Source organism: Cardiocondyla obscurior, linkage group LG18 (assembly GCF_019399895.1).
Source record: "Cardiocondyla obscurior isolate alpha-2009 linkage group LG18, Cobs3.1, whole genome shotgun sequence".
Lineage (NCBI taxonomy): Eukaryota > Metazoa > Arthropoda > Insecta > Hymenoptera > Formicidae > Cardiocondyla > Cardiocondyla obscurior.
The window spans coordinates 4,912,244-5,028,262 of NC_091881.1; the positions used below are offsets into that span (position 1 = coordinate 4,912,244).

Below are 116,019 nucleotides of genomic sequence, written 5' to 3' on the forward strand. Positions count from 1 at the left end.
GAAATTTTTCTTTTCGAAATTTAGTTTTTGCTACAAGATTAGTTTTGCTGCAAAATTTATTGTTAAGGCGTGATATTGAAATAATAATTCGAATAATGGCAAAATTAAAATATTTAAGTAATTTTAAATATTTGCAGAAACGTTGTTTAATCTTATCTTATAATGTTTGACAAAATTTATATGATCAAGATTGTATAATCAATTTATGTAATACATATGTATAATATTCGATTTTATTACTGTTTTTATTATACTGACTTTTTAGGTATTTAAAGCATTTAAGTAATACAAGTAATTATTACAAATTTAAATTTGAAATATTAATAATTATAATTTAATGCTTTGTTTAAAAATTCGAGACAACGTGTTGCAAAAGCAATTTATATGGGCAAAAAAAAAAGGCTAAACTGTATTCAAAGGTCATCATGATACGTTTAGCATTGCAAAAACAAGTGGAGATATTAATCTTATATCCGTGATATATTTACAAAAATCGTACAACAAAAAAAGTAAAAAATTGGTATAACATTGCATTTAAATGTAAAAAGTTTTATAAATTATTAAGCTTATGCTAAAATATATGCAAGCCATATAACATTTATAATAATAAACTAAAGTTATAATACATATACATAATAAGTATAATGTATTAGATATTTTTGTCGATAATTATATCTATTAAAATATTAAATAATAAGTATTTAATCCTTAATTACAATAAAAGAATAACGGTAATTAAATTATTTACCCATTTAAATAACCGAGAAATGATGAACGAACAATCTGACAGATCCGTCAATCTCGGGTTTTCGCGGCGCCAAATCGTTAAAAAAGTATTAGAAGTACAGAAGGAGTAAGTTGGTATACGGCGGAACTCGTTCCCGCTAATTCCATGGCCACGCCTTTTTTGTAATGGTTGCTGTTTTAGCCTACGCCTCGTTCACGCCTCCACTACTGGCGCCATCCTTGATTGACAGCGGAAAGCTCGTGTTACCTATTACTCGACGGCTATAGAAATGATAAAACAGAAATTTTAGCGCGCGATTTGTAGTATCTCGTCTTTAGCAAAACCATTATTATTTCACATAAATGGCAACAATAAGCATTTCTTTGTCGCGTAATATTAAAATGTTTATTAAAATAGAGAGAATTAACGCGCGCATCGAGTGTGAGAGTGACGCCGCGACGAGATATGAAACGGAACGGAAAGTCAGAAAGTTGGGAAGGGGCGTAGGGGACATTCGAAGATTCCGTGAGACTGTGTGAGACGCTGCGAGCGAGACGCGGAGCGAGGTGACGGTGACACGCTGCCTCGGGGGTTTGCAAAGCCTCCGGAAGCTCGGCGTTTTCTGTTCTACTCGTAAATGTGAAGAACGCGTCGTCGAGCAGGAAGGAAGCAAGAGCACGCGAATCGAGCCTTCCCCCGATCGGGGAAAGGAAAAGTGGAAGGAAGAACGTGGGATTTTTAGGTTATAGAGGGCAGCGTTCGCCAATGTAAACAGCGACAGGCGATTTGCTGGTGTCTCCGGGTCTGAATCTGGTTTATGGCAGGCCTTATGTATTGGAATAGGACGGCAACCGGTGCCGTGCGGGAAGAGATGCCTCTGAGCTCAATAAGTCGAGGCGCGAATGGCCCCACAGTAACGGTGGAGAGTGTAAATCCTGGTACGAGTACGCAGATAACGTCGACCTGCTGTACTCCGCCGCCGTCCTATCACAACATCAATCTACCCTTAGGCCATCCATCAACGTTGACCAACGAACGTGGCGCGCCACCCTCCTACGAGGAGGCGATAGATCCTAATGGTATTTATCTTAAATTTTTGTTAATCTTCATATAATAATTCTTTGTATTCTCTCCAGCACCACCGCCATCCTATGATTCTCTATTTGGTCGTATGAGAGAAGCTCGCAAAATATCCAAAGGCATATTTGATTTTTTAAAGAATATCGTTGTTCTCCTCTTAGGCACAAGTAAGTTGACAACTCTTATTAGATATTGGCATTAGAAAAAAAAATCAATTTGTTAAAAAATGGCTTAATAACTAAATGCAAAATGTACATTTTCCAGTTGGATGTACTATCATTCTCGGAGTGACAATAGTAGTACCAATCTGTATGATGGTGATTGGTGGACTGTATCTTTATGATTGTCCCCAGGGTGAATACATTCCTGTATATTTATTGGTAGGAGGTGGGTTTGGAGTATTTAAGCAATTGTTAACTTTATCAGCCAGAGTGCGGCAACGTCAAGAAGAAAGAGATGAAGAAAGGATCAGACAGTCACCCACTCAAACTCTGATCAACTGTTTTATGCTAGGATGGTTTATTATTGGTAGTTATTGCATTGTCATTTTTAATTATTAATTTATGCTATTTGTTATTTGTTTAATATTGGATATTTTATAAAGCATCCTGACTTCTTTATCTGCTTGTTGCAGGTTCTATGTGGGTATATAAAGAATACGAACCAAATTATGATCCAGCATTGGGCAAGTATTGCAACAAGACGCTATATTTATTCGCCTTTTGGCTAATTACATCGGTCTATATATGCATGGGAATCATAACTGCAGGTTTATGCAGTATCTCCGTAGCCAGCATTGCATTTCAGAGACCACCGTCGGATTTAATGTGAGATAGTGTTGTTTAATCGCTTCGACTCCGCGTCTCCGGAATGACGTGTGCATTTCGGATTTTTCGCATTTGACGTAAGATAGTATTTATCGAATGAAGAGAAATCCCGTTACCCATCGCGCCGTGGATAATAAAAGTACGCGTTCACTTTATTGTCGTGCGGGAATCGCCAACACCGTCCCCGCTCTCCCTAATTAATCGATAGATACGAATTACTCGTTCTTATAATCGCATCGAAACATCGACGATTGGAAGTTAAAGTACTGAAAGCTTCAATTTGTATATAGACACGGATACATACGTATTCGGAAAGAGAAATCTCCATCATTTTTGGTGTGACGCGACAAAGATCATTCGCAGAGTGTGGCACGATTAATTGCCGCCGAAACGAGTCGCTTTGCACTATAGAGCGCAAAAATTTCGTCCACGTTTACGTACCTGAGATGCTTAAACGACTATTTCAAAGAAAATCGTTGGCACGTTAAACGCACATTAGATACTCACGCGGGCATTCTTGCTCGCGATATAAGTTTCAAGCAAAATCGTGTTAACGATTTTTTCACGACGCGCAGTAATTTATTCGATAATTCGACTTTGTCGCGAGATTTTCGATGCCGTAAGAAATCGGTAAAACGAGAAAATACATCCAAGTACAGAGTTGTCTCTCTTAATAAGTCTCGGTGAAATAGCCGGTGCGAGAAACGAGAGACGAGAGAAAGCAGAGTCGCTACGACCGAATCAAGGGCTGTGTGTACGTCGCGTTATTCGCGAATTTTTTAATCTTGTGCCAAGTGGACGCGAAGTCGCAGACCAAAGTATTTTACTATCACGATGTTGCTCGCGCTAGCGCCAGTACGCCATGGATTCAATAAACTTAAAAACTCGCTTCGAAACGAGCCATATGCGATTCGCGCTACGCTTAGCACAGCAACGTTGATGACGCTTTGGTACGACGGTCTAACGTAATTCTACGATATATAATTATTACTCATTGCGTCGTTCTTCTCAATAACACCTTTTTATCTATGTTAAGCACTTTATGAACTTTATGGACTTGACTATAAATCGCACTCCGCTTACTCGTGACTCGTAACTTATTGTTAAAAGACTGCGATCTCTTACGCGACAATTTTTATCTATTTATTCGCCCTTTCCTCCGTCCTTTTACGCCTCGATAGATCTCCCGTTAAACCTGTACGTCCCTTGACACGATTCGTTTTCTTTAAAAAAGAAAAAAAAAATAAAACAAGTCGCGCAAAGCAATCAATTAAAATTACGGACGCATAAATATATATGTATAATTTTTTTGTGAAACGTGTTTTTACTTTAAAAACGAAAGATAATAGTATTTGTTAATATTGTTGGAGTCTGCTATACTTGAAAAAAAAAAAAAAAAATAGCACGCTCCATCGTATATAAATATGTAACGCCATGACGAATTTGTGATTCGATTAAACGATTGTATTACCAGATATCTTATAAATATGGTTGTATATATAACTTAATACTATTATTCCTTCCACTTTTAAATAACTTTCGTCAACTTTTCCCGACAGAAGTTTAGTCTTCCCGTTTCAGTCTTTATGTTTTGTAACCGTAATTATCTTCGGCATAAAATTAGACGTAAGTTTAGGCGTAGACGTAGACATATTAATGTAAACCCAGGCACAGAGTATACTTGTCTCTGTACCTGTGTCGCAGTGGCGCGTCTCATAAGGATGCTTGCGCAATGATTAACAATAATGAGCTTAACGCTTTCAATTTCACATTTAACACGTTGAAAAACTATGTATATAATTCCATCGCGTTATACACATGTGCATATGTATACATTAACGTTGCAGCATAACAGTACTGCACCAACTTGAGATTGTACATAATACACACACATGTAATATTATCAACCGTGCATTTATTATATTATAATAATTATTATTATATAAACACGAGACTAATTTCTGACGATGTAATAGCATTCCTACGTTTTGCATGGTGTACAACACGTATACACATTCGTTGTTATAATTTCCTAAATAAAGCTTGCAAAAAGCAAGGAAAGCCTTTTTATTCCATTTTACAGTAAATTGAAAGCGAGTAAGTAATATATTGACGTATTCAATTGTAATTAGGGATCGATACACCTCTTCTTCTTGATAATCTTGTTAGCTGTGATTCCCTTTTGAATAATCTGCTCATTCTTCGGCCAAGCACCTTCATTCTTATTGATTGCGAGGCTTCGGTTGACCCGTGCAGACATGGTGTCAAATTGAGATGTTTCAAGATGCATTACATACGTTGAGTTTTAATTCTAGCCGGATGCTGCTGATGCATGTCAGGTCAACGAAAAACGACACGGTTTGAAAAGAAGGACGTCTACTATTCCGCCTGCCCGGATATCGTAATTCTATTAACGATTACGGAAATCCGCAGTCTAGCAACGCGCTGAAAATACCGACCGGATACTCGCTAGTCTTCGTTAGCGCAAAGCGGTCGATTAAAATTAATTTTACCGGAAGAATCCGTTTCCGTTTTCGATGACGCAGACAACGATGTTAAGGAAATCCTATCCCTCACAGAGAAAGGTAACCGGATATAGATCGCAATTCCGCAGTTCCGCTTTTCATTATTAGATTTATTTGTGGCGCCGTTTATCTGCGAAATCAGATAAACGTGGCCCACGTATCGTACTGCGAACTCTAAAATTCATTCTCACTCGATTACTTACGTTATCGGTTATTCAGATAATTTGGCATCGGCATTGCGCATTAAAACAGCTTTTAAACGATAAGTACTTATATAATGCGATACTTAAAACAACATAATTGATAAATGATATTAAGTACAAATAACAATAGCGATTGTACTAAAAAATAACAGCGACATGACTATTTCATATTCTGATGGCAATAATTCCGGATTGTAAGACGTGATATAAAGCGCGCACGTACCTTGGAATGTTCTTTCGACGATCGTTTTCATTCTTCAACAGTACATATTTCATTGACAAATATAATCATTGCATTTCTTATAATATAATATTAAAAAATAGAAAACGCGACATATATAAGAAATTCGTAATTATGATTTATTGACATGTACTCTTGCAATATAGTTGGCGATGAAACGGAATATCGTTCATTTCACATAGTAATTTGTCCGAGACATTTTAGCTATCAAGGCGAGCGTTAATTATTTATAATTCAGTTGAATAATTAACACAATAAAAGATAATTTATCTCGTCATCGGCCGGTGAGCAGACCGATTAGCGCTTGCTTTTCCTTCTCCTTCTTACGGACAGATTCCAAATTTCTTTGTTTCCAGGAACTCTTCCGAAGTTTTATCGGGCGTGATCCCACATATCGACCTGAAACAAACGTAATTAAAAATAACTTAAAACCTTTGCCATCATGTAGATTTTCTTACAATATATAATTGAAGCAAACTATATTTTTTTAAATAACAGAATGAATATATTTAATGCGCTTTGCTGTTTTCCTATGTAAAAATAAATAAGATATATGACAGACAAGAATTTTATTTTCGCGAATAATGTTATTCACAGCATGATGATAGAAAATTCGAGCTCACTGGCTTGCCAGCAACAGGTGACACGTGGGGATATGTTTTCTCACCAAGCTTACATATATAAGTAAATATTCCAGGAAAAGAAAAACGAAGATGAAAATTCTGTATTGAAAATCCTTTCGCAGATACTTCGGATATTCATTCCTTCTCGCGGTTGAAAAATTTCACACGATTCTTTATCCATATCATATACATTCATCAAATTCAAAATAGTCTGCGATATTTGCAATTGAAAAAAAAAAGATCATAAAACCAAATCGAACGTAGCTGTGATTTTTCTCTCTTCTTTTTCTTTATTCGTTTCTTAGCTAAGTTAAGAAACAAACAAAGCCCTTATAACGTTCATTCTAAGTTACTTCATTTTATAACACTCATTCATAATTTCTTATCGCTTTTTCCACTTTTTCAGATTACATGTTACTGTTCGACGATTGCGAAAGGAAACGCGACGAAGATTGTCCTGTAAGGTACGTAGTCTGAAAGCATTTTCAAGTTACGACCTAAAGAGCAAATGTACGAAATTCTCTCGTTCTTGTAACGCTACCTATGTATACGTCATCGTCAATCATCACTTAAACTTATTCCATAATATTTTACTATACTTTCTTATTATATATATATATATATATATATATATATATATATATATATATATGTTTTTTTTATGCAAACAGCATTAATACAAATTGATTGCCATAATAAAAACGTCGGTGAAAGAAAAGAAAGCTCATTCGTGGCTCGCGGTAGTTTGTAGTTGCATTGAAATCCCGAGATCGCGATGCGTGCGAGATAATATTTGCGGCGCCAAAAATATCCTTTCGGATAGCCAGGCATCAATGAGAAATTCCGGCAGAGAGAACGCGTTACACGTTCGTTCGAAGGGGCTCACGACCTCGGTTCTCTCTCACGCGCTCCCGATCTTGATGATCTCGATCCCGTTCCCGTTCCCGATCCCGATCGCCCACGCGACAAATTCTTTGTCACTTTTGTAGCTTTTATCTGTCGCGAGTGGGATGTGGAAACCAACGGAAGTCTCTATTTAATCATACTTCAAACCAAATCGCTTCTGGGGTCATTTGAGAATATCGTGTTAAGCCCGATTTCACGAACGCGAGTTAAACTAATCGGTCGGTTAACTTTTAGGGTTGCAACTACCGAACATAAAACTGATGTAAAAAATCTCACGACGTGATTTCAGGGTGCATAATCTACTATTATCACCTTATTCGAATTTCATATCGCGAAAAGACAAACTTGTTCGAATGCGCAAATGTAAATTTCAATCATATAAGATACGTTATCGCAATCGAGAGGAGAATATAGGATCAGTTGTGTAAGTTTGATCACCGTATTGCGAGGTTGCACTGCGGATCATCGATTACTCGAATCCTGCGAGTACCTCAAGCAATCATATATCCGTTCTATTACTCGTCACGTCCAAAACTCCATCTCGTAAATTATATCATATAGGCGCACGTGATTGAGAAAATCTTTAATTAGGAACTGCATTCACTCACTCGTATGTTTAAACTACTTGTTGCATCCGTTCAATTTCGCGAGACACTCCTTGTTAGATCCTCTTCCTCCCTCTCACTCCTTTCTTTTCCTATCTAATCGTAAGCTCTTTTTCGTTTTTTCCACACTTTTCGCCGAATTTTTGTCTCCCCCAGTAGTATAACGTAATATAAACCTTGAACAAAAATTGAGAAGTTAAGAAATTGACAAAGAAATGTATTAAGGCCAATTTATACTTGTGGCATTCGCCAATGATCTAGAATGTTACAGGAGACCTCAATTACACGACGAGAGAGGCACATTTTATTAACCACGACAAATCTTTCCACGGAATCCCACGTACCGGGTCATTCGCGTCTACAGATTTTAGAAAATCTTCGTGCATATTTTCACTACTGTACGACTCGCCAATCTCTCGCACTCATACGTTTCTATTTTATTGTACATTTAGTGTGGTCGAAAATTAAATGCATAACTTGACAAATAAATATAAATAACGGTATCTCACTACATTCTCTGGATGTTCTTTCGATTGCATCTAATTTTCAAATTTAAAATACTTTAATAATTGCTATAATTCGAAAAAATTGCGTTACATACACGGTATCTACGAAACACACTTTACAAGTGATTTTCACCCTCTTATACTTGGATTTGTCAGTCAATCAAGTTTCTCTTTTTTTTTATCGTTCTAAAATGGTAAAATACTTTATATGAAATAAACTCGTTTGTAACGATTTTACTTTTGCATGTGGTTCCACGCGCACCCTCTTCAGAATAAACACAGTTATCGTATTACGTTTAAAGTTCAAATGTTCGTTACGTTATACCATGTTACAGCTATTACCAACGTTTATTACGGGAATATCCACGTTAGCTTTAGATTACTAAAAATTTCAAGTTACTCCCTCACATATACGTTATTCCGCGAAATGAAAAATATCTGTACCTGATCCATTATCAATTTTTTTCCTAGAACAATGTGCTTTACTCAACAGAGAAATATTTCAAATTTAACGAAATTAAAGAGACCACTATAACGCCGCGAAATAATCACTACAATGTCAAAAAATAGTAGCGATAAATAAAAAATGAAATAAAATATAAAAAAATGAAAGAGGCGGCGAATAGTTTGATTGTACAGCCTACCCAGAAGATTTTCGATTGGCTGTTGCCGAAAGAGAGTGGGGTATTACGAGAATTTGTAGTAGGAGGTAGGGGTTGTTGAATGAGTAGCGGAACGCTCACAGCCTCCTGACGCACTTGGTCACATTCACCCCAACGGATAGCCGGCAAACCGTACGGCCGTACGGTTCCGTATCCGAGCCGCAAAATCGCCCCCTATTTGCTCCAAGAGAGTGTGCTGAAAGGAAGTGGAAGCGTTAATCGAACGAACGAACGAACGAACGATAGAGCGGCGTGTTCTGAAGGTATGTTCTTTCTAATAATTAAAAAATATTTTTTTAATACAATACTACCTTGGCACGTCTTTTTGCAAATGTATGCCAGTTTTATAAAGATTATCCTGCTATTTTCTTGAAGGTATCAAATTTTAATAGTGATTCCACGTTACAGTTATCGCGTACCGTCAGAAGCATCTATTTGGAGCGCTATTGTAATAAAAAAAAAAAATTAAATGATATTTTTACATGTTATTATCGCGAAAATTCAATTACAATTGAAATCAAGATGTTCTGCGGTATCCCTTGATCTTTTTTACTCTGCCTGAACGCAATGTAGAAAAATACCATCTTTCTTCTCCATAGGCTCGTTTGTTGTCACGTTATGTCGCACGGGTGCTCGAATGTATGTGTATACGAGTGGGTGTGATGCTAAAATTAGGAGGAATGTTATATAAATAGTATCAGCTGTTGTAGAAATTTCGTGAGAGAGAAGAACGTAAACAGCATACCCGCCCGTCGACAAAATCATTATTGTGTTGATGATTAATGTTCGCCAAGTAACAAACGTGTCTGCGAGCTTTCGATCACCAGTAGTGTGCCAAGCACAAGATGCATTATAGTAAAAAAATCTTCTTGCATATCAACGTCTCTTGGTGTTACTTCTATTGTAAACTCTCACTTTGAAACGAATTCCTATGAGCGATGTTACGATATACCACCAAAATTGTGCCAATGTTCGTGGAGGCGTTCTTCGACAACGTGTTTATCATCCATTTTTCAGGAATGTTGAAAACAAAATACCTAGAGAGAAAGCGAACGACTTACAATAAATTATCCATTTTAAAAAAGCGAATAAAAAAATGTTTTTGCGAATAAATACATATAAACAAATGCGAATAGATCTATTTTAATAAACCTTACATAAGATTTAAACGCGTGATATTTAATCAAAAGTATATAATGTGTTTTGCTAAATTCAAGTGTATAGTGTCTGAATTTATTTTGTTTTAGAGAAAATAGCCAAAGACTGCTAACAGTATTTTGTTAGTGTAGCGATATTACGAGAATAATTGGATTTCAATCAGACGACACGCTTAAATATCGTAAATACGAAATTAAAATGGAAACAATTTCTAAACTACTCCTAATACTGACACTAAACACCTTATGGGCAATGACTGGTTGTGCGGCGCCACTATTGGACACAAAAAATACTTTGAATCGAAATGCTTTCGCACCTATGATTAAGACAGCGTGCTCTTCTGATGGACAATGCTGGGGGTGGTTACCAATATTGGAAACTTACGATGACAATATTATATCAAAAGATGATACTTTAAGGTACAATAATTGTGTATTTTTAATAATTGGCAAACCAATCAACCAACCAATTCTCTGTTGCAAAGTAATAGATTATCTTAATATCATTAATCGATGAATGTTTTTTTATGCTTCACAGATTGCAATCTCGTCGCCACGTTACAAATCCAGTACCTGCATTTACACTAAAATCATGGAAAGACGGTATGTTAGAGGAGCCGGGACGAGAACTTCGAGCGTCTTTGCCAACGAGCAAGCAAATGCCTACTAAAATCACGAAGAAGGATGTATTCATATCCCGTAGTTGGGGTGCTGGCGGCATGCCATTCTCTGTTTTATACATGAATCCGCATGCTTCGCGAGCTAACCACGTAGTTACAACATCGAGTAAGTATGAATATAATATTAACAAATATTTTTAAACGTGTTTATGAAGCAAAATGTATATTAAATAGCGTCTCAACAAGAAACGAGTGCGACAACCGAAAGTTTGGCATCGTTCGGAGAACATTCTAATTCACGCATTGGTTCACGAAATAGTCAATCCACTGTACAGCCAAGAAAACAGTATTGGACTATACCACAATTGTTTATATCATACGGCTGGGGTCCTTTCGGAAAATAAAGAGGAGCAATGGTGGCTTACGGCATTTGAAACTAGTCGATATCATCACGAAGAAAACTTAGGCATAAATTGAAAAAGAGAGAGAGAAAGAGAACGAGAGAGAGATCTTTGCAATACAAATAGCCAACAAATACAGAATATTGTTAATTTTTGTTGCAATATTAATTCATTCTAATATTTCAAATCGATATTTTTTTCTCCATGTATTATAATTTATCATATAACAAGAGACATGTAATAAATTTTTTCTATTTAAATATGTTGTGTCCATATTAAATAATCGATATTATTTAATATAAAACTATATTCACGTTCTGATCAAAGAATTCTTTTTGTTTCACATACGCGGGTCTTAAAAGAATAAATATTTAACAACTCACCATTCATTTCTTTCATTGCCTTGATGAAATCTTGAGGGTCTTTAAAGGACACAAATCCAAAGCCTTTAGTTTTATTTGTCCGTTTGTCTCTGACCACTTTTGCCCTTTGAAAACTAGGATACTTTCCAAATACTCGCACTAGCATTTCGTCGGTGACGTCATTTCCGAGGTCTCCACAGAATATCCTAAAATCATCTGCACAGCATAAATAATATTATTATCTTTTATAAAAAAAATTTAATTAAATTCAGAGATATTAATTACCAACCTTCATCCCAATCTAATAACGATGGATCTTCCCACGTCTGCCCGCCAGCCGTCCGTATAATCTTCTTATTTTTCTTTCCTTTACCTTTAGGATGACTTTCCTCCGCGCTAGCATTAGCCATAATAGAGCTTGCTTTTCCTTGACTAATAGCTAATTCAGCTGCTGTGCTGACACCTTTAACCTTTGGCTTCTTTTTACCTTCGTCTTCGGGGATCTTTGTGTTAATAATCTGTTCAATTATCTCTGGGTGAATCATTGGCGTTGATGTCGAATCATACGTTTTTGGTGTTGCACTTAAACATGGATCCACCATATTTGACATGTACGGATTACTTATTTGTGCAGGCGAGGAGTATGTCGTAATGGGGACTGTACCTGAAATAATTGTAATCACAAATTTACAAAATAAATCTTATTTTATCCCTAATGTACGCTGGAACGCAGATATGCCGTTTGCTGCGCCGACGGCAGTTAGCGAACGTGACTTTAGAGTCGTGTGCGTCAAGTTTCACATGTATGTGCCGCATGTATGTACCGCGCCGGCCGGATTGCCGATGACTGATTTTTTTCCCCCGTTTTCTCATTCCCTGCCTCCGCCGCATAGAGTTACGTACGCTAGCCGCTGTCGCCGCAGAAAACGCCACATCTGTTTTTCGATGTACATATAGTATACCTCTATATAGCATGAATCTTACCTTGCCGAGCTACTTGTTGAGGAATTAACATCGGCGGTGGAGGAGGTGGTGGCGGAGGCGGTGGCGGCGGCGGAAATCCGATCATAGGAGGAAAGGCTAACGTCGCTGCCGCAGCTGCTGCAACTACTGGTGTGGTAAGTTCATGTTGCTCTAATTGCCGAGCAACCTGATTGTATGTATTCGCGCCAATTACTGGTCGAACGATGGGCGTTACAAGCTGTCCTCCGATCTCAGCTTCAAATCTGAAGTTCACATTTAATTAATTAAAAACTACAACTCGCGTAATGTATAATATTTTAACTCTTTTCGAGTATTTATCGTAATTTATTACAATATGATATAAAAGTAATATGTAAAAATTAACTTAGAATAACCGAACAAGCATAAATTCTTGCCTAACAAAATCCAAAAAGTTAGAATTAATCGTTTATACCTGTTCATCTCATCTTCCATTTGTCGTAGTTTGTCGTCCATGTCTGTAATCTTTTTTCTACAATCGTGTACAAGTTGATTCACCAAGTCGCGGATTTGCGACAAATAAAATAGATTCTTTTTATAGAATAAATCTCGAATAATAAATACTTGGACGGTACTTCCAATGATTCTAACTCCAAATCGTTTCTCTCAGCTTAACCTCAACCGGTTCAATCTCCTCGATGTCTGCCTTGCTAATGACGCTCTGTGACGTCATGTAACGTTCTTATACGTCGATGCGAAAATGGCTGCATTTAGTAACGCTATCGCTTAGTGATCTCTTGCATCTGATTAGTGAATATTTTTAGACCTAAAAGAATGTACTAATCCGATGCAAGAGTTTACTGAATGCTCATTTAGCAGTTGCGCTATTGGTTGCACCCTCTGTTGGCATCTCTGCTTCTCTCTGCACTCTCCACCATTGCACTTTCTGAACTGCCTGTAGCCTGTAGACCCTACACTACAGTTTGGGCAACATGTCCGCTGTCCCTCGCGCAATACTTTCGTTTGACTTTTATCAACGTAGAAACCAAACCCACGAGCTACGCTACGATCGCGTGTTTCCAATTTATTTGGTGCATTGATATCATTCATTATATCATGCGTGTCGATGATTTAAATCGTGTCTAACGGTAAATATCTCATCTAATCAAAGCTCGGCTAGCCTAAGATATTCAACATATCCTCTTATTACTTGGGCTTTTTTTTTATATTATCTATTTCTGTTTGCTATTTGTATACTATGTACGTACAAACAATTTTGTATCAAACGTTTTATGTCGTTGATACTTTAAGAATTTTTTGAGGTTTATCTTTTTTTTATTTTTTTTATTTTTTTTTTCCGTATAATTCTTTCCCATAGCTTAAAGTAAACATGCATAAACGATTGTTTCTCTTGTCACTTTACATAGCTGGATATGTACTATGATTGTATAACAATGAATAATCTCGCGTGCATTGCCGAAATTAGATTCTATATCAAAACTATACTATTTATATAGTTTCAAAGTTATAATATCAAAATTAATGCTTTTACCTTATTTCTTGATATTGTTTACTGCTTTTTATACCCATCTCAAGAATTTATATAAGAAATATGACGTAGGTAACTAAAATCTTGATTATCAAAACTTTACCAATGGCAGAAGAAGAAAGGATATCAACTCTTTTAGGTAAGAAACAAATTTTTTTTTTATTATAGTGTTATAACATATTATATTATATTTTTTACTAAATGATAATTATTGTATTATTAGAAAAAGATGATACTGATACATCTCGCTCAAAAGATACTTATGTTCCTGAAGAACAAACTTCAGACATCTCAATCTCCTTAATAGACATACAAATGCCAGAAACCCCAGACAGTACAAAAGGACAAACTAGTGATGGTGATACATCAAGATTAGAGAGTCCAAAGACAATAAAACCAGTACTTGGAAAAATTCAAGCTAAAAAACGGTTAATGGCATTTGCTAATCAGTTCAAAGCATTATCCAAATCTCAGATTAAACCAAACTTGTCTCAACATTCCACTTTAAAAATAAAAGACAAGACTATTCAGGATGATGCAAATATAAATAAATCAAGAAAAAAGACAGGTGATACTATATACATTATAAAATATATGTTAGAATTATTGGATTTACTACATATATAAATGCAAAATGTAAATTGCGACAAATTTTAAATTGGTTGTATTTTCTCTTTAGAGGCTTTAGATTTTTAACATCTTTTTGATCTTTGCTGTGAAATATCTTAGCAACAAAGTTGCAATTTGCAATGCCTGGCTATTTCTATAAATGTAAATTATATTTTTATATACATAACTATGCATTTTTTGAAACATTTTTATATCATAATTTTGGCAGAAAGAATATTTTTAATAAAGGATTATTTCTTATTGAAATATCTATAGATATAATTAATTTTCTTAGTGTTTCGGTAATAGAAATAAGTATTTTATTATTTTTTTATCAAATAATATTTATAATTTTATATACATTTATAAGAATTATTTATTTAAATATGATCAATATTTCTAATATTAATCAATTTTCTTCTAACTGATGTGGAAGGGTAAAAACTATAATTTATCGTAACTTATAATTTTTTAGAAGAAAAAATTTTGGCTATTGAAGAAATTCGAAGAGAGGAATCTAAAAGTAAAATGTTACTTGCAGAAGCTATGGCAGCAGGTATTATTTTTATATAAAAATTGTTATGATTGTATAAATCAAATATTCAATAATAAAAAAATTTTATAGCAAGTATGGAAGACGAAAATTATACTAGTAGAAACGTACCTGGTTTATTTGAAAGCACTAAACGTACGAAAGAAAAAAATAAACACAGAGGAATAAACGACAATAGTAAAAATAAATTAATAGATCGAAAATATTCAGAAAGGTAATAGTTTTAATTATAATGTACTCATTTTTTTAAATTATTTTTATGTTAATATTTTTTTACTTTTTTTATGATCTAATTGTTAAAGCTAATTCTATTTTTTCAAGGCATCGACATCGTGATAGAATTGATAAAGATAAGAATTTAAGTCAGGACGTTAAAGATCGTAATGAAAGTATAGAACGTTTTACGCAAAAATCGTCTCAGGATAGAGACAAAAATAGAAAGAAAGATAAAAAAAAGAAAGACGATAAAGATAAGCGAGATAATAGTAAGATTACCCCAATCCGCTACAAGAAAGAAGAAGGAAAGGATAAAAAAGAAAATGAAAAAGAAAAGGAGAAACAAGTAGAGACAAAAGAAAAAACTGGAACAGCAAAAAATAAGAAAGAAAATATAAAGGAGAAACAAACTGATATGTTGGAAGTGGAAGTAGATGGCAAGGATAAAAAAGAGAAAGATAAAGACAAATGGAAGGACAAGGTAGCGTTAAAAAGTAGTTCGTGGGCGGAAGTACGAAAATCTGGATTAACTTTTGACGATATAATTCATATCAGAAGACGTGATAATTCAGAACGATCAAATGTGAAAGTCAGGTACATGCTTTTATAGTATAAGTTACATATGTATGTATATCGCTACTTATATTTCGTTATATTGGTTTTTATACGTTATACTTTTTCAGAACCACACAACAAGATTATACACGTCACCTAGAACAAATGTTAATGTTAAATAATCATCGCTTAAAACGTCAAGCATTAATTGCTGAAGGACTTGAAGGACCTAAAAAGTATCCACCTGAATCGATTAAGTTAACGAAACGTACAAGGGGACTTCAATTATCATATTGTGAAAATCCGCGGATTTCTCTTTTATTAAACATTTCGCAACTTTTACAAACTGTTACTCCTGAACGTCGCGAGAAAATTCGAGAGATATGCGAGGCATCTTTACCACAGTATATATTGTTATCTCTTTTTTTAGTTGTTTTTCTTTTTTTTTCATTTTTTTTTTAATTTGAATCTTTGTAATTGCAGGATTGATACAGAAGATACTATGCAACAAAAGCGAAATTGGTATCATGAAATAAATACAATTAAGTCTCCTAAAGATAGCAAATGGCAGACGACTATACAGCTTCCTAAATCAAAATGGGACAGTGAAGATGAGGAATTATCGTCTATTAACGTAGCAAAAAAAGAAGTTGAGAAACCTATAAACAAATTGCAGGTTTCCATAAATGAACGTAAGTGATTTTTAACAATAAAAATGTTGCATATAATATGGATGTTAAAATATTTGTGATAATGTTTTATTTTTTATTTTGAAAGAAGAGGGATGCTCGGCAACTTCTGATTTAACAAATAAAGATACAATAAATAACCCTGAAAATATAAAGGAAGATAATAAATCTTGTGAAAAAATCATTGAAAATATAATAACGAATGATGAAGCATCAACATCTTCCTCACAATCTGCCGGAAATGAAAAGCTAGCCTCTGAATATGAACAATTTATGAAAATGGTATGCACTACTTCTACTGATGTAACTAAAGAATATTCTCCAAAAAAGAATCCTGTTAAATCTACTTCTCCACATAGTTATCATGAGTTCGATATTGAATCTAATTTAGCTGAAGACAGCATAACTTTGGAATTACCATTGACAGAAACATTTGACAGAAGAGATAAGCAAACTTTCGAAGGTTCGATAAAGAGTACAGAATGCGAAGGATCTATTCTATCGACAGATTGTCAAATACAAATTAATGAAAATATACAAATTGAACATACAAGCGAAAATAATGAATCTGAGGATTCTAAATCAATACCAAGTGATTGGGAAAATGTTAGAATAAAAGTTGAACGATTGAGTGACGAGAATACGGAATCTAAAGAAATAAAGAAAAAGAAAAAGAAAAGGAAAATAATATCCAGCAGTGATTCGTCCAGTAGTACCACATCTTCGGATTCAGAAAAAGAAAAGAAGAAAAGAAAACGAAAACGGAAACGAAAATTGAGTATTTCGTCTTCTTCCGATTCAGACAGCATTGACAGTAGTAGTACCAGTAGTAGTGATACTAGTAGTTCAGAAGAAAGAAGGAAAAGAAAGCGGAAAAAGAAAAAGAAAATTGAAAAGAAAAGGAAAAAGGCGAAACGTATTGCGCGAATAAGAAAAAAGCGTAGAAGAAAGATGAGTACCGATTCCAACAGTGATTCTGATGAACACGTAAAGAAGAGGAAGAAAATGAAAAAGAAGCCGAAAGAAGTTAAATCTATTAATAATGGAGATATAAGTAAGATAATATCAAAATCTCCTATAATAACATCGTCTGCAGATGGAGCAAAGATATTACAATCAGTAACGTCAGTAAAAAAGATTACAGAAGAAGCAGCAGATGAAAATAGAAAAAGGTCCGATCAAATTGCATCAACGAAAAAAACCATCGTTGATGTGAGTATACACGATCATGATTGCTTAAAACAGAAAAAAGAAAGAAAAGAAACTAAGCCCGACGAAAGTTTTATGGAACAATGGGAAATGGATTCTGTATCGCAACAAATTGATGACGACATTTCCAGTCAAGATCACATTAGAGAATCGAAAAAGGCAGATGATTTGGAAAAAAATAAATATCGAAAGAAAAGAAAACATAGTCGAGATAATCTTGAGCAAGAAGAAGATCAATCATCTAAAACCAATGAGGAAAATATTCATGAAGGAAAAACAAGATCAGATGAAGAAGTTGAAACGAAAAAGAAAAAAAGGAAAGAAAAAGATATTAAAAACAGCACCGAATTTCTTGCAAATTGGGAAAGAGAGGGCGAACGTATTACTCAACAAATAAATGAAGCCAAGCATTTGAAAAAACTAGGAAAGCAGAAAAAAGAAAAATGGGGAGAAACTGATTTTGACACATTAAATGTACCATCTTTAACACAGCTCGAAAAAGAGGTATGTCAAAAGCAGCTTTTAGCAGATGAGTGGGAAGTGGATAGTTTAGAAGCAATATCAGATTTGATTATGAATAAACGAAAAACCAATCAAAGCTCATTAAAAAAAATAGAAAAAGAAGTTAGATACGATAAAAAAACAGATACTTACATTGCAATAGAAAAAGAAAGTGTAAGGGAAATGAAAAAAAAGCAGGAACGTTTGTGTGCAATAAGAATATGGGAGGAGGAGCAAGAAGAAGGCGAACGAGAAGAGATGATGCTCTTAGAACAAAAAAGCAAGCAACGTAAAACAGATGATTGGGATATAGAGGAAGAATCTTTGTTTCGTAAAAATCCCGAAGAAATGGAAGTTTGTAAAATTAACGATATTGTCGCGATAGAGAAAGAATGGGGTAAAACGGACGAAGAAAAAGATATCGAAGAAACCGCGAATAAATTACCCATGAAATCAAGTAAGCGGGTTAAAAAAAGTCGTTGGGATATGGGTTCTCAGTCCGAAGAAAAACCAGAAGTTAAAGATATATGGGAGGAAGAATATGCCGAGTGGTCCAAAATTAACAAATGTGAACAAGAATTAGAAAAAACAAGAAAAGACGAAATTTGCAGTACAGATTTCTATCATAAAAAACCACAAAGTAGAGAATCATTAGAGAGATCATGGGCGTCGGAAGAAGCGACAACTGGGCCTGCACAATTAAAAAAAGATTCATCGGTGGCACATTTAATCTCTACTAAAGCAAATGAAGAACAGCTTGCATCCACTAAAGAGCGTCAAACTAGAGATCAATTCAAAGAAATTTTAGAATCGGATATAAAATTTCAAAAGAAGACCTTGGATTTATACAGTCCTAGTTCTCCAGCACTTTCTCAAAAATCGCAAGTAAGTATTTTTATTTAATTATTTTATTTTATCAGTAAAAAAAAGTTCTTCCAATGATTTTTAATATTTTTATTTAATATATTATTTGTAGTAAAAATACATTCAAATTTCATGTTTGAACGATCATTTGGTTTTCTTTTATTTTCTAGGATGTAGAAGGATCTAGTGGGAGTAACTCTTACAATTCTCTCCTTTGTGAGAAAAATAAAACAGAAACGTCAGATGAGCTATTAATTCCTATAACTGGAATACCTTTGCAATTAACAAAGCTACGTGATACTAAACATGCGGCAAATGAAAAGATAGACGATATTTTGAATAAAGTACATTTGGAAGATAAGGATTCTGTTCACAGTTTTGACGTTACAGCTACTGATAATCTATTTGATGACATTTCAATAAATGAATCGTGCTCAAAATTACATACGTCAGAAAATATGGATATTTTTGCAGAGTATAAATCGGAGAAATCATGTGGTAAACAGCACGCTGTAAATTCTATTGAAAGGCCAGTAACACATACGAATGACGATGAAGTGAATGAAGAAAAGAATTCACTTAAACTCATTCCTAAACAATTCTTAATTCGTCGTACTAACGAGCAAGTAAAATCGAAGCGTGTTTTAGAAACATCATTGCAGAGCCCCGCTCAACATGCGGCAGCCCTACTGACGATACAAAAAAAATTGTTAGAATCACACGCATTAAAAAATGATAACGACGAATACACGACCGACGAACAAGCGGACCACTTTACACACAAATATAGCATAGCGAGTAATAGCGGAATCGACAGCACGTTATTAGACACAACTAACTTTTCTGTGGTTTCCAAATCTTCAGTAATAACGATACGACAATCAAAATCTCCGACATCGGAAAAGGCGGTTTCTATTCGGTCCGAACAATCTGACAGCTACGACAGAGAGAGCAAAAACAATGACATTAAGAGATATAAGGCTAATCGAAATGTTAGTGACACTGACGCTTCATTAGATGTACAATCTCTTATCCGGGAACACAGGAAAAGAAGTCCTGGTAAAAAAGACAATGAAAAATATTCGCATGACAAAGACAGAAAAGAAAAGAAAACTGACGACGCAGAAAAATTCGATAGAAGGGACATGAAAGGCTCCAAAGATTTTGCAGATCGAAGAAGATCGAGTCCTTCGGGACGAGGAAAAAAGAGAAGAAGCAGAAGCCCGTACGTATCGTGGGAACAACAAAGGAGTAGAAGTGGCAGCCCCGGTCACAGCTGGAGCAGAAGTCGCAGTAAAAGTCCAAAAAGGAAGGATGAGGCCTCTACTAGTACGCGTGACAGAGATAAAAAACGGGAAAGATACGACGATGAGCGATCTGGTAAATCGAGATCAGATGAAAGAAAAGAAAGATACACGCGGTCTCCACCACCACCACGCTTCGGTTACAATGAAGGTAAAAAATAATAGCAATTAACGATTGTTCATCGCTGTATAACCTATTTTTTTTATAAAAGCATAAAACAGTTTTATTCTGTATCGTACATATTACATCTATTTACAGATAACTTTAAAAAATATGGCCCTTCTAAGCACAATAGGGACGACTGGAGTAGAAGAAAGCACGACAATGTCGACAGAGATCACGAAAAGGATACTAGAATGTATGATCCAATGGAGATTTTGAGAGAAAGAACAGTAGAATCGGAGAAATATAGAGATAATAGGTATTATAAAATACTTGAATGTTACGTAAACTTTTCATACATTACTTGCACCCATTAATAACTGATTAATTATTGTTTAGATTTCATACGGAAGAATTGGATCATACGTTTTGGCAATATGAAAATAGCTGTGTTTTAAGAGACGGTAACGAATCGATTGATTCGTACACCGTCGGACAAGATTTACCCCTTGAATATGACGATCGAACGTATTATAGAGAAGGAAGTTTGGACAGGGATACGGTACAATCTTCGCCACAATCGCAATCAAAATATAAGAAAAGGTATTCTCATATATTTCGCATATGTTATGCAGGTTCGAAAAAAATAATATCGAAAAGTCGATTCTTTTTATGAGATCTTTATCGATAATTTTACTGCAATGCATAAATATAATATGTATAACTTTGTTAACAAATAATCGAAGCATCTAATATTATCCGATTTAATTCAAACAGGTTTAATACAAGAAGGGAACGACAATGGGAGAAAGACAAAGATCATACGGATTTGGATCGTCACGGGCATTTAAGACCGAGATTACGAAATCGAACGCCTCCCCGTCTCAGGTATTCGCCTATGCGCCAAGTTTCAGAACGATTTCGACGAAAATCCAGATCACGCTCGAGATCTTGGTCTCCATTACGATCGCGAACACGATCTAGATCAAGATCGGATTCGCGTTCTAGATCAGCTTCTAGATCAAGATTTAGGATGAGATCGCAATCGAGATCAAGAAGTAGATCTCCATTTGATATGAGATTAAAAGACAAATCTGCTTCTATGTCGAGATTAAGAAGCCCGGAACAATTTAGAACATCTGCAGTGCGATCTTCTAGGTAAATTTTGATTTAATTTGCATTAATATTGTCAAATTGTTTATCTGTGATAAAATCTCTGACCAATTTTAAATACAGATCTCCTTCACTCGGAAGGGATAGGCTAAACGAAATTGAAAGAGAAAGAAACGACGATGATGAAAATAAAAAATTCAACGATTGTAGTGAAAGAGGTAGACGCATTGAAACTATTGTTCAAACGGGAGTTATACCAGGAACGAACATTTTGGACTCAGAAATGAATATTAATAGCGTGGATACAGCTGCTCCAAATTTCCAATATTCAAATGAGATTGAAGGTGGAAATGAGTATTATTATACAGAAAATAATTTAACTTATCCTCCTTGTATGGACGAATCATCTACGAGTTCGCCAAAACGTTTATCTCTCGATGATAGGTAAGAATTTGCATTAGATTTTTGCTATCCTGTTTTCTATATATTTTCTATATAATTAAAAAAAAACGTATTATATTTAATTTCTTAGTTTGTTTAATTTCAATGTGTATTAGTCTGTAAAATTTAATCATTTAGAATAGCCGCAATTAATATCACGTTTAATGTGGTTTAAAAATAAAAATATAATTTATTTTCCACAGGTTAGAATTAGAATTAGGTATTAAAAAACAACAAAAGGATTCTGTTATTGCCTCGGAATATTCTTCTAATTTCAATTCTAATGTCATCACATATTCATCTCCACCTCCACAACAACCACAACAGATGATGTATAGACAGCAGCCTACAGTTGTACAAGTATTTAACATTTCAACTATATTACATGTTTCTTGATTTTTAATAAAACAAAAAAGTTTACGTTAAATATTCTTTCAAGGTTGGAAATGTCTTGCAAGTTGTTCCTGCTGATTTTAATGGAGTACAATCTGCACGTCGGGAAATGTCCGTTTCAGCCGCGACTCCGCCTGTACGATCCGGATCCAGTCAAGTTGTTCGCGTAGGTAATGTCTTACAAGTAGTACCTACGTCTGTAGATTGGAGTAATAGCAGCAAGAGCAACAACAGTAACAGCGGCGGCAGTAGCAATCAGTCTTCGTCAACTACAGATCAATCAAGTGGAGTTTTATATTCTTCAACAGTCCCGGCACCCTCGCCCTCGACATCTTCGATTTCTATGTCTGTACCCATCCCCGTTCCGGTTCCATTGCCTGTACCACCAGCCTTACCTGCCGCGGCGAACACCCATGCTCCTGTCGCAAATATACCATCTGCTACTCCATTGCCGTTGTCATTGCCAATACCTGTTCCTGTGCCAGTCCCGATACCTGCCGCGACAGTGACATCGTTCTCGAGGAACGAGGTACAAAGTACGTATATAAAATTTTTCGTTTATATATAATTTTTACTTTTTCGAAAATGTTACAGTCAACAAACAAATATTCAAGAATCTTGCATTACAGAGGTAGTTCAACCCGTATATAATTACGAAGCCATACTCGAAACGCGGCGTAAAGAACGAGAAGAGCGCAAACGATTACGTGAATTACGTAGAAAAGAAAAGGAACGCAGAAGAATAGAACGTGTTAATCGACGAGCTCTCCGATTATTGGAAAAGAACAATACATCGCGACAAGCGAGTGGAGTTTTGTTAGATCAACGTAAAGGTGCGATCGTGGATCCATCAGTTTTAAAAGCGTTGAAAGAAGGAGATGAACAAGCTGAATCACCACCAGTAAATCCTGTAAAAGAAGAAGAGGCATTGACGTCGATTAAAGAAGAATATGAGGATGCCGCCGTAGACGAAGATGATGATGATGATGATGACGAAGGCGAAGCTGAGGCTGAGGCGGACGATGACGACGAAGAGGAAGAGGAAGCGGAAGATGAAGACGAGGATGACGATGATGAGAAATTACAAGCGATTAATCAGCGAATTGAAATTGACGAAACGATGACAACGTTCAGTGACACGAATAAAGATCAGGCAAATATTGAAATTAAAAGAGAATGGCCCGAGTTACCGCCTCCGCCATTGAAAGGCATTTTGGTTGTACCAGGATTTAGGTTTGTTAATATTAATTTAAAGTGTTTTCTAAAAATTTTTGTGCAAATTGCAAGTCGTAATTTATGTAATTTTAATGAAAATATTTAATAGAAATATATCTTGCTCGCATTATGCACCATTAAAATTTAATTTGTTTTAGGAGAGATACGATTCCCAATGGTAATTTGAATGATCCAGATGCAGACGACAGTATCAAAGAAGATAGCGACAAAGATGAGGAAATAGATAAAAATAATGAATACGACGAAGACGTAGGATTGGATACCAAATCTAGTAAATTAAAATTAAATAAGATAAAAAGAAATAAAAAATCAGTTCAATTTGCTGATGGCATAAAACCTGGCGAAGGAACCAGTCCTAGTGGTGGCGAAGGCGATATGCCTTCCCCACCTCCTCCTAAGGGAACAGGTTTCCGCGATGGTCTCGGAGATTTAAGAAAGAACAAAATTTATAGCTCGCGAAAGAGCAGAAAACAAGAAAAAAGAGTGAGATCACCAAAGACAAAGAAAAAAGTCAAGGTATGCGATTATTATTTTTTTTTTTATTCCGAAAAATTGTTTTCATAAAAGACGGAGATTGAAAAAATATTTTCTAGTTGCAATTTGTAAAATATGTTTCTTTACATTTTCTTAGGTAAAAATAATTAAGTTGAAAAAACCACGCATCACTCCATTGACAGCGATGATGATGGATGACTCCGATGAAATGGACGATCGTTCACCACCTCCGCCGCCTCCTGGTTCTCCACCTCCACCTCATCTCTGGCCCAGTTATCTTTCGATCTACAATACAACAGTTCGAGCAATTGAACAATCACAAAGTACGACTACAAGTTTAGCATCCCTTCAAGCTCCACCACCGCCAACTCCATTGCCTCTTTTAATTCCGCCTCCACCTTTGAATTATACCATTCAACCTTGCAGTAAATCTTAAGGTAACATTACTCATAATATCGGTCTTGTAAATTTTTGGAGATTTTTTTCTCCAAAGCATAGAATATTGATATTGAAAGTCTCTTACTGGAAATTGTAGTGGGCTACAAGAATGAGAATTGTACATTAACTTTAAAATTGAGACCTCAATATAATAATTACATAAAAATAATAAAGTGTCGGAAAATATATATAATAATCCATTGATGTTGTAAATATCCACGCAATGTATCTGTTTTTGCTTGACTAAGAGATTGTAATCTTAATATGATAAATCTTTGATCCATTGCGTCCGCAATTTCTATATCTTTATATCAATAACCTATTCCGTATATTTTCGATATCGAGAATTGTCGAATATGTAGAATACCTTCATCCAAACTTAGGCCCGGTTTCACGAACGCGAGTTAATTTAATTAATTGGTTAATTTTTAGAGTTGCAACCTTCAAAATTAACCGATCGATTAATTTAACTCGCGTTCGTGAAACTGGACCTTAATCGGAAAAATAATCTTTTGAAAAATAAAAAATATAAAATATATAAAAATCGAGAAAACATCTTTGCATCTTTTTATATTATTTTATATTGTTTTATTGTAAATAGAATGTTATTTTTTATTTATATGTTAATTTAAGGGTGCTCTCGAAACAAATTAAATGACTTGTGTTTATCACATATTATTTAAGCCTATATAAATATATTAATTTTCCATTTTTCAAAATTATTTTTTCCTAAAATTTAGATAAAAAGTTTTGTTATATAATTTTAATTTATTTTGCTCTAGGAATTCTTCGGTTGCATTAGTCACGAGATATTCTGCATTTAAGGATTGCAATGGTAATGGATATAATGTAATTATGATTATTGACGATAACATAGTGTCGTTTGTTATTATAATTAAGAATGTAATCGAAGGAATGCAATGTACATACATTGTATTACATTTTATCTCGTCACAAATACATGTGACTTATTTAAAAGTATATCTCATTGTTTTTAGTTTTAAAATATAGTACCTTAACGTGTAATGATAAGATATACAAAAACGTGTAACGTTTTAAACAGTAATCACCAATCGTCACGTATTATTTAATTGTCACCGTATACAATGCAGTATCATATATGTTAAAGTAAAAAATTTTTAGTACTTCTGATTTTGTACAAAAAAAAATTTTTTAACAATAGATTAATTTATGATCATATATTATCATAATTACTATATTGCTTACGAAGTATCTATTTACGAATAAAATCCAGGTTTTATATTAATCTTTTTTCGTGATTTTTTTGGTTAAGTTCAACGATTAAACCTTTTTATTAATATATTTGTTAGTTTATTGAAGAAATAAATACATAATCGATATTTTTTTAATTGCAAGCTATCGTTTTATCAAAAGTGTATATGCGTACTTAGAAAAATACGCTCAATGATAACAGTTGTATTCATGTATAAAGCATATACTTAAACACATTACGAACACACACAAGTGGACCAGTTTGAAGTGGTAAACACTTTATTGCAGTTAGTCAGTCTCAGCATTAAAGCTACTTATCAGAGTTCATAATTTTTTGACGCTCGAACGATTGTCAGGCTGAATCACGAATTTTTTAACGCTTTACTTAGCTATAAGCAAAATGAAAATAGCTGTTGTTGGCGGTGGAATCGTTGGATTAACAACGGCTCGATTTTTACAAGCAGAATACTTTCGTAATGCTGACATAACAGTCTTGGCTTCGGATTATGACGATACCGTCAGTCATGTAGCTGCGGGACTTTTTAGAGTCGGCGCTTCATTCTGCGGTCCTAATGAGGCAATAACAAGGTATAAACGCAGAATATTTTCTTTTTTTTATCACTTTGTATAACTTGCATTTTTTTCAACGTATGTGCCAAGTATATACGTATATTTTTCTCTAGCAAATTAATATTTTAAAATAATCATTTTTGTACATCTGTAAACGTGTGCTATTACTATCTAAAATTATCACAAAAGTGGTTTTTTAATCAACCCAGTTATATAAATATATGTATGTATTTTATAAATCATAATCAATTTATCGTTTTGAGACAATGGGTAAAAGATTCTTACGAGTTTTACGATGCTCATCGAAAAACGAATAATTCCTATGCCGGAGTGACCGATATTTCTGGATATATATTCGCAAATTCATCCGTGAATGTTGTTAAAGTAAGATTGATAAGAAATAATGTTTGTCTAGAATAAGAATATAATTAAAAATAAATTTTTTAATAGAATTATTTCATGATAAATTTATAGAGTAAACTTAATTACATTATCTCAGGCTAATTATAATTAATTATTATAACTATTCACTTAGAACGATTGGCTGGAAAACGTGGTTCCAGTGTACAGAAGAGCGACTGAGGAAGAATTCGAACTAGTTGATGGCAGTTGGAAGTACGGATCGTACTTTACGACTCTTCTCACGCAATGCAGTTTGTATCTTCCATGGATTAAACATCGGTAAATTATATAAAACATAATTAAATGCAAAAGAACTATGTGGTTTAAACAATTCGCTTTTCCAGATTGCAATCAAATGGAATTACGTTCAAGCAAAGACAACTGAATTCTCTCGAGGAATTAATTGATGACTACGATATCGTAATAAATTGTACTGGTCTTGGAGCACGCCAATTATGCAACGACAGACGTCTTGTTTCTCTGCGTGGCCAAGTAGTCAAAGTACGATGTCGTCCTCCACTCAGATATCAATCTTCTATTCACACAATTCTCTTAACGTTTTCTCATATATTTGCAATTAATTATATTACAAAAAGCATTGAAATATTGCATATCTACACAGGTAAAAGCACCATGGATGAAAATGTTCTTTTACGGCGAGCTCGACACTTACATTATACCTGGTTTCAACGGCGTAGTTACTTTAGGTGGATCGAGAAACTTTGATTCTGAAAATATGAAGTTGTGTCCATATGAATCTTCAGCGATCTGTAAAAGATGTGTGTCACTAGTTCCGTCTTTGAAAAATGCGAAAATCCTGCAACAGAAAGTTGGTCTGCGACCGCATCGGGAAGGTGGTGTCCGGGCTGGAGAGGGAAATCGTATTAATAATTATTCTAAAGCTATAGTGAGTATTTGAACAGTAAAAATAATTAATATTAATTTATAGAACTGCAAAAATTAAATATCTTCGTAGATTGTACACAATTATGGACATGGTGGTTACGGAGTTTGCATGGCACCTGGAACTGCTATGACAACTGTGGAAGCAGCCGCCAAACTTCATAAAGCTACGAGCTCCAAAATATAATTAATATTTTGAGCCTGTCTCATTCTCAATCTACATTATTTTTTTCTCTTATATATATCACCCATTATTGTATTATGGAAAATACTGCTAAAATTTTTTTAATGCTAACATAACATTTATTAATGAGTTTACATAAATTAGAATAATACTGTACGGTATCAATTAAATACTGAAAAAACATTTATAAATAGAACTTTTAAAGGTTCGGTATCTATGGAGACACACGTTTATATATTCTTTAATAGCGAAAAAATATATTTTATTAAATTATATTTAACATATTTTTTTAAATAATTAATCTTACTGTTTAAACTTAAAATTTATCTTTTTTTTTCGTACAAACATAATTACATCGTACATTATTACATCGTACTTCGTATTATTTTTCGGTTTAATTACTTAGCGAATGAATATTATTTGTAAACGTACATACTATGAAATGACTAATAAGTTTTTAACTGTCACACTATAAATTAATATAATTGAGTATGTCGAGCTTTAAAATTATACAATAGAGAATAATCGTTATGAAAAAAATACCATTCCTAAGCGCTATTTCTTGCCGGGCTTTATATTCTTCCGAGGTGGCGCTCCCCATCTCAATGCACTGCTATCGACTGTAAGACGAGGCCTTTTATATTGGCTGCTTTTTATGTGTTCTTCCACTAATTTGGGTGTAACGCAAATAACATGTTGCCCTTTCCAATATTTAACCATATTCATGCTTTGTAATGTCGAGATGATATCGGTTTGCGAAATGCTGGTCATTTGGCTATAAATATTTATACTTTTTATATACTGTTATCAAAAGATTCATTATTACAGCATAATCAATATGTATCTTACCTAAGATCTTTAATACTAAGAGTGCCTCTAAAATCTCGAAGAATTTCCAATAGAATCCAACTCCAATAACTGCGATAAGATAACTTTCCTAAATCACTTAAAGGTTTTTCTGGACTTCCAACAGTTTGTTCAATTCTACTTAATTCATAACTGAAAGCTATCAGCAATTTACCATAGCCCTGTCTTTGAAAAGGAGGTAACGTTAAAATACACGCGACGTTATTACCATCAGGAGATTCTTTTTCCTGCAAATAAACATAGCTTTTAATAAAAAAAAATTTTTTTCCATCAAATTATATTATTCTTATAATAATGTATTTTTACATAAAATAATATAAATTTTTTTAAATCTATACTGTACCTTTGAAAAATAGCCAACTAAATGTGCCCCGTGTTTATCTACTTCACACAAAATGTAAAAGAGAAACGGTTCAACATCAAAATACAGAGTTTTATGATCCAGAAATAATTTAGCCAATAGACATAAATTCTGACAATAAATTTTATGTTCCCTGCCGTCTACTTCCCAAATACTCAATGTTCCCTTTCGATAAATTTCTTTCCCAACTGGTTGTCTATGAGTACATTCACTCTAAAATGTATAAATATCATAATTACAGTACACATTGTAAATTAAAATTAAAACATCAATTAATTCTTCTATCTTACCATGTGATATCTGTAAGTTTTCTCAAGACGCATGTACTTTAAACAATATTCACATATCCAGAGTTTTGGTTGTTTGCCATATTCTTCTGGATATGGACTAAAATACCAAGTATCAATTTCATATTTACCTAGAAACAAAATTATGAAAATCACGAAATTCTTTTTCATTAATAACACTACATACACTCCTTGTCAAAAAATTAAAAATTAATATAATAAATAAAGACTTTAATATAGTATTAATTTTTATATAGTATTTAATGTTTTATAAATTACAAATTTTGTTTATATGTCTTCTTTACTTCACTTTAATATTTTTTCTAGGATTTTTATTCATAAATTTGATCTTTTTGACAAAAGTGTATTATTACACATGTGAAATAATAATACTTACCAATTTGTATTCGATCTATGTATTTAACTTTTGTTATAGCTTCATGTTCTTTCTCCAATGCAGCTGTAGTAGGATCCATTTCTGCATAAGTCTAAAATAATAAAAATATGTACACAGCCATTAATATTTACTGTTTGTGGGAAGAAAAATTAACTTAATAAGGATACATTTCTACCTTTTGTACATGGTTAATTTCATCATGGCGCCTCTTCTGATTTCTAGTAATTTTGCGATCTGATGAATCTGCTAATAAATCAGTACCAGAATTTCTATCATGTCGGTCTATTTCACTCATATCAAATCTGCTGGACATGATTCTGTCACGTGGTACCCATTCATCTAATCTTCTGTTATGTCCATCATAATGGACATAGTATTCATAGTGACTTTCATTTTCATTATAACGTGTTTGGATAATTTCAGCTGGATCTATACAACAAGAACAATGTTAAATCAAACTTTTAATCTTGCCTTGTGGTCATAAAGACACAACCAATACAGTTCCAATAGACCAAAAGAAAGACTACTTAAAAAATATTAAAAATTAGCGATAGGCATCGCAGATCATTAATAATTATCTGCAATCGCGTTGACAAAAGAAACATTAACAATCAAACTGTTCTTACGCACGCCAGGAGTCGTCGGATCTGCGAACGAGGTAATGTTCGCCTATGTCAAGCGGCAGCTCCTCGAGGCTGTCTGCGTCATCGCCAGAGCCCTTTCCGCCATTCGTCAATGTATTATCGCGTTTCTCCTGCTTCATCATCGTCTCTTTCATCATGTTACAACTGTCTTTGCTTCTCTGCTCAGACTCAGCCATGTTTCGCTTGCAATTCACATGCTACGCGAATCCCGCTGGCTAGCGTTAATTACGTGAAAACCGAACGTAAACGAAACCATTGCATTTGTTGCACTGACGCAATAACCTAACGAAACGACTCGATCCGCGTCGTTCGCAGCACGGCCATACAATCCACACATGCCTCCATTTTAGTGTCACAGTTCCGCCATCTGTTGGTGACGTAATTCTGCCATCTATCGTCATGTCGTTCACACATCCAATCGAGATTTCTCCGCCACTTTTCGCCCGTCTTCGCTCCATCCGGTCTTTCTGGGGCTCTTCCGTTCCGTTGCCAGCTCGTGCACATTTTGCTGTTGCTTCGGCGTCGTCCACGTTTCGTGTCGTAAGACTTAAAAGTAAGTATATATTCCAGTTGCATTTTAACGAAAAGTAATATTTCGCGTGCCAAGTAATTTAGATATCGACGATTCATGCCGATCAACCTGTTCGCTTGATCGCATTTAGCTATTTATCGTGCCGCCAGATTCTACGCGCCACGTTTTTGCGCTAATTAACGTACAAACATCTGAAAGACGATGTACGATTCACGCAACGTATCATTCTTTCGCACGAGTTGCAGTAACAATTGCACCGCAAGGCTAAAAAATAGCGTCTGTTTAAAAATATTATTACTTACCCAAAAATTTACGAAAGTAAAACGCGGAGATTAGTTGCAGGTTAAGCTTAACATGCTTTCGATTTCGTGATGATTACTATCATTCACCATCTTTCGACTGAAAAATCGTGATGGTCTGTTTTTAATCTGAGTACAATTAACATTAAGTTCATTATGTTACGTTAATTACTTAGTTCATATATTAATATTGTTTTATTATTTCGCAGAATGCGTTACGTGGCCGCTTATATGCTAGCTGTATTGGGAGGCAAAGCCTCACCAAGCCAGAATGACATCGAAAAAATTTTGTCATCTGTAGGAATTGAGACCGACGTTGAAAAACTTAAGAAAGTAATTACAGAGTTGAATGGAAAGTCGATAGACGAACTAATTACCAAAGGTATGTTAATAAATTATTTGATATACTTACAGACATATTTGTTGTACCTCTAAGAATTAAATTACATGAAATTTGTGAGATAAAATAAGGATTATCAAATGATTACCATTTATTTTGTGACTTTATCTACTTATTTATTTTTTAAATAGAGCTGTGGATAATTTTTAACTTAATTAAATATCTTTTTTTTTTTGTAACTTTAGGCAGGGAAAAACTGTCATCTATGCCAGTTGGTGGAGCAGCTGCTGCTGGTTCCCCTGCAGCTCCTGCTGGTGCTGCTGCTCCAGTTGAAGAGAAGAAAGGTAGGCCTATTACTTTTTTCTTGGAAAATTATTTTGTTTTAAAATAAAATACATTTAATGTATTTATAATAATATTAGATGAATAAAATGAGTTAATTTTTGTCTTTTTCTTTTTCAAAAACAGAGGAAAAGAAGCCAGCTAAAGAAGAATCCGAATCTGAGGATGATGACATGGGCTTTGGCTTATTTGACTAAAGACACTTCTCTTTGTTCTTTAATTTTTTTTTATTTGTCACCAAAACGAAATGTCTTATATTTTACAGCAATGGTCCAAGTAAAGTTTTACAACTTTTATAAACTTGGAGAGTAAAGTAAATAGCTGATGCTATTGGAGAATAAATTGACAAATTTATAACTAAAATTTCAACATAATCTTTATACATCCTGATCCTGATACCATTCTTGTGTTGCTAAAGAGTACGTGCATATGCAAAATCTTTGACGATACCGTTCGACACATTTAATAAAGAAAAAGTTTTAAGTACAGAAGGAACGTAATTTCATTAAACAAATATGAACAGGTTGCAAAACGTCGAAGTGTTCGTATTGTGAATAAAACTCAAACTTTTTTGTTACATCTCTAGCGAGCGTATGCAAATGCATTCTAGTAGGAAAATCGTTTTCCACCTAAACAGGCGCGTGGTTGAAACTTAACTCAAACTGACAAGAAGATTAATTAGTTCGGCATAATAATTCCTTATCATATTCAGTTATTGATCGTTGCCTCAGGCTTTTTATTTCATACGAGCATAACGCACCGCCATCGAAAATACTCATTTTGTGACGTCAATGTTTAATCTAGTTATTAAGAAAGATCCAATGATGTGTACAGTGGATGCCATATTATAAACACTCAGTGGGAAGGATTCCATTTTAGAACACAATGCTGACGAATAAAAATGAAACATTGCGAAAATTTAACATCGGAATTGTGACCGCGTGCCTGATCGGCCTCGGCCTGTCGTACTATGCGTACATCGTGGAGACCAGGAAGGAGCAGGACGACTCGTACAGAGCGATGTGCGACATCTCCGAGAGCATCAGCTGTACGAAAGTGTTCATGTCAGAGTAAGTAAATTGCAGCGTCACTACGCTTGCGTTTGGATAGGTTCGTTCAAGCTTACGTGAGGATTATTTACTCTCGCCTAATTCCTTCACGTTAAAAACTATTTTACAATCACTAATTTTAAGCCGTATTATATGTTTCAGATATGGCAAAGGATTCGGATTATTCCCGAAAGATTCTGTGTTTAACATCCCAAATTCTTTATATGGTTTAGCATTTTACACTCTACTCGCAATTTTAAGTATGTATTCGATTACACTTGGATATGTATGTATGCACCTTATATAATATTAATATGTAATAACAAAAATTTTTTCTTTCAGGTATAATTAATAATTATACTTGTACGGCTACTACTGTCATTCTGGGAATATTCTCTAATATTATGTCGATATATTTAGGTTATATATTATATATGTTTAAAGATATTTGCATTGTGTGCGTTAGTACGTATTTAGTAAACGTGGTGATCACGTTTTTCGCCACTAAAAAGTTGCAAAAATTGAATGCAATCAAGATGCACAAAAGGAATAAAACGAAATAATCTTAAAGGAATTAAATAATTTGATATTTTTACATTCAACTGAAATAATTTATCAATATTATTTTGTCTGTATTTTGTGTTATAATTTCCGTACATTTTAAATAAAAGATATAAAAAGAAGAATTTTTATTTATATAAAAAAAGGGATATTATACGGTTTATTATATTATTGACCACTTTTATATTTACTTTCTTTTAACAGATTCCTGTTACTACGGCCAATGCTGGCGAGAACACCGAGGCTTTTTAGCGATTTTGGTCAGTTCCGGTAAGTTTATCTTTGATGCCGAACGGCGAACATTCTTGACGTACATACGTAAGAATAATATTAATTTAAACATTCCTCCCGTTACTTAAATGAGAAATTTAAGTCTCGCCTGACTCTTTGCTCGAATTTTTTTTTCAAATCGGAACAATGCGATTAACGTAAGAATAAAAATAAAGACTACAGCAAAGTTTAATTTTCTCAAATAGGTTAGGTTATGCTACCTGAACGTAAGTAAGGTTGACGAGAGTGAATTTTGCAGGTGAAGGGTAAAGCGATGAATAAAAATACTCGCGAGGCAGCCCCAGGTGATGGCTTGCGATCATTGCGGAGCACTACGTTATTTCGTGCTGTTAATTTCGAATTGTATGCCAAGCCGGTAAGGATATAAAATTCTGACCCTCGATAGAAATACTCACGTTTTGTCACCGATATAGATTAACTTCAATTTAATTTACTTCCCATTCTTTTTTTGGTTGTAAAACTACGAAAAAGATGAAAGTGAATTAAACCAAAATTAATCTATATTGATGAAGATATTGAAATCCGAATAGAACTGTATCCAAACGTTATTAATGAAATTTTATTTGCAGAACAAAGCCGTTATAATTTTCGGTATTGCAGCGATGTTGGGTTGTACAGGGTATATGTTTTATATGAATACTAATCAAAAGAGGAATAATTATCGTACTATAGTTAAATCAGATGACACAATGGTTTTAGTAGAAAAAGCATCCAAATGGACTGATTGAGTAACTTAATTTTAACAAGTAATTGATAATATATTTTGTAACTAAACAATTTATTGTAATTCTATTTATATATGTACATACATGTTAACATAAATGAATTATTTATATAACTATAAATTCATACAATTTTACTACAAAATGATATATTTGTCAATTTGCCATTTGATATTTTCTTGTTTATTACATCACATATATCTATTTTCCATGGCTATTGGTTGGTCCTGATTTTTTAATAAAATAATTGCCACAAAAATATATTTACATTAATTATTCTGATATTTATATGGTTAGAATATGCAATATCTTTTGTGTATATTACTTGCTGTTACAACCCTACCTACAGATCAGTGTTTTTGATAAAAGTCTAATTAAATAGCAGATATGGCGAAAACAGCTAGCGAACGTGACTTTAACGTCGTGCACATCGAGTTTCACATGTGCCGCATATATTATATACCGCGCCGGCCGGATTGCCGAAGACGAATTTCTCTTCGTTCTCTCGTTCCCTACCTCTGCCGCTAGCCGCTTATCGCCGCAGAAAATATTATATCTGCGCTTCGGTGTACATGCAGTTCCAATTCATATTATGTATATGTAAATATCTTATATAAGGAAGCCCACTGTGTATTAAAAAATTAATCGATATTTATAATGACTTTACTGTGCTCTAGGATACAAACATTGCATTATCTATAAACTAGTTTCTCTTTTCGAATAGTATTTTAACTCACAATAATATCTCTTTCGTATATAACTATATATGTATAATAATACTATTACATTGATATTATTTATATCTTCAAGTTTAATAAATTCTTTCATCATATATAGTATAATATGTAATATACACATACATATATTTCTACACAAGCTGTTCAATGTTTGTATATGTATTCATTTATCGCAGTTTAAATGAATGATGTCACTGTTAAGTGGCGTAGTCGTTTAAATTAAGAAATATCTGCTAACATTTCTAGTATCAAATTATATTTAGTTATCTACTTCTTAATTTAGAGCACTCGGTAATTTTCACAACACAATTTTCCTAAGTTATTAGGCAACTTTTACTTTCAATAATATGAATTATATATACATTTAAACAAGTAATTCTTGTAATACTACGATATAATTAATACATGTAGAAAATTTGGCATCATTATAATACTTTTTAAAGTTTTGTACTTTATCTTGTAAAATTTTAAAATGATAAGAAATGAGAAAAAAAAAAGAGAAAAACATTTATAACGATAATTAACGCAGAATAATTATACCAAAAATAATTTGTCAAAATCAAAATAAAATGTAATATCCTGTAGTAATGTTGAGTATTAGTAAAATAATAGTTTTGCAATTACTAACTAGAAATTGCATTTTATCATATAAAATATATATATATATACATATAATATATATAAAATATTGCTATATTTTAAATGTGATGCTTATTAACTTGTACTTATTCTATTTTAACACGTACATTCGTTTTATGCTTCTGGAAATAGGTTTATCGTTTCTTTAATTGCATTTGCAACATAATCCAAATTATTTTCATTGAGCCCACACATATTTATACGTCCACTGCGTAACAAATAAATATGATACTGTTCTCTCAAATGTTGCGCTTGCTTTTCTACAAAAAAAATGGAGCAGCAAAATTAATAACTTTATCGAACTATGTAAAACAAAAAAGTATGGCTTTTACAAATATAATTACAACTAACCGTTGAGTCCTGTATATGAGAACATTCCAATTTGTTGAATGATATGATCCCAAGTGCCTGGAGTACCTAATGCAAGCAATCTTTGATGCAAACCTATTCTCATTTGCTTAATTCTATTAGACATTGTTTTAATATGATCCTTCCTAAAATATTATATCGTATTATTAAAGGAATTAAGATATAATTAGTTTTTTAAAGATGTTTTACGTGTTATAAATTTAAAAAATTATTACCATTCTTCAAAAAGCTCTGGATTCCTTAGCACAGTTGCAACAATTCGAGCACCGTGATTAGGAGGATTGCTATACATTCCTCGAATAATTAACGTTAATTGTGATTTAATTTCAACGACTTCCTTTGTATCGTTCAACACGAATACTGCGTTACCAACTCTTTCGTTGTATAATCCAAAATTTTTCGCAAAACTTTGCGTACAAATGAATTCGATGCCACGTTCAGCAAACATTCGTACAGCATATGCATCTTTTTCTAAATCTCCACTTGCAAAACCCTATCGAGAATTAATATGTAGATTTACCATAAAAATAATTTTATTTGTCATCTACTCGCTCAGATATTTACCTGATATGCACTGTCAAATAGCGGGAAAAGTTGTTTTTCTTCTATCACGTCTGCTATTTTAGTCCACTGCTCCGGAGTTGGATCACATCCAGTAGGATTATGCGCACACGAATGTAAAATAATTACTGCATTTTTCGGAGCTTCTCGTAAATCTCGGAGCATTCCTTCTAAATCAATATTACGTGCCTTTGCATTCCAATATGTATATTCACGACCATCTTTAAATCCTCCATTAATAAATACCAGTCTGTGATTTTCTGCTCCAGCAAATAATTGAAAAACATATGAAATTGTCGTTAACAGATGGAACAAGAATAATGTAATTTTTTAAATTTTACATTTACTTACCCCAAGAAGGTGTGCTGTAATAAAAGGTATCGTAATGCAAAATACGAGCCAAAAATTCAGCAGCAACACGTAGTGCTCCAGTACCAGAGAGCGTTTGAACACCAAAAGCACGCCCTTCGGCAATAACAGGAGAATTCGCACCTAATAGCATACTTGTAGCAGCTTCACAAAATGATTCTAGACCAAGAACTGGTAAATATTCATGATTTTGTGAATCGTCAGCTGCAAGTGACTTCTCTACTTTTTTTACAATTGGAAGAACCCATGGTTTGCCTTCTTGAGTACGGTAAGCTGAAACAAATGTTTCTTTTTATTTTCTGTAGATAAATATTGTAGCATTAAATTAATTAAGCACGTCTAAATTACGAAAAAAATTTTTTTAATAAATTTTATGTGTTATAATTACTTCCATTATCTATTGGTACTTATATTCATAAGTATATTAAGAAATTAATTTGTTTTCAATTCACACATTTGATAATACTTGCACTGACTTTTGCTTTTATGTATTATTTTATGAAAGTAGCTAAATAATAAAAAACTGAGTGCTTATGTAGTTATATACATGTAAGTGACATGGAGCAATTATGTAATCACTCTGGAACTTATGTAAGAAGATAATAAAAATAAAAGGACATCTTATAAAATTCAATATAATTTTGGATTTACCAGTAAAATAAATTTTAATTGTACAACAAAAATATTAATAAAAAAAAATGTATTAAAAGGTATTATTATAAATATGTACATATAAAATCAGATTTTAATTTTAACAATAAGGGAAACAAAGTAATTTTAGATATAACAGTTGTGTGAAATAAATTACGTACCTCCTATAGAAAGATTAACTTTTTTATCATGACTGTCGTCGACGAATGCCCTTTGCAGCGCAAAAACCTCGATTGGAGGTCCCAATTGTACTCCGGTGAATTTGGTGCTCATGTTGTCGGCGGCGATAGACAAGTGACAGTGACGATATCGATAACGCGAAGATCAAAGGTATCAAATTAAAAATTCACGAAGAAGGGGGTGAGACTTCACAGTCGTGGGGTAAATAAGTATACGCTGGACAAATAAAGCGGCGACAAAACGGGTCCGCGCAAAGATCGGCGAGGTGATTTTGATCTGTGTAAGTCTGCACGTATTCTACACATGTGTGCGCGCGTGCGTGACGTAGTACATCACGGCTGTTATCGGCGCCATTGACGTAAGAAAGGACGCAAGTAGCTTTTTCACAGAGCTAGTGCATTCCACTTTCGTACCATTCGTTGCGAGAAGCTCTCGATATATTTGGCTGTTTAGTTTGTGCTTGAATACTCGACCTTCGACCACGCAACTGTGGATCGCTGGCGTAAATTCAGATTTGTAATTAGACACACTCAAGCCGGTATTCATAGCCCATTCTATAGATCGTCCCGACTTGTTTAGCTTAATCAGTAACAGGCCCTTTACTCCACTTTACCCTCACCGGATTAGGTTAGTTAGACCGTCGATTTAATTTTTCGACTATTCTGATTATTTTAATTTTTTAGCGACAATACATTATTTAAAGAATAGAACACTTGTTAAAAAAAATTTTTTTTTTATTATTTAAGTTGAGTAATTTTCATAATTTTATTTACAAATTTATTCTTATTAATCTTATCTTATTTATATATAAATATAAATAACAATTGTGTTATAATCTTATCACAAATGATATCGTTGGAAAATGTTATTAAAATCATTTAGGAACATTTGGATCGATATTACTTATTACATCTGAAGATGGAGAATATGGTGCAGGCCAATAACCATTAGTGTTTGTTGTCGATGTAGACGGTTGTGCGTACATAGAAAAAGATGTACTTGCATATGGAAATGATGTATTAGGAAATTGATGAAAATTTATTTCTGCAGACGAGTGTGCAGAATTAAATCTCGGAGGAGCACCGAAGGCGCTTGTAGGATATTGATTTCGCGTATTATTTGGAATATTAGGCCTAAAATTTTGATAATATTGATTTCTACCGTCTGTAACATTACTTGAATTATTGCCCTGTGACAAATACGGTTCATGATACATTTCATATCCTGGGTATGATCTATTAGGCATTGGATGCATATTCTGTGGCTGCCAATAACAATTATTTTGATATGGGTATTGCTGCCAAGATTCAGCAGAAGTACATGGCCCATTCTGTACAGGGGTAAAATTATTACCATTATTCCAACTGTGCTGTCTCTTTCGATAAAATCTCCGAGATTGGGCATTTTTATTCTTGTTCCATGGATGATTCGATTGCCAAGTTGTACTGCTCTCTAAAAGTCAATTAATGATTTAGTTGTTTGAAATAACTTCAGTAACTAAGCTTAAAACATACTTACCTGTTGGATGCTGTTTTTTCTGCATAGTTTTACCGTCAGAACCATCTTTGTTATTTTTTTGCCTTAGCATTTCATAATAGGCTTGTTCTTCTTCATCGTCCGAAAATTCTGGCGGCTCGTCATCGCCAACCGCATCGCAAGCTTTTAGCCTGTAAAAAAAATATTTATTTGAACGTTACTCCGTTAAAATAATTTTATAATATGTTGTATATTTGTCAAAGTACCAACTTCATTAATTCATGTAAAAAAACGAAAGATGTATACGATGTATTTGATGGACAATAGTAAACTTGCATGCCCACTTTAATATCGTTATCTTGTATGTGCTTGGCATCGTTAAAGCGAATGCAGTAATTCGGTTCGCTCACAGTGCCAAATACATCAAATATTTTACCAAGCGCTTTTGTTCCTTTATTGATAAATAAAACTGTATCCAAATTAAGTGTGGGTTCGCCAGGCTTTGGCTTTATGACTACTAATTGTTCAACTATTTTTTCGATCTAAAATATTTAAATAAAAATAAAATTTCAACATTTAAACACTTAGAAGTTATCTTAAAATTTTCGGAGTAATATATGTATATATAATGTAGGCTATATTAATTATACCTTGCCTAGTGGATTACACAAAACTTCAGGAACACTAATTTGTAAGTCTTCTATTGGTGGAAGATCATCTAATTCATTTCGTGTATGCTTTCCCTTTCTTGTTGTGTTTGCATAATTTTCTTTCTTTCTAAAAATTAACATATATAGTTTATTATTTCCACATTATAAAAGATATTAAATATATTCGTTGTAATTTTATTTTTATAAAAAAGTGATAGTACTTTGTATTATTTACAACAGTTGCATCTAAATCACTGCTGCTTTTACTATTACTGCTACTGCTACTACTGCTGCTGCTGCTGCTGCTACTGCTGCTGCTGCTACTAGAATCACTTTCACTATCAATTTCTTCACATGATAAATTTTCTTCTACACGATATTCTTGTAAATTTTGTGGCTTAATATGTGACATAATGTACTGATTTGTAGTTACAATATCTGATTTGATATTTTCTGTTTCTGAATCAGTATCTTCATATTCCAGAGCAATCATAGCAAGAGAAGACCACTTAGGTTTTTCTGTGAAATAAATATAATTATGTATATAAAAAAAAAATATTTTAACAACTATTTTAGAGTTTTAAATGTACTTATAATATAATTGATATTTTATTACTTATATTATAAATAATTTTTTGTATGTTACAGATAAAAGTAAATACAAATTTTTATTAATGTTTGATAATGTACCTTCATTATTAGGAGTGATTTCTGCAACTTGTTCTATTTCATTATTTGTATTTTTGCTTTGCATATCATTAATATCATCTGAAATAGTATGTGATTCCTGAGTAATATGATTTTGATTATCTAATATAATTTCTACAGATTTTTGTGTAACTTCTTGTCCAATATCAGGTATATTTTCAACAGTTTCATCACATACAATCTGATCATTTTCCTTTGAAATTAATTGAGTAATATTTGCACTATCAATAGATATATCACATTTATTTTCCTCATTAATTAAAATCTCTTTCTCATCAAAGACCATAATTGTCTTTTCACTATCTAATTGTTCATTAGATGCTTTTTCATTCACCTCCATTGTCTTAAATTTTAACGTTCTATACCAATGATTCAGCAATGATATTTCCAATTAAATTATTTTATTTTTTAAATTTTATGTCATTAAATTTAATTAAAAAAATAATTTGACGAGAGTTTCACGTGTTGGCTCCAGTAGATGACCATGTGTAAATCATCTGTTTGAGGTTAGTATTATATTTAATATTACAATTTCACTGCCATTCAACGACGAAAACGATACACTGTTTCAATTAAAAGTTTAAGATCCAGTTGCTTTAAACTTTTTTTTTTTTTAATCCAGAAAATATGACGCAAACACAATAAAAATATAAAAACTTTCCTTCTTCTTCTTCCGTCTAATTTGGTCTTATTCTACTTTCAATTCAGCCAACATTGGCGAACATGTTGCCATCTTGCAATCGAAGTAATCGCCATTGGCTTGGCAGCACTGTTTGACTGTTTGCTAGATAGGAGCTTACGCTTGTCAATTATACCTGGCTCGAGTTATTGTGGGTGATTACAGAGAATAATATTTGATTTTCGTACTAAGTTTGGAATCGAGAGAAAAGAAGAAAGTGAGTTCTCGCACCGCGACTTTGAGCGATCCGTCTGCGCAACAAGTCGGGCATCATGGATGACTTACAAAACTACAAGCTGCAGCTTCAGCAGGTGAGGCTTCTTTTTCCTCTTCCTAACCTCACGCGCCAATCGATCAGACACGACGACTCTGCTTATTATTCGCCCACGAATACACATGTCGTATTCTCGATAGGCTGACTTTTCGTGCTTCGTTATGTTTCAGGTGGAAGCGGCTCTCACTACGGATCCGAATAATGAAGAGTTGATTAAACTTAAGTTTGATCTGAAGGAAGTAATAAAGCTAACACATGATTTAATTAAATCGCAACAGCAGGAAAAAAGACAAGCCGATGGCATGGATGCTAAAGATCCTATTTTGCTTGCAGTTCTGGCCAATAAATGGAAAGTTGGTGATCAATGCATGGCACCCTGGAGTGAGGATGGCAAGTGAGTACTGTTTATGCTTTATGCTGCTTGTAATCATGAAGTTAAATCTTAGTTGAACTATGCTATAATTAAATATTAAATATAATTTTGCAGATATTATGAGGCAACTATAGATGCAATAAATGAAGATGGACTGGTAAATGTAACATTCAATGAATATAAGAACACTGATGTCACTATGCTTAGTCAGCTAAAATCTGTTGCTAAAAGGCCAGCATCAGATTGGGCAGATCAAAAATCAAAGTAGGTTGCTTTTATTTCTATTTCATCTATGTTTGTAATAATGCACATTATTGTGAATCAATATTAAGTATCTTTTATGATTTTGCATGTGTCTGAAAAACAATGTCAGGTATTGATTTACTAATCATTCATTTTTCCCTCTATCTCTAATTTTTGAATTGGCAACAATAACTCTGGCATTGGTATGGTATTCCGTCTGAAATATGCTCTTTATTCATTCATTTATCCTTTGATGTCACTCGATTGGTGTGCATCACTGGGGTTCAGGAAAAGGTAATGAGAATTGTTGGATTCTCTGATATCACATATTTCAAAAACAATGTGACATCACCAAAATAAATGTGCTTTATAAATTAGTTAATGATAAGTACATATTTTTTTTGTATATGCTCGGTATATATATTTATAATTACATCGATATTTATATATATTTTGATAACAAAGGTATTTATATATTTTTTTTTATTATTACATGATAAAAATTTGTTTATTTATTATAAATACTATTTTTATTTATTTAAATAATAGATCGATTTATTTACAGAAAAATGCAAGCCGCTGCAGTTGCGGGTTCAGATCCAAATAAGCAAAGAGAATATCTTAAAAAGAAAAAGCAGAGGAAATTACAACGGTTCAAAGAACTGGAAGAGGAACGTGAATTGGAGAAGAACAAGTGGTTAGCATTTACTAACAAGGTGATTATATTTATTTTTGTATAGCGTGTATTTATTTGCAAAATTTAAAGTACTGTTATAATTATACTTGATTTTTGCAGTCTTCGAAAAAAGGCGTCATAAAGAAGAGCATCTTTGCGACACCAGAAAACGTGAATGGTCGCGTAGGAATTGGTACCTGCGGTGTTAGTGGTCGAGAAATGACTAAGTTTAGTAACGGGGAGAAATGGAGGCGAGGAGCTTAAATAAGTTATATGTAAATAAATAGGTATACTGTAATTTGGTGGAAAAGATAGAGTTATTGGAATTATTGTTATATAAAAGACTGGTCACGAACGCTTCTGCGATATATGGGTGGACAAACAACAGAAATGTGTTCCCAGGATTATTGGCAATTTAAGTAAAGTAAAAATAAGGTAAGTTCCGATAATAACACCGATTTTTAAAATCCAATAAAATTTCGAATTTTTTATTATAACAATTCAAAGCGTAACCGCAATAAATAAATATGTTTCTAGATTAATACATTTTCGCGTCAACATATCTTGTTTACAATCTCATTGATACGAATAAATGTATATTTTAATGTGCAATATCTTTAAATTATTTTTTATAAAAAAAAAACCGCATGAAAAAGGGAGACGAGAAGAAAATAATATTATAATTATACAATTGTCTTTTATTACAAATACATTTATTTTAACCCAATGTATGCAGGGCTATGTCTGATTATCCGAAGTGTGTGCATTTGTAGGAGTCTGCTCCTAGTGAATAATAAACCGTTCTGTGAATCAAGGCCAACAATAGCGGGGCAATTGTAAAGTGTAAAATATTATTTAACCTTCAACGATTTCATATAAATATCCAACTCGTCTTCAGACTCGTTTTGATCATTGCATTCATTGCACGGAAGAATCGTTTCGGGAGCCTCAGAATCAAAGTACTTTTCTTCTTCGTCTTGACTTCTCAATTCTACGTTATCGTAAGCTTCATTGTCGTCCACAGTGCTGAAAAAAAAAAATATATAATAACGTAACTGTTATATCTAAACGTGAGAAATAACTATTTTTAATTATAAAAAAATAGTAAATTGACATATAACATTATTATTATATTAATTAGCACGACATATACCTATAATCAAAATCTCTATCTTTACCATCCAAAAAACTTTGATACATATTCGTAATAAATTCTTGTCTAAGTAATTTAATTTCTTGATTCGATATCTTATGCATTTTACTGTTCTGTAATTTCTTATCTCTATCCTTGTCTTTGTGTTCCTTCTCATTCAAATCTTCGCCCCATCGGCGATGCTTTTGTTTATCACAGTTTGTTTCAAATTCAATACTACTCGCGTCACTTTCCTCATCGTCGTCTGAATCATTTTCCTCTCGCACTTCGTCCTCCTCTTCCTGCTGATTTTTCAAATGCTTTTGCAATTTGTCTCTCTCGACGGTTTCCATAAGTATGTCGATATATGTTATACTTTTTGTGTCAAAGGTATCTCTAGTTTTCTTTTCTTCCTCTGTTAAGTATTGCCCTACCAAGTGTTCATACAACAGCGGATTTCTTTTCATCATTTCACACTCGCTAAAATAATCTCCCTTCTCTATTAACATTTTAAGAGCCTCATATCTTCTATTTCTGATATCAATACGTCGCGTAGAATTATTAAAATATCTCCGCAATCTATTTACGTGATAGACCGTCTCGTAATCTTGACTTTTACCGAAATATTCTAAATGTTCTACCTTTAAGTAATGTCCAAATTTAGATAAAAATAAACATTGACTTTTTTCTAACAATTTTTCGGCTATCGCTCGTTTCTCTTCGAACGTTAACTCAGGCTCCTCTTTCTGCTGACTTTTGAAAATCGCTTTACTGTTGGCGACATAGTTCAAAAACTTGTTCTTGAGATCATCTTTTTCTTCGTCTGGCATAGAAAAGTCCACGTTTCGTTTATTATTATCCTTGTTTTCGCTTGGTGCGGGATCGATTTTTACTCCTAAAGTCATATTTTCCGGCTGACTATTTGACTCTCCGATTTCATTCATTAGAGAAAGTGAAAGAAATTGTGTACATACGCCGAGTAGTTAATAATATTCGTATTGTTTGTTGCAGATATAAGATTAACCTAGGACACACAATAAGGATACATTTCCTCATACAGCGTCTATCTACGTTGTACGAGATTGTGTTTGAATGTGTAATATTGTTTTATTTAGTAACACATGAGATAAACGAAATCAGTTTTAATACGCCTGGTCGGCTTTATCCGGAATGATTCATTAAAACATTAAAAACTCGCTGAATAGTTATAATCGAAATTCTATTTCGCGCATAATACACACAGATCGTATGGGTTCGTTCATTTTTATTCCACGCGCGTATGCGCCACATTCAGCCATATTTGTATACCGCGGTGCACGGACAAATTAAACTCCTGTGGCGGTGCAAAGATCTACAGAGATCCGCTCCGTTTCTCTAGACTGCGTTTCCCGCCAACATGGCAGATACGTCGGCGCTCCTGTCGTTTCCCGCCAAGTTCCCGTGACAATTTCGTTATAGTGCAACCAAGTTTTTGTATGGCGGCATAGAAGTGTTTTGCTCGCGCGATATTTGGTCCGATTTCTCGTCTGACTAGACCACGATACTTCAGAATGGGGCAGTCGGACGATACTGAGGACTCGATGTACAGCCGGCACCAAGATCTTTGCCAGAAGCTGAATATGGACGCGACTGCCGCGTCCGAGGCCTGGAAATCCTATGAGACTATCCGACAGAACTATACCCTGGAGGTAGTATTTACGCACGTAATACATTCCCGATAAATGGAAAAATACGATATCGAGCCGCGTGATATTACGGGACACCGAATACAATGGTCCGGAGCATCATCGCTCGTTAATCGTTGACCCTTTTCCCGAGACAAAGCAGAGCAATTTTTTTTTCCTTGCTACGTTAAGAATTATTCAAAATACGACGGATGAATGATTTGGCACGTTAATTTTGAAAGAATCATCTGAAAATTCCCTCTTAATTGATTCATTTTTCGCGGTATCTGAATTTTTTATGTTACATGGATTTCAAGACCTTGCCTCACGCTTTTCACCTTGTAGAACTTATTAGTTTGCTATGAGTGCTACTTTTTTAATTTTATTTATTAATGGTTTATATATAATATGTATATATGTGAAGTATTATGTTTATTAAGGTACTGATTAAAAAATTTTTTATCTATATCTATATAAAAATTTTTTTATCTATATTATCTATATTTACAGGGTGACCAGTTACATTGGATAGGTTGTGCAGTATATGTGGCATGTAGAAAATTTTCTATACCCACAGTAGGAAGGCCAGGCACTAATGTGGAAGGCAATTGTGTATCACTAACACGTCTCTTGCAATTGTGTAATCTTCCACTGATACAATTCTTTACAAAGAGCAAGTCATGGGCTGATATGGCAAACATGCCACAGGATTTTCGTGCCAGGATAGAAAAATTAGAAGCCAATTTTTCAGTATCTATGGTTATATTTAAGAAGTATCAACCAATATTTGTTGATGTATTTAAAGATCCACAAGAGGATATCTCTAGACCTCCTAGGTCCAGAAGACACAGAGCAATGCCCTGTACACCCAGTAGAGTGTTTGAATTTTGCTGGACACTGTTTATATGTATAAAAGGTGCAATTCATGATATTTCGGATGATCTGGTTAACTCTTATCATCTCTTGTTAGTTTGCTGCGATCTTATATATAATAATGCTCTACTGGCTAACAGAAAAGATTTGTTAAATCCTAATTTTCAAGGTAAGTATCATTGCAATTAACATTAAAAAGATTGCAGGTGTAATAATAATTATCATAGAAATATTTTTATCTTGTATTTTATTATTTACAGGTTTGCCGAATAATTTCAATGATGAAAATTATACTCCGCCACAGACGCCAAATTGCATTATTAATTTGCTATGCGATCGTCATGATGCAATTGCTGTTGAGGCTAAAGCTATAAAAGAGTATTGTGTGAAAAATTATATTAACAAGCTATTTGACGAGAAAATCTTACGTGGTGATCAATTGAATTTTTCTGGTATGCTAGATGCATTGAATTTTGATAGTAATCACAAGGCCATTAACAGATCTTATGAACAACGTATGCTAAGTGTTGGAGACTTTGATGAGAGAATTTTCCTAGGTAAATTTATATTTAAAATTTTGCTTTATATATAGTAATTAGTACAGATACAATGAACGAAATATATGCATTGTAAGCTTATAGTATGATATCTTGCATGCTTTCCGCTAACTTATTTCGCTTTTGTAAATACTTGAATTGATAATAATTTGATTAAGCAAAAATGTATAAACTACACATTTAGTAGTAATTTGTGGTTTGAATTATGTTAGATTTAATTAAAAATTTGATATGTTAATCATATACATCGACATTTATTTATTTATTTTTTTTATATATTTTTGAGAGTGGTAGGAAATTATAGTTATTTATTAATTGTCATAAGTACAATTAATATACTAAAGTTGTCTACGTTTATCGATGGTTAGTTTAGTCATAAAAAAAATTCTAGCAACCTGTTTAATTTAAGTTTTTTTATTTTTTATTTATTAATTTTTTTTAAATTTTTTTTTAAAACAAATTTGTGCATTTGCTTTATAATGGTTGCTTTATAGCTGAATGGAGGAGAGTAAATTTGAACAGTGTATCAAATTCAAACATGTATGACCAAAACAGTGCTAAGCATGTCCAGTTTATTAAACATGATGTCTTACAAGGTGGGTTTGTAATATCTTGTGTGCTTTTGTTATGCAAATGATTAATTTCAATTAATGTCTTTCCTCTACTAATCATATATTTCAAATAAGAAAATTAGTCTATTTTCAGTTTTTCAAATTATAAGTATAAGTTTGACATAAATGTATAATTTTTGTTTCAGGCCATGACGCTAACGAGAACATTGGTTCCCCTACACAAATGATGAACATTGAAGAAATTCATGAACGATTACAAATAAAAAGAGAGCAGCATGCTGGGGTAAAGTTTAGCCAATTTTATTACATATATTTGATCGCGATAGCAATTAGCAAATTATATTTTCTTGTATATAACTTCATTTTCCATAGCAGATACAATATTTGGCACCTCCTACGCCATTGACTGGACGTAAATATCTTCGATCGAAGGATATGTCTAATATTACACCAGTGACTACAGCAACTCAAAGTGTTATTAAGTTACAAGCCTTAATAGCTGGACAATCTGCTCCAAGTGAAAGCCTATTACAGATGCTGAACAACTGTTCTCAAGACGTTAAGTCTTCCCTTGAAGCAAAAGTTAAACAGATTGGTGAACTGTTTTGCGCAAACTATAATAATAATAATATAAATATTATTAAAGTAACTGATGGTACAGCTTCTGACTTCGGAAAGAAACGTCTTGTCATGGGACAAACTTTGTTTTACAAGCTTTTAGAAATGATTCTAAACGATGAGAAACGCAAAAAGCCAAATGACGACATAACTGTAAGTTATACAAGTAATGATAATTATAGATAAAAAATTTATTAAAGCAGCATATTTAAATGTTAATAATTATTTGTTACAGAATCTTCTTTTGAATGAAGTTTTTATCCAGTGCCTTTTTGCCTGTTGTCTTGAAATAGTTATATATTCATATAAAAGCAACGATAAGATATTTCCTTGGATATTAAAAGCTCTGAATTTGGACGCTTACTATTTTTATAAAGTCATAGAAATTATAGTAAGAGCCGAAGATCAATTGTCTCGAGATGTCGTCAAACACTTGAATCAGATTGAAGAGAAGATTCTTGAATCCCTGGCTTGGCAAAGTGATAGCCCTTTGTGGCAAACCATCGAGTCTTTGCCGGATGGTGTGCCAAGTTGTGAGGAGGTTTCTTTGCCTGGCACTTTGGAAACTATTGATCCAAACACGCCTGGTCAACCTGTATTAAGACGGATTGCTATAGATCGTGAACGCACTCATGATGTTCAGAGCCCAATTTCATCGGCTTCGGAAAGGTATAAACTTTATGAGTTTCTTTAAATAACGTGCAAAATAATGAAACAAATTCGAAAAAATTAAAATATTTTTTTACCAATAAATATTTGATTATATTTCGTATTATAATAATATATTGAATTTTATGATTTAGATTTCAATCTCCTATTACGGCACCTGGCGTAGCTAAAAAGCGGTTATTTTCCGAGACCAGAGTCACCGGTCAAAGTGTCCTTCGTGTCGGACAGAGTGTGTTATCTTCTAATAGAATGGTATTAGACAATGGTCAAAGAATACTCGTAGTACCCGATCAAATTGCCGTTTCTAAACCATCAAGTTCGCAATCGGTAAATAATTCTGCACAAGCGACTAATAAAGACACAGCTAAACCGAAGAGAACAGGATCTGTCGCATTGTTCTTCCGAAAGTTTTACAATCTTGCTTGCGTACGCATGCAGGATTTGTGTCATTCATTGCAGATACCCGACAACGATAAGAAAAAAATTTGGACGATCTTTGAATATTCTATTAAAGAACGTACTACATTGATGAGAGACCGGCATCTTGATCAGATATTAATGTGTGCAATTTATGTAATATGTAAACTAATCAGAATGGAGAGAAATTCATTTACTGAAATTATGCGGTGTTATCGTTTACAACCGCAAGCAGAATCACATATATACAGATCGGTACTAATTGAAAAAGTTTCTAATGACAATGATCCAGGGACATCTAGTAATGAACGATCTGACAATAATATTATGTTGGGAGAAAATATAACTCCGCCAACACCGACAAATATGGCTGGAACGTCACAAAACTATAATGGAGAGAGTCGCGGTGATTTAATCAAATTCTATAACACGATGTATGTTCCACAAGTCAAAGAATTCGCGAACAAATTTGGATCGGCCCGTGGTAGCGTCATGAATCTTTCGCTGAGTCCTTTACCGAAAGGAAAAGGAGCACCTGCCAATTCTCCAAAGAGACGTGTCACTGGCAGTATTATGACACGCACACTGGATCCGAGGGCTATCAGTGCATCACCGGCGCCGCAATTAAGTTATTGCTTCAGTCGCAGTCCTGCTAAGGTAAAATAGATTTTTTTTTTTTATTAAAACGTAAATTTTACAACTAATTTTTAGATCTTTAGACTTTTAAAAACTAATTCTCTTTATAATAATACATTTTTCAGGATTTAGAAGCTATTAATAAAATGATGATATCCGTTGATGCAAAAAAGAATGTAGGAAAACGATTACTCTCCGATGACACAGATGTAGAAATGACAGATGGGTCATCTCCTAAAAAAACTGCAACTTTTCTTACACGAAAATTAGAAAATATTATTGGAGAACGACGAACACAAAATCAGTAAGCGAAATGTAATAGATAATATCAATCGTATTTTATGAACGAGAATGAGGAGCGTATTTAATTGTTTTTTTTTTTTTTTTTAATTTACATATAAACTTGCAAAAAAAGAAATTAAAAAAAACTTATACAAGACGTACGAAAGCCAATTTCTTGGCTATCATAATGTGAGATATTAGATTTTTAGATAGTCATTTTAGCAAGTTTAGAAGAGCCCAATACAATTCACATAGTATGCTATAATTGTTTATAACTTTATTTAATGTAAAGTTAAAATTTAATTTTCAATATTCTTCGTTAGCTTACGAGAATCAATAACTTTTTTTTTTTCTTTTTTGTTAATTTTTAATTTACCAAACTAAACTGTCTTTCAAGTCATAAATGCAAAATTATGTAATGTGGATTACAGCTATAAAATACACATGTTACATCTTTCATGTATCATGTTATTGTTAACACGAAAATCCATTTTAGAATTACTTGAAACATTAATATCATGACTTTTTTAATGTGTCTATTGTTACTTTTTGATCATCATTGTTACGTAAAATTATAGAAAAGTAAAAATGGATGTATATTCATACTATATTATGGTGATAATTAATTTTATGATAAAATTACTAGCGATTTTACAAAAATATACTCGCCAGTGATTTTATGGAATTATCAAAAATTTTAGAACTTAGGATCTATCGAATTATTTTAATAGAAAATTATTAATTAAGTAAAAAATTGCAAAAAATGTGGTAGTATTATAATAACAACAAATTACAATTTACATTAAAATATACAAAGTGGTATACTATTTACAAAAACCTTTAATGATAGACTTTTAGACAAAATTTTGAAATTGATTTTTTTCAAACATTATTTTAATTTTTTTTTTTCCTTATATAATTCTTTATTTCTTAACATAAATTTAATTAAAGTATTTTAAAAAATTTCTTTATAAGAAGTCGAACCAAATAATGTTATGCTATTTATGTCTGATTTCTTGTTGGTCTTGAATTTGAAGAAATAAACATTACTTATAGGGTAAAATTTTTTTTAATTTAATATTCTTTCATATAAAAATGTACTACTTTGTCATTAAGAAACATATTTGAAAATCACTCTATTTCGTCAAAATATACAGAGTTTTTCGAAGTATTCTATATTATACAAATTAATGATTGTAATAACATTAATACAAACGCTACCGAAGTAATGTCATGAATTTATAAAATATAACAAAACACGCAATAAATAAATTCTAATTTTTACGTATTTTTTACGGACATCAAATTTCAGCTCGTTAATGTAACATTTCATGATACGTTGGCACGAATGTCGGATATTAAGAGGCACGGTAGTGCCTCGCGCCAAGTATAGGCGTAGCGAGGTTTTAATATACGTAATAATAAATCTTTTCACCGTTTATCGCACTTATATTATATACATATACAACAAATTTTATATACTACCAAAACATTGAGAATATTAAAATATATTTCTAAATATAATGATTTATCGTGCTGAAAAAGTTTCGATTCTCTTTGATTAAATAATAATTACACTTGGTAATTTTGTAAGGATAAATAACTTAAATATTCGCCCCATTATCCCTGAACATTATCTACATAGTATACCTCATATTACAATCTCATATATTAACAAAATCTGAAATGTTTAAAGTATGATGCCTCCCTTGTGCCTTTTAAGAAAAATCATACTTGTAATTATATAAATAAAATTTTTTGTTTGACAAGTCATGGACATTTGTGATGAATTTACAAGCATTAACATCGTAATTTACAAGTAGCAAAATATATACATTGTGCCGTGTTATCTTAGTATTTTAAGAAATTGTTTCAAAGAAACAATAATGTACTCCGAAACTGTACTTTGTTAGAAAATGACTTTGGCTCGGTCATATAAATTTAATTATTTTTATTTTCCAGTAAAGGAATATTTGAATATTTGGGAAAATCTACGGCACTAATAGGATTTTTTACTTTAAAACTGGGAAATAAACCTGTCATGCTAGTTCTAGTGTTGTAGCCTTTGGAAAAACCGTCCCAATGATTTCCAAAAACGTCAATCAAGTCGCCAGCCTTTAGCTCTAACTCTCCATTTTTTCTCGGTTTGTGATCTAAAATAGCTACATGGGGATGTGGGTTTTGTCCACCGTAATAATATATATCATCGAGAGATGTAAAACGGTCATACGCGTCTGAGTAAAAGGTTTGCATTAATTCATACGCGACACGACATACTTGAGAACTGAACGTGCATACCAAGTAATCACATTCCGACAGAAGGTGAATATCGATAATTATTCCCTGCAACGAGGTGTCCGAATATCGTTTTGCTACAGATGCCGTTTCAGCGATTTCTGGATCGCCTATTATTTCGTAATTTGGATAACGTTTCCTCGCCGTTATTATAACCTTTGGATCGTCACTGGCTAAAAAGACTCTCTTTATATCTGGTTTTGTTTCAAGCTGGTCATAATATTGTTCTACTTTTGTCATGTATTCATCTATGTCATGATAAGCTGCTTCGGTACCTACTTTATCAGTTCTACGTACATGAACACCGACAATAGGTTTTTTAAATCCGAGCTTTTCTTTTGCTTTCTCCAGCGTTCTTTTCACGTGATCTTGGGGTCGCATTAAATATTTTAAAACTTGACCTACCCACCAAACTAAAGGATGACCATGAATTTTCTCTAATCTTGGCGCTAAGTCCGCGGGTACACCAGGTGGCTGAAACCTTGGCTTAGGGTAAACGTTATCTACAATTGGAAGAGATATCACTTGTTTAGAGGGATCTCCAGGCCAATTAGAATGTGAAGAACCAGCTGTAGACATGCAAGTATCGCTGAGGGGTTTAAAAACAGATTCCCAACCATCTTTGTGATATCTCCAACCTTTAGATTTCATTACCAATGTTCTTTCTGTACCATAAGCTACTAAGAAGCAGTACGTGATGTGATGAATCTGCATAAAAAAAAAATATGCGTATTAATTTTATTTCATTATCGAACTATTTAATTATTACTTTAATTATCTTACCTGACAACCAAAACCACAACCTTTATTTAAACTACATATCAGTTTCTTTGCTTTATTACAATCAGCCGGATTTTGTAGATATCTTCAAGGTAAATATAAAATAGATTAGATTAGATAAAATAATTTTGTTTCGAAATATTCTAATACTTTGATTATATCATAAGGCAAGCTACATTACCTAAATCTTCTCTGAACAAGATCAGATAAGTCTTTTGCTTCTTTTTCCCGCCATTCATTATAGCCATCTGCTCTCTTTAATTTATCGATATTTATTATAAGTGACTTTTTATGCTCCCATGCATTTTTCATTACATCTTGTATCTCTTTTTCTCTTTGATCATATGTAAATTCATCAATGTGTTTCTTAAACTTGTTTAATTCAGCATTAATATAATACCTATAACACATAAAAATAATGTAATGCCTCTTATAGCATGCTAGACATAATTTATTTCAATTTCTCATATCTCGTTGTAATTACCACATTTCCTGAACGTCGTTCCTCAAACGCCGTCGCAATTCCTCATATTCTAAGGAAGGAACACCGTGTTTTGGTCCATCTTGATGATCTATCAGATCATAATAGACCGAAGCTTTCTCAAGCTTGTCTTGAACAGAGCCCAAATGGTCTCCTTGTATAGATTTTGACCCTTCTCTGGAAATTATGTTAGCCTATACAACGAACAGATCATAGTCCTCTATGTTTTAAATTTTTAGTTCTGCAGTTTTAGTGCTGTTAAATTTTTTTTGGTTTCATGCACAACACATGCACAAATATATACAGGTGCAATATGCATTGCATAAACTTACCCTAATATAAAGTTTTTCAATGCATCATTCTGCTTCTTTAAAATTTCAAAATCGTTAACCATTTGTGCTAGGCGTTGCGTGTTCTCTTTGTTGGCAGTGTCAGCATCGCGACTCGACAACGAGTTGGACTTAAATATATGTACAATCGATATAATCAGTATTAAAAACCATACGGCAAGTAATGTTATTCCGAGCTTTCCTAACCAGCCAGGTCGTCCGGAACAAATTGCTGCCATTTCGAACAGACTGCCTCTATTCGCCATGTGTCACATTACGAAAGCTAAAAAGGAAACAGATAATGTTAAATTATCGCTAAATACTTAATTCATGTTTAACCTTTGTACAATTACAATAATTTGAGCGATATTAAGTTTTCATTAATATAATTATGTATACTCATTGACGAGCAAGATTGCCACGAACGTACGTTAACTAAAAAAAAAAAAGAAAAAAAATATCTTTAGAATAAAGAAAATCGAGAACGTGAGGAGTGATTTTGAACGGCGCGAGCTACAGGTACACGTAACAGACGTTCGACTGTCACCGCGTGCGTACCAACGTCACCTGAGAGTCCAATATCAATTACCGGTTTTGATCTTCGGCCTCCTCGTGCGATCCAGTTCTCAGCCACTTCGTCGCGCTTATATATCGGCCGCTCGCCGCGCGCCTCGCTGACTTACGAGAGGCGCTACGGCGGTTATCTATCATCTGTCCGCTACTGTTACGTGGTCGTGGATTCTCGAATAGAGAGACAATAAAAACGTCCCGTCCGTCGCACCACTTATTCCCGATGCGGCTCCCTCCCATCCCGCGACATGCCGTGCCACTCTCACCACGCGTCTCGTGACAGTCGTGACTCCGGACTCCCGTCTCGTGGTGCACCCTGGCAGCAACCGCAAGAAATATCGCAACTCAGTATTGCAAGGTAACGGATCAACTATTTTGAGTACGTTAGCTCGCGGCCCTTCGCGAGATACGTCGCGGAAGTCCAAAAGAAAGTCCCGTGAGAAGAATCGTCGCAATTATCCTTCATCAAGTAAGTTATATATTTAATTCGCTGCGATAATTCATGTTGAAGAATCCTATCGACCGCTAGATTCGCGATGGACATTGAGAACAACGATATGTGCTGCGCGCTCGGCACCTTACAACGTCTTTGCCGCATGTATGTCTTGTACATTGAAAAGCAGATAAGGCATTTGCTGCGCCGACAGCAGCTAGCGAACGTAACTTTAAAGTCCTGTGATCGAGTTTCTCATGTGCTGCATATACATATGTACCGCGCCGGCCGGTTGCCGATGACTGATTTTCCCCCCGTTTTCTCATCCCTTGCCTCTGCCGTCTAGGGTTACGTACGCTAGCCGCTGTCGCAGAAAACGTCGTATCTGTTCTTCGATGTACAGTCGTTTTTTAACCGAAGAACGGTCTTATTATCTCGCGATCATCGTCAAGTGTATATATCGATTGGCCAATGTGTAATTACTTTTATTTTAGTGGCTCGCGATATTTTTTTCTAACAATTACGTTTGACTTCGACAGGATATTATATTTCGTGCATGGAGCAGATGTGATCGCAGAGCAAGTGTAGATAGTGAAATCAGTGGAGCACTATGGTTGGCTGACCTGTCCGACTTCGCGCGGCATACGTACGCGCAGTGCTGCAGGGTAACGGATCCGACTATTTTGAGTACGATAACTCACGGGAGTCCAAAGAGAGTCGTGTGAGAAAGATCGTCGCAATTGTCTTTCGTCAAGTGCGGTATATACTTAATTCGTTGAGATAATTTACGTCGAGGAGCATTATCGACCGCAAGATTCGTGCAGGACGTCGTTGTTGCGCGCTCGGTACCCGACGACGTCTTCCCCGCACGTATGCCTTGTATCGTGATCTTACCGAAGAACGGTTTCATCATCCCACAATCATCGTCAAGTGCGTATGTATATCGATTGACTAATGTGTAATTACTTTTGTCTTAGTGGCTCGCGATATTTTTTTTCAAACAATTACGTTTTACTTCGACAGGATAATATATTTCATGCATGGAGCGGATGTGATCGCAGAGCAAGTGCAGACAGTGAAATCAGTAGAATACTACTTGGCAAGCTGGTTCAACTTTGTGTGGCGTAAGCGCAATACTGCAGTGTCGCAGCGGATCGTCTACTTCGAATTGAACGCTAACTCGCCGAAGCCGTCACAGGAGTTCAAAAAGTGACCTGCGAGGAAAATTGTCGCGATTGTCCTTCAGCAAGTGCAGTCTACGTTTAATCATCAAGTACGTATATAATTGACAAATGTATAATGAGCTATGCTGTATTTTTAATTATTTAAAATTTCTTTTAATTCTTTTGCAATAGACTTAATTAATTCTCGTCTATACGAATACTTTTTAATTTATTATATTAATTATTCAAATTCAGAAAAAAATTCATACTAGGTTTGGTAAATTGTGTCGAAGGGAAATTACTTTTTATCTTGGCGACCCCAATGCTCAAGGCATTCGTGGGCTGAAAGATAGCGTCCCCTGGCCACCGACCGCAGAAACAGAATTTTATATCGTATAATTTAAATAAATCAAGTTACCTTAATCGAAATAAAGTTGACGAAACAAATGACGATTTTCGGATCATAAATTATTTTGATTTATAAATAAAGAATAAATTAATTTAGTTTCGTGAAACATTAACAACATCGGAATCATGTAACAGTTTTTTTTTCCGGTTTAATTGTTACATAAAAATATATTACAAGAATTGAATAAGTCTATTACTACATTGCTATTGGTACAAATACTTACCTCTGGTGCATGCAATTGTTACATTGAAGAACAACGAAATAAAGAATAGGGGTAACGTAAAATATTAAACGAGAAATTGACAAAACATGAGTAGGCAACATGGTACAACGTTTGATTCTTATTTTTATTTCGAAACATCAAAGTTTTCCGACGTTTAAAGTCAGTCAGCAGCGCGATAAATCAATGAGAAGAACGATCGTAGATTATTATCGTCGATTTATGAAGCATTCCCGCGGTGGCGAGCCCCCCTTTTCTCACGAATTCGGCAATTCGCGTGTCGACGGCGTGCTCGGATGCGATTCACGCTGCTCGCATCGATCGCTGTGCAATATTCTCGTCGCATAGCTCTAGTATAAAGTACATTAAAACGAATTACAAATGGCGGGATCTAGTTTAGTTGCATTTCGCGAGACGAACAGCGCAAATCGGGCTTGATTCAGTCGATCCGCGAAGCGCGGAATCTAAAGCAACGCGTACATTGACACAACACTCATTGATCTAAAAATGTCTTGGACACTCGGGAGTAGGAAAGGAAAGTAGGAAGAATTTGGAGTATCGAAGGCTCCGATTTATTCTCTCGTTCTCATTCTCTCTCTCTCATTCTCTCGTTTGAGCACGTTCTCGCAGCCAGGTTTCACGCATACGTTCTCTGTCATACCGCCCCTCGCACTCTCGATCTCTACATTTTTGTCTTTTTTTTTTTTTTTTTTTGGCACAAAGTCATCCGGCACTAAGTAGCTTAGCGGTGACCAGTAGTGGATGCCTTCTTCACCGTGGCCATAGTATCGGTATGAAAAAGAGCATCGATAGGATGTGCGACAAGCTACTATTTCCGTAGAAACCGCCGACGCCGCTGCTGGCGCCGGAACTTTGAGCGGCCTCGGCTAAACCTAGAAAAAAGAGAGAAAGAAAAAAAAAATTGACACTCTTTCATCGAGGAAAAAAGAAACGCGACATCGATCTTCCGAGGGCGAAACGAACCTCCGTCAAACGCTTATCGCGACAGTAACAATGAGATTGATAACAGACGTTATGAAAGGAGCAAAAATCTGCTCTCGCATATGTGCATACTTACCACCGATAATAGATACGTGATCCTTCCCGCCACGAGATCCCACTCTGTCGAACCCAATTTTAATTTCTGAAAAGAAAAAGAAGAAAAATACGAGGGTGAAATTTTAAGATTTTCGATGCGAGTGAAAAGCGCACGCATCCGATTCCTTTCGGCCGCGTACAACTTACCGTACAATCTCAAAGTTCCGTCCGCCCTTCCTAGACTATTCGTTGAAACGCATTTGTAACTACCAACGTCTTTATCCGTGAATTTTTTGATTAAAAGCCACATCAGTACCGTGTATCCTGTACGCTCCTCTCGCACGGTGTACTTCGGTCTACGAATCATACGAACAATACGTAAGTCTCATTGTCGGAGCGTTCGTTTCCGCGAATGAAAGGAAACGCGCCGGGCGAAAGATAAAAGATTTCCACCGCGAGCGGAGCGTTCCTTTTAACGTCATATTCTCCGCGCGGAAAAATCGCGGAAATACCGCGGGAAAACGTCCGCTAGATCCACGTGCAAATGTTACACGCGGTTTTTTTTTTTTTTTTTATTGCGTAATATCATTATAGGATCGCGGTAATCGTCTGCCTTTCGCGGCTATTACATACGTAGAATTTATCGCGGGAATTTCATATCAATTATGTATAATTAAAAGTAATGAATATCTGATTTATTAAAATTAGATCGAATTAGATTTAATTTGCGAAGTCAGGTGGCGGGTATGTCATTTAGCGATTGGCTTTCAATATCGTTTTCAATATTGCATTTAGGTAAATTATTAAAATTATCGCGACATTTAACTCAGAATATTGTTGTAATATTATCCTGTTGGAAAGTCTCAATTATCCGGGGAAAATTGATATCATTTTACAGTTCGATCGTGTCGCGGGATCTGGCACATCCGCATCACGCCGGGTCACGGCTAGAATGCTTCGTGCTGATTTTATCGTCGCTTCGGTATCGTCTCAAGTCGTATTGCGGGGAACAATTATTCGTATTAAGAAAATAACGGGCGAGAGCTTACCCTTCCAATAACATTTCGTCTTCCGTGCCTTCACGTTGATTCTTTACCCAATAATTGATCGTGTTCGGAAACGCTTCGACGTAGCATTCGAGCTGCACGTCTGTACCCAGAGGAGCGCCCAATAGTTGGTTCGGTGCTTTTACGACGGGTGCGACTATGGAAATAAAATGAGTCTAGAATATGCGAACAGGGGCTTCTCACTCTCGAACGTATATACGGAGAGAAGCCCCTGAAGATAGAGCTCGTTTTAAGGAGGAAATGAACATTTGATTCTCATCCGATGAACGCGCACGTTGAAATCAAGCTTTCTCCTCGCAAGTATTGTCCCGCCGTGTAATTTCCAAACGGAAGCTCGTACGCGAGTTTTCGCGGAATAGCTTCCAAAGGCGCAGACATCGCGCTAGCTTGCTTACGAAATTTTACGGGGGCTCGATTGCGACGCGTGTCCCGTTTCTATAAAATCATTGCCATTCGTCAGATGAGAATGGAAATTTGCCTCCGCTTCGAGCGCATATATTTTTTTTTTTTAGGCCTCGCCCGATTCGTCGGTAATTTCCGCTTTTGATTCGCGCGGCTTACGCGTCTTGACTACATGAAAAATATTAGCGAATTACTATTTCCACGAGTACGTAATCTGCGAATCGGATCGGATTGAAGCGGATCGTGCGAGCGAATGGAGCTTACAATTCACAGCGAGCGTCACTCGTTTGCTAACCGCTGGCGGCACGTCGTTGCTGGCGATGCAGAGATACGCCCCCATTTGCCGCCTCTCGACACGGTAGAAATGCAGCAGCGAACCGTTGTAGTGGTCGTGCTTCTCGAAACTGCTACCACCTGCGTACACGAGAGAAACATTTTACCGTGCCCGTGGAAAAACGATCGATCGCGATTCCTTTCTTCCATTCGCTTCAAATGACAGGCTCGAAACGGCAAAGCTCGTAACAAGAGATCTCGACATCGTTCTTTTTTTTTTTTTTTTATTTTAGAATTCGCATCTATTTTCCAATTAGGAAATAAGCGGAAAGTTCAGTCAAATCAAAAACTTAACGTGACGAGAGATCGTCCATGATCCGAGATTGATTTGATTAGCAAACTAGGAGAAAACAAACAGACGTACGTTTGTAAATTAATCATGTAGGACGTGTGCCGTAAATACCGTAAGTTAAGCTTCCTCTTTCTCTCTCGTTGATCTCGCTAAAAAAAAAAAATAAAAAAAATTACTTTCGCTGGCGTTAAAAGTAAATACCGTTAAATAGACTAAATCCCCGAAAATCGTTTGCGCAACTACCACGGCCGCGCTGCAACTTCAAAGATAGCTGATCGTGCAAACAGATATGCAGATAGTCGACCAGTTTTGGTAACTCGAGAGACTCGAACTGTGAATGCGAGCGTGTCCGCCAATTTACGCGACACAGCTCCTCTCTTACTCTTGATCTCTGTAACGTACACGTGTACAAACCGAGATACGATCCGATGGAACTCTCGGTTGCGGCTTTGCTCACGTTCCACTCGTCTTCGAGGTCAGTTCACAAAGAGGAACTTGTTTCAACGAGCTTACTCGTTACACCCTTCGCCTGTGTACCGCGGTATTTCTTATACCCGATCTACGTATCCGCGAAGAATACTACTTTGAAAAGTTTCCTGGTTCGATTTCGACACGCTGGTCACTTTCTCTCAGTCCGATTCGATCTTTAGGGCCACGACTCGCCGGGTCACTTCGTGAGACGGAGAGATATTCGATAAACACTTGAGATTTTATTTAATTTATAAAAATACCATATTTGAATTAATTAGCAGATAAAATAGGAATACTTATTTCAAGATTGAAATTCATATTTGCGTCAAATTCTACGCGAAAAAGTTTTTATATTAAAAGAAAAGAAAGAGAAAAAAAAAAGGTCTTATAATTTTAACCTTTGATATGATAAAATCAATCACGAGGCGGCAATAACGGTAAATGTAATCGGGAAAGGATTCGTCCGCGCCCCCAGACTCCGATAATAGTTCGCACTTTAACGCGTCCCGACCAAGTAACTATGAGGTAACTAAGATATTAGTAGCACTTAATTATCCTATCAATATTGAGTTATGCTGGTGCCGTATAGCATCTATTATTCGTGAGAATTCCGTATCCATCTCGACTACCTGAGGCATCGCGCAAACTACCTCTTGACTGGTAATAGAACTGAACAAGAAAAAAAGTTCTTTTATTCATTTTACGATGTTATTTTTATCGTCAACTTTATTACATTCTGATAATTTTATCTAATTCTACAGAGATATTGATCTGATTATTACGTCTCATTTGTTATTTCAAGCCTTGCTATTTTGTAAACTTTAATTAAAAATACCAGCTCGCTTCATAGTTTTATTCGTGCAAAATTTACACACGTAATTAAATAATAACGGGGTTACTTTGGATACCTTTCTTTCTATTAATATTATTTTCCTCTGGTATTTTTCATTAATGTATTTTTTTATTATTAATATTAGATATTATAAAGCGCGTGTTATTCTTCTTTTAAATTAAAGAACATTCTTTTAACTCTTAACATCTCTACAATTTATATGTTTCATTTTTATGTTACAGTATCATCGTAGCTGCGTTACTGAATTCTGCCGCTGCGTTACTGAACTCCGCCGCTGCGCATCGAAACGGTGAGTAAAAAAATTTTTTTTATCAGCGTTAGAGATTATAAAAAAAAAAAAACGTACAATTGAACAGAAATAATATTATATAAAACAATTAAATATATAAAACCGTATAAATTAATATAAATGTGAAATTCGCACGTAATACCTTAACCGCCTAATATTAAATATCATTCGTACAAAATATAATTACCACGGAACGGTACCGCGCGAAACATTATCGAGCCGTCGCGATAACTTCACCGATTAAAAAATATTAATTTAATTATTCGACCGTGTCTTACCTGCCGTGGAAGCCCTTATGATGATGGGATCTCCGTCCTCCCTTCGCCAGGACACCCTTGGCGGTGGGTGTCCCGTCGCTCGGCAGCTCAATGTCGCGTTGTCACCCTCTGCCACCGCTAAATCGGCGCTGGTATCACCCCCGTAAACAATGTCGGGCGGGACTGCGAGATAAACGAGTCGTAGCATTAAATTGGTAGACTGCCGTCTGTCTTTTCTCTCTTTTGCGCGAAGTACTTTATGAAGGTCATTACGTAAAACTGGCGCTTTCCTCTTTGCCGGACTGTCTTTGAAAGAACCGGCGACCACCGAAACGCGTTTACGGGAGAACCGAGATAGGAAGCCAGGCAGAGAATAGGTTCGCTTAAGTAGAATGTTTGAGATAGAGGAGCGAAAAGGGAGGTAATTTTATCGGGGAGCTCTTTTGTGTTATACTTTGACGTATGCGTTCTTCGGTTGTTCCGTCTGCCCGTTCGAGTAAACGCCAAGGTTTTCGCGTACGCGACGTTCCTTCGTTGCGTATCGATTTGCGTGCTCCTTAAGGAGACGTTTAAGTGACGCTAATATTATGCATTGCTTCTTGATAGAGTTTGTGACGTTGTCTTTGATATTTAAGAAGTATAATTAAAATTGATATTTATTTCGAAAGAATATGCAAGGCATGAGAGAATAGAAAATCAAATTCAGTAGCAAATAATTATCGTTAGAGTTAATTGTTCAAAGAATTTTATTAATTACGTGGGGCATCTGTGTATTAAATTTCTCATTTTTATTCTCGCTCTTAGACGCTCAATTATTATATTCTTCATTATATTCACAGTTTGCGTTATTAAATTGATATCGTATCACGGCAAAAATGCTGCCCATTCACGATAAATAAATATTTAATTGCGAAATTAATTTTATATCGTTTTCATATTATTAACTATTAACATCTGATATTAATTAAGTATTTCGGCAATAATATAAATTACTCAAATGTCACTTTCATATTCATTTTATTAAATAGACTCGCTTTTAATATTCAAACCCGCATCTGCTTGTAATTAATGCTCGGAGTTAAAGATGCGTCGCGGGAAAGTTTTGCGAATTTGCACGGGCGTGAATTTACATTTGGGGATTTGCAACTGCGAGCCGAAGTGCAAGATGCTTTCGCGCGCGAGCGGGAAGTGCTCGGAATGCGCCGTGACGTGCATGCGACGCCCGCGATAGGAGATAAAAGATAACGCTCACCGTGAATGTCGAGGCATCCGAGTTCGGATATCATCGGGCTGGTGTTGATCTGGCACATGTAACAATCCCTGTCCGTCTCCTTCAATTGGCGGATGTGCAGACGCCACGTGCCGTCGACGACCTCCTCCGTCGCCTGGCTACTTCCGGTCACTCCCGAAGTGCCGCCGGACGCGCCGGCGGATCCGGTGCTCGCCCCGCTCTCGTAGGTGACCGAGATACGCGCATTATGCGTTACGATCCTAGTGTGGATCGAGAGAATCGTCTGGTCCGAGGTGCGCAGCCAGCCAACCTAGAAAGCCCCCGCAAACGCGACGCAGTGCGAATGCACCTGTCATTTTCTCCAATGGGATATTGATCGAATGTGATTGACGGTATTTTCTTACGCCCTATCTCACCGACTACATCCGAGTTTCTTCCCCCGGCAACCGCGAATATATGCGGAAAATAAAACTACGGGCGGTAGTCGCGCGAAAATTAGTTGCAAAGTAATTAACAACGAAATATATGTACAACGTGCTGAATAAGATTAAATAAAAGAAAAAGAAAGAAGAAGAAGAAAAAAAAAAAATTTAGATTATATACGCAAGGAAGGAAAAGAGGAAAAAAAATATAGAAATAAAATAGTGTTATCTGAAAAATAATATTTATTATACCAACGGAATAAAAGAAAGTACATTAATGGCGATAAGTTTTAATTAACCACAACAGTAGCAAATAATGTACGAGATATAGCAGGGCGACGTAATATGGCGAGCGCAAGATGATTTAAGCAATTTGAGGAAGACGCTTGCTGATCTCCGAGCGATTATGGAAATATATTCATGAATATAGATCGGTATTCTTCTGAACGGTGGGAGAAAGAAAAATAATATTTCGCAAACGTTCTTAGACAACGCTGATGGACATCGCATGAGTTGGCGTAAAATAGTTATGCTCCATGGCGTACCGCAGCGAGTGTGCGAACGGCACGATAGTCGGTGGTAAATACTAGTCTTAACTTAGACTTAGCATCGAGCCATTGGGCTTATCTTAATTCACTTCTGTCCGCCTGCGGTGGCCGTTTCCTCTTAGACACGGTATATTCTCCCTTATTACGAAGAATTTCGGACGAAATCCGTTGTCCGGCGACACTCGCTCCATTAAACACGTCTCCTTTTAGCTGTCTTACTTCCTTCCGCGGAGTATATTCTGATACAGAAATTTATTATCGGACGGAGAATGGACCCCGGCGGATTAGCGGATTACGGCGGTAGAAAGTGCGATTCCATATCCCACCGACGACGCGAGAAAAACGACTTTTTTTTTCTTTTTTTTCGTTATCTGTCTTACAACTTCCGTCTTCGAGACGACTACCGCCAGCGAGGACAATTTGACTCGATCTAACCGCGATTTGTTTTACTCCCTCCGCGTTGCCTTTATTTTATATTACTTCTAATGCCGGAGAACGACACGGTATGAAGATTAAGCGCGCGTTTGCACGACAAAGAAGACAGTTACTTTTATGGCAAATTTTTCACTCGCGGCAATTCAATTTCGTCGTATAGCACGTCCCCGGCGAACGCTACGTGACCTTACGTTTGCGATATCAGTACGGTCGACATTTGTTACGATGCGTTATACTCTATCATCGTTGCCGCTCGGCTTTCGCACATGCACCCGTTCCCGTCGCGCCAAATCCGTGCGGCACTTCGTTCAGCGAGGAGTTTTTTCTCTCTTTCGCTCTTTTTTTTTTTTTCAAATTAAGTTAATTCGAGTTCCTGCATCGGTGAGATCCGTCCGTAAACCACCGAGTCGGAATTTTCAGTACCGCGCGAGAAGCCAGGGGAAGAGTCAAACGATCATAAAAACAGCTCTTCGGTATTCCAAACGCAACCGGTCGGCGCGGTTCAAATCCCATTATAGGATAAGTACCATCAACGCGCCATCAAATGCGTGCGAATTTAATCCGCGTAGCCCATTCGTGTTTACGTTCACCATTCCCGGGATCATTACCTTGTATTTGCGAATGCTTATGTTGCGTACGTTGCAAGAGAAGACGACCTCGCGACCAATCGCCGCGGTTTGATTCCCAACTGGCGCTACGAAAATCTGGCCGGTGGCGGTGTTCGTCGAATCTGAAACAATTCGGTTTTGACTGATTTAACGATGATAGACGTCGTTTGCTTTAACGAGACGCGGGAGAATTGGGTCGCGTCGCCATGAGCTCTCTTTCATTAAATTACGTTCATGGCTTTCGAATGTATTTTTACCATATATATATATATTATACAATTATGCGATTTATAGGATTATGCGAAAGCGAGATAGCTTCCTGTCTCGCGATCGGGTGATCGCAATGAGTAATAATTTAACGTCGTCCCCTATTTTTACCTCGCTCTCGGGTGGGAAAAAGATTAATGGAAAAATATTGGAGGATGAAAATTTTATCGTTACCCTATTCATTACGGGCGATAGTGAAATCTCTTTTGAAAATATTTCAACGGGCCATGCCGCCGGGGGCGGCGTGACGTGTAAGTGCATGTTCCAAAGTTTCTTAAGCACTATCGCGAGGGTAGCTAATTATCGCTGCTTATTCACACGCCTGTTGGTGGATTACGACATCCCTAAACAGATAATGTCAAGTGGTCCAAAGTTGCGGGAAACTTGGGATCGTGGTGCTAGCGAACTTTGGCCGGGGCGGCTCTGTGCGAGAGGAGATTCTTGTTCGCCGGTACAACACGCCTCGATCTTTTTATTGGATCACGCCGTCTATGTAACGCGGCACGAATATTCGATAAATAGGCATCCGCGCGCGAAGGGAAGTAGATATCCTTCTTTTAACAAAAGTATTACGATCGGCGCCTCTGTCATCCGCCGGCACGCCTTGTAATGCTCGCGCGAGGCGTAACGAATTAAAGAGAAAAGGAAGAAAGGCTATTCCGAATTTAAGTTACCGTGAACCGTCTTTATTCCGCACGTTCGCTTTATCAGCCAACTGTTCCGCGTGCTCTCTCTATCTTTTTCTTTTTTTTCTTTTTTGTCCCTTTTTTTTTTTTTTTCTTTCCTTCTTTCCGTATCTCAGTTTCCGTGTACTTTGCATTGCAACTTCCACCAACAGAAGCTAGATTCGACGTAGGCAATATCCAAATTGCCTTCGCGGATTTAACGTTTCGGAGGTGGCACCGTGGAACAAATCGCCGGGGAAATGAAACGAGCTGCCAGATTAGACAGTGTCGCCGTGAAAAGGGGAAAAAAAAAGGAAGACCACCGCGCGCCATACCGGTGTGGAAGCTCACACTCTTTTGTACTGAGTGAATGACCCGAATTCTCGGAGAGACACGGATGGATATATGAGTCAAGAGAATATAGGGAAGAAGGAAAAAGGGCGTCACACTTTTTGCTGTCCTCCTTTCCTTAAAGTATCCTTGCGTGTCCAGCACGGCGCGGACGCGATTCAATTTTGGTTATCGTAGAGAACGGCATTTTCGCGATAGTACAGTAATTTATTTGGCAGACGCAACACATTTCTCTAAAAACAAAAGTGTATCGAGAAGTCGAGAAAAATGTTATATCAGAAAATGCAAGAAGGGCAATCCTGCGCGAATCGTGACGAGAGGTGAGGAGAAAATGTAGGAAGAAAGAAAAAGAAAAAAAAGAAAAAAGAATTTAAAAAAAAGTAGTATGCGAGATAATAAATGTAGAGGAAAACAAGTAAAATAAATTAAATCAAAGTAAATTAATTAGCTTAAGTTGGCAAACTGCTGTCGCTCAATATTTAACGAACATAATATCGAGAGACTTTTAATGGTACCTGGCAACTACCACTGTTCGTATTTACGTTCCAGTTTTGTTTCTCGTAACGGACGTGAATATATCGCCTCGCGGCGAGTTTGAAAATTAAAGTTATACCTTTAACCTGCCCGCGTTCACACGGAGCAATCAGCGGCCAGACGTTCTTTGCATTTTTATTGCGCGCAACTTACTTGGCACCCGGGACCTTCCGCCTGAACTTTGCGACTTCGTGATACAGCCGGGCCACAAACGTGAGACACAATCCTAAATCTCCGGCGGATTTTCAGCGACCCACACACGGGCATCTCGCGGACGATTCCACGCGGAACACGCGGAAATGAAATACGATTATCGCGCGTCCACCTCGTTAATAGCGTTAACTTTTGACGGTCCGGCGAAAGCACTCTCGAATAATAACGGACCCCCCCCTCCCCGTCTACCGCGCGCTATATCACGCGCTTTTCGCTAACGCCGATAACCAACAGAGAAAATAATCAATCATCCTCGACATTTTGCAATTCCCCGGCATTCTCCCTCGCTCTGCGCTCGCTCGTTTCCCTTCTTACATCACTTCTTACCTCGAGTATCTCAAAATGGAGTCAAGGCGGGGAATCAATACAGTCGTCGCGCACCGCAATCATTTTCTCGCCTCAAACGAACACCGGCGGAAAAGTCGGAAATCAAATTCCAGCCCCCAGCACGTATTTCTATAAATACATGTTGATACGAGAAGAATTACGAAGGGAATACGAACGAAACGTGTTTTTTTTTCTTTTTTTTTTTTTTTTTTTTTTACGTAAACAGTTTTCTGGAATCTAATTAGGACCTGACTCGATTATCCAGAAAGCTCCGCGTAGAATATCTGACCCGTGCATAGTTTAATTTGCGATTTGCATGTTTATTTAAAATGTATCTAACAAAAAAAAAAAAAAAATTAGCGAACGGTAAAGGATTCTGAAACACCGAGAAAAATAGGGCTCTTGTAATTTTTTTTTATTTTTGGAAAACCGCTGGAAGGAACACGGAATGATTCAACTCGTGCAACGTGGAACGGAAGTTATTATTAAACGTCGCGCAGTGATTTCCGAGCTAATGAAGGACGCAAGAACTATAAATCTTTTGCGTGTATTCGATATATGTACACGTATGTGTGTATGCACATGTTCAAGTACGCGTATAAACTTCTCATGAAACTTCAGACATCTCAGGAATATTCCAATCTCCGAGTACACCGCGCAGGCAGACGGCTCTAAATATGAAATTCTCTTAAGCGAGACCGGCACGCGGAGGGATCCTCCTCCAACTGAATACATACATACGCGCGCATACATATAAATAAATATATATGTATATATATGTATAAGTATATATATATATATATATATAAATACATATACGTGTAACAAATTTTTACTTTCGCTCGTATATGCCATGTGCCAAGCCTGTACAGAGTGGTCTGTTATTGGCCATATAGATGGATAAGAGTTGAATCTGTATAAAAAAATCAGCAGAAACGTACGACGGAATTATTTTGCGTAAAGTTACGTTCTCGAATATTACGTTGAAAAATATTATACAAGCAAGTGACAATATTCTTTTCTTTATAATCCTGATTATATTGCCACTGCAACACGATGGGTTCTATTCAACAGTGAAATTAAACTTGGTAATTTGTAAATTATATATCGTAACGCGCATCTTAATAACCTACTTGATTTTTATCTCGTTCATTTTTCCACGCGGGGGTATTGAACTTTTTGTATTTATACTTGGCGCCGATTTAAAATGAGATTTACAATTTTTGTATAATATAATTTAAATCTTTCGCGAGTAGATAATAAGTATAGAAGTTAATTACTTTTTGTATTTTCAAACTCGTCCCTTTGTGCGGAGTTATTTCGTTGTATTTTATTGGAAGAGGCAAAACCAGATTATTCGACTTTCCGTATTGTTTCGTCGTACTGGAGCGTGTTAATGATAATGTGTTCATCTGTTGGCGAGTAGAAACGTGAGCCACTTTGTGAATTATCTGGATATGACCGATTTCATGACGTGCAACTACAGGCAATAGGATATCTATGAACGATACTAACAATTGATAAGCGTACTCTTAGTACCCGTACAACCCCGTATTTGTATATGTATATATATATATTTGTATATGTATATATATATTTCAATGTATAAGCCATATATAAGCGGATTGGAGCGCGGATGACGCGCGCGAGGGAACAGTTCGATGGAACTTAGATGGGACTTCCGATTATTATGCCAATTCCCGGGTAACTCGCTCTTCGGCGACTCCGTTTAGAGATTAGGTTCGACTCTCGGAGATATAATCCCCGGCGTTTCCCGCAAATAAAAAAAAAAAACGTTCGGCGGGTGAGGAAAGGGCGAGATTGCACGCCGCGACAAATTAACGCCTCGATATTTTGTAACGCGGGGAAGAAAAACCGCTGGCGCATCGGGCGGTTCTTATCGCGTCGTTTCATTTTCATCGTTTGTGTAAATTCAGACGGGACTTTAATGCAGACGCGCAGGCAACTTTATTTGCAATTTCAATATTTGAGATGAATGGCACGTATCCGATGCGAAAACGCAAACACGCGTCACTTTTTAACGCGGCGGTTCGGCGGAAAAAGCCAAAGCTAATCGTGCGTTTCTCCATAACAGCTTCTATCAGAACGTTAACAACGCTTGCATTTGGAAGGGCGCGCCAGTTCGATATCGTGTACATATATAGCATCATATGTACACGCGTCGAATAGCCTGGCTGCGTTCGCAACAGGTTCTCCTCGACGTTCCAAGTTTCTCTTGATTTTCGCGGGACGTAGCGAACATGCCATAAAACCGCCACAAAGTGTTTGGATAATTAAATCTTCCTATAGGCGAAGGTTCGAACATTTATTCACAGATCGATATAGGGTAATCCTCTCGTTGATACAATCGAACGCATAATGACTCCGACGTATAAAGATATTAATTCCAGATAAAAATCTTTTCTGGCAACATATTTTTATTCCCGAAAAAAAAAAAATCTGTTTATAAAATCGTACGTATTTTTAAATATTTCCTATTGTTACTTTTACAGAGGAAACATTTTTTGAAAATAACAAATATTTATCTTAAAATTCACTGACTTTATGCTAGAAAAAATATTTTAGAAAAAAATACAAAAAAAAAAAAAACGTGAAAGCGAGAGCAGTGGACACGACAAAACACTGAAAACTGAAACTTTTAACTAAACGATCTCTTTATATTGGAGAAAAGTTTCGAGGTCGTTTTCTCTCTCGGAGGTGGAGGTATAAAAAGAGAGAGGAAAAGAGAGAAGCATTCGTAAACAAAAAGTATACGTTCCGAGTAATTACACGTTGTATAAGCTCTGGATTGAATTACAAAGCGAATGACAGTGTTTGCGAATCGCATACCTTCGATACAGTATTTTCTGGCTGAGATTAGAAATCCGGATACAATCCGCGGCCGGCATTCCGTTTGATGGATTTTCCATTAGCCGCAATTATTAGCAATTAATTTTCAATCATCCGCGGCTTCGATTATACGACGTATTAACATTCGCATTGCCGACATCGTCAGATTTGATCGTGCAAATTAACGACACATCACAACGACAATCACACATCACGTTGTTTTAATAAGCTTATCTTTAACAATAATGCGATGAGACTATCTTTTCGAAGTGCCGTTGCAATATTATCCGGAAAACCAACACTCGGGAAAGTAAAAAAGATTTTTATCGACTTTGATATCTTCTTCAAAGACGCTTTGTTAAAGCTATTAATTTTAAAATAATATGTATGTCTTGGAAAAGACGATTTTTCCGCGCCTCGCCCGCGATCCCCGCGATCGCCAGTGATCGTAATCAGGTTAATCGGCGTTTGGTAATCCGGGGGGGTGACGGGAGAACCCTAGCGCGCCGACCAATCACAGCGCTCCCTCGATCGCCTGATCGCTATCGATCCACGCAGCCCGTAGCGCAGTTGAGACGATCCGCCGGCCACGTGCGGAGCATCGGTTCTTGAAACGAAGATGTTGAGGCATCTGCGCGTATTCTCTCGCGGTTTAACATCGCGTACCTATGTCTGGCTTCGCTCTGGAGCCCTATGAACCGTGGTGTCTTGCACGGAACACCGCCGTTGTCCATTCACCGACACTCGACCGAGCAAATGAAAGTGAATCTCGTTCTTTATTCCGCCACGATAACTTCGCGTTCTTACAGTCGGGCGACGATACGTGTGCATCGAAGTTGCAAGTTCGCGATCGAACCGTTTCGATAAAGTCATTTTTGTGCGTAAGTCCGGGAGTCAACGGCGGTAGGCGCGGGGAGCACGGGGAGCAGGGGGGGGACTGTGCGCCGCTAGCTTTGCTAGCGCTGCAATTCGCGTCCGGTCACCCGCACCAAAACACGCGCGCGGTAAGATAAAAACAATACGCGCTGAATAATACATCGAACGGAATAGAATATTCACTTTAAATTTTCTGTTTCAGATGATACTCTACCATCGAAGGACTAACCCGACATCCCGCAGACATCCTGAGAGGAGGAGGAGGCCCAGGAAGGGTATCCTGCCCCAGCGGAGCAACCCCGGGGTAAGTATCAATTTTTCTTCGTAAATTATTGAATTAGATTTTTTGTAACATTTTTTAATTATTTTATTTAATGAAATAAAATATCTACAATGTAATTTTGTAATTTTTCTGTTACAGATTCAAGAGAAACTCCGCTGCGTCGCATCGCTCAGGATTAAAATAGTGCCGCACGCCAATTCGAAATTATACGAACAGCAGCCGGTTCGTCGGTCGTTCGGGGCTGCCGATAGTTACCGGGCGTTTTTTTTACGATTCTTTTTAATGCGGGAGTGTCGAAAAATTTGTTAAGTAATTTTCGCGATTGTAACTTCACCCGGACGCGTTCGCGAGTTACTTGTGCGCGGAAGGATGGCTCGTCACGTCCCATCTGAGAGGAGGAGCAGGCCCGGGACGGGCATCTTGCATCGGCGGAGCAACTTATAGGTAAATATAATTTTTCTTTTTTTAAAAAATATTTATTAAAAAAAAAACTTTTACCCTTTTTTTTTGTTACTCTTATTAACTGGCATGTCTAAATTAATAATTTATTTTTTATGTTACAGCCACCGGCAGAACTCAACAACTCCGCTGAAGCTCATGCAGATTGGTAAGTCGCATGACTTTTTTTTCATCATCTGTAACAGTCCCTTGAACCGATAATACGTCGTCGATCATAAATTACTTAATTATAATCACGCGCACGAATTGAGACCTTCCAAAAAATAGCACACGCGAAGAAGCGTATAGTTTGTTCTTTTTTATTTAAATTTACGATGGTACGAATAGCTAGACAATAATCAATCTTATTTACTGAGCAAAAGTTACATGGAGTTCGTAAGAAAAATAATTTTGTACAATATAATTATCTCAACGATTCGATCTGTCTTCTCGAACGACGGAAGGCTAAACGTCGACCTTGTTTTCCCTGTCTCTGAGAGACTGTAGCTACGTACGTATATGTATCATATATATATGTATATAGACGTCGATATGCAATCTGCTCGCTAACGACGAACGTCGACGTGCATCGAGACCCGTACTTAATTAATCTTCGAAGGCGGCTGAGGCCGGTATGCAAGCGCGGGTTAGCGCGGGGTGGAATCAAAGGATAGGGCGCCCGCTTGTATCGCGAAACTTGTTTATTGAATTGCTACGTCGTGCTGCGGTTAAATGCGAGGGGATGTTTAAACTCGCGGAAGTGAATTAAGAGTATCGAGTAACCCGCGAAAGTTTCCGAGTTTCAAGAAATTAGCAAAGTTTAAGGCGCGGGTACGATATGCGCGCGAAACAGAACGTTGCGAGGGGGGTGGTTGGCGCGAGGCGGTTCGACGCCTCGAAATAAGTCCGCACTTTCGGCGAAATAAAATTCCCCTATTACTACCCTGTGTTACTACGCTGGCGCTCGGCCGTGCCGAAACTGCCTAACTTGGGTAAATCCAATATTTTTCACGGCGATATCGAGGGGCGAGCGTTCGCCAGGCAACGGCGTATATCTTCGGGGCGGAACCGCTGCGCGCCCTTCGATAAAAATCCCGGTCGCTCGCCGAGTTCCGGCATTTTGACCCGCACACCGTCGAGAACGAAATGCGAGGCGCGGGGGAGGAAGGTGATCGGGAGGGAAAATGAAGGAAAACGAATTTTAAATCCGATTCCCCAGCGATGTGTACATATTATTTCACGCCTGTGTCATTCATGCCGGAAAACTCGGAATAACTCTTGTCATTCGACGATCTCGCGGTGGGTGGAAACGCGGGGACGCCGGGACGGCAGATAAATCCATCGAGCACGATCGAGCGTGTCTGAAAAATCGGCTCCCCGCAACAACGTTCAAGTTTCACTAGCACTCATGATACTTTGCGCTTTGGGATTTCCCGCGAGCTTTCAATCAAAACAATATCGACGAATGGAATTTTTGCGACCGTAAGTGTTCCAAAGAACCGCCGGCGTTTATCTTCGGTTACGCGGGGATGAAATATTGTTTGGCGCGCCGTTGTAATAGTGTCATTATTTATAATCCCTCGGTTAGTGGTTGCATACCGCGCTCGCGTATTAAACACACGAGCTCGATAGTTTTACGGGTTTATTTGATTCCGCGACTTACGGGGGATAGATACGTGCTCCGGTAGAAATCGCGTACACGCGCACTGATGTATTCATTGAAACGTGAAAACGGCAAAAAACGTGAGCACGAGAGAGCAACGATTGAAGAATTGAGGGCCTTGACTACTGAAGCGCGCTTTAAGCGCACTCGCGATGCACACTTGAGCCGAATGCCATATCTATTTACATTTGAGTCAGTGGATATGTTGAAAATTGTCGCCCCTTCAATTCCGAGCGCTCGAGCATGCACAGAGAACTCTTTCCAACTTTCCACTTCTCGTCTCGATATAATCTTTCCACGTCTCTACTCGATAAATCCAATTTAAATGTGAATCGATTATTATTAAGAAGATTTGTCTTTTTTATTTTTTTTTTTTTTTTCGAGACAAAAGGGACATCTGCAAAATTCATTAATCTACGACGTTATTGAAATCGCGCAAGTTTAATACACGAAATAGAACGTTATCAATTTTATAACTTGCCAGTTAAAAAAAGAAAAAAAATTAAATCTCTTATTTTCGAAAATTGAATCACGCAAAATTTTGCACAGAGAAGAATTTATATCGCGCTTTCGATTTATTATTTTTTTTTTATATATGAATTCGTTCCTCTCGTGATTATATCATAAGTAATCTATAGCCGTTCCACACGTACACGCAAACAAAAATCTAATGTGAGAAGAGAATAAAATGTTTTAAAAATGTTTTGACAGCGAACAATGTCCGACAAGTAGATAAATTTATTTCACGTTACGTCAATACGATTAACCTCATATTTTTCGGCATTTGTTACAAACGCCCGGGTGTGCGTGCGCGCGAAAGGTGCTTTTATTTGTCTCGCGGATTTTACATCGAAATCATTTTCTCTTCGGTGTCAGCGTGCATAAAAAGCGCTTCCACTCGGGCCGCCGTGCTCGAGCACGGTGCGCTGGTAGCGAACCGTTTCTACCTGCATTTCATCCTGATTTATACGAACGAAGGAACGAGAAAACGACAAGTGTCGCGAGATCAATCACATGACGATATAACGAGAGTCGCGATTTACTTTGTCCGAAATTCTCTCGACATTCGCTGTCGAATCGATAAACTCATTCCGCAACGTTCTCTGCGAATTCATTTTTAATATGAGCTGCTAGATGAGCGTTGACTGTGCTCGGTTGACTGTGCAAATACCGCGGTCTCGCCATCATAAATTTTAACGCGTTATTCTCGCATAAAAAAAGAAGAAGTAGAGAGAGAAAGAGAGAGAGAGATAGAAAGAAAAATGTTAAATCCCACGTAGAGCTCAGATAAACTTGCAGGTCTCGCGGAACAATTTCCTGTCGTCACTTTGCGCACATGCACGCAACATCTAAATTAATCTGCAAAAATCATGAAAGGGATATCGCTCGGCGGGCGAATTATCGGACGGAACGTAGCTCGGGCACGAGAAAACGCGGACACGAATAATCGGTTCACGCAATCAGCATGTACCATTTCAAACGGGAACGAGTATTACGATAGTACGGCCATTTACACGGGGCGAATATAAAATGCTCCAACAACCATTGAATAAAAAGCAAAAGCGTGTAACGCGAAAATGCGCACCATAAAATACGCATTAAAGCGAACAAACGTATCTGCGTGCAAGTAGCGTGAATTAGTGAAAAATGTAAAAAAAAAAACGTAATTGTTCTCTGTTAGTCTCGCGGGTCGGGAGGGGAAAATCGGATAAGAACGTCGTATCTTTGTCGATGGAGAATGACTTGTTCGGCTTTAACGAGATCGCTTATCGGCACTCGCGTAATTACGGAACGCGAGACGAGCACGGTTTTGGTAATATCCGATAGTTTACGCGGGAACGTTTCGGTTACGCTTCGCAGTTGGGACCCGTCGACGCGCGTAGCTGCAGCCTTTTTTACGCTGACTGCACTTAATTACGTTTAAAAATAAGTTCGGCTGGAGTAATTAATTTTAGATTCCCGTAAAAGTTTAATCACACAAAGTTTCGGCTAAAAGGAGGAGGAGGGGGGAGGGAGAGGGTATTCGGGAAGTATCTTTTTAAGGTGCCGTAAAGGGGGCCGGGAGAAGCGACGAGTGAGTTTAAAGATATGGAGGAGTGGATGCCAGCACCTTAATCTTTTCCACGAGAAAGTTTCCCTCGTCGCAAATCTTCTCGCGCGCGCGCGCGCGAGTGCGAGAAGCGCATCGGCCGCGTTGTGTCTACCTCACCCTTTTCCCTCACCTCTAGGGAGTACAGAGCCGGCGTGTAAATCACGAGACATTCGACTTTTTAAATAGTAGATTACGCTCCGCGCGTCTGAAAAAGAGAGAAAGGGACTCGCCGTATTTTACGCAAGGCGCGACGCGCGAATGTCTGCTGGAATCGATAGCCTCTCGCAAAAAAAAAAAAAAAAAAAAGAGAGAGAGAGAGAGAGAGAAAAAAGCAGGGCGCTCGATCTCCCGTCCGTCATTAATAATTCCGATAGATCCAACGCGCAAAAAAAAAGTCTACGCGAGAAACAAGAGTTGCCGCGCGGGCCGCGTTACGGTGCAGTGTCTGAAATTGAAAGATTGCGCCGGCGGAACTCATAATTCCGACGTGCCGGTTATACGCCGGACACTTCGATATATCAGGAAATACCGTATAGAAATGTGGCGCGCGCGAAATAGACCCCGACCTATGTAGGCGGAAATAAATTCGCGTACGTCCGGACGTGGATTAAACGATGTATACGTCGCGCGTCGCGCTTTGGTAAATCAGGATCCTCGCGTACGCTTACACCCTTTACACGGATACGGATGCTTATACGCCGCGGCCTCGGGACGTACGGAGGCAGCGCCGTTACGCCTGGCATTTGCCGTCCTATTTTCCGAGTCTTTCCGCTCGCCGAGAATGCGCCGCGCCCGGAAAAAGGGATGCTGTATCTTAAATCGGACGAACATTCGCGCGCGTACATCTCGATCGTTCCTCTCGACGCGCGCTCCTTTCGAGGTGACGATTTTCCCGGTTACTGCACGTTACGAGGGACTTCTCGCGCTGAAAAGCGAGTTACCGGCGAATTACCTTCGGGCTTACAAAGCAAAATCAATTACGTCGAGTATCAGAGCGAAGTTCGCCCGCGTGCGATCACGTAGAACGGCGGAAAAGAGAGGGGAAAGCCCTCGTTTACGTCGCCGCGCGAGCAACTCGGCTGCGTTTTGAGGCACGCTGTGCTCGCGAGCCCGAAAAGGGCTGCCGGAACGAAGCAATTAAAGGTAAAGCTGCGAGAACATCGGATCCCCGCGTAACAATACATTATGGAAGTCGAAGCGAACGGAAGTCGCGATACTAAAATCCGCAAGACAAAGGGTTGCTCCGGAGGATTTCTCAATTACCGAAATGGAATGTGTGACGTGCCCGGGGTGTAACGGGGGAGGGCGAGAACAGAGAGCGACGTGGACGACCGAGGGTGATGGCAAAGTGACAAGCGGCCCGACGGGACTTTAAGCTCGAGAATATGTCACGAGAATTTAGCGAAACAGTTAGATAGGCCACCCAACGAGATATCCTTTCGTACCGTAATATAAGCCCTTTCTCCCTTCGTCCCTTGCTGCCCTCTGCGTGACAGTCTTTTCACAGACGAGTCTTTAGCAGAAAATTAACCATGTCTCAACAGAAGCGGTATTATAACGAGAAGTATAATTGTGGAAACGCGGAGATAATTATGACATGCGATACGAGAAATTAAACGTAGAGGTAAAGCCTCAATGAGCGGTAAAAATGTTTAACGGTACTTTCCATTAACTCAACCGCGCGGCCAAGTCTTTACGCTATATCGGTGGATCTCCCAGGAAGGAATTAGACGGGTCCCACGTGTAGACATCGAGGGCTTACCGTGGAGCACGGGAGCATCTGATAAGAGCGACCACCTGTCTCGTATTTCAACTTCTTCCTGACTTCTCTTCCCCTCCCGCCTCTCCCCAGCTCTCTGCCGGCTTTTCCACATTGTCCGTCGCGTACCACGTAAATCCTGCATTTTTGAATGTCTTTCCTCTTCAAAATGCGCTCTCGGGTACACGAAAAATATCTTCCACAATGAAAGAATTTAAAAAAAAAAAAAAAAATAGAAAAAAAATGCGGTTTCTTATCGAAAAATTATATGGGAGAATTTCTGATAATGTAAGATCTTTTTATAAATTTTGTTTTTAGAAATACCGACTGCGAAGTAATTCCTTTTTTTTTTTTTTTTACAATTTTTTGTGTGCTATTTGCGGGTATCATTTATTCTCTAACTTTTCAAGTTTTAATTCCCGAAAAATAAAAGAACGAAATTACGTTACGTTAAAAATTGATTTATTATTAAAAGATTTTGTTTTCTCGTTGATTCGTATTATTACTCCAGAGATACTCTTGTATAATTTCGACGCTAATGTGATCGAAATGTAGAAAAGTAAATTCTGTTACTACGTTCGCGTCCGAGTTTGATAAAAATAAATTCCCGACGTAGGAATCACGCGTGAAGAAGAAGAATCGACGTGTTGGGTAACGGGGTAATAGGGAAATTAATTTGAACATTACTCGCGAAGATGAACCATAATTTAAGTCGCTCCTTCAAACGCTAACTTCCAAGACGTGATATTAATTTTGCGGTTACTATCGCGGGGCATTCTGTTTCTGTTCTTGAATATATCCACGGTACGAGCCGTGTAACATAAAGATAGATACTTCTCACGAATTCACCTATTTGTAGAGCGTCCAATTCTTCGGAGGCTTCGTGACTCGTAAAGCGAATAAACGCGAGGCTCTTAACCGGAAGTGATGATAATCGTGGCGCACGCGTTCCGATAAAGTTGCTGTTGATATTCAACCGAGTCTGCCGCGAGTTCGTCGTATATAATCCAAATCGGTCGGCGTTGTGTGTCGTCGCGTCGACAATTGCGGGAGAAGTAGAGAAAAAACGGTACGTTGCGCACAGGGCGAAACATCACGTTCGATCCTCACATTGAGCCGAAAAATTGTGCCGCTCGCGCGAAACGGACTCGTACCAATTTTTTTCTTCTCCCGATTCTCCCTTCATCCTCCTCTCCCCCGTATTCCCCCCCTTTTTTTTCTGTCTATTCCAAATATATCCTCACATGCCGCATAGCTTCAAAACGAAAATGTATGTACCGATCGGCGGAGGGGCAGGGGCTCGCTGTTTGTTCGTGACTGCGAAACGAGATTTTTGCGGAAACGGAGAGAAAAATTGCAATCGAGATTTGTGGAGCGTTTCGATTGACGCGGACTTGGTCTTTTTTTTTAGATATACATATATATATATGTATATATATATATATATTTCGAACAGGATGCACGTGGGGATCTATAGCGACGTGTAACGACCTCTTGATCGTTACGCTCGTGCGGGATATTCGCCAGAGTGGCTTCGCTATTCCAAATTAACCCGAGCCTTCGATGAAACCTAAAAAAAAAAAAGATTCGCTTTGCTCTATACATCACTTTCCGCCATAACGATTCCTCGAGAATGCGCTTTTTCAGAATCGAGTATTTCATGCAACCTGTATTCCACGCCGATAAGCGTAGCTTGAAAGTAACACAAAATTAATAATTCAAAAAGTTAAAATAACATTTTCTAAAATCGACAAAGTCACGCTAATATCGAGGCGAAGAGTCAACGCGTAAAAGACGTTTGCAAAGTGACATTACCAGCGAACTTTCAGTATGTAAGCGAAAACTTGGTTCACCGCGTATTTTTGAATTCGTTTAATGAAAATTGATGGATCGGCAAATGCAGAGTGAAATGCGGGGTGGACGGGAGGGGAGGGAGGGAGGGAGGCCCTCCCTTTCTCTCGATCCCACGTGCGCGAGATCAACTCGCGGATAAACTTTCCGAATGTTTGAGCAAATATCGCCTCCCCGTGCGCGACGCGCGCGACAGATGGAAAATAATTCCTTCGCCGATAAATCCTCGTGCGGAACCGCGCGATAAATTTGCCGGCGGGCGGCACACGCGTTACATCACGTTCCAATACGTGCATGTGCATAAGGATACACATCTTCGATTACACGGTGTTGTAGAGAAATAACGTGCCGTTCAATTTACATGCAAAGCGACAAGAACGCAACGCGGAGATAACGGTAATTGTCCTTTATTTCACCGCTTTGCCCGTTGACATTATCGAGCACGCGGGGCATAATTGGACATTCGAATAAACTGTAATTACCGTAACTTCCGCGGCGGTAAAACTTCCGACGCGTGTTTACGGGGGCGACATTACGTAATTACGGCCGGTAGCGGGCAGCCTTTCTCACGCGGCTCCGCATTCGGACACGAGCCGAAACAACAGATTACCCGGGCGTCCTTATTTGCCGAATCCGATTATGATCATTCGGCCTGTCGGAGCGACTAAGCGTAATTCGTTTTTATCAATGCGGCTGAGAATGCCCCGCGCAACGTGCGGCTCGGCGAGATTTCAACGTCGGACGATAATAATATTGCAACGTTTTATTTTCCTCTTCCGTTGCGCGTTTCATCGTTATTATTTTGCATTTTGTACGAGATTCACGGAGAGCGTGGTATAGCTAATTAACGTTTCGCGTACGTTTCTACAGTGGCATACCGTTAATTATTCCCATCCTGGACTATAATAAATTTATCAACAGCCGTATATTATTTAAATCGCACGCTAAAACTAGGTCCGGCTCTCGGCGCACAGCCAGCGAACCGTTCTTTTCGCGTGCTCAGTGTTGAAACTTTACCCCCGTGTAACAAGTTAATTTTGAGAAAAACCTCGGTTTAACAATAAGACACGTCGATTTCGTTAACTGTCTCGTTTAATTGGGAAGGGAAAAGGGGAAAAAAAAGGAAGAATCTTTTAAATAACCACTCGCGGCTGCAAGGTAATAGAAATTGAAAGGTCGGAAAGAAATGCGCTTTTCGGTGTGTACCGACATTCGTTTCGAGAGTACAATTATTTCGCTCGCCGGCGTAAAGGGGAAAATAATCGATCGATCGAGCAGGCCGGGACGTACGGCGGGCGATGCGCGCCGACGGAAATAGATCTGGCAGTTGCTTTACGCCGGTTCCGCGCCGGTCGTGTTCCCGTGGTTGCAAAATTCATACCCACCCCCGGACGACGCCGTCGAAGTTTTCTTAATAACGGAATCCTGAATTCCGGCTGTTTCCCAAAGTAGGTCGTGCGCCGCGCGATTTCCTAGGTCGTATCTCCATTTCCTGCCCGCGTTCGCGCGAGGACTCTTCCCCCGTATCTATCCGACCGGATACTCTCCGCGTATCGGAGTTTCTCTCCTCCACGGTGCGAGGACGTTACTTGAAAATAGAAGCCGTTGGCCCCTTAGAACCCCCGAGACGTTTCCGCGTTTTAATCGGAGGATCGATAGGGCGAACGCATGTCTCTCTCTTTCTCTCTCTCTCTCTCTTTCTCTCTCGATATGCAGCGGACCTCTCTTTGACTTTGGCCGGCTCGCACGTATATTATTTCAAATTCCGCCGCGAAAAATTTCTCGTCCATCCTTCCGCGATCCAAAAGGGAGAGAGAGAGAGATAAAGAATCTACGTGTCTGGCCCCGTCGCCGTCGCTGTCGCTTAAAATGTCCGCTAAAGCGCACGTGAGAGAGGCACCGCGTAAAAGCGTAGGTACACGACGAAAAAGTTTTCTCGTATATCAAGGCGACGTCTGTGCGGGAGGAAAAAAAAAAAGACAAAAAAAAAGAGGAAAGAGCGCGACGCTTCTGTGTCGTGCCGTGTGCGTGCCTACGTGCGCGATGAATGAAATCAGCCAACGAGACTTGCGCGAGCCCCATTCTCGGAGTCAAAAGAATTTTCCTAATCGAATAATCGAGTGGAACATCCTGCAAATGTTTCAAGCCCGGGCAAATCACGAGCCGCGTGTTTCAAGAAAGCGTAAAATCAAGACGGTTTATTACATTTTATTAAATTAAATTTGATATCTTTATTGAGAATGTTATTTTCTTCTTCTCTCGTTTCGCATAATTAATTAAATATACCGCTTTTTATTTTTCTTCTCTTTGGGGTCTTCTTTTTTTCTTTTTTTTTCTTATCTTTCTCTATCTCTCTCGAATGTGAATAAATGTAATTTAATCTCCTGCTATTTTAACTAGCTTTTACAGCCAATTAATATTATACGTAAAGGAATGCACGATTCGATAGCAAATCGTGCGGAGGGCAACAACGGTATTAATTTGTTGGAAAAATTGACGTCAGGTTGTCTTTCTATTGTTATTGTCTTCTTTTCATTATTTTTTTAATTGATAAAATTACTCATCGTTATCTATAACGCGACATAAAACTCGTATCACACTTCCACGTCGTGGAATGTCATCAGGCACTCCGTTTTCCTTCCATACAGGCAATATATCCGCTAAATGTTTCCGCTAACGATATGATAATGCTTGAAATGTGATAGTAAGTAAAACGGAGAGGGGGGTATGAAACATAGCACCGTATTTTCTCACACATAACGTCCATATTACACAACGATCGATTGGTACGCTAAAAAGTCAATTTCATTTCGTTGGCAATAGCTCGAAAATTAAATGGGAGAATTGCATATTTTTCGTCATTTTTCTGAGCCCGCAATTGGAATGTATTGACAAAGTATGAATGAATAATTTTTTTAAACAACCACCATACTTTATTACGTTTTTAAATATAAGCCGGAGCGAAAATTGATTAATTAGCTAAATATACGGTGAAACGATAGAGAGAGAAGGAGAGAGAGAGAGAAAGAGAGAAACGAAAGAGAGAAATTATTGCTGACACTTGTCATTGGTATATAGGACACGCGAAAAAAGCAGGCGGGGAAAGACGAGTGCCCGGGCGCCGTAAGATATAGTTAGCAGTAACCACATGGTACGTCTTATTCGGATAAAAAGTGCAAGCGCAGAGAATGACTTTTTGCCGGGGAGAAGGTTAAACGGCGAAGAGCCGAACGATCATCTCGAGGGAGTTGGATTTCGGGTTTTTCTTTTCATGTAAAGATTGACCTTACGCGTTTAAACGGTTCGTTAAGTTGATTCCCGCCGGTAAAATTTTCATTTAATTCGGGCGACAATGGAGGCGTCGTTTTTTTTTTTTTTTTTTTTTTTTCATAGTCCCTTCCGCCATTCCCCCTCTTCTTTAGCACTCGATGTCCCGCTAGCGCTAACGAGCGTGTTTGGAATTTTGACAAATCTCCCGGTCGGCGACCCAGTAACAATGCAAACGTCGTTACTCGTCTGTCACACACATTAACGGTTTTGTATGAAAAGCCATTCTACATCGCATCCGCAGGTACGCATTTTGCGCATTTGCGCGACTATGCCACCCGAGGTGAAACATGTGCCGTAAACGTTTGCTCTATGCTTACCTCAAACTTATTACGGTTAACATATATCTATATGCCGTGAGCTAACGTAATATCGCGCAACATGCGCAACTCTATGTGTCTACATCGAGCAACGATGCGCACACAAACGATCTAATTTAATGGAGCAAAACGATAAGGCGATCTCTGAGCCATAAGCTCAATTTCTTTTCTGACATAAGCGCCAAACAGTTGGGAAACGTAGGTGGGCGGGCAGGTGGAGGAACGTAAGGTAAAAGAGATTCGCGTTTGCTCGATTTCACCTGCGAAACCATCGAGGAACTGTCGCGCATCTCGCGACAGACGTTTACTGATGACCCGTCAAAAATTGATTTTCGCATTTTGCTCCTGTCGATACGTGTTACCGCGCCGTACCGTGCACTTCATCCCCGCAACTCAACCGTCGTGTACACGCGTGGATCCGGAAAAACGTCGCGCGCCTCAACAGGATTTTCAGCGGGGTAACGGGGCGAAGAGGAGAAAGGCGAGAAATATACACCAAAAGCCATACCAAAATGACCTTCGGAAAGCGGCCTTTACCGCGAGAGCTACTTACGCGGTAGACTTAACGACTTCGGCCGCGGTTAAAGCTATACGCCGCGCAATTAATTCCCTAAGTTCCTCTGGGAGGCAAATCGATGCAAATCCTTGAACAAAATCCCTTACGACGCGTCGCTCCTCGTAATAACTCCGTCCAACATCGAATTTCCCTATCCAAACTACCCTTAAAAGCGCGACTACGAAGGCCGGATGACCTGTGTCGATGATTAACATCGCCCCGGCCGCGAAGCCGAACGAATCGAATCGACCGCGTCGTAGAGTTCCACCCTACTTCTAAGCTTCTTGTATTACGTTGACAAACTTAATGAATATTTATAACGGTGCACGCGATTGCTTCCGGTATAATTTTTAATATTATAATCGCCAAACGTCACGATCTGTTTCCGGCGGGAACTAATATTGTTGCGATCTAAAGTAAAGGATGCCGTTACGCTCTCGGAAAGAAATGGGCGATTTTCGACGAAGCAGGCACGAGCAAAGTAACTTTACGAATTTGATCACGCTCCGCGAGCTCGTACTGCGTACCTCGATCTTCTTGACGAAGCACCACGGATGTAGAATGCCGCGATAAACTTCGTTATTCAAGATATTCACGTTATCCCAATTAAAATCGCGACTCCCGTGTGAGCTTGTTATCGAATAACAGTGGCTTGCTCTCTCGCTGCGAGTACAGAATTTGAAAATGTTTCTATTAATTCACCCCAATTAATTCGGCCGAGTATCTTCGCGGTCTCGATCTCGCGCGATCTTATCGAAAGTTGGAATCGACGACAGATTATATCATTCCGAGACGGTTTCCCGTGCAACGTACAGGATTAAAGAGATTAAAGATAAATCTTCGTTAACAAGATGATCGCGATAATTACGTGGGAACTGGAAGTAAAAGAGACTTTACCGCAAAAAAAAAAGGGTAATCGCGCGCGTAAACGTGTCACGTGGCTCCGCGACTATGATTTTAGCAGAGACGCGCGAATGAAAAATGTTGCGCCACGCTCTATTGTCGCGAGATTTTTCAGTCCGAATCCAGGATTGCGCTCTTTGAGAATGTTCGAGGAGAGTTTCGCGGGACAATAGGGTAGAGAGAAGCGAGAGCGATGAAGCGGAAACAAGGTTTACTAGGATGGTACGGGGCCACCGTCGCTGTCGAGGCAGCTTTTCACTTGAGACGAAAACACGCGAGTCAACGTAGAGATGAAAGAGGTGAAAGGTAGCGAATCCAAGCGAGCAAACGGCAATAAAATTCATCTGGAAAACCTTGTCTATTTCCATTTGCGTTGAAAGTTGGCAGAGAAAGAGCGATAGGGAGAGAGAGAGAGAGAGAGAGGCGAAGAAACAACATTTCGAATTCATATAACGCCGGCTACGCAGGCGTAAGTTGCTGTTGTGAATTCTTTCGAGCGTTGAAACTCTCGGGAAAGTAAAATCCAATGAGATACGCGCGATTTTTATACGTCGTCGGGATTTCTTCTTTAGTTCCGTCGAGATTCGTTATTGTCTACCGCGCGGTAGAAAGGTGGCGGAAACGCAAAGTAAATCTAATGTAAAGTAGATAGATGAAAGTGGTGCGCGCGGAGACGCGGGCGATCGCCGCAGCGTATTGTACGGTAATACAAACGAGATATGCGAGCTTTTCTTCGCGTTAAACGACCCGCGAAATGTCACTCCGCGATCGTAAAGGGACTGGCGCGTGCCGGAGGGAAAGAGCCCCTTCGAGATAAATTTACCTTGAGGAAACGCGGAGCGCGCGACGCCGTGCACGACGCCGTCGATCCCGATGAATATGAGAAGCGGTGCCAGGGCTGCGAGCATCGGGACTGTCCTGGAACGCGCGGCATTCGCACCGCCGCGGGCCTGCAGCGTCATTCCTGTTCCCCGATCTCCGATCGCGCTTCTCCCGGGTGCAATGTCCTATATCACCCGCGATCTTGCTCTTCCCACGCGATTGGTCCACGATTAGCGCACCTGGTGTCGCCTGGAGCGCCTTCTGCGCGGTTGGCACGTGCTCCGTGCAGCTCCCGGCCGAGCGCTTCCGCTCATCTCCGCGCGTTCGTCCGCATACCGCGAGACACCGTCCTGGTGCCGAGGGCACCGTCGCGAACCGTGACACGCCGGTAGGACCGCTCGGCACGCATCGGTACGCTCGCTCAAGGTCACGAACGCTCGCTAAGGTAGAGAGAGAGGCAGAGAGAATACGAGCAGACACACCGGTACGTAAGAGAGGATCCACGACGAGACCTCGCTCCCCTTTTCTCGAGACTGGTCCTGGTCCTTCTGTCCCGGGCCGTAGACTGCTGCCTGGAAACCCTTGGAGTACGGAGTACGCTCGTGCCTCCACCACCCCCGGTTTCGCTGCCCCCGCCACCCCCGCCGCGCAACCACCCGGACTTTGCGTCCCGTCCCGCGACTCGCCGCCGATAAACTTCCTACGGGCACCCCCTCTTCGTTGTGCAGCCCGCACCAGGAACGGTCTACCAGCGCTTGCGCCCTCGTAACCGTGCCCTGATGCCCGGGCACCGTCGCTACCACTGCTGCTGCCTCTCTGCCGCTGCCTCTGCCTCTGCCTCTACCTCTGCACCTCTGCTTCTGCCGCTTCCTCGTACCTTGGCGAATCTCTCTTCCGTCTGTCTCTTTCCCCGGCTAACCGGCTGCTCTTTCTCTCCTTCTCGGTAGCCCTTCGCACAGGAGAGACCCTACGGTGGTGTAGCTCTCCCACGACCTCCCGCCTTTCTCTCTTCGTTTTTCTCTTGCTCTTTCGACAACTCGGCCCCTACTCGGTCCCGAATTTCTTTCCGCCGACCATCCTGATGCTCGCTCGCTCTCCCTGGAACGATCCGCGTCCCTTGGGAGATCTAGCCTAACGTACTAACGAGGATCTTCACGACCGCCGTCGATGACGGGTTTATAAAGATGACAATTGCAATCGTTCGGGCATTTAGCCAGGGTACAATCCGTGTTCTTCCCCCCCCCGCCTCCCCTCGACATTCCTGACCCCAATGGTCCCGGATAGCTCGCGGGGATCCCGGAAAACCATCCACCTGCCGAGTATCTCTTGCGTTGTCTTCGCCCGGGACACCGCTTAATTCTAGATATTGTCCCCGGAATTGCGAGTTACGATAACCACGCGGCCGGCGTACGTCACCGAATAATACTTTCGGTTAGATTAAGCGATACCTAATTCATTTTATCTCTTACGTGCTGATCGCGTCGAGTGTCCACCCCTCGGCGAGGGAGAGAGAGAAAAAAAAAAATTACTCCCACGACGAACAGCCGTAATTCTGTCGCGAGTAATAAAGAAACAACTTTGTACGCTACCAATGGTACGATATATAAATCCCCGCGATGGATATTACTTTTTTAGAATACGAAATAAATTTCTTCGTGTAGTAGAGCACGCTTTCCCGCGGGAGTAATTTTCAACTAGTAAGAACGCAAAAAATGAACTTGGGAACGGTAAAAACAGTTGCCACGCAACATTTATATACCGATTCGTTATAATATTTCGAGCTTAATGAAAATATTCGCAAACATCTGTCTATTTTAAACTAATATTTTACGCGTGCCGTATATATACGCAACTATCGCGAACGTTACGGAAAGCTATGCAAAAACGGCAAACAAAAATGTAAGCGCGACAAAAATAATTTTAATCTTATTTCTACGTTTGACCGGTGTGGAGAGGGGGAAAAAAAAATACAAAAATTTTTGACGAAATTTTACGATCACCGCTAATGAAATTTTGTTTCAAATGGAAAACGGTAACATGTCACTTTTTTATTTATGAAACCTGGAAATACAGATCCTTGTGATAATCGCGCCTAACAACAGAGGACGCGTAACGAACTATAATTATGCAAATTTCCAACTCTTTTAAAATAAATTACAAAATTATCGCTTTGCATGCGATAAATTTCTCCCCCCCCTCTCCCTCTCTTAAAATTTTTTTTATTTATCCGCGGCAATAGAAAGAAAATATCAGATAAATAAAAAAACTATGAGCGAAATGGTGTCACGGTATTTTTTATTCTGGACATGCTATCGACAAAATACCGTCTGCTTGGTAAAGGATTCGCAACTGAAACTGGCCGAGTTATTCGTTCACTTTTCGCGACACTTTTCATCGGGGTCATCAAATTATTCCATTTATTTATCCCCTATCATTTCGTTCGATCTCCTTCGGATTATCCGGCTTTATACGGCGTGGTTTGTTCGTGATTGCGAATCGCCGTAGCAGCATTCCGTGCGAGAACTAGGCATGTACGGCGCCAAGGAGATCACGACCCACTAGCAACCGATCTACACCGCCGCCAGCAAAGAAGGGAATAACGATAAAGGAGGGTTTGCCGGGGCAGTTTCCGAGTTGACGTTATTAGAAACTCGGCGGGCGAAATTTAGAATGATGGAAGTGATTGTCCTGAAATTACGAGATACGATTTCCGACGCGTCGTTAGCCAGATCCGAGCGTCTGCGACGGTGTTCCGCGAGCCGAGCGGGGGGGTAAAAAAAAGTGGCTGGCGAGAATGGGGAGGAAGGACGAGTAATTGACTTTGAGATTCGGCTTGAATCCACCTCGGAGAACAAATCGGAGTGTCGAAATGTCAATATTTGTCGCGCCGTTTTATCACGAGGACTGTCATATTTCCAAAATCTCAACGGACGAGATGCGCGCGCGGCTCGATATATTGATTTGGTTTATAGACAAAGCTGTTTTTGTCATGCCCCTGTTACCAGCGGCCCGTAAAATTTTCAGCGAAATCTCGCGGAGCGCGACGCGATATGGGGCCCTCCCCGAAGTCTCGGCAAGAATAAACAGCGCGCTCGGACCCGCCGGACATATCAATGCGCGTGAATTAATCGTAACGTACTTGGGCGTCGTGACGATTAATCGGCGGCGTAATGTAGCCCTAATTAATCGCGGGCAGGTGATTCGTATCGCGTATTATTACTCACGAATAAACGTGTTTCGTCGATATAACGTGTATTAATGATCTCATTTATTAGGGAGACACGCACGCGCGGGTGGAGAACGTACCGAAATGACAACTGTTGTTTGCGTCACGCGCGCCGACAATGAGCCTTTAAATACCTATCGCACTTTGTAATATGCAACGACGAAGTTTATATCTCGGATGATCAGTCTCGGATGATCGGTGTTAACGAGGTTTGTTACAATGGAGCGCGAGCTTTCCGCTAAGACAACTGACTGGGGGGGCGGAGTATTAAGGCCGTAGAGATGCCGGCGATTGTTCCGAAATTACGACGTACCATCGTTAACTCCTACTTGCGAGGGGTCGCCTTCCGCGTTGATTAACTTTTAATGATCTTAGATTAAGCTCTTCTACATAGTACCTGGTATTGCCGCCGTGTGTCTCGCTTTTAACTGCACCTAATACCCTCCTATATATCTAAATACGTTCGCGAGCAAATGATTTTTATTAACGTCCCGTATCGCGGAGGGCTTGAAAAAATAAGCTGATAAGAGGAGAAAGGATTAAGCATCGAGTTTTACGATTTATGCTTATTAGCGTGAGTTTTACGAGGGGAAAACATCACGCGACTCGAATAAAATGAGAACGCGGACCAGAAAGGTCGAACGGAAAACGTTAATAAGCTTACGGGATAAATGTAATACCTGTTGTATTAGGCCGCCGCAAGAGGTAAAGCCACGCGTTCAAACATGCTCAAAGCATATTTCTCCTAATATTGTATCTCGAGTCGCGCGAGTATTTCTCAAAAATATTAGAGGAAGGAGGAGAAAGCGAGAGAGAGAGAGAAAGAGAAAAAAGGAAGAGTACACAGAATGTAGCTGAACATTTCCCACACGTTGGCAGAGCGGTTTTAGATAACATGTTCGCGTGATAAACGTTTCCGTTGTACTCCTGGCGGCAATGCGCGGTCGCACCTATTTAGCAACTGCAAAAGCGATTGTATATTCGAGCGATATTTCGAGCATATAATTAACAGATGAAGCTGCCGCAACGTGCGAAAGCAATTAATCGCAGGCGTCACGCACCACGGGTGAACCGACCTGATTAACCTCGTTTGCGCTGAGGCGAAAATTCGTACCGAACTATCAAAGGCCAGATGGTCGATTTGAGACAAAGTCGCGAGGAGAACGTTTCGTTCAATTAACTCTTGGATCGGAACAATATTTCCGGGATTTGCACCAAATTATTCAGATAACTGTGTACAAAATTGATATTACGATCGCCGTTTTATCTCACGTAAAATGTTTTGAAATTAACTTTGTTTAATAATACACTCCGTGTATTTAATGTATTACGCAATTTTCCGTAATGCAAAGCGAATGAAACGCTGCTTGGGTACATGCCTGAGAGAACAGTTTGCAAACCGTGAGAAAATAAAAATTAACTTAACGGCCAAGTTTTTCACGAGATACGATCGATCATCCGAGTGTATTTTCTTTCTTAATTAATTTCCCGCGCGTTGTTCGAACTTTCGTAAATGCCTGAGAGTCCAGCCCGGAGGACGGCCCGGGGTCTTTAGTAATGATAGAATCGAGAGACGTAATCGCCGTCGTGTGAAAAAAAAAAAAAAAAAAAACCGAAGATGAGAGGGAAGTTTGTAGCGTCGCAGGGAGATAATATTAATAATTCATAAGACGCCGGTGTGACTTCCCAAACACAGAAATTGAGGCGGTTGTGGAAGTTTCTGCGAAGTTGACTGTTAATCTATGTTTGGATATGAGATTTGGAATATGCTCGGCACATTTCCGCTTAATAGCCGAGAAAGCGCCGAATGATTAATACATTTCTCGCGGCGATGTTAATGAGTGGCCCCGAGTAGGCCGCTGATTTCACAAAGGGCTGCCCGCTTGACACGAACGGCGGACGCGAAAAAAGTTCGTTAACGTTACGCGTGACGTTACAAATGATATTGCGCGCCGTGTAATACCATTGCCGCGCGGAGAAGAACTCATACGAAGGAAAGAGGAAAAGAAAAAAGAAAAAGAAAAAAAAGGAGGGGGGGAACGTAAATCATTTTTGTATTTTCCTCGCGTGTGTAAACGCGTGTGCGTCTAATTGGGATCGTAATGACATTTCGTAAAGGATAATAGAAACGTTGCGTGCCGGCTGATAATTATCGACCGGCGCAGCCGCCGAGAGCTGTACCGCTAAAAAGAAAAAGAAAAAAAACCAAAAAAAAAAAAAAGATCGGCTAATTAACGTTTCGCACGCCTAGGGAAACGAAAACGAGATTTGCGTAAGCAAGCAGGCAAGTATGCGTCGAGTGTGGCGTACGCGGCTTACAACGAACTCCTTGCCGATAGTTAATTATTGGCGGGCAGAACTGATTTGCAAGTACGTCGTTTATAATCCACTTAAGCTCTAATCGAATCCTGGCTAGTCTCGGGGACAACGGATAGACGTGGCTTCCATAGCCAACCGTAGGTCGCATAGTCGATCCTCGGCATTGCGCGTAATTACGCGCTCCGTTTACAATCCTTCGTGCATTATACATTATACGGGGAAAATAAAACTCGGGGAGAAAGAGAAAGAGAGATTTCGTATATTACGGGTATTGGAGGAAAAGAAAAAAAAGGAAATGAAAAAGAAAGTAGCCTGACTTTTCACCTATTTGTCAACATAATCTTTAAACAGTCCCACGAGTGGTCGTCAAATATTAATAAAAATTTTATTTCTCTTTTTCGTTGCGCTTTACTCTTTCGATTTCTATCGCGCGTTATATTACACTTTGTCGGGCGCACCTCGGTGAGAAACAATCGGCGGAGAACGGGATTCTCCAAACTTCCCGAGCGTGTCGGTTGCAACTTTAAGACCCAAAGGATTATTATACTCGGATAATCGGATCTCGTCCAAATAGACGAAGAATCCGTCTGTGCGAAAGAGGAGCCAGACTAGAAAGGCGGTCGGGTCTCGTCTGTAAATCGAAGATTGGAAGTCATTGTCGGGCGTGCGAGCGCGACAAACCGAGCTCGGTTTCCCCATGCCGGTCGCCTCGGAGCTCCGAAAGGGATAGAGTTCCTTTGCGTCCTTTAAAATTCAAGTCGGTTCGCATCCCGCCGCATTGTCACTTCGGGTGTGCGCCGTTCGAACCGTAACGCTCGATAAACGTGTTACGATTACGAGACACCGGGACACGCCGGGAGAGAAGGCGAACGCATAAACGATCGAGATATCCGATTCGTCCGCGTTGTTTAATGGAACCATGCGGGCGGGAGCGCCATAACGAGAACGAGAATTACGTGAATACGTGAGCACGGAGGCGCGGTACCGCAAAAAAATCGTGCGGTTGGGCATAAAACGCTGAAACGGTCAATACAATGGGCGCCGATTCCTATTTCTCGCATAATTCCATTATGCGACACACGCCCCGGCTCTTTATTCGCGGCGATATCATAATTCCTATACAAAAACCGTAAATCATTTTTCCGCATTTAATCGCGATTACGAAGTGGCGTTAAGAGGAGAGAATTTCGACGTTGCGTTTTGTAAAATTTTTCAAATAACATCTCTTTCACATTACGTGCAATAAAGTAAATTAAACGAAATACAAAACCAGACGTGTATCGTACGCGGCGCGCGCGAAGTTCGAGCAAAGTTTCGGTTCGGAAATACACTCGAGAATTGCAATGGAATGACGGCGCTCATTACAAACTTTTAAATTATCTCACGAGGAGAGGAGCAGGAAGAATCTCTAGCGTTTCGCTATTCATGAAAACTATCGATTCATCAACATCTATTCACCTCTCCGCGAATGTTACACGTACACAAATCCCTTTTGACTTTCAACGCCGAGCGTGCTGCGTTACGATAAAAATATTCGCGATCGCGCCCGTAAAAATCCCATAGTGCTTTCAATGTAATCCCGCCTCAAGAAATCATACGTTAAAAGCGATAGAGGATATTTCGAAATCGCGACGAGTCCAGTGGTTTCTTAAATTCAATACCGTCGCCAGTTTTCCATTTTATTGTCCCGAGCCTTGGCTGCGAATTCTTTAACTTCGCGCTTATTCTATTCTCATTCGCCTACCGCATTTACTCGTCTCAGATTAATCTATTACATTTCTGTTCCGACATTTCCTCCACTCACGTTCCATCTCGTAGAATTTCTCGGGTCCCGAGTTAAGGAAGCGAGCTCGAGCGATCCGCTCGTTCTCTCGGTCTATATCTCGCGCGAGTTCACATCCTGTCTAAAATCCTCTAATAAGAGGATAGTGGATCGGAATCAAAAGAGTTAAAGAACTTGCAATTTTCTTCGTTATTACGCGCGTATTACACATCATTTAAATACCCGGCGTAATTCTAGCTTTAAAATATACGTATATGCGTACGGGGGATCTCTCCGTCGAGTTTCTGGAAAATAATTTCGCGTGTGTTTTAATATCCGCGTAAAAGTGCGAAGGAAGGTAGCGAAAGCGACCCGAACAGAAATTCGTCATTGACTAGGGAGATGATAAACTTATTGCAGACTGTTACGGTTACACAGAACTGCACTTCAATATCATCTTCTTATGAGATATTAAATTCGTGAGTTTTCAACCTCAGCATAAAGCCAACGCTGAAAAGGTTAATGCCAACTCTTCACAAATCGATCCGCCCGGCGTTCGTGCTCTATTTTCCTGTTATCCTCATTGTGTTTTTCAAGTATCGAGTAAGCCCGCATTTTTTTCCTACCGAGTGAATAAGTCTGCTGGCGTCGCTTTTCTCCTTCCGGCGAGGCTAACCGTGGGCCGGGAATGCGCGTCGCGGGAGACCCGCATAAAAATATCCGCGTTTCCGCCTAGATTCTTAGGGGCCAAGGCTAATTTCTTCCTGCCCTCTATATTTCTAACGTATCCTATCCCCCTTCCGCCCCTGTCCCTTCGAGTTACGTTAACATTATATTACGGCGGTGCTTGATCCTTCTCTCTCATGAAACATTCACCGCGCGCGATTGTCGTGATGCTCTCGCGTTCGCGTTTTTCACAACCGCCATCTTATTCTCCTCATAAATGTATACGAAAGCGCTCGTAAACGTTCACCGTGATGTCCAGGTTGATCGGCGAACAAAGTGTTTTTAATGGCCTCGCATTATTTCGCGGTCGTATCCAACAAGGCGACCAGCGGACGTAATATTTAATGAAAATGTTTCCGCGACGTCGATGCACGTGTATTTCACCGCGAGACCTTCTTTTCTTCGGCGCACGAGCCCCAAGTCCCCTAAATCCCACGACGAGAGGGTGAGCTCTCGCATAGGAATAACGAGATACGACCTTTCCGAGCTAATTTCGAGCTAATTTTTTTTCCCTCGCTTTCCGCGCCACACACTCTCTCCCTCGCAAAAAATTTTTTTTCTCTCTCACCTGTTTCTTTCCTCCGTTATTTTCCTCCCTTCTTCGGTCAATGACCGTGAAGGGAGCACCGCGAAAACTCGCCGTAGACCGAAAGCGAACGGCGTTAAATCGCCCGTAAAAATTCCGATGGTAATTGGCCTCTAAACTATTCCCTGCAGTCTTTGACTCTTCGATGCGTCGTCTTTCAATCTGTTCCTTATACCCGTACTTTGTTTTTAATGAAAATAGCACATTGATACCGTCGCTCGAAGTTACCCCCTACCTCGAATCGCGCAGCCGTTTAATCGGATAGCCGTCGCTTTCGTCGTTTGTAAAAAAATCCCAACGTTAATTATAAAGAACATTGTGCGCGCCGAACTCATCGGATATTTAAGTATTAATTAAGATGGAAGAGATGTAAGCGGCATCGAAGAGCAAAGGAGAGCATTCTGATTTTTAAACGAAGGGAAGAGCGCGCGCAAAGAGAAAGAAATCCCGCCTTCTTGAGGATCGCAACGGGCTTTAAGGTCTTCTTAAGTCTTTTCTCCACTCGCTGCCGCCGCTATCGACAGCGAAAAGAGGCTGATCGCTGCAGGGGAGGGTTAGTTTTCCCCGGTCGCCCGCACGAAAATGAGTTCCATTCCTCGATTTATCGACAAGACGGGGCCGATCGATCGACCCTGCAGACCTCCAGCCTCAAAGCTTGTTCTCGCCGCGGTTAAAATCCGTCTCGGAATTTCGGGCCCGCTGGTACTTGCTCTTCTCGTTTCGGCTCGCGCTAACGATTCCTCAAAGCGAAAGATCCGACTTCGTTCCGTTCCGTTTATCCGCTTTTTTTTTTCTTCTTCTTTTTTTTTTTTTTTTTTTTTCTATCGATTTCTTTTTTTCTGTTTTGTTATCTTTTTACACGAATAACTCGGCCAGCAACGACACGCGGTTGAAATTTTTTTTTTCTTTTTTTTCTTAAATTCCTGTTGCGATTTTAAGAGCTTCCGCATTCAGTAGATTTCTTCGGAAATATCGTTGGAATTTCGAGAGATATTACTAGATGCGATAAGCAAATAAGCTTTGAGCCTACCATCCTCGCGTTTTCATCCAGCCGGGGGCAATTCTTTTACTAGATTGAGGATGATTCACTTTTCCTGTATACCCGACGTCGTCTTACATCGAACGCTCCAATTCCGTTATAGTTTCTATCTTCGATCCTGCATACGCAACACACGTCCGTTCTGCGATATCCCGCACGATGAAAGTTCGCGCGCTGATATTTGTTACCATATAAGTATCGCAAAACCACATTTCGATATCCCGCCGGCCGTCACGATCCGATTCGCGTTGCTTATTTTTAAACTTGATTTCTCCGCGTAACTGTTATTTGACAACCGGCAAATGTCGCGCGGAATTTTCCATGCCCGAATAATCGGATATTCGATGCTTTGAACAAAACGGTGTACTCGCGAGACGTCGATGTGCAGTACGTCTCACAGAAATACGCAAACCGGTCGATCCGCCGCGATTGACAATAAGCTCTTTTTCAACGATAAGCTTACCCGCGCGTTACGTTTTTGGTTGACGACTCTGACTGCCGACTATTATAGTGCCATTTTTCATTTTCATCCCGCGGACGAGCAGTTTTACGCAATCGGCACCACTTTGATGGTAATAAACTATTGAGAATGTTGTTCCAATTCGGAGATCCAAATATAACGGGCGATAAAAATCGCACGCTTTATGTCATCAGCTACTTTACGCGAAACGCGGACAAATAAAGAAAAAAAAAAAAAAAATCACGAAGAGATTTATTTTAAATTAAAAAAAATTTCTTTTATAAAGGATAGTAACTTTGTTTGCGTGAATGAGTTTATTCGCGGTAATATCGCTTTCGTAGCGAATTAGTAGCCGGAGATCTGCATGACACGGATACGTCGGACTAACGACGACTTCTTCAAACGATAATTACGCGACCTGCGACTTTATTATCATTACTGTTTCTACGCGACATATCGATCGCGAGTGTCTCGCGAGTGGTACAAACCTCACGAGGTCGGCACACGGCTGCCGGATTCGCGACGAAAGGCCGACTTCGCGAACGAAGGTATATGGCTGCCGGTATTGACGTCGCCATCAAAGAAGCCATCTGGACGTAAAAGTAGTAGAAAATTTGCTGTTTACGACGACACGAGCGAAAAGAAGCTCCTCTCGATGCGGGGCTTTTCTTCTTCCCGGGCACGCGAATACTTGTAGAGGCACCCTCTGTCTACCTTCCCTGTTTCGTACCCGGCGCGACGTAATATCGTCGTTACGACGCGCATAATCGTACAAAAGATCGCATTATCTCCGGTATACTCGTGATCACAATGCCGAAAGGAAGGAGCGAGGCGGATTTCGATGAAAATTGGGATTTAGCATGACCTTGCTGGCACCGAACGCCGCCTCCGCGAGTCGCGGGAGCGAAACGCGGGATGTAAAATCCCGGGAAAACGAAAATTTCGATTCTAACGACGGTAAACACAATCAATTGAGTGCCGCGCCGGCGGGACGGATTTTGAAGAAGCGATGCGTGCAGCATCGACACGCGAGCGAACCGAGCGCGATTTTTCCGCAACGCACAGGTGAATTTAGCGTAACTTTATGGCAACAAAAAATAAAAAAAAAAAAAAAAAAAAAGAAAAAAGTCAGAGAAAAATTGAAATTTACGCGATATACAGATGTATAATCTAGCGGAAACTGGAATTGGTTTCGCAGCGAAAATCAAAACCGATGGTCTATTAGATATCGTCGAACCGTGTCTTTTCGTCACGTCGTCCCGCGGCGCGTCCGATATACATATATATTTTTTTTTTCCCGTCCCCGACAAGAGAAGTTTCTCGTCGCTTGTCACCGCGCGCGTACATTTAACACGTTCCCCGGGAAATACGGTATGTCCGCGGCGATATTTCACGCGCGAAAATAATTCGATATCGGTAAACGTAAGTTTAGAAAAATGTTACGCTTACCGTCGACCCCGGGGTATTTTAGCGCAAGCGTATCCCGTTATAAACGAGTACGGGATCACATTCGACTGATCGATAACGCTTTCGCTTGCCCGGAAGGAGATCGTGTCCCCGTCGCGTGATTTTTCCTCTTACCCGATATCTCGGGGACGGCTTTTTTTTATCTTTTTTTTTTTTTTATATATAAATATTTCTTGCCTGCCGCGGTAGTATTTTCATTACATATTCCCGTCCCGCCTGACGTAGGCAAATGCGATCAATCAGCGATCGACAATAATGCGATAGAGTCCCGTTTGTTTGCGCGAAAAGCGAAAAAAACAATAGCTGACCTAAAAACAAAATACCCAGGTAGCGTTCGCGCATTTGAAGAGTCGAACGATTCCACTCGCGCGAGTTTCTGCGGTGAATTCACGGTTTCAAGTGAATTACCTCGCACGCGTATCACTATAATGCAATATTCAAATGTCGTGCTAAAAAAAATATTTTAACAAACGCGTCTCCTCCGTTGTAAATAAAAAAAATATATATTTTTCTATAGTTGCGTTCGCTATTAAAATGATACATTAATCGCTGGAGAACTAGGGTGGGTTCGCGAACGTGTGTGGGCCACTAAATTGCCATCTGTTAAATGTATATTATTGATACGTATACGCATATTTATAAGTGAATAAACGAATTTTAAATTTCGATTCTTTAATAGTTAATAAAAATAAATTAATTTTATTTTTTTCTCGTTTCTCTTTGGTGCTTTCTTCTGCTTCCTATTAAATTTTTTTTTTAATTTAAAACCTGTTATAAAATAAAATATGCATACAATTTAAAAAAAAAAAAAAAATTGCACAATGCATTTATATCCATCATACTTTACTTGGCGCGAATACTTTGAAATTATTTTCAAGCAGCCGCCAAACTATTCCCGAAAAACTTTAACAAAGGTTTAGGTATGAATATTCGCGTTTGTGGAACTAGTTGGGTTTATAGATATTTAAAAAATGTCGTGAGCTATTCTCTCCCGTTGTTGTCCTATTATATAAGCAGTTTACAAGGTTAAAAGCGCGGGCACGAGAGAAGGTGAACTTGATCTCAGCAGTAGATCACCGTGCCTGCGGTGACATTTTTAGATTATCGCAATATGGTGAGGCTGGCGTAGAGCAAACCGCAAACGCGCGTCATGAACGCTTAGCGCGTCAACAGGTAGGGCTCTCCTTCTTTCTACCTACTCGACCTCATTCTTTCTAAGCCCTCGCAAATTCATTTCGATTATTTCATTTGTCTCGGGGACTCACGGATGACTTATCCCCGACCGTAAAATCGAAAAGCGAAAAAATATATCGGTGCATCCCGCTTCATTGCTCGCACACCGACGGCTCGTATAATTTAAACCGAAAAAGCGCTAATCTTTTATAAAATTCAAATAACGCATCAAGTGCAAATTTATTTTTGAAAATTCTATCGCGTTTATCTCGTAATGCGTGCATTGACTTTCTTCAGATAATAATGATAATAAATTGTTAAAATCGAGGAGGAAAAAGTGAGAGAGAGACAGAGAACGAGAGAGAGAGCGAGAGGGTCGTTAGCTTTTATACACAATCGTTGGCAGTTGACTAAAATGATAAAAGGCTTGAAAATGGTGAACGCGACGAGATACATATTTACCTACCATTTGCGTATTTTATTCATTTTGTAATCCGCTTACAATTAATCATAATTTCGTTGATCTTCCAATTGCGATTAATGTTTGTTCGTTTGAAATATTAATAATGTTAAAGCAAAAACGGAATGATCTCGTTAGCCCGGAAATGAGCTCGCCTAATGTTTATTTCAAGATATTTCTTTTTGGTCCTTCACGCGTGGTGTACTTCTGCAGTGGTGTAAGTGCAAGAGGGTAGGTGGATAGAATAGGGTGGCGTGAGGCAAAGTAGATAGGTAGCTTGGTACGCAGAAGTGTGATAGGGTGGTAGGGTAGGGTCATGCTTCGTCTGGTCCTCCGTGAGATTGCACACCGTGACCAACAAAGTACCACGGTTTACGGGATATAATTCGCCAAGCGGTCGGAGAGAATAAGACTGGGTAAAAGCGGAGAGCGTTGGATACGGAAAGAGGAAGCGAGGAGTAAGAAAGTCAGGGAAGCTGTAGCAGCTAAGGAGCTGTCGCGGAAGAGAATGGAGCGGGATGGAACTCGCGCGAGAACGAGAGAGAGGCGCGATTAAAAAGTCGCGCTGTCCCACGAAAAAAGGTAACCGTCGAGAGAGACGGGGCGGAAGAGAATCGGGCGGAGGATAAGACATCGTAAAAGGGAAAGGGGAGGAGGGGGGGGAAAAAAAAATATAGAAACGGAAGGAGAACGCGAGAAATAACGATAACTGATGAAGCCACTCGTAGATACTGCGGAGCGAGAGGTAAAAGAAAGTCGGACTCGGAAAAGGAGACGATAAAATAGAAGCGAAAGGGTCGGTTGGGATGATTGCGTTGCATCTAGGAAAGTTGAAATTATAAACATAGTGATATTTTTATTGTGCCTCGGAGAGCGGAGGACGGCAGAGAAAACAGAAGGACACGGTACGGTAGGTGAGCTGAAAAATCTTGGGCGACGAAAGAGACGCCGGTTAGGTGGATTGGAAAGGAGAGAGAGATATTAGAACCTCGACGCCCGTGTTGTCCCTCGTACTGTCGCTTCGATAACAATAGTGCTGATGCTCCTCGCAGCTTTTCAAGGGAGACAGAGGTTTATAGCATTCCGTTTGAGCTTTTCTTGCACCCTGTATCAGAGTCGGTTAGGTCAAATTCAACCGCGGTCAAAGAGAATGCAGCGCTCGGAGTAGCCGTCGATGGTGGCTACCCACTGTATATCGATGCATTTCTCCATATACAAAGCTAAAAGTATCTTCCGTGCTGTTGGAAATCCAACTCCAAACGATACGATCGACGGGATTCGAAACACTATCCGAATGGTTGGAAAATATAAAGAACAAAAATACATCCGCGATTTGTATTGTAAACTCCGCCGCTCTTTTCCTTCCCCCCCCCCTCCCCTCGTTCTCTTCTTTTCCTCTCTCTCTCTTTTCATTCTTGAGATATTAATTATACCGACGCCACTTTTCGCAGCGTCCGAAAAGCCATTGATATCGCAAATTCCGATGTGATTAATATCGACCGGGGTAGGCAAAAACGAACAAGCGGGTAGCTATCTTTAGCGCCATCCAGTTTAGCCGAGCGATCCTTTGCCTCTTAACAAGCGGGGCTTCATCTTAAACAACATTAATTTGATCCCGAAATGAAATGAAGGCAGCGAGCGCGAAATAAAATAAACGGAGATGAAAAAGCGAAATGTCGCCTATCGGAGTGGAGTAGATCGGAGATTTAATTAATCCAATTAAACGTGCGCTTCAGACTCTAATGTATTTACAAACTTTGAGGAACTTATGATCGACCGTGAGAGATGCGCCGACGTTAATTAAAACTGCGCTAACGAAATCGTTAACCTCAATTAACACATAGTATTGTACGTGGGACGATAGACAATGAAACACGTAAAGAACCATTTTATTTTTCGGCCATTTGTCCCGTTTATTTTTTTCTTTTTAATCTTTATATAATAGTTAAAAGCTTATAAAAATTTGTAATTATAATTTCGAAACGTTGACGTTCTGTAATGATTATTTCCGACGTCATCAAACGTTTAAGACTTCTAAAGTAGATAATTTATTATTTTCTTTCAAAAAAAAAAAAAAAATCTGTATTTGTTGCGTAAAAATATATATTTTTCCAAGAAGAGTTTATTTTTCGACAAATTTTTTTTTTGTTTTTTTTTATCAACAAAGTCGTAAAAATGCTCTGTTACCAAAATTATTACTAGAAACGTTAATATTGTAGAATCTTGTCGTTTGAAAAATGATTATCATAAAAGTTTAAATTATTTAAACATTGTAATTAAATGTAGAAAAAACGGTATGAAAATTTAAATATCGGCACTTTTATAATGAAATTAACATGTAATAGTAGCGAATTAAATTAGTAAATTAAATTTATAACAGTGACGCGTGAAACAAACACTATTAAAAGTACAAGTGGTATTGATCACATAGATATACGTATATTTTTCACCGGGACGCGCAATAAAGCCAATTTGGCAATGTCTTATCGCGTGGTGAAAAATGTTCGTGCGTAACGTTGAACCGAGCTGGAGAAATTGCAACGGAATTTTAGCAGTTTCCGGTCACCGCGTACGCACTGACAACCTTACTCTTCGAGTTTATTGAATTGTGGGGATAGTTGGAAAATAGTTTGTGTCTCGATAAATTATAACTGCCTCGGCAAAACGAGTTTTCAGTTTGCTAAACCTTAACCGTAATTTATATTACCGCTAACGATGCGACCACTCGGCCCAACAATATTTCAATCTCTAAGCTTACCGAATGCGTTATGATAATAATACTAATAATTACGATATAAATAATTATAATAACTGTAGTGATTTAAATAATGCGGCTTTGAAATATGCCGATAATCTTAGTCTAAAATATGTCCGATAATTACTCCATTTTAAATCTGATTGTCAACGGGCGAGGCTGCAAATTCCATAAATAGCTTTGTGTTACGAATTATTATTAAATTTTCGAAATGAAATTGAAACGGCTATCAAACCAGATATGTACATTTTTAATTATCGACTTCTCGGATTATATTATTTTCGTACTTTCCGTGGAATATTTATGAACAACATGAATACGCGCATTACGCGTACGATATTGAATCGAGGAATATTTGGATTAATTTATCACGGAATTGTTAACTTTTAATATATATTGTATATCATTTTCGCGCTTTAGATCAAAATTATTGCAACCTCTCGTGTATTTGAGATATATACATATATATTCTCTTCCTCATCTTTTTTTCATCGCTTTCGGAAACAAATGTAGGTGCTCGTTCGAGCGCTTTCGTCGTTTTATACCTCGACATATTTATTATACTCGAGGAGCGGCGATGTCGACGGGAGCCGATTTTTACGAGCGCGTACCTCGGATGATTAATCCCAAAGTGGCAAGGCGAACGGAAACGGACGCACGGGCAGAAGACACGCGGAGTCAAGGTATGAGCCAGACCGCGCCATGACGAATCAATTATGCAGCTACCGAACTGGAACATTATGCAGCTTTCGAGGGGCGAGGGGGGGGAAGGGCGGACCGTTGCAGCTGGGGAAAAGTGAGGGCGAGCTGCGGATTGATACAGTTAGCGATGGAGATTGATCGGCCGAGTGATCGATCGGCCGATGCAGCGGGACGCGGTACACTCGCAGCGTAGGTACGTTACGTACACAGTAATGTGTTGCGAGTATTATACGCTGAAGAGGGATGCGCTTTTCGACTTTTTCTCAGACTTTCCGTCCAGCGAACTTGTCTCTCCGAGAAACGACCGGCCGGGGATTTTCAGTCGATGATAAGTAATTAATAAAAACGCGGACCCCGAACGGATTCCCTTCGGCGCGGATTTCTTTATTAATCTTGAAGCAATTTTTCTTTTTTCTTTTTTTTCTCTCGCAAATATAACAGACGGCACACGCTGCTCTCCTACAATCTCTGCGCATATTCGACGTCGTATAAATGAATAATTAAAGTTTACTTAAATATCGAGAATAAATCTCGGCTTATTGACCGTCAATAACTCGAAGAAGATTATTAAATTAAATTTCGAGGAGGAACATTACGTTTTCCGTACGTTGACAATACGAGAACCGTTCGCGTAGGGAGCGACTCAAAATTAGCCAAGGAATTCCTGCAGTTTGAAGTAAGGTACGCTTAGCGAGAACACTTTTATATAGGAGATAAGATAAATTGCGCGATCGAATATAGGACAACATAAAACCGAGAGTAACAACGACGGCGATACGACCGACGCGAAAGATGGGACGGAGCGAATACGTTTCCGGCGTGCCCTACGCTCGGCGGAGCGGAAATCACCGCGGTAGTGCACCACGTCTGACATCCGACCGGGGGAGTTCTCGATAGAGCACGCTGGAAGAGAGAATAAACGGGAGCGTAGAACCCATGTGACCGTCTTTCGATTATCGGAGACCACTCGGATCGGTGTCCAACGCCTCTCGCTCTTCCTTCCTTTCGCGAAAGTGCGATAAGGACACACTTCTCTCCTGGGTAAAGAGACGGGTCGAAATAAATATGCCGAAATCTAACAACCGGCAAAAGTTGGCCGCGTTAAAAAAGCCCCGGGTAGAACTTGCCTTTTCGGTAATGGGCTATCGGTATCTTCGGATCCGCGTAGCCGGGGAGGGTAATAACGCAAGGTCGATCGGAGGAGCAGACAAGGAGTGGAACGAAAGCGGAAAGGACGGGCGGTAAAGGAAGAAAGGGGAACAGGAAAAGGGGGCTGATGGCTCGACGATATCTCGGACTCTCGAAACTCACCGGACGAACTCGACGAAAACTTTCCTGCCGCTTCTCCTTCCTGCCTGCGCCACGGTTCCTTGATAGTTAAAAGTTCTTCGCGGGTGTTGATCTACTTCACCCACGCCCGGATTAATCGTGATTCTCGTATAAACCGACTGACTTAAAAGAATCCCTCCGCGCGACAGCGTGAAAACGACGTCATAAAGTGAATTGAAAACAAAAGCGGGGAGGGAAACGAGGAGGGCCGAGAAAGGGCGGCGGGACGAAAAGCGTAATCGGTCGTGCGCGCTTTGTATATTTATTCGCATCGCGGCCGACAAGTCGGCAAAACGGCACCGCTCGCTCATGCAAATAGACAACTCGGTTACACTTGCACGCTTACTCCGTCTTGCCGTGGCAACCACCCTTCTAACATTTCAAAGCCCCTTCTTTCTTCCACTCACACTTTCTTCTCCTTTTTTCTCCCTCTCTCTCTCTCTCTTCCTCTCGGTTTCTCTCTTTCTGTTTCTCCTCCCGCGATTCCTCAGAAATTTTTATACCTAAAGTAACAAGGTACGCGCGAATTCACCGGGCGTACGACTAGCGCATGCTTTATGATTAACGTGCCTTGAATAGACGTCGAGCCTGGCATTGCGAGATGCCGCCGTAGTTTCGAATAACGCGGATAAATGGACAACAGTCCGGAAAACTAGCGCGATTCCTAAGTAGCATTCATATCGCTGTTAAACGCAACGACAGGTCGAGCCAGGTATTTCGATGGATGAAAGCTCTCCGCGACGGTCTTTCAGTCACGTCGGCCGAATTTCGCGTAACGCTTAATTCGGTAGAATTCTTTATTAAGTAGAAAGTAGAGAACATTGATTATTCAATTTTATTATGAACGCGTAGCATCTTGTTCTCCGAAGAGGAATGTCAATCGACGCTCAATTTTATCCGTAGATTAATTTTATCTTATTAAAGTCCTTGGCTATTATCAAAATACTTAATTCGATACGATACTGAAGAGAGAAAGAAGTTAATAGGCGTTTTGTAATAATTTCTTGCTCCACAAGTCTTGCAGAAGATATTCCAGTGCCGTGGTTCTCGAGTAAAAGTAAAAGTAAGATTATTCTTTTCTTTAAATGAGTTTATTAATTTTCTTCTCTCGAGGGAGCCGACGTTATTTCACCCCACGCTACGAGAGAGAATGAAAGAGAGAGAGAGAGAGAGAGAGAGAAAAAGACAGTAAAATGGCATCGACTCGTGTATAATTGTAAGTCAAGTTTTGGTCGAGCTTATGCGGGTTCCTTGTGCTCTATTTGTTCTGGCAAACAGTCCTGAATGAACGCTGGCGACGGCAAGTACATACACGTACGTGCATACGATGTGCGATAAACGATTCAAGGGGGGCACCGTGCAAAAATCAATACGGGATCGCGCCCGCCTTTCTGCATTTTATAGTTTCGCCGGCGACACACACATCCGCGGGCGCACGTATATATCTCTATACATACGCGTATCTCAGTTGTTCGTACTTAAATCCAGCATACCTCGAGAGTTTAGCACGGAACTCTCTCGTACGGAAAAATAAATTCTCAACGGGTCGACGGAGGCGCGGGTCCCCGTGAAGAAGAAACGGCGCGAGGCGGCATAAAGTGGGACGAAAGAAAGAGCGAAAGACGGGAAGGAGGACCGGTTGCATACGGACGGAATTGGATTAGTCGATGTGCTTTCCTTGGTCCCCTTCTCAGTCTCCTTTTGCCTAAAAGACGCGAGAAGGAAACGAAGAAAAAAAAAAGAAAAAACTAAAAATAAAAAAGGAAATAAAAAAACGGAGAAAAGGAAAGAAAAATAGACAGAGAGGGAGGCTAAAAAAAAAAGAGCACACGTACGCGCGTGGTGATGCTGGGGAATCCAATTAGTTGTATTTCCGCTCGAAAGAGACTCGGGGGGCCTATGCAAATAAATTTAGCCCGGGCGCTCCTCTCGGTCTCATCTCCGCCACCCCGTAGCTTCCTCGGCGCACTTCTCTTCTCACTTTGTCTTCTTCTTGGAAAATCCGTGGCGGGAACTCTAATTTCTCTCGTTACATTGTACCTGCTTCCTCCGGGGACCACTCGATTCCGAGACATAAACAAGAGGATTTTCCCGCGGCTGACGGCGCGCAGCAGCCTGGCTTGCGATAATTTCTTCTCTTAAAGCGTATTCGGGGTAAACGGGTCCAAAACTCGGCGATGCAAAGCTCTTGCCGGTAGCAGGTCTCCTCCCTAGCTTTCTTATTTTTCCTCGCGGCGTGCCGGCGCGGAAGCACGTTCGCCGATTTAATTTGGCATTCATTAACGGACGCCGCAATGAAATACTACTGAGTCTGCTACGTGAAAATGGCGGGGATTAACAAAGGGAATAAAATATTTCGGGCGTACTACCCGCGCGCTCAAGATTGCCGGTGTTGCTGGCGTCCGGTGGGCGTGGAGAACGGAGCGCGGAGCATATCTCGCGACGAGATATCCCGGGAGAGAAAGGAAATCCGGATGATATCGTCGGCTGTAGATAAATACCGTGTCGATAATTCAATGCGAAATCCGCGAGAATCGTTTTCCCCGGCTTTGAGATGCAAATGAGATCTCGCTGAAGCTTTTGCAGGGCTGCGCACGACTGTACGAGAACTTTTTGTAACGCACTTTTTTTTTTATAGACTCGTGGTAAATCTTTGGAATAGTATTTAATTAACAATCGTCAAAGTTACCCTCCTGCTATTTGCATTGCGAAACTTCATCTCGCAAAATCATTAAAGAGTTATGTGTTTGACAAGCGAACAAGAACTAGGTACACGTCCGCGCAATATACGTTTATACTACTTACGTGACGAAACGCACCTCGCAGGTACGTTGATTTCATGCAAATTTGTTCCGAGGAGTTTTTTTTTTTTTTTTTTTTTTAATTGGTACATCGTACAGCACTTGGGCGAATTTCGCTAGGATATCAACGCTCAGCGCGTAATTACAACAATCTTTTTTCACCGTTGCATCCGCCGGAAAAGTTGCGGGGAAAGTCTTGTCTCTCGAACGAAGAGCGAAACGGAAGGAAAGCGAGAGAGGAAGTTGAGAAGAAAAACAAAAAAGTATCCTCGAAAGAAGTAGTAAATGAAGGTGATTAATATGCATGGGACTTAATAAGAAAAAAGGACAAAAGAAACAATTTCCAAAGAGTGCCGCACCGGCAAAGGTCTCTCTCTCTCTTTCTGCTTCCGCGCGATTCGAATATACATTTTCCCATCGCGGCAAGCGTGCCTGCACGATAACGAGAAAGGAATAACGCGTAGCTACCGATTACAACGGGCTACGGACGCACTTGGCGCGCCTTTCATTAACCGCGGCGTTCCGATTGTTACCCGCGGGATAACGACGCGCGAAAAGCGCTTCGCAGATCGCAGTAAAGCGTACACGGATTCCGAGCTGGTTCTCTTTCCTCGCGTGCGCTCTTGCTGCGACGACGCTGCTTTCTCCAATTAGAATAGCGAAAAGAAAAATTTGCAGAGAGATTATCGCGCGAAATATTACGATCTTTTTTTTTTTTTTTCTCCCTTCCCAACCCCTCTTTCTTTTTACGCGTCAGCGGGACGTGTTCCATTTTACGAAAAACTCTGTCTCGCCGTGCCAAAGTTCTGGGCTCTGTGTCTACCTGCTTGTCGCCGTTATCGCGGATTTTAATTCGACGTTCGCTAATTAGCTTCAAATTGCCTTGCGGTCGACCGCGGGCGTCTATACGCGGAGAACAGCGGAACAAAACGTCATCATGGCTATCGCCTTGTTCTTCGTGTTTACGATTAATAAAGGCCAATACGACCGCGATGTGAACGTCACTTGACATACTAATTGTAGCCGAGGCTATCGATCTCTAGATTAATACTAATTATGTCACCGGACAAAGCGTTTACCTCGCGAGCCGGTAACGGGCAGACAATAGATTGCCGTTATTACGATGATTAATTAAAGAAGCGACAACGCGATCGAAGAAATGTGCCGAGCGCTAAGGACGCGTCGGCATGAGAAATTTTCGGTGCAATATGTCGGAAGGGATTCCGCGTCTTCTCTAACTCGCTGGTTCTGTCTAATTATACATCGCAATGTACATGCATATACGAATTATATTTGTGCATATATATGGGGTAACTTTTTAATTCAATAACGATAATTAATGATGTTGAAAGAAATATTACAGGATTGATCTTGGAAGTTTTATTTAATTCAGATTTCCTCTAATTTTTTTTTTAATGCAGGATGTCCTAGTTTATACCGACAAACTGAATTGATATTTTTAGTACAAGTAAAAACAAGAAATTTTTTTAATTTAGCGCTTTAGTTAATAAAAATTAAATTACTTTTTTTTAATAATTTTAATCAATAAATTTTCTTTAATAAATACGAGGACGTGGTACTTTAATTTATTTATGGGACAATTTTATATATAATCTTATAAATTCTCACCTTTTCCTGTTTTCGTAAATAATTTTTATCACTTAAATAATGATTTTTCCACATTTAATATCTGAGTTTCGTAAAAATAGTTATATTTTATTTAATTAAATTCTAAATCGGGAAAGCATTATTTTGAAAATATAATCGAAGCGTCAAGAAAAAAAAAAGAAACTTCTTTTTTTAGCTTTAACGCGCAAAATGCATTTTCTCAGTTTGGTTATGCAAATTTAAAACATTCCTTATATCTTAGGTATTTTTTAAGGGAATACAAAAAGTTGCCTAAAAATATATTGACGCGCGCTCGTGATTTATTCCACAGCGCAAAGTTACCTTGATAAGTCATTTCGAAACAGAAAGAGATCGCGATAAACTATGTTGTATAAAATATTTCTACGTTCTCCGCGAGTTATCCCACTTCGATCAACGTTAAGGATTCTCTCAAGACCCCGCCGCTTTCCTATCAATTCGTACTCGCGAATTTTGCAGCCCGTGCTGTTTGCGGAGAATCCGCGCGCGATACGTACCCCGAAAATATATAACAGGGACGCCAGTCAATTTGGGACAAGTTGAATTATCCCGAATGACGGTGAGCGCAGCTCAGCGAGCAGCGTTCGCCGTATCCGGTCGCGCGCTCGATATTACGGCTACGCTCGATGGATCGTAATTACCTGCTTCCTAAATAAGTGAGCAACCATTATAAAGTTCGTAGTGCCAGGCCGCGCCGCCACCTGAAAATGTGCGCGGCCGGGAATCGAGACGGCTCGCGGAAGCTGCGGAGCACTCTCTCTCTCTCGCAGAGAAATCGTGCCCCAGGCGGCTCCGGGGCTGTTTCGGCCGACAGCAGCGAGCGCGCCGCTTCACGGCTGCCCTTTATTTATGATCCGATTTAGGGTCGTGATTCTTGTTCGTGAGACCAGAACAGGGTGGGACGTGCTAATCCCCAGTCCTTCCAAGAAGCGCTCAGCACGACGCTCTAACGGCTCGCGATTTATTTTCGTTGAATTAGCACCCGTCGCCAAAGTGGCCCCCGGGCCCCGAACGCCCTGTCGAGGAGATCCCATGTATACATATGTACTGTCCCCGATTCCGCTAATGGCGCCGTACGTCATTCCTCCGCCGCGCCGTATTGTTCTCGTAATTACATCGGCCTCTCCAAAAATAAGCTGTCCGATATTGTATACGATTAAAAGACGTATTCCGGGGCTTAACCGGGGCCGCGCGCGCGGTGATTAATTACTCGCAACGTCCAACGAAGTTCAGCAGTAATATCTGCAAAGTTCCCAAACTTTACTGATAAACTGCACGTTGACAGGTCCAACAATTTATTTCCATGTTGCACGAAGCGGGAACCGCGTTAAATTCCTCCGACATAAGTCAAAATAAATATCGCCTGACTGCGCTTATCCGAAGATAATTCGCGTCCGTCGCAGTCACATCTAGACACTTTTAGATTTCGAAAAAAAAAAAGAAAAAAGAAGAGAAACATTATTTTTTTAACGATTGCGAATCATGCGAAAACGAGTAAAGAATAAGAAAGAGGAAGGTTTTAATTTCACGATTAGGAGATATTTCGTTAATTCGAAGCTACAATTTTTGACGTTCCATGACGTAGTATCTTCTCCCAATTAATTATAAATTAACGATTCAATTTTTTTTTTTTACGTTTGTCTTGTTACTTCACTCGTAGAAACGTCCGAGTAATGTTATCGCGAAAAATAAGTGCCTTATCAGAATTATGAGAGTGCTTTAATGGAATTTATTACTTCTTCTGTATCGTACGCGCGAATATATACTGCCAGTGTGCATAGATACGCCCGACAATCATGGTCCGTAAACAGCGATACAACGAGGTAACACGATAATATGGAGGCAGAATAAAATGCAAAGTTTACGCATCGTTTCGCCGGTGTAGCCATACGTTATGTTACGTACAAGTGTTCATTACAACGTTGCTGGAGCCGCGTAATGCACCTAGATGTTTCGAAATACACGCCTCTACGCTACATCTAGTATATTTACCGCCTCGTATTTAATAATAATATTTAATCAACGTTACAATCAACGAAAGCACGATGCGGCCGAATCAATACTTTAATTTAATTGCAACAATCGAGCCGTCAACAGTTGTAATAAAAATCGTCGATTTGTAGCGCGAACAGATAATTTTTATACGAAAGAGATAATATATCGTTTAAAAAAATATTTATATAAAGCCTTTCGGAAAGGTTGAATTTAATTGAAGGATCAATAATGTTCCTTTCACGACAATTAAATCTGCATAATTTTTTTTAATACAACCGCGGTGCTCGGGTCAATTAGAAAATAATAATCTTAACATCTCATTAATAATTCTGTCGACATTTTCTATTGAAATAAAATTAAGAAAAATTTTTCTTTTTAATTTATCCTATTAAGAAAAAATCCCTGAGACTCTCTGAATTAGTAGAAACTCGATTCTATTATTGCCGCTTAATAAGTAGATTTGATCGTACAAATTAACGACGTGACCCACCATTTTCACATCACATTGTTTTAATAAGCTTATTTTTAACAATAATGCGATAAAAAAAAGAGATCTTTTTAAAGTGCCATTGCAATATTATCCGAAAACCAACATTCAGAACAGAACAAAATATTAAATGCAATTTTTCTGTTTCAGATGATACTCTACCATCGAAGAAGGCCTAACCCGACATCCCGCAGACATTCTGAGAGGAGGAGCAGGCCCAGGAAGGGTATCCTGCCCCAGCGGAGCAACCCCGGAGTAAGTATCAATTTTTTTTCGTAAATTAATGAATTAGATTTTTTATAACATTTTTTACCTGTTTTATTTAATGAAATAAAATATCTACAATGTAATTTTGTAATTTTTCTGTTACAGATTCAAGAGAAACTCCGCTGCGTCGCATCGCTCAGGATTAAAATAGTGCCGCACGCCAATTCGAAATTATACGAACAGCAGCCGGTTCGTCGGTCGTTCGGGGCTGCCGATAGTTACCGGACGTATTTTTTACGATTCTTTTTTATGCGGGAGTGTCGAAAAATTTATTAAGTAATTTTCGTGATTGTAACTTCACCCGGACGCGTTCGCGAGTTACTTGTGCGCGGAAGGATGGCTCGTCACGTCCCATCTGAGAGGAGGAGCAGGCCCGGGACGGGCATCTTGCATCGGCGGAGCAACTTATAGGTAAATATAATTTTTCTTTTTTTAAAAAATATTTATTAAAAAAAAAAACTTTTACCCTTTTTTTTTGTTACTCTTATTAACTGGCATGTCTAAATTAATAATTTATTTTTTATGTTACAGTCACCGGCAGAACTCAACAACTCCGCTGAAGCAGATTGGTAAGTCGCATGATTTTTTTTTTTTTGTAGTCTGTAATCGAATCTCTTTAACCGATAACACGTCGTCGATTATAAATTAAACAATTATAATGACGCGTACGAATACTGGGACCTTTCGTAAAATAGCGCACGCAAAGCGAGCACATGATTTGTTCTATTAGTATCATAAATAATTATAGCGAGAGATAGCGAGAATTACAGCGTCGTAGAAGTTTGTGCCGTGATATAAGTAGAACTCAAATTCATTTAAATGTATATGAAAAATATGTTATTAATTTTTTGAAGTAGTTTTTACCTCGAAAATGGCCAACGAGATTCCATGCAGATATTACATTTTTTATTTCTGGAATTTATTACTTTCCCGGTTATGCCATCGCTTTGCATCGTCGCCTGAATTACTTGCTAAAGTGAAGAGACGAATAGAATATTAATGGTACTAAATTTTCCGGAGAAAAGCCACTTATTGTCTTCTGAATAAGATTTCGAACAAATATACGCGACGCCAAGAGCATCTGAAATTACGTAATAAAACCGCAGTCTAGATAATTATCTTTATAAATATATATATATAATATATAATCCTGTGATAATGAAAATATACGTAATATTATCTCTAGAAAGTCGTATTATTCCGCCGATTATACGATGATTAACAGCTAAGTCAAGTCAATTTTAACGATTTACGTGCCGGTCTGTCGCGTGGCTGGCTCGCGTTACGACGAATTGTCATCGTCACGCGTGTGTCGCGAATGCGATATGATAAGTTGGTATAACGAGGCCGTATCACGCCTCGCGAGGTGAACGCATAGGGTAAAGGTGAACGAAATAGTCACAGACGAAGAATACAATTATTGCCGCGAATTATAAAGAAGTTTGATCGATAAGGGTACTCTCTCGTGAGGGATGGCAGTTGCGACTTGGATTCGCGTGGAAATGCGCTAAAATATCATTTCGGCTAAACGGGGAATGCGTGTATATGAAATAGCGGCGCGTCACCCGGTAGGAACAGAGCTTGGAAATAGAAATTTTAATGGATCGTCGGTCATTTGTATGCCCAAAACGAGGCGCGTCTTCTCGCGGTGCATTTCTCACGCGGACGACGTTAGTGAAACGGACAGACCTTGACTAGATCCGAAAGAAGATAAAATAAAATTCACTGTCCCAAGGGGTGTAAGGTCCACTATGTAATACGCCGGAAGTCAGCTTGACCCAAAGCGCGAGCTGCGTCGCGCGAAATTATCAAGATTAAAAAATTATCCCGATTATCCGCCGCGCGGAGCAAGAAGGACGATGGATCCGCGCGGCAAAGTCAGTCGGCGGGGTAGATCCGCGTGTGGATTAAACGACACAATCGCGACGAGCTTCGACTACCGCGGCCAGAGAAAACAAACTCGAAATAGATCTCGCTTCGGAGCCGGTGCGCGGCCGCCCGAATATAGAATAAATCTATCTCGCGTCGCGCGCGTTCCAATTTCGCAAACGTTGCATTCATCCGGCGCCGATAAGGATCCGGCGCGCAATGGCACAGTTTCTACAAATATAAATCAAGTGCATAACATGAACTACACGGAAAGAGAGTGAGGGAGGGAAGGAGGGTTGACGCGGTGTACCTGTGCCGAGCACAATAGGCAAGTAGATATCGTCAGGACCTAGACAGACAATTCCGTAGGCGCGTGGCGATAAGATGCGTCGTGTATTCGCGGTTACGATATTTTCTATGCTCGGCATGCGTCTCCGACTCGACTTGGACGATATCGTCTGCGACTTGTCGGTGTTCTCGCAGCTTACCGCCTTCGCGTGTGAATTTTTCTTTTTCTTTTCTTTTCTTTTTTTCCTTCCAAAAGAAAAAAAAAAAAAAAAAAAGGTACATGTACCGTCGCACTATCAACGTTAGAGCTTGATAAGCTATTAGCAACGGCGAGATTGCAGCAACTTCAATAAGCGTGGGTAGCTTTCCTAATTACGCTTAGAATCGTGTTGCGTGGATCACAACGAGCCAGATAGTTCGCCAAATAACTCGATTCCTTTTAAAAGTTCTAAACTGTTGACTCTGGATATTGCTAATAACTAGAATCAACAATCTGGAACTTCTCCGCGATGTGCTTTTGATTAAACGTTTATTCTGCATAACTAGCCGAGAATTACCAGCGGAAAGTTATTCGGGTAATCTTGATAATCAGAACTGTAATTCTAGCTACTTAGATCACTCTTTGAAGAAGATTTCTCGGATAATAGTTTACGGCGTTCGCCGCACCGCGGAGGAGGAGTAAAGTCGGGCGATTTATTGCAATCGTGATATGGCACTTATCGCACATTGAAACGTACTGTCGACACTTTTTCTTTTATTATTAAATGAGAACGAGGGTTATTTCAGTTTACAGCCAATTCCAAGTTGCAAACAGTCGCGGCTTGTTCTCGTTCCGGTCGATTAATTTCTTTCTTTCTTTCTTCCTATTTTTTTTTCTTTTTTTTTTTTTTTTGCGGAAATTTAGCCGAGAGGTGAAAAGTCTCCGGCACGATCGTTTGTCTGAAAGTTTCGTGCAGGGAGAGAGCCACTATGGAATCGTTTCTATATTTCGCTTTGCTCGATCGACGGTGCATTAATTCATTCTCGTTTAATTAATTAGCACACGTTTAATCCGTAATGTATGTATAATTACATACATATATTTTCGATTTGTCATCCACGAGGAGTAGGGGGAAAAGGGGAGGGGGAGGAGTGAACTGAATATTGTATTTTCAATTCGCGATTCGCCGATGGCGGATTATATACGCCGCGATTTAATAAGTTGCGTAATGCACGAATTAATGAGGGAATTAAGACATGCATTTTTAACGGCGAATAGTCGCGCCGCTAATTGTGCGTTGTAATTTAACGCTCGATTTGCACGCATTGCGATTAAAACTGCAGATTCAATCTGTAAACTGCCGGAGGAAGGAACGGGACGAAAAAATTAGCTTTTTCTCCAACGCGCTGCGCCTTGCTTTCGCTCGCCGCGGACGCGGAGATAACGCGACGCGATTTAATAACTCGGAGCTTTTTCCTTTTTCTTCTCTTTCTATTTTTCTCTCTCTCTCTCTCTCTCTCTCTCTCTTCCTTTGTCCTCTTATTCTTTTTTTGCTAAACCGTGGAATCCTTAATAATCCACGCTTGATGAACGCAATACGTTACCTCGCCGGGAGAAATAAAACCCCGCGCCGTCCCCTTATCTCGGGAAGAAACGTAAGGTCCGTTTGCGTTTTGGTCGCGCGTGCCGCTCTCGCCTGCCGTGCACGTGTTGCACAGCTCGTAGACGGCGAAACGAAAGGCGGGGTTCGCGAATAGACAGAGATTACTCGGCCGGGAAGCCGGTGGGTCACACAGGCCAGGCGAGAGACAGAAACGAGAGGGTTAAAGATACGTAACGGCGGCATCGATTCGACGGCGAACTAGGCATGGCTGGTGTATACAGCTAGGGCGCAACGTTCCGCGTCCGGGCTTGTGATCCGTCAGCCGGAAACGACGCAATTTACATGAGGAATCGAGGCGAGGCGTCCCGGGCGTAAGTAGCTAAGCCACAGGCACGTAAGTAATTCCCTGTTCGTAACGTATAACGCACGGTGCTACACGTGGCGTGGTATCGATGGATCGATTCGATGCGCGCGGGCTCGTTCCCCGTTCTGTTCTGAAACGGGATTCGGCTCGGGATTATTGCCGTTAATTTCACGCCGATATACCGCACTATCTGATCCCGAAGTGTTCCGACACTTTTGCGGCATCCCGCGCGTGTCGTAACGTCCCTTAGAGCACTTCAAATCGAAACGGTCACCCGGTTGATTAAACATTCAAGCGCCGACAATCGTTTTGCTTCCGAGTAAATAAGTAAATGACATTTTTTTCACTAACATTGTTAGTTCTTTTTTTTGTAGAGGTTTTTTTTTTTTTTGAACGTTTTGAATAATATAGAAGATAGCTACTAATTTTATCGTTTTTGTACTCCTCTCTTCAATCTTTCAATATGTCGTATTGATTTCTTAATTTAACTAGTAATTTTAAATTCAGTTATTTTTTAGAAGAAAGTGAATTATTAAATATTTATTGTACGAAGCTAAAAACACAGTTGTGTAATATAAAAACCAGTCTAGTCTGTGTCCACTTTTGGTCGTGCCGAATATGATAATCGAATAATAGTGTTTTATCCATTAAAATGAATTCTACTTTTATTGTCGCTTTGATAAATCCGTAAATAAGCGGATGAATCTAAAATACCGGTCTACGTTATCGCAAAATGTATCTGTACACTTGTCACATATAAACGCGTGCTTATTTGCCGTAAGTCATTAGTCTTAATCTCCTTCGTCACTTACGCCTGCCGTTCGCCGCAGAATAAGCCGCAAAGGCCGAGGCGAGGCCGAACGGGGGGTCTGCACATCGCCGCGTTGAAATAATGTAATTTACATGAGGAACGACGAGAGAGAAAGAGAAGGAGAGAGATAGAGAGAGAAATCGGCGAGAGGTGGTGCCGTTTGCAAGCGGCGAAACCGCAGGTTCTACACGTGCCGTCCGCGGAATGCGCCGATATCGACGAATCGATACCGCTGC

General features: G+C 38.8%; 15 protein-coding genes, 1 long non-coding RNA gene and 1 other non-coding gene across 39 annotated transcripts; 10 read left to right on the forward strand and 7 right to left on the reverse strand.

Annotated features, from left to right (window-relative positions):
- Window positions 1-1,251: 1,251 nt before the first annotated feature.
- LOC139109682 (uncharacterized) lies at window positions 1,252-5,494 on the forward strand. The gene is made up of 4 exons (XM_070668939.1): window positions 1,252-1,806; window positions 1,864-1,974; window positions 2,072-2,335; window positions 2,442-5,494. The coding sequence occupies exons 1-4, from the start codon at window positions 1,545-1,547 to the stop codon at window positions 2,636-2,638; spliced, it is 834 nt and encodes a 277-aa protein (XP_070525040.1). The 5' UTR covers window positions 1,252-1,544; the 3' UTR covers window positions 2,639-5,494.
- Window positions 5,495-5,699: 205 nt separating this feature from the next.
- On the reverse strand, window positions 5,700-13,120 carry LOC139109681 (RNA-binding protein 42). 7 transcript variants are annotated; one of them, XR_011546883.1, is made up of 7 exons: window positions 12,863-13,117; window positions 12,430-12,671; window positions 11,735-12,109; window positions 11,467-11,661; window positions 9,651-9,942; window positions 9,217-9,570; window positions 8,974-9,101 (listed from the first exon to the last, which is right to left on the reverse strand). XR_011546883.1 is itself a non-coding variant. In XM_070668937.1 (5 exons), the coding sequence occupies exons 1-5, from the start codon at window positions 12,901-12,903 to the stop codon at window positions 5,878-5,880; spliced, it is 978 nt and encodes a 325-aa protein (XP_070525038.1). In that variant the 5' UTR covers window positions 12,904-13,113; the 3' UTR covers window positions 5,700-5,877. The 7 variants fall into 7 exon arrangements, 2 of the variants coding, with proteins under 2 accessions (XP_070525038.1, XP_070525039.1); XR_011546882.1 differs by having other exon boundaries at window positions 9,217-9,348; window positions 9,415-9,942; XR_011546880.1 differs by lacking the exons at window positions 8,974-9,101; window positions 9,217-9,570; window positions 9,651-9,942 and adding exons at window positions 5,874-6,002; window positions 7,741-7,913 and having other exon boundaries at window positions 12,863-13,118.
- LOC139109685 (uncharacterized) lies at window positions 9,018-11,465 on the forward strand. Of its 3 annotated transcripts, none has more exons than XM_070668944.1 (4): window positions 9,018-9,168; window positions 10,153-10,482; window positions 10,601-10,848; window positions 10,898-11,465. In XM_070668944.1, the coding sequence occupies exons 2-4, from the start codon at window positions 10,262-10,264 to the stop codon at window positions 10,975-10,977; spliced, it is 549 nt and encodes a 182-aa protein (XP_070525045.1). In that variant the 5' UTR covers window positions 9,018-9,168; window positions 10,153-10,261; the 3' UTR covers window positions 10,978-11,465. The 3 variants fall into 3 exon arrangements, with proteins under 3 accessions (XP_070525045.1, XP_070525044.1, XP_070525043.1); XM_070668943.1 differs by having other exon boundaries at window positions 9,021-9,168; window positions 10,929-11,465; XM_070668942.1 differs by having other exon boundaries at window positions 9,028-9,168; window positions 10,917-11,465.
- A 220-nt stretch (window positions 13,121-13,340) lies between the features above and the next one.
- Window positions 13,341-25,636, forward strand: LOC139109673 (trichohyalin). Of its 5 annotated transcripts, none has more exons than XM_070668919.1 (20): window positions 13,341-13,535; window positions 14,009-14,075; window positions 14,160-14,504; window positions 15,021-15,101; window positions 15,171-15,312; window positions 15,420-15,908; window positions 15,998-16,273; window positions 16,353-16,561; window positions 16,647-19,153; window positions 19,303-20,587; window positions 20,696-20,858; window positions 20,939-21,142; window positions 21,317-21,697; window positions 21,776-22,096; window positions 22,297-22,453; window positions 22,533-23,022; window positions 23,101-23,719; window positions 23,860-24,238; window positions 24,354-24,654; window positions 25,438-25,636. In XM_070668919.1, the coding sequence occupies exons 2-19, from the start codon at window positions 14,042-14,044 to the stop codon at window positions 24,651-24,653; spliced, it is 8,382 nt and encodes a 2,793-aa protein (XP_070525020.1). In that variant the 5' UTR covers window positions 13,341-13,535; window positions 14,009-14,041; the 3' UTR covers window position 24,654; window positions 25,438-25,636. The 5 variants fall into 5 exon arrangements, with proteins under 5 accessions (XP_070525020.1, XP_070525023.1, XP_070525019.1 ...); XM_070668922.1 differs by having other exon boundaries at window positions 24,354-24,540; XM_070668918.1 differs by lacking the exon at window positions 25,438-25,636 and having other exon boundaries at window positions 24,354-24,941.
- A 312-nt stretch (window positions 25,637-25,948) lies between these two features.
- Window positions 25,949-28,222, forward strand: Daao1 (D-amino acid oxidase 1). The gene is made up of 6 exons (XM_070668936.1): window positions 25,949-26,476; window positions 26,722-26,842; window positions 26,994-27,139; window positions 27,205-27,361; window positions 27,483-27,767; window positions 27,837-28,222. Exons 1-6 carry the CDS (start codon window positions 26,289-26,291, stop codon window positions 27,948-27,950), a joined length of 1,011 nt encoding a protein of 336 aa, XP_070525037.1. The 5' UTR covers window positions 25,949-26,288; the 3' UTR covers window positions 27,951-28,222.
- On the reverse strand, window positions 28,185-30,858 carry Mof (males absent on the first). The gene is made up of 7 exons (XM_070668932.1): window positions 30,490-30,858; window positions 30,035-30,288; window positions 29,860-29,950; window positions 29,466-29,593; window positions 29,158-29,388; window positions 28,797-29,041; window positions 28,185-28,722 (listed from the first exon to the last, which is right to left on the reverse strand). The coding sequence occupies exons 1-7, from the start codon at window positions 30,677-30,679 to the stop codon at window positions 28,503-28,505; spliced, it is 1,359 nt and encodes a 452-aa protein (XP_070525033.1). The 5' UTR covers window positions 30,680-30,858; the 3' UTR covers window positions 28,185-28,502.
- Window positions 30,859-30,897: 39 nt separating this feature from the next.
- On the forward strand, window positions 30,898-32,379 carry Rplp2 (ribosomal protein LP2). The gene is made up of 4 exons (XM_070668948.1): window positions 30,898-31,056; window positions 31,544-31,716; window positions 31,920-32,018; window positions 32,143-32,379. Exons 2-4 carry the CDS (start codon window positions 31,545-31,547, stop codon window positions 32,211-32,213), a joined length of 342 nt encoding a protein of 113 aa, XP_070525049.1. The 5' UTR covers window positions 30,898-31,056; window position 31,544; the 3' UTR covers window positions 32,214-32,379.
- On the forward strand, window positions 31,399-31,475 carry LOC139109871 (small nucleolar RNA Me28S-Am982). The gene has a single exon (XR_011546904.1). It is a non-coding gene; the product is annotated as a small nucleolar RNA Me28S-Am982 (small nucleolar RNA).
- A 311-nt stretch (window positions 32,380-32,690) lies between the features above and the next one.
- Vkor (Vitamin-K epoxide reductase) lies at window positions 32,691-34,272 on the forward strand. 3 transcript variants are annotated; one of them, XM_070668946.1, is made up of 5 exons: window positions 32,695-33,086; window positions 33,228-33,325; window positions 33,408-33,485; window positions 33,831-33,896; window positions 34,103-34,116. In XM_070668946.1, the coding sequence occupies exons 1-5, from the start codon at window positions 32,902-32,904 to the stop codon at window positions 34,105-34,107; spliced, it is 432 nt and encodes a 143-aa protein (XP_070525047.1). In that variant the 5' UTR covers window positions 32,695-32,901; the 3' UTR covers window positions 34,108-34,116. The 3 variants fall into 3 exon arrangements, with proteins under 3 accessions (XP_070525048.1, XP_070525047.1, XP_070525046.1); XM_070668947.1 differs by lacking the exon at window positions 33,408-33,485 and having other exon boundaries at window positions 32,691-33,086; window positions 34,103-34,272; XM_070668945.1 differs by lacking the exon at window positions 34,103-34,116 and having other exon boundaries at window positions 32,700-33,086; window positions 33,408-33,895.
- Window positions 34,273-34,678: 406 nt separating this feature from the next.
- Window positions 34,679-38,752, reverse strand: Got1 (Glutamate oxaloacetate transaminase 1). Its single transcript, XM_070668933.1, has 6 exons — window positions 38,127-38,752; window positions 37,297-37,587; window positions 36,949-37,205; window positions 36,600-36,877; window positions 36,367-36,509; window positions 34,679-36,275 (listed from the first exon to the last, which is right to left on the reverse strand). Exons 1-6 carry the CDS (start codon window positions 38,236-38,238, stop codon window positions 36,130-36,132), a joined length of 1,227 nt encoding a protein of 408 aa, XP_070525034.1. The 5' UTR covers window positions 38,239-38,752; the 3' UTR covers window positions 34,679-36,129.
- A 137-nt stretch (window positions 38,753-38,889) lies between these two features.
- Window positions 38,890-41,648, reverse strand: LOC139109676 (H/ACA ribonucleoprotein complex non-core subunit NAF1). The gene is made up of 6 exons (XM_070668931.1): window positions 40,962-41,648; window positions 40,493-40,790; window positions 40,272-40,398; window positions 39,892-40,163; window positions 39,664-39,812; window positions 38,890-39,597 (listed from the first exon to the last, which is right to left on the reverse strand). Exons 1-6 carry the CDS (start codon window positions 41,317-41,319, stop codon window positions 39,020-39,022), a joined length of 1,782 nt encoding a protein of 593 aa, XP_070525032.1. The 5' UTR covers window positions 41,320-41,648; the 3' UTR covers window positions 38,890-39,019.
- Window positions 41,649-41,770: 122 nt separating this feature from the next.
- On the forward strand, window positions 41,771-43,836 carry Spf30 (Splicing factor 30). The gene is made up of 5 exons (XM_070668941.1): window positions 41,771-41,969; window positions 42,103-42,326; window positions 42,420-42,569; window positions 43,114-43,264; window positions 43,345-43,836. Exons 1-5 carry the CDS (start codon window positions 41,931-41,933, stop codon window positions 43,486-43,488), a joined length of 708 nt encoding a protein of 235 aa, XP_070525042.1. The 5' UTR covers window positions 41,771-41,930; the 3' UTR covers window positions 43,489-43,836.
- Window positions 43,837-43,858: 22 nt separating this feature from the next.
- LOC139109679 (coiled-coil domain-containing protein 97-like) lies at window positions 43,859-45,637 on the reverse strand. Of its 2 annotated transcripts, XM_070668934.1 has the most exons (4): window positions 45,331-45,637; window positions 44,378-45,251; window positions 44,085-44,250; window positions 43,859-44,007 (listed from the first exon to the last, which is right to left on the reverse strand). In XM_070668934.1, exons 1-4 carry the CDS (start codon window positions 45,410-45,412, stop codon window positions 43,963-43,965), a joined length of 1,167 nt encoding a protein of 388 aa, XP_070525035.1. In that variant the 5' UTR covers window positions 45,413-45,637; the 3' UTR covers window positions 43,859-43,962. The 2 variants fall into 2 exon arrangements, with proteins under 2 accessions (XP_070525035.1, XP_070525036.1); XM_070668935.1 differs by having other exon boundaries at window positions 44,378-45,631.
- Window positions 45,638-45,781: 144 nt separating this feature from the next.
- Window positions 45,782-51,926, forward strand: LOC139109674 (retinoblastoma-like protein 1). Of its 4 annotated transcripts, none has more exons than XM_070668923.1 (9): window positions 45,782-46,044; window positions 46,531-47,062; window positions 47,154-47,450; window positions 47,945-48,046; window positions 48,208-48,305; window positions 48,395-48,793; window positions 48,876-49,309; window positions 49,444-50,383; window positions 50,488-51,926. In XM_070668923.1, exons 1-9 carry the CDS (start codon window positions 45,907-45,909, stop codon window positions 50,668-50,670), a joined length of 3,123 nt encoding a protein of 1,040 aa, XP_070525024.1. In that variant the 5' UTR covers window positions 45,782-45,906; the 3' UTR covers window positions 50,671-51,926. The 4 variants fall into 4 exon arrangements, with proteins under 4 accessions (XP_070525024.1, XP_070525025.1, XP_070525026.1 ...); XM_070668924.1 differs by having other exon boundaries at window positions 48,398-48,793; XM_070668925.1 differs by lacking the exon at window positions 47,945-48,046.
- On the reverse strand, window positions 51,695-55,335 carry Fuct6 (alpha-(1,6)-fucosyltransferase 8). Of its 4 annotated transcripts, none has more exons than XM_070668927.1 (6): window positions 55,119-55,335; window positions 54,533-54,812; window positions 54,204-54,377; window positions 53,901-54,119; window positions 53,723-53,804; window positions 51,695-53,647 (listed from the first exon to the last, which is right to left on the reverse strand). In XM_070668927.1, the coding sequence occupies exons 2-6, from the start codon at window positions 54,793-54,795 to the stop codon at window positions 52,586-52,588; spliced, it is 1,800 nt and encodes a 599-aa protein (XP_070525028.1). In that variant the 5' UTR covers window positions 54,796-54,812; window positions 55,119-55,335; the 3' UTR covers window positions 51,695-52,585. The 4 variants fall into 4 exon arrangements, with proteins under 4 accessions (XP_070525028.1, XP_070525031.1, XP_070525029.1 ...); XM_070668930.1 differs by having other exon boundaries at window positions 55,097-55,335; XM_070668928.1 differs by having other exon boundaries at window positions 55,088-55,335.
- A 462-nt stretch (window positions 55,336-55,797) lies between these two features.
- Window positions 55,798-74,613, forward strand: LOC139109870 (uncharacterized). Of its 2 annotated transcripts, XR_011546903.1 has the most exons (5): window positions 55,798-56,466; window positions 56,556-56,805; window positions 62,002-62,069; window positions 71,856-72,380; window positions 72,500-74,613. It is a non-coding gene; the product is annotated as an uncharacterized lncRNA (long non-coding RNA). The 2 variants fall into 2 exon arrangements; XR_011546902.1 differs by having other exon boundaries at window positions 55,798-56,805.
- Window positions 57,431-86,251, reverse strand: LOC139109869 (lachesin). Its single transcript, XM_070669281.1, has 9 exons — window positions 85,669-86,251; window positions 65,571-65,692; window positions 63,579-63,867; window positions 62,348-62,509; window positions 60,096-60,245; window positions 59,412-59,565; window positions 58,570-58,718; window positions 58,403-58,468; window positions 57,431-58,217 (listed from the first exon to the last, which is right to left on the reverse strand). Exons 1-9 carry the CDS (start codon window positions 85,805-85,807, stop codon window positions 58,096-58,098), a joined length of 1,353 nt encoding a protein of 450 aa, XP_070525382.1. The 5' UTR covers window positions 85,808-86,251; the 3' UTR covers window positions 57,431-58,095.
- Window positions 86,252-116,019: the final 29,768 nt, after the last annotated feature.

Coding starts and splice junctions, on each gene's coding strand:
- LOC139109682 (XM_070668939.1), top strand. CDS start 1,545: ATGGCAGGCCTTATGTATTGGAATAGGACGGCAACCGGTGCCGTGCGG. Junction 1,807..1,863: donor GGAGGCGATAGATCCTAATG/GTATTTATCTTA, acceptor TATTCTCTCCAG/CACCACCGCCATCCTATGAT. Junction 1,975..2,071: donor TGTTCTCCTCTTAGGCACAA/GTAAGTTGACAA, acceptor TACATTTTCCAG/TTGGATGTACTATCATTCTC.
- LOC139109685 (XM_070668942.1), top strand. CDS start 10,262: ATGGAAACAATTTCTAAACTACTCCTAATACTGACACTAAACACCTTA. Junction 10,483..10,600: donor TCAAAAGATGATACTTTAAG/GTACAATAATTG, acceptor TATGCTTCACAG/ATTGCAATCTCGTCGCCACG. Junction 10,849..10,916: donor CCACGTAGTTACAACATCGA/GTAAGTATGAAT, acceptor TATATTAAATAG/CGTCTCAACAAGAAACGAGT.
- LOC139109681 (XM_070668937.1), bottom strand. CDS start 12,903: ATGGACGACAAACTACGACAAATGGAAGATGAGATGAACAG. Junction 12,110..12,429: donor TCAACAAGTAGCTCGGCAAG/GTAAGATTCATG, acceptor CAATTATTTCAG/GTACAGTCCCCATTACGACA. Junction 11,662..11,734: donor GTTATTAGATTGGGATGAAG/GTTGGTAATTAA, acceptor TATGCTGTGCAG/ATGATTTTAGGATATTCTGT.
- LOC139109673 (XM_070668919.1), top strand. CDS start 14,042: ATGGCAGAAGAAGAAAGGATATCAACTCTTTTAG. Junction 15,313..15,419: donor GATCGAAAATATTCAGAAAG/GTAATAGTTTTA, acceptor TATTTTTTCAAG/GCATCGACATCGTGATAGAA. Junction 21,143..21,316: donor CAATCAAAATATAAGAAAAG/GTATTCTCATAT, acceptor TAATTCAAACAG/GTTTAATACAAGAAGGGAAC.
- Daao1 (XM_070668936.1), top strand. CDS start 26,289: ATGAAAATAGCTGTTGTTGGCGGTGGAATCGTTGGATTAACAACGGCT. Junction 26,477..26,721: donor CCTAATGAGGCAATAACAAG/GTATAAACGCAG, acceptor TATCGTTTTGAG/ACAATGGGTAAAAGATTCTT. Junction 27,140..27,204: donor CTTCCATGGATTAAACATCG/GTAAATTATATA, acceptor TCGCTTTTCCAG/ATTGCAATCAAATGGAATTA.
- Mof (XM_070668932.1), bottom strand. CDS start 30,679: ATGGCTGAGTCTGAGCAGAGAAGCAAAGACAGTTGTAACATGATGAAA. Junction 29,389..29,465: donor AAACTTACAGATATCACATG/GTAAGATAGAAG, acceptor TATACATTTTAG/AGTGAATGTACTCATAGACA. Junction 29,042..29,157: donor TAGTTGGCTATTTTTCAAAG/GTACAGTATAGA, acceptor GTTTATTTGCAG/GAAAAAGAATCTCCTGATGG.
- Rplp2 (XM_070668948.1), top strand. CDS start 31,545: ATGCGTTACGTGGCCGCTTATATGCTAGCTGTATTGGGAGGCAAAGCC. Junction 31,717..31,919: donor AGACGAACTAATTACCAAAG/GTATGTTAATAA, acceptor TTGTAACTTTAG/GCAGGGAAAAACTGTCATCT. Junction 32,019..32,142: donor TCCAGTTGAAGAGAAGAAAG/GTAGGCCTATTA, acceptor TTTCAAAAACAG/AGGAAAAGAAGCCAGCTAAA.
- Vkor (XM_070668945.1), top strand. CDS start 32,902: ATGCTGACGAATAAAAATGAAACATTGCGAAAATTTAACATCGGAATT. Junction 33,087..33,227: donor ACGAAAGTGTTCATGTCAGA/GTAAGTAAATTG, acceptor TATATGTTTCAG/ATATGGCAAAGGATTCGGAT. Junction 33,326..33,407: donor CACTCTACTCGCAATTTTAA/GTATGTATTCGA, acceptor TTTTTCTTTCAG/GTATAATTAATAATTATACT.
- Got1 (XM_070668933.1), bottom strand. CDS start 38,238: ATGAGCACCAAATTCACCGGAGTACAATTGGGACCTCCAATCGAGGTT. Junction 37,588..38,126: donor AGTTAATCTTTCTATAGGAG/GTACGTAATTTA, acceptor CATTTGTTTCAG/CTTACCGTACTCAAGAAGGC. Junction 36,510..36,599: donor CCAGAGCTTTTTGAAGAATG/GTAATAATTTTT, acceptor ATAATATTTTAG/GAAGGATCATATTAAAACAA.
- LOC139109676 (XM_070668931.1), bottom strand. CDS start 41,319: ATGGAGGTGAATGAAAAAGCATCTAATGAACAATTAGATAGTGAAAAG. Junction 40,399..40,492: donor ACTGTTGTAAATAATACAAA/GTACTATCACTT, acceptor GTTAATTTTTAG/AAAGAAAGAAAATTATGCAA. Junction 39,813..39,891: donor TTTTTACATGAATTAATGAA/GTTGGTACTTTG, acceptor TTTTTTTTACAG/GCTAAAAGCTTGCGATGCGG.
- Spf30 (XM_070668941.1), top strand. CDS start 41,931: ATGGATGACTTACAAAACTACAAGCTGCAGCTTCAGCAG. Junction 42,570..43,113: donor TGGGCAGATCAAAAATCAAA/GTAGGTTGCTTT, acceptor ATTTATTTACAG/AAAAATGCAAGCCGCTGCAG. Junction 43,265..43,344: donor GGTTAGCATTTACTAACAAG/GTGATTATATTT, acceptor TGATTTTTGCAG/TCTTCGAAAAAAGGCGTCAT.
- LOC139109679 (XM_070668934.1), bottom strand. CDS start 45,412: ATGAGGAAATGTATCCTTATTGTGTGTCCTAGGTTAATCTTATATCTG. Junction 45,252..45,330: donor AATATTATTAACTACTCGGC/GTATGTACACAA, acceptor ATATGACTTTAG/GAGTAAAAATCGATCCCGCA. Junction 44,008..44,084: donor TTTATATGAAATCGTTGAAG/GTTAAATAATAT, acceptor ATTATTCACTAG/GAGCAGACTCCTACAAATGC.
- LOC139109674 (XM_070668923.1), top strand. CDS start 45,907: ATGGGGCAGTCGGACGATACTGAGGACTCGATGTACAGCCGGCACCAA. Junction 46,045..46,530: donor GACAGAACTATACCCTGGAG/GTAGTATTTACG, acceptor CTATATTTACAG/GGTGACCAGTTACATTGGAT. Junction 48,047..48,207: donor TAAACATGATGTCTTACAAG/GTGGGTTTGTAA, acceptor TTTTTGTTTCAG/GCCATGACGCTAACGAGAAC.
- Fuct6 (XM_070668927.1), bottom strand. CDS start 54,795: ATGGCGAATAGAGGCAGTCTGTTCGAAATGGCAGCAATTTGTTCCGGA. Junction 54,378..54,532: donor TTGAAAAACTTTATATTAGG/GTAAGTTTATGC, acceptor CATAATTTCCAG/AGAAGGGTCAAAATCTATAC. Junction 53,648..53,722: donor GTTGTGGTTTTGGTTGTCAG/GTAAGATAATTA, acceptor TTTTTTATGCAG/ATTCATCACATCACGTACTG.
- LOC139109869 (XM_070669281.1), bottom strand. CDS start 85,807: ATGACGCTGCAGGCCCGCGGCGGTGCGAATGCCGCGCGTTCCAGGACA. Junction 63,868..65,570: donor TAAGCATTCGCAAATACAAG/GTAATGATCCCG, acceptor GGGGCTTTCTAG/GTTGGCTGGCTGCGCACCTC. Junction 58,469..58,569: donor CGGAACTTTGAGATTGTACG/GTAAGTTGTACG, acceptor TTTTCTTTTCAG/AAATTAAAATTGGGTTCGAC.